Here is a 129,523-nt window from a genome sequence, read left to right as displayed (position 1 = left end):
TCCCTCAATCTTTGCTCTAATTTTGTCCCTGTACATCTTCTAGGTAGGACAAATTTGGGGTTGAACGTTTTGTGGGAGGGTTGGTGTCCTTATTCCTCCCTGGAAGTCCAGTGGAGAAAGGAGAACACTCCTCGCTTGCTGGTGGGAGTGTAAACTTGTACAACCATTCTGGAAATTAACCTGGCAGTTTTTCAGAAAACTGGGAATTGTTCTACCTCAAGGCCCAGCTACACCAGTCCTGGGCATATATTCAAAAGATGCTCCACCATACAACAAGGACATTTGGTCAACTATGTCCATAATAGCTTTATTCATAATAGCCAGAAACCAGAAACAACCTAGATGTCCCTCAACTGAAGAATGGATAAAGAAAATGTGGTACGTTTACACAATGGAATACTACTCAGCTATTAAAAACAATGACATCTTGAAATTTGCAGGAAAAAGGATGGAACTAGAAAATATCATCTTGGGGCTAGAAAGATGGCTCAGTAGTTAAGAGCACTGTCTGCCTTCCAAAGAACCTGGGTTCAATTCCCAGCTCCCACATGGCAGCTCACACCTGTGTGTAACTCAAGGGATCTGACTCAGTCATATAATACACATTAAAAGAAAGAAAGAAAGAAAGAAAGAAAGAAAGAAAGAAAGAAAGAAAGAAAGAAAGAAAAAAGAAAATATCATCCTGAGTGAGGTAACCCAAACCTGAAAAGACATATTTGGTTCTCACTTATAAGTGGATATTAGCCATAAAGCACACATAACCATGCTACAATCCACAGACAGAAGCTAAGTTACAAAGAAAGCCCAGGGGAGGATGCTTGAATCTCACTCAGAAGGGGAAATAAAATAGGCATTGAAGGTGGATGGAGGGAGGGGATGGGTAGGAAAGGGGTTGGGAGGAGTCCAGGAGTGGGGATGAGGAGTAGGGAGGGGATTCATGGCCTGGTGAGATGCCTGGGAGGTATCTCTGCGGCTTGCCAGAGGCCTAGGATGGGGAGGCCCCAGGAGGTCTATGGGGGTCGCCCTAGCTGAGACTCCCAACAGCGGGGATATGGAGCCTGAAGTGGCCACCTCCTATAGCCAATTTCTTCTGTCTCTTTGACAAACCAGGAAGAAGAACCAGCAGGAGGAGCAGCCCTCTGGTCTTTTTATGCCCTCTTTAGAGCCTCTAGAATTCAACTAGCTTCAGCTGGCAGAATCACAGCCTGGCCAGAGCACACAGGAGGCAAACAATCTGCTGCTGAGGACACCTGAAGCAATCTCATACCCCACACCTGGGATTAAAACAAAAACATGTTTACATAAAAAAAACTGGGTTTTACGGAGACACCAAAATTCTCACTACAGAAAATCCTGTGAGATGCTTCAGTGTAGTAAATGTAGTTGCCAGCAGGCCTGACAACCTAAATTCAGTCCCCAGAGCACACATGGTAGGAGGAGAGAACCGACTGTCACAAAGCTGCCCTCTGGCCACCATCATAGTGTGTCTAATGACGAAAAGAATAAGAAAACTGTTGTTTTGAGTATTGGGGCTGAAGATTTCTCTCTTGTCCAAATAAAGTGGCAGTATCCACATGCATATTTATTTTCATTCCCCCAAATTCCACTAAAATGAGAGTTGTATAATGAGAGGGTAAATTCTAAGAATGGATATGTAGAATATTCCATAGCGGCGCTTTTCATAATAGCCTCAGAACTGGAAGCAACCCTAATCTCTCATTCAGTGAGCGAACAGAGCGCGGGCTCCATAACTACTCAACATGAGAGGGATGAGCTGACAGATTATACAATATGGGCTTCAAAACTACATCCAGAGAGGAAGAATCCAGGGACAATTTACATACATGCACAGGTCCGTTTATATGAAATTTCTTTAAAAACGTAAATCTATAAATGGCATGAGCAGACCAATAGTTGCCTGAGTCTCAAAGTCAGAACAGAGACTGAACCTGAGTTGGGAAAAGGAAAGTTTCAGGGTGGTAGATATTTAAACTGAGCCAAGAAAATGAAACTGAAGACCTCTCATGTCCACTAAAGACTGTTATATAAAAATGTGTAAATTAGACCTTATTTTATTTTGTTTGGTTACTCAGGCTCAGGAGACAGAACAGTGATAGCACAATTGCCTAGCATGTATGGGACCCAGATCTGAATTCCAGCATGACCAAAAAAAAAAAAAAAAAAAAAACCAAAACAAACCAGAGGGGAAAAACCTCACACAACCCTAGTTTTCCACAATTAAAGGACTAAGAGCGCCATCATACAGCAGCCTAGCCCTATAGCAAAGTAGCCCCATGTTGCTGTAACCCACCTCTCTGGAGTTTTCACCAATGTGGCTTTTAAATCCCTTGATTTATAACTTTCTTTATTCTGTTACTATAAAAACTCTATGTTCTGAGGCCATGGCCACTCACATATGTTCTAGAATAAACCATTTCTCTTATTCCTTTGAGGTAAAAGCTGCTTCATAAAAATCACACTATCAACAGGTAGACCATTTGAGATCTCTTTAAGAAGCACTTATGCCCATGGATCCCTTTCTCCAGGTTCACATAAATGGGCCGTTACCCCATCAAACACTATCAGTCTCCTTCCCCAGAAACAATGAATCAGGGAGTGGCTAGACTAGGCGAATATATGACAAGAGGACTAAGGCCTCCCTATTATATTTTTTAAAATATTTTTTCTTTATTTATTATGTACACAGTGTTTTGCCTACATGTATGCTTGTGCATCAGAAGAGGGTACCGAGCCTCATGATAGATGGTTGCGGAGGCTCTACATTATAACTAGGAAGATTAAGTAAAACCTGCCTCCAGACTTAGGAGTGGGAGTCTAACTTTCTTCTAGTCAATAACTAGATTGTTCTTTGAGTGTCATTTATGTCCTCATAGCATTCATTGTTAATGAAGACCTGATCCACAGACACCACACTCCTGGGGGTGTGGCAACTCCTCAGGTGTGGCAGAATCTTTGGGCGAGCAGCTCTCAGACTCAGATAGTTCTCAGGAGAGGATGTTTTAGACGCTGGTCTGTTCTCACCCACACTCTGTACCTGCTTTGAAATAATGTATTTGCTCCCCACATGTTTGTTTGTTTTTCCATTGCTGTTCCTGTGTGCCATGAGGTGATGTAGTCAAGGGACAACCTTCACTGAGCCTGCTGTAAGCCATTTGAACCTTAGTTCTCCAAAACTGTAAGCTAAATAAGCCACCTTTTCTTCATAAGTCCTGGTGAGAGAATAAAAATCATAAGGGTACAGCATAGGGTTAGACAACATGGCGCTGGTGTAGACAACATGGAGCTGGTGTAGACAACATGGTGCTGGTGTAGACAACATGGCGCTGGTGTAGACAACATGGGCATCAGGAATGACTTTCTTAAGATGGCAGCTATTGCACATCTGAGGAACCACAGAGTGCAACAAGTGTGGTCCATCCTTCATCGCATACCCACTTCTGGCAAAATGCCACTTTTATGGGATTCTGAATAAACGTCCTGAGACTAAGGCATTGCCATTTGCGGAGCGTGACTACTTTGGCACACTTTGCGCCTGGATCCAGAGCTCACGCTCACCTCTTGGGATTTTCATTGTTTCAAGTTGTGCTCTGTTTTGTTTAGACTGGCCTTGACCTCTTGACCCCCTGCTTTCACCTCCTCAGTGTGAAGACTATAGATGTGTACCACCAAGCCCAACCTGGGTACTTCTTTTCTTTTATTTCTTTTTCCAAGACTGAGTTTCTCTGTGTGGCTGTCCTGAAACTCACTCTGTAGACCAGGCTGGCCTGGAACTCAAAGAAAACCACCTTCCTCTGCCTTCCCAAGAGCTGGAATTAAAGGTGTGGGCCATCACTGTCTGACCATTTATAATCAGTGAAAATCCAGCTAGGTGTGGTGTCACATGCCTTTAATCCCAGTACTTGGGAGATAGAGGCAGGTGGATGTCTGTGAGTTCCAGGCCAACCTGGTACGAGTTGCAAGACAGCCAGAGCTGTTACACAGAGAAACCCTGTCCTGAACCACCTCCTCTCCCGCCTCCCCAAAAAATGTAAGAAGGAAAGAAAATGTAACTAATACGCTATATATCAGGCTTTTTATTAGTAGAAAAGTCTTGGGAGAATTTGAGCACCAAACCCTAAAGATCACCCAACAGCATGCCCTGGGAGTCCCTGAGTATGGGCCCCAGAAACAAAACCCTTTTTAAAATTAATATTATAATTACCCTTAAAAAGGTAAAAAAAAAAAAAAAGACATTTAGTTCAAGAAAATGATTCTGTTAAAACAACAACAACAACAACATAACCCCCCCAAAAACCTCAACAGCCTCGTGTGGTAGCACACGCCTTTAATCCCAGCTCTCAGGGAGGCAGAAGCAAGCTGATCAATGTGAGTTCTCAGCCAGCCTGGTCTACAAGCCTGGACATCCAAGGCTACACACAGAAACCTTCTCTTGAAAAAACAAACACACAAACAAACCCCACAATCAGAGCCAGCGGGAGGGCTCAGCAGGAAAAGGCGCTTGCGTCTACTGATAAGAGAAAATCAACTCCCGGAAGTTTTTCTCTGACCCTCACACATACACCATGATGTACACCCACACACATTCAAAATTTTAAATGTAATAAAAAATTAAAAAATAAGTAAATAAAATCAGCCTGACTGTAGTGAACCAGTCAGCCAGCCCGGACAAGGAAAGGCCTTCAGCGCTGAGGTGAGCAGGAGTCTGTGGGGTTGTATTAGCTAAGGACTTACAACCTCCCCTTCCCCACACCCCAAGAACACTGAAGCTACAGAGGCCACAGTCTCCTGCGCCCCACTTCTACTGGAGGCAGCAGGACCTGAGAACATCTCTAACTCAATGGCACTGTGCCAGCACGTCGCTCCATGAATATTCCCTCTCTCAGTTTCTATTGCTAATTTCTACTCTAGCATGAGTCTCCTGAAGGTTTTGCGTGTTTTCACATTGCTCTGTTAGGTCTTAGGACCACTGTTTATGTCCCCACCCAGTTTACTCTAAGGCAGTCTTCGCTCTCCTCTTCAGCCACATCTCATACACCACACACGCATTACATGACTTCTTTCCCTCATCCTGGTCCCCTGCTCTTCTTACTTCCTAATTATAACCTTCCGTAGCCTTAGCGATCTCTAATACCTGTGGACCTTGGCTATATCACAATTCTCCCTCCTAGTTACTGTTCCAAAATTGATCTAATGCTTAACCCTTATCCTCATGCAACCTAGTTTTTCAAAGTAAATCTGATATTTAATATTCTATTTTACCCATCTTTCTTGCCTCCACTAGCATTATTAACTAAAATCCAAGCATATGCCACACTCTTCTTGGCTGTTTATCCTGCAGCAGTTATTGAAGGCAGAGTACCCACCATTACTGATTGGTTAGTGTGTTTGCACAACAGTAAAATCAAACAGCCGTGGTTGCTCTGACGGTTAAAACCCTCTCTGGAAGAAATAGCGAGTGTTCACCAGGCACCCAGAGCTCCTAGTCTGAGGAAACATGTTCTGAGACACAGTCGACACTACTACACTCATGCCCCACTTGAACATGCAAATACTTTGCCTGAATGAAGGTAGCTGATAAAAATAATAATAAAGCCAGGGACTGGAGAGATGGCCCTGTAGATAAGAGTACGTACTTCTCTTGCAGGGGACCAGAGTTAGGTTCCCAACACCTGTGTCAGCTGGCTCACACGGACTGTATCTCCAGTTCTCAGGGAAATCTGACATCTCTGGCCTCCACAGCCACCTGCACTTACACACACACACACACACACACACACACACACACACACACACACACACACACCATACAACCATAATTACAAACAAATCTTTAAAAAAATACAAATAGCCAGGTATGGTGGCACACACCTTTAATCCCAGCACTCGGGAGCGAGAGTCTAGGTGGATTGCTGTGAGTTTGAAGCCAGCCTGGTCTAAGTGAGTGCAAGACAGCCAAGGCTACAACAGAGAAATCCTGTCTCAAAAAACAAACAAAAAAGAAAGAAAGAAGGAAAGAAATAAAAATAAACATATCAAAGAAATAAGATCAGATGCGTACAGCTAAGGCAATGAGAACTATGAAAAATCAGGACAACATAACTTACTCAAAATTTATTAACCCTACAGAAATGAGATCTCCTGCAAGCAGGTTGAAGTCTCAGAGAGCAAGAGCACAGGGCCTCCGGGCCTCCCTCAGCAGAGCACAGCCTGGGTGTGGCGTGGGCCCTGGAGTTGGGGGTGGGGGTGGGGTGTCCAGGAAAACACCACTGTGTCAGATCTGGGCCTTGGCTTTGTCAAGTAGGTCTTATGCATCTCCTTTCTAGGACTCCCATTACAAGTAAAAACTGATAATGGTCTTGCTCATACTAGCAAATGATTTCAAGATTTTTGCAGTTCATGTAATATTAATCACATCACTGAAGACCCTGTGGAAGCACAGGGTCGGGCTATGGTAGAACCACACCACCAAATGCTTGAACGGCAAATTTAAAAGCTTTAAAAAGGCAAACACACCCACCTAAATCCCCACACACTATGCTATATTTAGCCCTGTTAACGTTAACAGTTTTTTCACTTTAAAGCATAATGCCTGTTGCTGCTACCCCGAAGCATTTTGGCCTTAAGGAGGCACAGCCAGAAGTCGATGTTAAGAGAGACGATGTAGAAACTAATCAATGGAAAGGCCCAGTGTTCTTCCAACATCATACGCTCATCTTTCCAGAAAGCGAGTGGAGTCCCATGTGGTCCCTGGCCAGCATCCCAGAGACACCGGACGAAGGAAGCAGGTGAAGGCCGGACACCAGCCCAGAGGAGACGCCCCAGAGAGGAGAAGCTGGTGACCTAAGGAGACAACAAGGACGTGGTGCTACTGACCCAGGAAGATGCGGGATGTTTACTGACTGTATTACATGCCAATTCTCAGCTTGTCAGTGCAGAAACCAAACGCCTCTTGTCAGGGGGATAAAAGGTGTGACTGTAATAGGGAACAGTATGATCTTTACCCATGCTAAGGTTTGCTTTTAGGCTTTTTTACGCCCAGCTCCACCAATGAGTACTGGAATACAAGAGAGGTCTCAAAGATGGTCTGTATGACCACTACTATTGCTACTGTAGCAAAAAAAGATGAGTGGAAATTAATCAAGAGATGCGAGAACTGAGGACCACTTTAGACTATCTGTTGCTTGAGCACAGTCTTGATTGTCAACAGTTTCCTGGCATGTGCTGCTTAAATGTGTCGGATTTCTCTCACACTATGGATGGTGGTCAAATGAATGGTTTTCATAAAGAGAAACAAAATCTCTTAAGGGACCTTTGAAAGGTCACCATGGCCATGATGGCTTTGCCCTGCCCTTGGCCCTCAGCTGTTCTGATGCTGTTATGCTAGCCTGTCTCAGTTAGACTAGCCATGTAGGCAACACATTCAACCTTGGCCTCTACTACAGCCACAACTTTCTATTTTAAAAATAAAAGAAAATGTGGGGAGATATGGGAGACATGGAGGTCACTGTGCTCACAGATTAACACTGGGGGAACTGGGAATGTTAAACACACAGGGTTGTTCCTTTTAAGGGAGTTAACAGCCAGAAGCCTGGGAGCAGATGTGGTTAATAACCTGGTGACCTTTGGGCTATCTATGTGACCAAGGCCACAACGGATGCTCCTCCAGAGTCTTATCACGAGTTTGTCAATCTATAGAACCCATCTTTCTGGAAAGTGTTGCCTACAGTCAATCTACAGAACCCATCTTTATTGAAGATGTCACATGTCCTTTACAAAGAGTCATGTTGTGCACTCTATTGTTTACACAAGATTAAGTTAATTGTCACCAGGAATGTTTTCACCGAATTGTGCTATGCTTAAAGATGCCTAAAGCTACTCCCCTGACTATAGCCTTGGCTCAGAATTCAATGCCTTCTCTGATCTCTGCAGACACCTGCACACATGTGGCATATACTCACACAGGCACACAGGCAGACACACACACACACACACACACACACACACACACACCACAAAACAAAATAAATCTGAAGAAAAACACTAAATATACAAAACAAAGTAGATTGAGCTTTTAGACTTGTGTTTACTTTGGAGTACCTGTTGAACTCAGGAAGCTAAAAAGCGCCATGTAGGAGTGAGGGTTCTTAATGGGTGAGGGTATAGTAGGATACATGTAATAGGAAAATAGGGAGGAAGAAATACTGGAGGTTAAAATTTTAACCAGCGGTAGGGGTACAGGGTACGGAAGGGATGGGGAGTCCATTAGCCAAAGCAAAAGATGTAAAGAGAGCATTTGTGTAAGTTAATTTATACATATACATACATTAGTGTGTGTATATTCTGAGTCTGAAAACATTCTAGGCCTAGATTAGATTGTACAGAGGCTAGAAGCTTCCAGGACTAGGCTTAGGTTCGCAGCTAGCCTCCAAGGCGACATTTAAAAGAGGAGAATAAAAGTTACTTTTACAGTCAGCCCTAAAGAAGACATCTATTTCAACATACACTTAAAAGGAGCGTGGTGGCGCACACCTTTAATCCCAGCACTCGGAAGGCAGAGGCAGGCAGATCGCTGTGAGTTCGAGGCCAGCCTGGTCTACAAAGTTAGTCCAGGACAGCCAAGGCTACACAGAGAAACCCTGTCTGGAAAACAAAAACAAAAACAAAAACAAACAAACAAAAAACAACCACCCCCCCAAAAAAGAAGCAATGGTTACTTTTTAATTTTCTTGCATGTGTTATTTACGTGAGTGGATGTTTTGCCTGCATGTATGTCTGTTCTGTGCACCACGTGCATGCAGTGCCCGCAGAGGTTGGAAGAGGGCATCAGATCCCCTGGGACTGGAGCTGGGGTGGGTGCTGGGAGTCAACAAAGCCAGGTTCTTTAGAAGAGCGGTTTGAAGCCGGGTATGGTGGCACACACCTTTAAATAGCAGCACTCTCGAGGCAGAGGCAGGTGGATTGCTAAGACTTTGAGACCAGCCTGGTCTACAAAGAGAGTTCCAGGACAGCCAGAGCTACACAGAGAAACCCTGTCTCAAAATAAACAAACAAACAAACAAACAAACAAACAAACAAAAAAAACAAACCAGAAGAGCAGTTTGAGTTTAAGTGCATCCCATCTGTGCGAGAGACCACGGAGGCCAAAAGAGAGTATCATACCTGAACCCTGGGCCTCTGCAAAAGCACCGAGTACACTGAACTGCTGAGCCAGGTCTCTAGACCCAAGATTCAATTTCTGAATGAGTGGGTGAGGAAACGTCTTCTTTGGTACAATGTGACATACAACCAGAACAAGGCTTTGCAGTAGGTATGTAGTGTCCTAGTTTAGGAATCTGAGGTGCTCTGGCAAGCCTCCTGATTCATCCTGAATGTGTTCGGTGACACCGATTTTCGCTCCTTGAAGGTCAAGAGCAGCGCCCTGTACTTGGGGGAGGCGATGCGATGTAAGACCTAAGAGCAAACCCTGCAAGTCATTCAAACTCCTTACATCCTTTTTTTATTTAACTAATTTATTCAGATTACATCTCAATTGTTATCTCATCCCTTGTATCCTCCCGTTGTTCCTCCCTCCTTCCCACTTTCACCCTATCCCGCTCACCGAGGGGGACCACTATATGGTCATAGGCTATCAAGTCTAATCTTGGTGGCCTGCTTATCCCTTCTCTGAATGCCACCAAGGGGACGTGAACAAATAAGGGACACTAGAGTTCGTTGCAGAGTCAATCCCTGCTCTCCAGTCAACTGTGGCTAGATCTGAGTGAGGGTTCGATGTTTACTGCATGTATTGTCCTTGGTTGGTGCAGTAAACTCCTTAAATCTTAATGTTTGATTTCCTCACTTGAAAATAGCTGTTCACACGGTTACTCTCAGGGCAGAGCTAATGCATGGGTGTTCTTTTTTTTTTTTTTTTTAGACAGGGTTTCTCTGTATAGCCTTGGCTGTCCTGGACTCGCTTTGTACTCACAGCGATCCACCTGCCTCTGCCTCTCCAGTGCTGGGATTAAAGGTGTGCGCCACCACACCCGGCACATGGTGTTCCATACTACCCTCTCCTCCAAGTTTTGGATTCTAATTACAAATTCTCAAGTCTGAGAGCCTTGAGAAAATAGGATATGAAAAGGTAACTTTGTCTGGAAATGGAAAAAGGACGAACCAGGACTCAGGATGTCTCCTCGTAAGGTACTGCCTTTTAGCCCTGGGCAATTATTCAGCTGGTTTTCATTTGTCATCCTCATGTCGGCTGACAAATAAGGCCTTGCCTTTACCTGCCTGCTTCTCAAACCTAAAGCGCGTCAGGTGACAATGGCAGCGGTCGTGGCGACTTTTGGCCACGAGAGGGCAGCACTCTCCCTCCTAGCTCACTCGAACTTTTCTGCAAATGCCCAGTGCAACCCAAACAGAACAAAACACCGGTGTGGCTTTCCCTTTCGTTTTAATTCTCCGGGAGCGAATACCAGGCTGCAATTTAACAAGCAGTTTTTCTCTGGACCTACGGCTCATAAAAGCTCAGCCGACGTTCTCGCGATGTCACTACCGGAAGTGGGTGGCGGCAGGAACTCGGAGTTCTCGCGAGATACCGGCGGGAAGTGGGTGGCGGCCGGCCGGGGCTGATCGCGTCAGTGCTCGTCTCGCTCTAGCTCCGAGTGATTGTGGCCGTCGCCTCGGGCGCTGTTCTCTGCGGCCTCGCCTCGCCGCCGTCTTTCCCGCCCGAGCTCCCGCTGCTCCGCGGTGCCTGGCGCCCAGCCCTTCTGAGCCGCCGTCCCCATCCTCGGTCGGTCCGCCGTTAAGGCCGAGCCTTAGGCCCAGTCCGTGGCGACGCCGGCAGGTGATGCCAAATACAGCCATGAAGAAAAAGGTGCTGTTGATGGGAAAGAGCGGGTCGGGGAAGACCAGCATGAGGTCGATCATCTTTGCAAATTATATTGCGCGCGACACCAGGCGCCTGGGTGCTACCATCGACGTGGAGCACTCCCACGTCCGATTCCTGGGGAACCTGGTGCTGAACCTGTGGGACTGTGGCGGCCAGGACACCTTCATGGAGAATTACTTCACCAGCCAGCGGGATAACATCTTCCGTAACGTGGAGGTCCTGATCTACGTGTTTGACGTAGAGAGCCGCGAACTGGAAAAAGACATGCATTATTACCAGTCGTGTCTGGAAGCCATCCTCCAGAATTCCCCCGATGCCAAAATCTTCTGCCTGGTGCACAAAATGGATCTGGTTCAGGAAGATCAACGTGACCTGATTTTTAAAGAGCGAGAGGAAGACCTGAGGCGTTTGTCTCGCCCGCTGGAGTGTGCTTGTTTTCGAACGTCCATCTGGGATGAGACGCTCTACAAAGCCTGGTCCAGCATCGTCTATCAGCTGATCCCCAACGTCCAGCAGCTGGAGATGAACCTAAGGAATTTTGCCCAGATTATCGAGGCTGATGAAGTTCTGCTGTTCGAGAGAGCCACGTTCTTGGTGATTTCCCACTACCAGTGCAAAGAGCAGCGCGACGTGCACCGCTTTGAGAAGATCAGCAACATCATCAAGCAGTTCAAGCTCAGCTGCAGTAAATTGGCCGCTTCTTTCCAAAGCATGGAAGTGAGGAATTCTAACTTCGCTGCCTTCATCGACATCTTCACGTCAAACACGTATGTGATGGTGGTCATGTCAGACCCATCCATTCCTTCAGCAGCTACCCTAATCAACATTCGCAATGCCAGGAAACACTTTGAGAAGCTGGAGAGAGTAGATGGCCCCAAGCACAGCCTTCTCATGCGTTGAATGCCAGATGCTCTTTAGTAAAATGCCGAATTACTTTTCTTTCTGCATCCTTTGTTTTGGATATTGATGTCATGTGCTTGAAAGTGAGCCTTGAAACGTGTGCTTACTCTCCCATCTCTCCCCTAGTCTTAGCATTGGACGCTATTTACTCAACTCCGCTATCCTGTAGAGCTTCAAGAAGGCCTTTATGAAAAGTTGGTGTGGAGTAACACTAAAGTAGGTGGTTTGTGTGTGTGTGTGTGTATGTGTGTTCCGGTTACCTGATTATAATAAGAATGTTAAAGCAGTTATCTTCTGTATTACCAGATCACAAAGGTGGAATGTTACTATTTTAACAGCAAGGTATTAAAATGTATTTCTAAATCCTCCTTGGTTTCAATCATGAATAAACATTTATTATTAGCAATTTAAAATGTTGTTTGAAGTAATTTGAAAATACTGTTTTACTGGCAAACTCCCATTTTGCTATTGTGGCCTCCACCACTCTAGCAGTGCTTGGTAGCAGCTGTAGCAGTGGGCTAGCGCAGTGACCCAGTGGTAAAAACACTGCCTGCCTGTCCAAAATATCTGGGTTCAAGTCCCAGCATCCACATGACAGTTCACAGCCATCTGTAACTCGAGTTCCAGGGGATCCAGCACCCTCTTCAGGCCTCTGCAAGCACAAGGCAAAATACCCATACCCATATATATTTATATATTGTAGCTCAAGTGATAGATGGCTTGCCTAGCAGGGCACACGATCCTGGGTTTGGACATCAGTAGCACATAAAAACCAGGTGGTGGTGGTGTGTGCCTGTAATCCCAGCGAAGGCAGCAAGATTGGGAGCTTTGAAATCATCAGGACGTTTGAGACTACCCAGAGGTACATCAGACTCCCCACCCAAGAAAATTCTTAAGCTAGGGGTGTAGCCCAGTGGTGGTGTGCCTGTCTAGCACAGCCGAGCCCCTGGATTCAAATCCCACTTCTAATCCTTTGGAAGTTTGGCAGGACATTTATTTCCCTGGGTCTGTTCTCTTGTTTGGATACAGTAAGAATACCACTACGTAAGATTGCTAAAAAGAGCTGTGCAGCACTCATGGAGGCAAAGGCAGGAGGACCACTGAATTCAAGGCCAGCCTCGTCTACAGAAGATTGCTGAAAACATGCACACACAAAGCATCCAGGATATGCACCTGGACAGCTTTGGCTACTAACCACTAAGCCATTCCTCTAATTACTGCATGTGACATCTGGCTAAATTTAAGCCTTTTACATGCCAGGTATTAAGTACTTACTTGACATGCTCATATTTTATCTTCACAACCTGGGGAATAGTTACTTCTGTCACGAATACATGAGGAAACCAGCATGACTTTATTACGGTGAGACACTTAGGGTATTCTGACCAGACCCTCTGTGTTTCCTAACCATCATCCCTCTACTTTCATTGAGGGGAAGTTGTTTTAAAGAACAAAAAATTCAAAATCTAGCTTTTGCTAGGCAGCGGCTCATTCCCTGTAATCCCATGCTCAGGAGGCTACGGTAAGAAAAACAAACACTCCTAGATTTTTATGTATAGATTCTTTTGTTCGTGTAATTCCAAACTCCCTTTGCATTTATCTGAAAATTACTGACCAAATTTGTAGATTATTTTGTGGAGAAGGATTTTGAGGCTCTTAATTTGCATTGGCCATGATATAGTAAAAACAGAATTCTGAAATAAACTGCCCTATTCCAGTTTTAGTAATGGCTTATAGGCTGTGTTAAGTAGTCTATTTTAGAGCAGAGACTTCTGATCACCTCAAATGATTTAAAATTTTAAACACTGGCAGTAGGTGTGATAACAGGTGCCTCCCCATGAAAACCAAGAAAGCTGCTAAATGTATGGTGGTAAACTGGACCTTATAACCTCGGCGCTTGGAGGCAGGAACAAAGACCAATTACTCACTTAAGCCAGCCTGGTGTATGAAAGGAGTTCCAGGCCAGGCAGGGCTACATAGCAAAACCCTGCCTAAAACATTAAAAACAAAAAGGTTGTAGTAAATCTAGATTCTAGTGATTTAAAAAACAGAAACAAAATACTCTTAGTGTATCACCAAACCTTTTAAGTCATTTTACCAAGTTGTACTTTTGTATGTAATAATTCAATGATATTTTGGAGGCATAATTCTTTTTTAAGTACAGAGAATTCCAGACAGGTAGTTAAAAACAAACAAACAAACCACACTTTATTCTAGAACACACTTATAAACAGTCCTTAGGACCCACAGACATTTTCCATTTAAGAACTGTAACCTCTGAGTGCTAAGCATGCACTCTCAGTCCCTAAAAATTAAATGCTTAGAGGACAGACAACTACTTGATGTTGTTGAGCATGAAAATATTACCACGTAGGATAAAGAGTAGTTGGGGGTCAGGGATTAAGCTGAACAAAATATACTAAACAGGCATTTTGAAGCCATACTTTCCTTAGCTATAAGGAATGACATCAATTTTATTAAAATGTAAACATGTTTTAAGACATTTTAATGAGTGATGACAGTATAAGGTTATAGTTTGATCCTACCCCCACAATAATTAGTTTTACTGAATGCAGAAGTCTATTTGCACAGCTTTTTATCTCTGTGAACAGAACAGGGTACACTCTATGCAACCAAAGGAAAAAACTACCATTCCTTTTATTCTGTCATGGAGGCACACAAAATTCCAATGCTTAAGTATCTGCTAACCTGGGGATGGAGGAGGAGGGTGTCTAATAAAGATACTAAGTAAAAGCCAGGCAAACATATGTACTTCAGCACTAGAGAGGCTAAGGCAGGAAGATTGCTGTGAGCTAAGGCTTACCTGAATAGAGCAAGATAACATGCACGCACGCGCACACCACCATCATCATCATCAACAACAAAAACCCAGTTAAACAAACATTTCAGGGAAGACATAAGACCATGCATCTAGGGAAGGAAGATTAAGACTTCAAAGTGGAAATGTGATTTGCTCTGAGCTTTCTGTTTTTAGTTGTTTGTTTTAGGACCAGGGTCTCACTATGTAGCCCTGTCTGTCCTAGAACTCACTCTGTAGACTAGACTGAGCTCTGCCTGTCTTTGGTTCTGTGCTGGGATTAAAGGTGTTCAATTAAAGGATTAAGTCCTGTTAGGAGCTTTAAAGGAACTATAACTGGCTGGAGAGAAGCCTTAGTGGCTAAGAGTATTGGCTGTTCATCCTGTGACCCAGGTTCAAGTCCCAGCATCTAGATGGAAGCCAACACCAGTCTATGACTTCAATCCCAGGGAATCTCACTTCATCTTCAGGCATCCTTGGACACCAGGAACTGGAAAGGTACACAGACATGCAGGCAAATATTCTCACATGTAAAAATAAATAAAAATTTAAAAATAATTCTAACTAGTATAACTAAAGGCTATTAAAATTTTCAAGTCAAAATAAGGAAAGACCTGAGATGAGCTAGCAGGACAAGTAAGCCTGCAGACTGCAGCGAGGGAGGGAAGTAGAGCCGACTAACTCAGAACCTGTTCTAGAACTACCGCGAAGCATCAGTGCGCACTCAGGCAAGAGCCTGACACGATCAGAGCAGTTCCTAGTCGTCATAGGAACTGCAGGGGATACTAGGTGGGAAGGCAAATTATCATCAGTTTTGCAGATGTGATAGATTTTTTGTTGTTGTTCACGGTGCTGAAACAGGAAATAATCACGTCAGGAATGTTCAGCTGACCTAAAATTCAGTGACTTATAAAGCCAAAATATTCAGATTTTTGTTTGTTTATGTCTGTTGTAGCCCTGGCTGTCCTTGAACTCACAAATACCTGCCTGCCTCTGCCTCCAAGTGCTGGGATTACAGGCATGCGCCACTACGCCCGGCTTGATACCTGATCTTGTGACTGTCCTAAGGGCTTCTAGAGCAATAGACATCCAATAGTGTGCCCCTTCTTAAAGTTATCAGGGGCTAAATGTAAATCCCAACCTCTTAGCAGCAAGTGTTTGCTCAACTTGTGAAATACCAGTGAAGCATATCTAAGATGAGGTTTCTAGGCCTTCTCTAAGTAAGCATTTTAAACAGGCATCTCAGATGGTCCTCATGCGCTGGTCCCTGCATCCCTCCAGCCAGTTAATCTCCCTAGCTTCAGTACCTGCCTGCTCAGTGAAATCATGCATATTAATACTTAGAATTGGCTCTAGCATGACAGATGCTCTTTTGACGGTCCTTCCTCTCCCCTAACATGCTACTTAGAATGCAGACACTACATTTTCTGTAAAGCAGACAACAAAATGGTTTCCAGTACAAGGGCACAGTCCCTGCTCTGCTGTGCTCATGAAGGAACCCAGCGCCTTTGGAACTTGTCCTCTTTCCTTCCCCCTGGCAAGGAGCTTTGCTATAGACCTTCTGACACTCAGCCATCTACTTCCAGGATTCTTCCCTCCAACTCTCCTGTCACCTTCTTAAGACCTGGGGACAAGATTTTTGACAGTTACAAACTGAGGCTCTACACGAATGGAAGGAGACGACAACCTTTCAGCGCCTCTTCCAGTCCCGCTTACTCAGGAACATCCACTTACTCCTTGGACGATACAAACAAGCCCAGTTCTTAGCCAGAGACCCTGACAATAAGGCAAAGTGTATAAATGTTACAAGTTACTTAAATCCATGTTCAATGTTCTCACGTTATTTTGGGATATTCTGTAGGCACTAGGAAATTTAATGTTTTCTATCGGTAAGTAACAAAAACTTGTTGCTTTCTCAAAACAACATCCACCCCATACCACCCACAGACAATAGTAAAACAGATTTGTGAATTTTTCATTTACATTCTTGTTAAATATAAACTGGAATTATATTCTCAGTCTAAAGTAGATTAAATAATGAAGAGTCTGACAGTGTGGCCATCTTCTACCTTCCCCCCTTCTCTCACTTCACCCATCTTGTCTTGACTTACCACATGCATTTTATTCAACATCACTCTGCAGGATCAACATACTTGGAATTCATTAAGCCTGTTTACAATTTTACAAACTTTAAGGTGTGTTGTTTTGACTATACATCCAAAGGCACTACACTTTACTCATTTTGTGTTAGTATCAGAATATTCCATAAAAATACAATAAAATGATTTATTTCTCTAAAGTGAATGATGAGGCTATTCAACGGCTATTACACACTCACCCTGAGGTTAATAACTGATGTTTTACCATAACTATGAGATTTGCCATTTACTTATGTTACAAGATTATTCTAAGGAATCACAATGGCTTCCCAAAACTTGACATTTGCTGTTCCTAAATACTTCACACTTCAGCCTCATATTTGCCAAAGAAGGCCTAAACACTTAAATATATCACAAGGGGCAAAGTGCACTCAGACCTTCTTCGACCTTGGAAAAGAGTATTCCACTTCCGGTGTGTGTGTAGACCAGCTGCGGTGGAGCGGCAAGCCTGCAGCGTAAGTGCGTCTCAGGTAAATTAACTGGAAAAGGCTTCATCTTGTCAGACCACAGCATCTCTTGCTTCAAGGCTCTTACTTGAGATTTCTTCTTCTAAAAATTTGAATTTTAAAAGAGGACAATGAGTATTACAAAGAAAGCAGGATAAATTCCAAGTAGTAGCAACTTTCTGATTGAGAAGACCCACTTTGTGCAAGACACACTAATAAATAAATAAAATTACCACTTCTACCGAAATGCCTTTCCTCCAAAAATTCAATGCACTTCTAGAATTTTTAAAAAACAAAACAAAACAAAAAAACAAAAACAAAAGAGAAAAAAAGGTGTTTAATAATTATCGTGGAAAAAAAATAATTATCACGGGAAACCAAAGTGGTATGTAAGGATCTGTATAGTAAGACCTAACTCTGTCCTAAATAACCAATAACTTTAATTCTTTATTATATAACTTTCAAACATATGATTAACAAAATGTAGTGAACGCTTGGCTTTAGTTACTTACACTGTTACAGGTTGAATTATGCCTACCAACACACTGTGTTAGAATTCTAACCCCAGTATCTCAAAATGTGACTATATTTGGAAAAAAAGACTTAGTCTATCTCTCTCCATAGATGCATATAATCATAAGGATTCTGAAAGTACCCGAAAAGTGTGGGCTCACTCTTCTTGCCCTAAATGAAGGTTTAAAAGACCATATTTATCATATTTCCCAGCATGATCATGCAGCCTTCACTTTGTACTACATGAAAAGTTAAGTGAACAGGAGACAATTACAAACGGCTTGGGCAGCCAGCTGGTGGCAGTGCACACCACCTAGCACTTTATTTATTTTTATTTTTTTAAATTTTTTAATTTTTCTACCTAGCATTTTAATCCCAGCACTCAGGAGCCAAAGGTAGGCAGATCTGAGTTTGAGGGCAGCCTGCTCTACAGAGCAAGTCAGGGCAGCCAAGACTACATAGAGAAACCCTGTCTCAAAAAACAAAAACAAGAACAAACCCCAAAAACCCAAAACCCAAAAAATTCCAAACCAAAAACAAAAGAGAGAAAAAGAAATAGCCTGGGCTACATGGTAAGTCTGAAGCCAGCCTGAACTACAGTTTGTGGTTAGCCAGAGGTAGGTATCAAAATACTACTGCATCTTAGTGGGGGGGTTAAAAAGAGAAGTTAAGAAAATGATCACCAAGGGTTAACTCTTACCTTTTAAATTAGGCAGAAATTCCCTAAGATTACATGGTAACCTGGTCCTCAATTTTTCCTCCAAAAGAGAAGCTTTAGTTAGTGGTGATACACACTGTGTTTTTTCATCGAAGGACATGTGGGAAGATGGCTGTGTGTAGTCAATACACAAATCCTGAGTGTCCGAAACAGCCTGTGTATCATCCGCTGGCATGTCTCTGGCTCCAGGGCTCAATTCTACTTTGTGGTGTTCAAGTGTCTTGGGATTAGACAGGTGAGATTCTTCCCTTATTTTGTTAAAAGATTTCTTTAGAGCCTCATACCTACTAAGAATAGCCTGTAAACTGGATTCTGACTCTGGAGTGGCTTGTCTTTTCCCCACATCATCTGAAAAGGCAGCACTGTGCACATAACTATTCGGCTCCACTTGAAAAGCTGTCTCTGAACTAGCAGAGCTATTAAGACTTAGGTGACCAACTTCCTCTGGAAGAGTTTCGTGTAATATGCCAATGCCACTCAGCCTCTGAAAAGAGTCCCAGAACAGAGTCCTATGTGTGGAAGGTTCACTGCAAGAAGCTTGTGAGTGGTCCAATACTGGAACAGTGTCCTCTTCCTTTGTACATGTCACATCTAGTCCACTGCCCACAGCAAGGGAGAATGGCTCCATTGGTCTAGTTTCTGAAAGCCTGGTGGTTGCACATTCTAAATTTTGCTTACAAAGCATTTTCTTATTTGTCAAGTCTGACTCATCTTCTGTTGGGGGTTCAGTGATCCGACTTGTCACCAGATGTTTCTGAGGCACACCTTTGGGCTGATCTGGAACAGCTTTCTCTTCAGGCAAATAAGACCTACCAAAATCTGGGGAAAAAATAGCCAGACTAAATTCCTTCTGGTTACTCAGTGCAGATGAAGACTCTGACAACACCTCTCCAGCTTTGGCATCCACTAGAATCCCATCTGAACTTCTGTTATCTTCATCTTCAGCAGCTTTTCTCCATGAACTCCTAATTTCAGTTACTAATGGAAGTGAGGGAAAACATTATTTACATATTTCCAAACACAGACATGCAATTAAAACAGCAATCACTGTTCCTGAAATACACATGCACTCCTACACAAGTATGTGATTACATGCAGGAAAAACATCTTGTCTATCCATGCCAGAAGTGGACAGATTATTTGTTTGTTTTTTTAATAAAAGATACTAATTTTAGATTGTAGGCTCTGTTGGCCATTTGATATCCCACAATTCTGCAAATCTGACACTGGAGCATGGAAATGGCTATAAACAATGTGTCAACAAATGAGCAAGGCTGTATTAAATATATATAACACACTGCAGGACCTATTTAATTCACAGGCTGGCATCTGAAGAACACCAACTTATGCTGTCTCAGCTCAATATGAATTATATCAGCAGCAAAGAAACTGTATCCAATCATTCAACACAAACGCTCTGTATTGTTAAAGAAAGAAGGAAGTATCAAAGGTTTGCCTATACCAATTATACGTATTTGCGGGGAAGCATTTGATGCTATGACCACTTTTGCCATGGGGCAAAGATCTATGCATGAAGTGTGGTAGCTGCTTATGACTGCTGACTGGAAAGCAAAATCCTCATACTCCCTCTAAACACGGAAGTCTGACCTAAAGGTGAAATTTTTTATTAGTACATTTACTCATTTATTTGTTTATTTACTGTATGCATGCATGTGAGAGCATCCACATGCTACAGTGCATGTATGGAAGTCAGAGGACAACTTCCAGGCATTCATTCTCTCCTTTTACCACATGGAACTGGCCCCAGGATTTTTTTTTCAAGTGGCCAAATAAAATGTTTTGCAGAAAACAGCCAAGTAACACAACTAAAACAAGATTGTAACATCGGGACTGACTATGCTTCTGTGTAGGTGCACAAGTCACAAAAGGTTACTGATGAGAGACTGTTGTATAAAGGTGAGCAACCATGCTGAAGACTTCAACATAACTCACTATATGAAGAGCCACTGCCAACCACAAAGAAGTAGAGTTTTAAATTGTTTCCAAAGGACTGTCAGATCATGAGTCTAGAGGTGGGAAATGAGACAGAAAGCATCAACTTACTCAAGCTTTCTGGGGTCCGGGGAATTTCTTTCTTGGGTAGGAAGGGATTAGAAATTAGAGTGTTGATTAGCTCCTCCAACTTTACTTCTTTCCCTTCACAGAGCTGTGGTGAATCAGACAGAACTATCCTGGCAACCTGCAACAGGAAAGAAAAAGAAAAATGACCAAGACCAGACAGAAACGACAAAAGCCCCAGTAGGAACCATGAACACAGAGTCAGCAGCCCAGCACTAGCTGATGGCAACAAAGAAGCTCCCTGACGTCCAGGTGCCATCCTGCTGCAAAAAGGAACAGGTGACAAGCTCTACTCAGCCAGGCGCAGTGATGCACATCTTTAGTCTCAGCACTAGAGAGGTAGAGACAGGTGGATCTGTGAGTTCGAGGACAGCCTGGCCTACACAGTTGAGTTCCAGGGCAGCCAGAGCTACAGAGTCTATAAGGCGGCAACAGGAGATAGACAAAGATTTGTTTTTGTGCAGGTTGAAACAGGGTTTCTCTGTGTAGCCCTGGCTGTCCTAGAACTAGCTCTGTAGACCAGGCTGGCCTCGAACTCAAGAGAGCTGCCTGCCTCTGCCCCATTAGTGCTGGGATGAAAGGTGTGCGTCACCACCCAGCTATACTCAGGGAGCCTTAAGGCCATTCTGACTATACTGACCTCGGACCTGACAACTCTGTAATCATCAAAATAACCGTTTTAAACAAGCAGACTCTTTGCTTGTTTAAGTCCATTTGCACAATAAGGCTTCTATTTATTTCTTTGTTTTTGCTTTGAGACAGTGTATCAGGGTGTTCTAAAACTCAGAGATCCCCCTATCTCTGTTGGTATGAAAAGCAGGCACCAATTGCACTTAATACCTCTATTGCCAAGCAGAACACACTGGACAACATACTTCTTTGTCAGAAATATCCTTATTAGATCTAAATTAGTGAATAAGTAATAAGGAATAAAAAATGTACAACATGGAATTTGCACTCTCTAGTAACCAACTAGCATGCAAACAGCATGCAAACTAAAACTCCTGCTCTTCAGATCAGTGAAATAGAAAAAGGAGCACAGAGCTCTAATCAAGTTGGCCCAAGAAAACAGGGGCCTCTTTTCTTTTCTAATTAATTAGTGTTTTATATGTGTAAGTATTTTGTCGGCATTATATATGTACCCAGAGGTCAGAAGACAGCACTGGCTCCCAAGTTACTAGATTGTGAGTGGCCATGTAGGTGCTGGGAACCAAACCCTGGTCCTCTGCAAGAACAGCAAGTGTTCTTGTTTTTGTTTTTTTGTTTTTCCAGACAGGGTTTCTCTGTGTAGCCTTGGCTGTCATGGACTTGCTGTGTAGACCAGGCTGGCCTCAAACTCACAGAGATCTGCCTGCCTCTGCCTCCCGAGTGCTGGGATTAAAAGCGTGCACCACCACGCCCAGCCTTAGCCAAGTGTTCTTAACTGCAGAGCCATCTCTGTAGCCCCAGATTGCTTCTTGGAATAAAAGCATTAATGAACTAAGTTCACTTCACTGACCAGACACAGTGATGTGTACCTGTAATCCTAACACTGTGGAGACAGACAGGAAAACCATCATGAGTTCAACAAAAAGAACCTCTGTCTCAACCAACAAATACACAAATAAAAATAAATCCATTTTACTTTCAGTTTCCTGAGACTTTAGGATTCTCTTATTCTATTCCACCCTATTCTATTGTTAATTTAAATTCTTTTTATGACGTTTTTGATTTTTTTCTAATTTCTAATTTATTTACTTTATGTATATGAATGTTTTGCATGCATCCATGTATGTGCACCATATACATGCCTATTGGATCCCCTCAAACTGGGGTTATTGGATGGCTGTGAGCCAAACTATGGACACTAGAAACTGAACCTGAGCATTCTGGAAAAGCAACAAGCGCTCTTAACTGCTGAGTCATCTCTTAAGCCCATATCTATTTTGTTTTGTTTTGTTTTCTGAGACAGGGTCTCCTATAGCCTAGGATGGCCTAGAACTCACTATTTAGCAGAGAATGACCTTGAATTCCTGGACTTCCTGCCTCCACTTTTGAAATGCAATCTAAATTCTATTAAACTAAAAATGTGCCTTGTTTTTCATAACTAGGGAATTTCTACTTTAAAAGGACTTATCAGATGGGTGTGGCGGCACAAGCCTTTAATCCCAGCACTCACAGCTGTGAATTCGAGGCCAGCTTGGTCTACAAAGGGAGTCTGGGACAGCCAAGGCTACACAGAGAAACCCTGTCTCGGAAAAAGAGAAAAGGACTTAGCATCTTTTTAGTGTACAATCAAGTGAATAGAGAATCAACAGAATATTAGAGCCCTAGAAGCATTTAGAAACCATGAAATTGGTTGGTCTCATTACAAACAGGACAATAACTAGCATTCATCCCATTCTCTGGTATTGTACAGTGCTAATTTAGTAAGGTCAGAACTGATAAAAGAGAATGTTTTTTTTTTTTTTTTTTTTTGGTTTTTGAGACAGGGTTTCTCTGTGTTAGCCTTGGCTGTCCTGGACTCACTTTGTAGACCAGGCTGGCCTCAAACTCACAGCGATCCGCCCGCCTCTGCCTCCCGAGTGCTGGGATTAAAGGCATGCGCCACCACGCCCGGCTGATAAAAGAGAATGTAAAATCCAAATTAATATTATCTGAAGGCTATTTTTAAGACACTCAGAGATAAATTGTAGTATGCTGTGATTGCTTGGCCAAACATTAATTCAAATAATGCTAAATTATAAAACAATCAAGATAACAAGTGAAAGGCCTAAGTATTTAATTTGTATAAACTACTTAATTTGTATTAAATCAAGTGACTGATCAAGTTACTTAATACAAAAGCAAAACAATGTGAAAACCCAAAACAACCTTATAAATAAATAAATAAATAAGTAAACCCTAATAAAACTCGGTACTGTGAAAACAAACAAAACAGAACAGGCTGGCAAAGGCACTTGCTGTGGTGACCTGAGTCTGACTGTAGGGACCGATGGTAGAAAGAGAGAACCACTCCTCCAAGTTGTCCTCTACCTCCACATATAAGCTACGGCATGCAAACACATGTGCACACACACACGTTAACACACACACACAAATATAATAGATTTAATAAAATAACTTTTTCATTAAAAAAAATAATAATAAAGGGAGCTACAGAGATGGCTCAGGAGTTAAGCGCTCCTGCAGAGGACCCAGGGCTGGCTGCTAGTACTAAACTCATTGGCTTACAATCAACTGTAAATAATAATAATAATAATAATAATAATAATAATAATAATAATAATAATAATCTTTTAAAAATCAAGAGCTAGAAAGAAAGCTAAGTTAAGAACATGTATTGTTCTTGCAAGGGACCTGGTTTCAGCTCCCAGTAGCCACATAGTAAGTCACAGCCATCTAATGTCAGTTCTAGGGGATCCAACGTTTGCGCGCGCGCGCACACACACACACACACACACACACACAGTAAGCAAACACATACAAAAAAAACAAATAAAACTAAAAAAATTTATGGGAAAAAAATCAATGAATTGGTATCAATATTTTTAGTCACCTTTGAAATATTTAGAAAACAACAAAGTCAACAAAACTTTCACTGTTTGGTATCACAGAATCTTGGGGTTTTGGTGGTTTTTTGTTGTTGCCTTTTGTTTTTTCAAGATAGGGTTTCTCTGTGTAGCTCTGGCTGTTCTGGACTTGTTTTGTAGACCAGGCTGGCCTCGAACTCTCAGAGATCTGCCTGTCTTTGCCTCCCAAGCGCTGGGATTAAAGGTGCGTGCCACTGCTGCCTGGCTAGAATCTTGGTTTTTATTTTTTAGTTGTGAGCCTAACCTTTAATCGCTGAGCCATTTCTCCAGCCCTAGGAGTAATATTTTTAAAAAGCTAAGAAAAATAAGAGAGTATTCAAATGACTATAATCACTGAGCACATTTACCTAACAATGTATGAATGGCTAATCCATAAGCTGCCAGCTGTGTATTATATGGTGAATATTTATAGAATGCGCAGTGACTGTGAATAATGAGTCAATCTTAACTAAATATGTTTATAAGAAATCTATATCTGCTTTTGTAAAAGGCTGATTTACTTTAGCTTAAGTTTTATAAAGATTATTTTTATTTTCTAATTAATTTATTCATTTATTTATGCATTTTAATGTATTATGTATACAATGTTCTGCTCACATGTGTGCCTGCAGGCCAGAAGACGGCACCAGATCTCATTATGGATGGTTGTGAGCCACCATGTGGTTCCTGGGAATTCAACTCAGGACCTTTGGAAGGGCAGTCAGTGCTTCTCCAAGCCATCTCTCTAGGCCCCTTATTTTTATTTTCAACTATGTGTTATATGCATGTCCATGAGTGCAGTGGCTCAAGAGGCCAGAAGAAGACATCAAATCACTGCACCTTGAGTTATAAGCAGTTATGAGCTACCACATGGTGCTGGGAACAGAACTCGTGTCCTCTGTAAGAAGCAGCACACGCTCGTAACCACTAAACAGCCCTTTGCCTTCACTTTTATTATGTAACTTCCCTTACTTCAAACTTCTCAAGAATTAACTGTATTCCATCTCTGAACCCAACACGACTTAGCAGATCACAAATACATAAGTATATTTATTAATAATCTTTTTCTAACCTCTTCTACCAGATGCTCTTGCTCCCTCTGGAACGGATCGCTCTTTGTCACCGGCGGAGACGCTCTGAACACACTATTCTGCGCACTCGTTGCAGCAGCTGATAGAGGACAGGCTTCCACTTCAGAGCCTGGTGTTTTCTTGTAAGTCATTACACTTTTCTCTTTGGGAGTTCTCACAGTTGGATCCTGAGAAGAGACATACACTACAACTTAATGATCACGTCTAGTTTTGGAGCTCGCTTCTTTCCATATTCATGGGCTAAAGGTGGGGCTGCTTTCCTTTTTTGAGACTGGGTAGTAAGGAGCCAGGCTGGCCTTGACAGCTTGCTGTGTAGCCCAGGCTGGCCTTGACAGCTTGCTGTGTAGCCCAGGCTGGCCTCAGTAGGAGACATCTATGCCCCAGCCTCTTAAGCACCAGGACCACAAGGGTTTATCACCATACTGACAAAAGACATTATGCAAAAGTATGTGTTCATTGGCTGAGCTAAATAATTCCACATTCTCATTTAGCAAGAGAATAGAAATGGTAAAAATGGAAGAAAAAAAATGTTATATCACCAAGAAGATTTTATTATAAATCACTAGTGACAATGAATTGAAACTGTTTTTAAAGCCAGGCAATTGACACCTATATAAACCCAGTACTTGGGAGGTTGAGGCAAGAGAATTGCCGTTAAGTTCAAGATTGGCCGGGGCTACACAAAGAGTGCAAGAGACGCCTGGGTCACTTACCAAGGCTGTGTCTTACAAAAAATCAACAATAAAAATGAAAATTGTTTTAGACTATACCTTCTCGAGCAGTGTGGAACTGTCTGCGTCTGATGGTGAAGCACACTGTAAGGAGAAAGGAGCAGCGCTGAAAAGAAGAAGACAGCAAGTCCAAGTCATATGTAGGTAGGCACTGAGTATCCTGATGTAGCTGAGTGTCTAAGAAATTGTCTGCCCCGTATCTGTCCATGACGATTTCACTCAATTCGCCCTGGTCATCAAAAGGCAGTTTATTCTGGGGAGGTCTGGTGACAATTAGGGCAGCACTTTTGCCCAACTTGTGTATCACTCTCCCGATTAACTTAAACTTTCTTACTATATATGTTTATTTCAGATTACATAACTTACAACTTGACATACAACAATTTGAATATAACTTCAAAGCAAACTCAACAAACTAGAATTACATTATTACAATGTCCTCAGCATGCTAATACAATTTCACAGTAGCAGAGACTTTAATATTCTTTAGCCAAACATAGTAGTATATATCTGTAATATCAGCATTTCAGAAGTTGAGGCAAGAAGATCTCAAGTTCTAAACCAGGCTGGGCTACAAAGTGAGACTGCCTCAAACAGGAACAGGGCTGTATGGGCAGCTCAGTGCCAAATACTCACCATGCAAACCTAAGAACCGGAGCTAGAGCCAGAGACCCCTCAGTAGAGGAGAATCTACTCTCAAAAACTGCTCTCGGACTATTGCACACACACAGACACACCTGGACCTCCCCCACCCCGTAATCATGCACATTAGAATACCTTTTTTTTTTCCTTTTAGAAGACTGATTTGGTTTTTGGGAGGAGTGCACATGGTTAGAAGATTTATTTTTAATAACACATACAGGTTGAAATCTCATAGCAAGTCTGATTGTGCTGAAGGACGCTTTTAATCTCAGCACTAGGTAGGCAAAGACAAGTGGATCTCTATGAGTTCGAGACCAGCCTGGTCTACAGAGTGAGTTCCAGGACAGCCAAGAATACACAGAAACAAAAACCCAAAACCAACCAAACAAAAAACCTGTTTCAGAAATTAGATATACTAAGGGCTTCTTCAACTTCCCATATATTATCATAAAAATTTAAATTTGTGGATCAAATTTTTTTAACTAACAAAAGACTTGGTATTTCATGTTCAAAATCAGTTTTTCCTGTGAATCTTGCACTATAGCAACTATGTTACAGATATAGTGAGACTGTTCTGTTCAGTTTCCTTTTACTCCATGCTGTGCTTGCTAGCCCGAGTCAGAGCCCTAAAGCCTAAACAAAGTGAGAACCAGGCACACAGTATCTACTGACTCTCACAGGTGTGCCATGGTCCATGTGCACACAACACACACACCCACATAAGAAATATGCACGCAATAAATACTACATTGTCTTTAAAAAACAAAGAAAACGTAGTTCAAGGGAAGCCTAGATCATCCATCCTGGCTTACAGGAGACCCTGTAGCAAAACAAAACAATACCAGAGACTCCTGCCAAGAGCAAGCATCTTTCAGAACTAGAATCTACAAACTGAACAGCTTTGCTGATTAATGTGGTAAGTTTTCGTACTAGACAGGCAGAGTCTTGCCATGTAGCTACACTGAGTGCCAGGTCAGTTAGAGCTGTACAACAGGACTGGGATTCTTGTTTTTTTCTGTCTGTTTGTTTTGTTTTTTGTTTTGTTTTGTTTTGTTTTTAGGGCGGCGGTGCCTGGAGAAACAGCACAGTGGTGAAGAGCACTTGCAGCTCTTCTAGAGGACCCACGGTCAGTTTTGAGTATGTACATAAGGCAGTCCACAACCACCTGTCCCTCTAGCTCCAGGGAACTCTCTCCTGGCTTCCTTGGGCATCTAAGGAAAGTGCATGTGCATGTCACATAAATAAATCAAATAAAAAATCAAATAAACTGTGAAATAGGTGGGAGGGAGGTCATGGCTCAGTAGGTAAAGCACTTGTTATACAAGACTGCAGATCTGAGTTTCATTTCTGGGACCTACGCTAGAAGAGAAGACCAACCCCCCGAATTTTTCTGGCCTTCACATATACACAAAGCATGTGCTCACCATCAACCCACATCATACACACACACCCAATTATAATAAAATACAATTTAAAACAAATTAACTCGTAAGAGGTGCAAGACTCACAGCAACTAGAGAGGTGAAGCCTTGAAGTTGCGTAGGAAGGAAGGTAAGAGTAGATCCTAGGACTTGGAGGGTGAATAAGATAAAAATACACTGCATTAAGTTCTCAAAAACTTAATAAAAATATTTTAAAAGATGATAAATGAATAAGCTATAACATATAGTTAATATATTCTAATTAAAAATATACGTAACTGTTTTTTAAAAGGCCAGAATGGGATTTCGTTTATTATGTAAGTTTAGAAAGGATGTAAAAATAAGTAAAAAGGAAAATACAAAGAGCTGAGAAACGCCTTTTATCCTAGTACCAAGGAAGTAGAAGCAGGTTGAGCTCTGTGAATTCAAGGTCAGTGTGCTCTGCACAGTGAATTGCAGGCCAGTAAAAATAATGTCAAAAAGTTTAAAAAAACAAGAAAACAGCATCACCACTGCACATTTGGAAATTTTGTAAGAGGGCTCACGAAGACCAGGAGAGGAGAGGCCAGCCTGAGCACTGGCTGACCAGGAGAGGAGAGGCCAGCCTGAGCACTGGCTGACCAGGAGAGGAGAGGCCAGCCTGAGCACTGGCTTCAAGTACAACGCTGTCTCATCCGCTACTCTAGTCAAAACCAGCAACAAGACTCGGGGTCCTGATTACCTGTGGTGACAACTACGTGTGAAAAAGTTAATTCTCTAAAAAACCGCTCTTTTTTTTTTTTTCCCCAGACAGGTTTTTCTGTGCTGTCCTGGAACTCACTCTGTAAAGCAGGCTGGCCTGCCAGCTGACAGAAATCTACCTGCCTCTGCCTCCCGAGTGCTGGGATTACAGGAGTGCACCACCACGCCTGGCTTAAAACTGTACTCTTTCCATGGTTCTTAACTAAATATTATATCCAATCCATATAATTTAAGTAATATTTCCTTCACAATTTTCACAAGTAATTTACTTTCATGTCTGTCCCTCTTCTAAACCTGTATTAGCCAAACATCAACCAAATAATAATCCATGGTGGCCCTGGAGCAATGGCCCCAAGCTCAGCTCCTAGCACACTCACTGGACAGCTCCCGGCTCCAGAAGACCTGACGCCCCCTCCTCAACTCCGCAGCACCTGCACTCTGTGCACACACCCATACACATACACACAGAATTGAAAATACTGAAATCAAGGCTTGAAAAAATAATAGGCTTTTAAGGCCACGCCTGACAGCCTGAGTGTGAGTGTGAGCCCTGGAACGCAGTGTAGAAGGGAGGAACGAAGCACCTCTCACAGGCTGTCACTCTGACCCCATACACACGCACTCATGCATCAACACAGAAATGCAAAATGAGTGTAAAAACAGTATGCAGGAGCGGGGGATGGCTCAGTGGGTAATGAGCTTCTATGTATCTGAACTATTTTAAAATCCTCTTAGCTGGGCGTGGTGGCGCACACCTTTAATCCCAGCACTTGGGAGGCAGAGGCAGGCAGATCGCTGTGAGTTCGGGGCCAGCCTGGTCTACAAAGTGAGTCCAGGACAGCCAAGGCTACACAGAGAAACCCTGTCTCAAAAAACCAAAATAAATAATTTATTAAGTAATTAAGGAAATAAAATAAGTAAAAGCTCTTCAATATATGGGCTGGAGAGAGGACTTACCCACTAAGAGCACTTGCTGTTCTTGTCGAGTACCAGGGTTTGGTTACTGCTCTTACAATGCTACCCACAACTATCACTCAGTTCCAGGGGATGTAGCACCGTCTTTATCTAGTACTGTCTCTGGTCTCCCAAAGGCGACAGGCATTGGTGCTTCCATACATACAAGCAAAGCACTCATACACATAAAATAAGCATAAATAAAAAAAAAGTTTCATCTGTACTATAGATGAAAACAGGAAGCAGTGCAGGCTGACGCAGGAAAGGGGAGGACAACTGAAAGTTAAATTAGACTCAGCTATAGCAAGAGAAAGTACTAGGCTCAGAGTTTTCTACCAAACCAGATGACCTCAAATGCTCCCCAAATTTAGACTCACTCAATAGTTAAGTGTTGTTTGTTTGGGTTCTTTGTTTGTTTGTTTGTTTGTTTTGGTTTTTTGAGACAGAGTTTCTCTGTGTTAGCCTTGGCTGTCCTGGACTCACTTTGTAGACCAGGCTGGCCTCAAACTCACAGCAATCCACCTGCCTCTGCCTCCCACAGAGTGGAGGGATTAAAGGTGTACGCCACCATGCCCAGCTAAGAGGATTTAAAATAGTTCAGATACATAGAAAAAGGTAAAAGGATGGAGATGGCTCAGCAATAAAGAGCACTGGCTGCTTGTCCAGAGGTCCTGAGTCAACTCCCAGCAACCACATGGTGGCTCATGGTAATCTATAATAGGATCTAATGCCCTCTTATATACATGCAAATAGAGCACTCATACATACATAAATTTTTTTTAAGGGCAAAAATTTCCAAACTTACCTTGTGTAATTTCCAAACCTGTACTTTCTTCACAACTCAGATAATACCCATAAAACCCAATATTCAGATAAGTAGAAGAGGAGAAAAATGCCCAGGCATAATAAGTATTGAACATCTTCTACAAATGTGGGTGGGCTTACAGTAAAAAACACTGTCTGGTTTAGAGGAAGAAATCACACACTGTTCTACAGTACAAAAGCTCTAAACTTACTCAAGATGAGCCAGCATAAAAGTCAAATGTGTTACCTGTTGGCAGGATCACACACACTTCCTAGGGTCTCGGCTTCCTTTCTGGCACCATTTTCTTGGTTATGTTCCTTATGTGTATCTAAGGAAGTATGAAAATTATTCCTTTAATTATGTTCGTGTATCTAATATTCAAGGATCTCTAGAAATGACAGAACATGTATTCCGTCCCACCTCTCACCGAGCTTCACACCCAACTGTTTAGAACAGCTTCTAAGCAGAAATTAGAAAGATAATATAAACACGAGTAGTGAGTGAGCCAAGGGCATGGCTCAGCGACTAAAAACAACCTGCCATACAGAGCTGATGACTCGAGGTCAATGCCCAAATGTAGTGCGTGCACCTATAAATTCAGAACCCCTAGAGGAAGCGGGGACAGAGACAGAGAAACTAAAGGACTGCAGGGCAGCTGGCCTTGCAAACTTGCAGAAGAGCAGCAGAGGAGCCCGTGCCCGACACCCACACCAGCACAGGGGCCACACAGAGAGGTTTTGTTTTTTAATCTATCTAGAGCTAGTGAGATAGTTGGTTCAGCAGGTAAGAGTGCGCACCTCCAATCCTGGCAATCCAAAAAATTAGCTCCCCTAATCCCACATGGGGGAGAAAACTAACCCCCACATGCATTTTGTAGTGAGCATGCACACATGAAATATTTGGGAAAAAAATAACCAGCAAATTGCTAAGATGAAGTAATAAGAGTAACAGATTACGTGATAGCAGACTTTTCTAAAAAGACTGACCGTAGCCATGCATAATGCTATACTTTGACAAGCTCAGCACTTGGAAGGTAAAGGCAGGAATTCAAGACAAACCTCTGCTATACTGAGAGTCTGAGGACAGTTTGGGCCACGGAGACCCAAAAAGAGTGAGGGAGATATATGTGCATGGCCTCGAATTTGGTTATCAGCATCCAATTCGGTGTTACATAACCATGTTTCATTTCTTACGTATAAAAATCATATGCTAACAATATAAACCAGCAAAGGCAAAATACTTAGCATACTTCAATACACTTACGACATCAGCCTATACAGTTTCACCATCCTATCAAACAGCTATGTGCTAACAAGCAAGCAAAGGTAAAAAAGACATATTAATACCTAAGAGTATTCCCATATAGTTAGCTAAGGTGTCACTGCATAAGAAGCCAATGCATATTTCCAGGAGTGGAATACGTGCATCTTGAGGTAGCCCTATTCCCAATTTTCTGAGAAAACACCAGATTCATTTCCAACGTGGTTGTACAGTTTGCACTCCCACTAGCACTGAGGAAGCATTCCCCTTTCTCCACATCCTCAGCAGCATATGCTGTCACTTGAGTTATTGTTTTTTTTGTTTTGTTTTGTTTTGTTCTTGTTTTTATTTCATGTGCATTGGTATGAGAGTTTCAGAATCCCTGGAACTGGAATTACAGACAGTTGTGAGCTACCACATGGGTGCTGGGAATTGAACCGGGGTCCTTTGGAATAGCAGACAGTGCTGGCAGATCTAGACCCAGGAGAGCATACACAAACTACTGGACCAACCAAAGACAATGCATGTAGTAAACCCAGACCCCCTATGCAGATCTAGCCTATGGACAATGAATTCTCCACAGTTGTGTGGAGAGTAGGGACTGACTCTGACATGAACTCTGGTGCCCCATATTTGACCACTTCCCCTTGGTGGGGAGGCCTGGTGGCACTCAGAGGAAGGGGAAGCAGGCTACCAAGATGAGACCTGATAAGCCTTGATCATATGGTAAGGCCTTTCTGTCACAGGCCTCCGTAAGAGGAATAGGGTAAAAGAGGGAGGGAGCGGGGAAACAGGAAGATACAAGTGAGGGGACAACAATCAAGATGTAATCTGAATAAATTATTTAAGTAAAAAAAAAAAAAAGAAAGAAAAAAGGCAGGAGTTCTACTTATGTAAATAAATATTGGTTCATTCTTCATCTCTTGTGAGCCCTTCAAAATGTATCATAATTAAAGGATGAATTTTTAAAAAGCAAATGCTATGCAAAGATACTTGTCCATTATAATAGTATGAGCAGTTGCCAATGCAAGCATTTTTTGTTTGTTGTTGGGTTTTGTTTTTTGTTTTGCAACAGGGTTTTAAGACAGCCTTAGCTTTCCTTGACTTGCTCTGTAGACCAGGCTGGCCTCAAACTCACAGAGATCCACCTGCCTCTGCCTCCCGAATGTTGGGATTACAGGCCTGCACCACATGTGGTTCACTTTTGTTTTTCAAGACAGAATTTCTCTGTGTAACCTTGGGTGTCCTGGAACTCACTCTGTAGACCAGGCTGGCCTCAGGAATCTGCCTCTGCCTTCTGAGTGCCTGGACTAAAGACACGTGCTATCACTGCCTAACTCCAACTCAACTTTTCCAAAACCTTCTGTACTTACTATTATGGAATCACAAAACATTCTCCAAATGAGAATAAACACAAATATCACAAAATTAGTAGAACACCATAAAAACAAATTACTACACAGAACAATAAATATCACCTGCACTGGTAGGCAGAGCTGAAACTTGTCTGTCTGGAACATAAAAAAGTTTATAAGCAGCAGCACTCAGGGAGGCAGAGGAAGGCGGATCTCTGTGAGTTCAAGGAAAGCCTGGTCTACGATGCAAATTCAGGACAGCCAAAGCTACACTGAAACCTTATCTCAAAAACAAACAACAAAACAAAACAAAACAACCAAACAAACAAAAAAAACAAAAATGGCTCATACCCATAATCCCAGCACATAGAAAGTAGAGTTCAGAGGCTAGAGAGATAGCTCTGACCCAGGTTTAATTCCCAGCACTCACATGGCAGCTCATAACTGTCACTCCAGTTCTAGAGGATCTAACACTGTCACACAGACATAAATACCAATGCTAATTAAATAAAAATAAATCGGGCTGGAGAGATGCTCAGTGGTTAAGAGCACTGGCTGTTCTTCCAGAGGACCCGGTTTCAATTCCAAGCATCCAAATGGCAGTTCACAACTGTTCACAGCTCCAGTTCCAGGGGATCTGACATCCTCACAGAGATACATGCAGGTAAAACACCAATCCACATAAAATAAAAATAAATAAACCTTTTTAAAACATAATACAACAATTCAGAACTCGCGAGGCAGAGCAGATGATAATCTATGAATTTGAGGCCAGCCTGGTCCTCAGAGTGAGTCCAGGTAGCCAGGGCTACACAGAAAAATCCTGTCTTGAAAAACAAATTATTAAAAAAAACAGGAAAGAGAGAGAGAAAGAAAGCGCTGAGTTCAAGATTAGCTTATACCACACATAGTGAGTTCTAGGCCAGCCCAGGTTTACTCCTCCATGTATGTGGAGAGACACTAAAAGTGAAACTAAACCAAGTATTTCAATAAGAAGCAAACAACCATGTGAACCAGAAAGAAAACAGGAATAACAATACCTAAGACACAAAAATAAAAGAAAAAACAAAAAGGGTGTAATTATAAGGTATGAGCAAAAAGTAAAGAAGCTGAAATATAAGAAAGACTATGAAAAGAGGGAGTTTCTGAAAAAGATGTAAATAAGACTTCCAGTTGGGACATGCCTTGGCTGGTAGTGACTGCCTACAACACACAAAGCCTGAGCTGCATTCCCAGCATTCTAGAAGATCTATGCCTGTAATCTAAGCACTTAGGAGAAGGTAGCAGGACGATTAGCAGCTCACCGCCAGCCTGAGTTACATTAGACTAAGACCAGGCTGACAAGATGGCTCAGCAGGAAACATTTGCTGACTAAGGACCTCAGTTCCATCGCCAACTCCAGGCCACACTTGACGGGACAGATCCAACTCCTGTAAGTTCTCCTCCATAAATGCACATGCACACACTGATTTAATAAAAACTAAGAGGAAAAAAAGGTGGAAAGAGACAGCAAATAAATAGGGCTTCTCATGATACTAAGTGTTAAAAGACAAATTAAACCTAAGTAGTAAAACATGAAAACCATCTAAGGAAAACAGCCATTTACAAGCTCAAAACTTTAAGAGTCTGTATATACAAATGAGAACTTAACGACTTAATAGAGATGAAAGGCGCACCACCTGTGAGGTCAGCACTTCAGCACTTCTGAGGCTGACAGCAAGAGAGTCTTAAGTTTGAGGCTGGCCGGGCGTACAAGTTACACACTACCTAAAACAAGATGTGTCACAAGGATCCTAACAGGAGTTACGGAAGAAAGCTGGAGATGGCACATAAAATCTCATTAAAAGTGAAAGACAGGCAATACTAGAGAGGACAAATTCTCATACTTAGAAAATAATGCGCTCCTAGAATACATATATACACAACCCAATAGATAAAAATAAATCTACATTTAGGAATGCCCTAATAAGTCTGCATAATATAAAAATCCTTTTTTTCGAGACAGGGTTTCTCTGTGCAGCCTTGGCTGTCCTGGGCTCGCATTGTAGACCAGGCTGGCTTCGAACTCACAGGGATCCACCTGCCTCTGCCTCCTGAGTGCTGGGATTAAAGGCGTGTGCCATCACCGCCCGGCTAATATAAAAATCTTCTAAGTAATCATAAATTACAACCTACTGGCCAGGTGCGGTGGCACACACCCGTAATCCCAGCACGCAGGGAGGCAGAGGCAGGCAGATCTCTGAGTTCGAGGCCAGCCTGGTCTACAAATCAAGTCTAGGACAGCCAAGGCTACCCAGAGAAACCCTGTCTCAAAAACAAAACAAAACAAAACAAAACAAAAGACAATGAGACAAACAGAAAACAGAAAACTAGACTTTACCATTAAAGTCCTAAAGATTTGTCAACCTAGAATTCTAAATCCAGGTCAACTATTATTCAATACCGAGCAAACACCAGGCTTGGTGGCTCGCATCTTTAATCCCTGCCCTCAGATAGGCTGAAGCATTCATGTTTTGCAAATGATAGAACTTCATTCTTTTTTTCATGACATTTTTTGTCAACAAAACAGACATTTTATGCAATACACATTTCACAGTAAAAACTGGAGAGCAGTTATTGGGTAAAGGCACTTGCCATCAAGTCTGATTACCTGAGTTTGATCCTCGGGTCCCACTTGGGAAAAAGAGAGAGCCAGGTTGTCCTGTAACCTTGACACATGCACTATAGTGTGTACATGCACATATACATAAATATGCACGGACATAAATGTAAAAATAATAATAAAAACCCTTATTATTATAAACAGTGAGAAGTGAGCCAAGTGCAGTAGTGCACACCTGAACTCCAGTGTTCAGGAGGCAGAGGCGGGAGAACAACTCCACGTTCCAAGTCAGTCAGTGCTGCACAATGACACACTGTCTTTAAAGGGTGTAGGATAGTTTAGTCTTACAACTAAGCTGGTTAGGGGTTAAGATGTTTTTAGATCAAGATAGATGTCTTAAGTTAATAGAGATAAGATATTATAGATTTGATTTTCATCCAGAAATTTAGATCCAACAAGATGGGAAAGATGTTTACTTCAAGTTTGCCAAATACAAATAGCCAAATCACTATGAATGTAACATTTATATAATTCCTGATTGTCTCATGGTTCTTACTGCTGTATGTAGTTTATTTTATTCATATGTAATAATATAAATGTATATGTTTTAAAAAGAAACATAATTTAAAAAATGAAAAAAAGGGGGGAGGGGACAGTGAGGAGAGTTTACCAACCTGGAAGTGAAGCAGGGTACTTAAAAAGTATACTCTTGGCATATACTTCCTCTGACACAGGATCAAACGAAAGGGGAGACATGGGAGGCAAAAGATCCACAGCCTTAAAACACAGAATTTACAATATTAAAGTAAACACCCTCACAAACAAGCACAATAACAAAGCTAAGTTCATCTACAAATGTATTTTTCCCTAACAATAAATTACCAAGCACTGTGACTATTTTCTTTCTGTATTTGCATGTGTATGAATGTTTTGCCTGCATATACGTGTGTGGACTATGTGTGTGCCTGGTGCCCACAAAAGCCAGAAGAGGGCATCAGATACCTTAAGATTAGCATTTTAGCTGGTTATAAGACAGCATGTGGATGTTAGGAATCATACTCGGGTTCTATGGAAGAGCAATCAGTTGGCATAACTGATAAGCCATCTCTCCAGCCCCTGCAAACACTTTTTTCTTCTTCCTTTTTTGTTTGTTTTTCAAGACAGGGTTTCTCTATGTAACCAGGCTGTCCTGGATTCACTTTATAGACCAGGATGATCTCAAACTCATAGAGATCCGTCTGCCTCTACCTCCCTGAGTGTTTGTGCTGCTGTACCCAGCTGCAACACTTTTTTTTAAATCAAAGAGTACAGTATCTGTATAAGCTTCAATTCTACATAATATTATTCTTTTTAGCCTCTAAATTTAAAATAAGTAACTATAAATGACAGTAGCTAGATGGAAAACTATTATGTACTTAGAAAAATTATAGAAATCCAAACATTTGAACTGCACAGTAGCACAGACCTATGCTCCTAGTGTCCTGGCTACCTGCATTCCAGATCAGCCCCACATATCTACCCAGCAGCTGCCTGTCTCTGAAAAGCTGCCAGGCCAAGCACGGTGGTGAAGGCTTGAGCAGATGCAGGAAGATCGGCAGCTCATGTTCATCATGAGCCTCACACCAAGCTTAAGGCCAACCCAGTGTACAAGAAACTGCCTCAACACAAAAAAAAATTACTTGGGCTGATGAGATGGTTGAGCAGATAAAAACACCCGCCTGGCAAGCCTGAGGGCTTGAGTTCAATTCCAGGAACACAACAGGTTAAATCAGATGGGAAGAACTAACTTGTAAAATCATCCTGTGCCCTGTCCATGTGCACCATGGTGCATATGTGCTGTCCTACCCCATCATACACACAACAATATACAAACATTTATTTAAAAAAACACACCGTAGACGTCAATGTAAACATAAATACATTAGAAGTTGAAAGACTGCTGAAATGTAAAGAGAATTGCCAAAATTCTTCTCCAAAACACAACTCTACATTACTTACTGAAGCCCCGCCTCTCATGAGACGGGAAGGAGACAGACCAAGAAATCCTTCCCACTTCTTATGCCATCTGTCTTCTTTTTCAACAATAGAATGTCTTATTGTAGTGATGTTCTCTTTTATTTTATGCCTATGATACAAGAAATAACTGTATTTGAAGGACAAATAAAAATATAGCACAATTTAAGACAACAGTACTAGGGCAGAAAAGGATATAAAACAAAGATTAACCATTAAACTACATATAAATTTAACTCTCACCAACTCTTCTGAACTTAAAATGTACTTTTTCTCCATTTAAAACAAAAAGGCAATCATACATCTACACTCCACTTATTACAAAATGAGCTTTTTGAAAGGTCTTTTTCTTAATTAATTAATTTTAGTTTTTTGAGACAGGGTTTCTGTTTAACAAAGTCCTGGCTGGCCTTGCTTTGTAGACCAGGCTGGCCTCAAACTCACAGATATCTGACTGCCTGTTTCCTTGAGTGCTGGGATTACAGGTGTGCACCACCGCGCCTGGCCATTAGGTTATAATTTATGGAGGGGAGGAGGGGAGGCGAGGAGGGAGAGAGGAGAAGAAAGGAGGGGAAGGGAAGAGGAGGGGGGGAGGGGAGGAGAGGGGAGAGGAGGGGAGGGGAGGGGAGGGGAGAGGAAAGGAGGGAAGGGGGAAAGAGAGAAGAAGAGAGGAGAGGGAGAGAGAGGGGAAGAAGGAAAGAGAGGGAAAGAGGGAGAGAGAGGTAGAGGAGAAGGGAGAGGGGAGGAGAGGAGAGAAAAAACTGTTCTTAAGCTCAGTTGTCAGGAAATCTTACTGTATAAAGTGGGTTGGCCCCAAACTCGCAATACTTCTGCCCTCAGCCTCCCAAGTCCTGGGATTCCAGACGTGTACTACCATGTATAAATTCAAGGTCAGCCTGTTCTACTTAGTGAGTTCCAAGCCAGCCAGGCCTACAAAGTAAGACTATGTCTCAAAAACAAAAAGAATTATCATAAGGCAAATAGTTTATTCCAAACAAGATGAAACAATATTACTTGTCCCTTTACCTCCCATGTCTCTCTGGAAATTTATTACATAAGTCTCTTGAATACCAGTATGTTAATTTATTTGCCAAAATTAAAGAATTATACACAACTTCTACTGGGAAAACCACCCTGTGCACCCCATAGTAAAATAACAAAAGATCTTTCTGTGTACCTCATATGCTTCATATCTGATAATCTTTCCCTCTGAATTTTGGTTTCTTTTTCAAAGTAGTGAAGGTCTATTGTCAATCTTGCTTGGTCACCCTTACAATGTTCAGATTTCATTACTTTCAAGACTTCATTTAACAACTGAATAATTGTTAAGAGGTTCAATTTTCCAGCCTCATAAACATTTCCTATCTGCAACTAAAGATTCAGAAAGGGGAAAAAAGCAAAGATTGGTAGGTTCTTGTGGTAATAAATTGTTACATAATTTTGGTTTTTTACTATTATTTAACATTACCTTAAGGAAGAATGGGGAGGAGGGAATCAACACACAAAAATAAAACTATATAAATAATTTCAAACTTATGGAAACTGTCAAAGAACTTGCACATCATTTTTATATTATACAACAGGTTAAAATCTAGAAGAAAAAATACAAATATATAGAAGAAAATAAACAGAGGGGCTGAAGAGATGACTCAGCAGCTAAGAGCATTCTCTGTGAGTCTAAGGTCTACACAGCAAGTTCCAGGCTAGAAATACCAGTTTAGTAATACTGTATAGTGGGACCAGATGTTGTGGTGCATTTCTTTAATCACAGCACTCAGGAAGCAGAGGCAAATGAATCTCTGTGAGTTCAAGGGCAACTTGGTCAATAATGGTAATTCCAGGCTGATCAGAAACACACATCAAGGCCCTGTTTGAAAAAATAAAAATATTGGGGCTGGGGAGATGGTTCAGAGGTCAAGAGCACGAGCTGCTCTTTCAGAGGTCCTGAGTTCAACTCTCAGCAACCATATGGTGGCTCACAACCATTTAGAATGAGGTCTGGTGCCCTCTTAAGGTGTGCAATGGTACATGCAGATACGATACTGTATACATAATAAATAAATATTTAAAATAATAAATAGATAAATAAATATCGACACCAAGGAAGCTGTTGAAGCCATGGCACTGTTAGCATATCTTTAATCCCAGCACTCGGGACGCAAAGGCAGGCAGATCTCTGTGAGTCTAAGGTCTACACAGCAAGTTCCAGGACAGCCAAGGCCACACGGAAGAGACCCTGTCTCAAACCAACAATAAAAATGCAAAGTCTGACCTTTCGCTTAGAAATTAGATGTTGGGGAGGGGGACTAGAAAAAAAGAAAGAGAAAACTGAGGTATTGCCATGGCAGAGGTAAAGGAGGAACAGCATTCACAAGGAAAGCCTAGGAGCACCAAGATGAGAGAGAGACAAAGGAAGCAGTCTGGAGTCATCTCCCCCAGGGCTTGTTTCCAAAGTACAGTACTGAGGAATTATCGCCTCCAAAGGCTTAGACAGTAACCCAGCAAGGCTTGTGAATGAAAACAGAGGGCCTAAGTCACATTCTGCTTAAAGATAACTAGAGATGAGTTTAAAAGAAAAAAGACTTTATGAAAGCCAAGTGCAAAGGAGGCACTTGGATGGCAGAGGCATGCCTGGTTTATAAATCTAGTTGCAGGCCCCCCAGAACTACATGGTTGATCCTGTCTTAAGAAAACAACAACAACAAAGACACATAACAGCTAAGCTTGATGGAGCCTACAATCCCAGCATAGAGGAGGCTGAGGCAGGGCGAAATTTATTAAAAAAAACAAACAAACCAAAAACCTAATACAAAGAAAGTTGAGATAGGGAGTGGATAAAGACACTTGCCACAAAGATCAGGCCCAGGACATATACGAAAAAGAGAACAGATTCCCATAAAGTGTTCTCTGACCTCCAAATACACACCACGGTAGGTGTGCATTCACACACATGCACACACACACGTGCATACACACACAAATAAAATGTAAAGAAACAATACAGTACTTTCTTCATACTAAACAACCTTAAGTTTTCTATACTATATAACACTGTACAAGGTAGAAGAGACAACAAATGCACATACCTTTGAATTGCCATGTGAAGAGTTCACTAGAAATAAAGGACACACATTCTGGACGCAGTGGGAAGTCATTGAGATGACAATGTAAAAAGCAGTGACACTGTTTAACAGTGTTTCCTTAACAGCAAAGCTTACCTGACATATTTGCTGCTCAAGTCTGTCAAGTAAGCGCCTTGGAATATTAACAGCAACATTAGTTCCATCCAAAATACACTGGTTAGCAATGCTGAAGACTGAACTAACAACAACTTCTTTCTCCTTTTCCAAAGACATTAGTGTCCCATTCACTGAAGTCCACAAAGCCCGAACCTTTGAAAACAATATACAAAATCTACATATATGTATACTAAGCAAACACTGACATAAATATTGGTTCACCCCTATTCATGAATAAAATATAGCTGATGAGAAAATTAAGGAATTGCATTCTAACTGTTTACAATACAGATATTATCTCCAAATGGGTTTGAAATTTTTTCTTCTTGATTTGTTTTATTCCTTTTTAGGGGAAAGGGGCTTGAGACAGGGCCTCACTGTGTAACCTTGGCTGCCAAAGAACTGGCTTAAAACCACACTAAGCTCCAACTCAGAGACCAGCCTGCCTCTGCCTCTCAACTGCCAGGATTAAAGGCTTATTACACCACACTGAACTAAAGATTTGTTTGTTTGTTTCTCAAGACAGGGTTTCTATGTATAGCCCTGGCTGTCCTGGAACTCACTCTGTAGACCAGGCTGGCCTCAAACTCACAAAGATCCACCAGCCTCTGCCTCACAAGTGCTGAGATTAAAGGCATGTGCCACCACCACCCAACTACTAAGGAATTCTTAGAAAAAATACAGATTATATAATTTCCAAACAAACTTAAGAAATCTTTATACTACCATTCAAGAATTGTGTTATATATGAAAAGCACAAAAATGAAAACAAATACTAGATGTGGCATTCCATGCCTTTAAGGCCAGCACTCAGGAAGCAGAAGCAGACAGATCTCTCTGTGTTCCAGGCAGTCGGGTCTACACAGTGAGTTCCAAGACATCCAAGACTATGTATCCTGACCCTGTCTCAAAAAACTAAAACAAACATATAAAAATCCAAAAAACAAGACAAATGAAGGATTTTGTCAGGAAAAAAAAAACTCACAAAAGCAAGTATGAAACAGTCATGGGCTGGAGAGATGGCTCAGAGGTTAAGAACACTGGCTGTTCTTCCAAAGGTACTCCTGAGTTCAATTCCCAGCAACCACTTGGTGGCTCATAACCATCTATACATGAGATCTGGTGTCCTCTTCTGGTGTGCAGGCATACATGCCCCAGAATATTGAATATAAATAAATAAATAAATAAGTAAATAAGAAAGAAAGAAAGAAAGAAAGAAAGAAACAGCCACACCCTTCCTTCTAGAGTGAAGGTGAAATGAGTATGAACATTATGGACTTAGCTTCCCTCAAAAGCAATGGAGTATTTTTTAAATAATTTTTTTTCTATTTTGTTTTTTAACACTGTGATTATCTTATGAGTCATCGCTTCTGCTCTTTCCTTTGTTGTTTAAAGTAACATTTTGCCCTCAGGTTCATTACAGAAAAGCTAGAAAATACAAAAAACAAACAAACAAACAAAACAAAACAAAATCTTTCCATCAATGCCCTGTCAATGTATTGTTATCACCCATGTGTGGCTATGTATATATGTAAATTAATTTTTAAACAAAACTAAAGTTGTTACATATGTTCTTTGATGCTGCTTCATACTTTGAATTATTACACTGTCAGGTTTCTGAAATATACTGATTTAGAAAATTGCTATCAATACCCTTAATTAACTGATTGATTAACATCCTAATTAATTAATAATTAATTAATTGTGAGATGTGCACAATAAACAGACCCTCTGCTATTAAAAGAAAGTGTCTTACCTTTTGAATTTTCTCTTGTATATTACTCTGGTAATCATAGGGCTCCATTCTAAGAAATAATTAGACAATTGAATTAGTCATTAAAAAATTCACATGGTAATTTTACATCCAAGAAAACAATTGGTCTGCAAATCTACAAACACGCATTTCAGTTAGAAAATAATAACACTCAAGCTGTCAACTGGGTGGGGTGGCACAGGCCTTTAATCCTAATGCTCAAGGCACAGGCAGGCAGAGCTCTATCACTTCAAGCTTAGCATGACCTATACCAAGTCCCGGACCAGCCAGGGCTACATACATAGTGAGACCCTGTCTCAAAAACAAACAAGCAAAGAACTCAAACTCAAAGCAATAATAATTTTTTAGAACTTTATTAAAAGTGAGAAAAAAAACATGTTCTAGTCCTAGCATCAACTAAATAATGACATATTTATCTACTTCTACTTTTAGTAGTCTCATCACTTGTAAAATTCAAGATCTAACCTTTGTGTAAGGTAAATACCAGCTCCAAAATGTCACTTGCCTTTTAATTTGGTTTTGCAGGCCCATGCATTCTGATCTCAAACTTTGTACTTGCTTAATAGACAGACTATAGGGGGGAAAAAAACAGAAAAGAACGTTTCCATTATAAGTAACTGGTATGGCCCATTTGTTTATTTTCTCTTTTCTTATCCTTACTATAATGTTTTAATACTAAAAAATGAAAGGGGCACTCGGGAGGCAGAGGCAGGCGGATCACTGTGAGTGTGAGGCCAGCCTGGTCTACAAAGCGAATCCAGGACAGCCAAGATAACATAGAGAAAACCTGCTGGGGGCGGGGGGAGCGGCAGAAATGAAAAGGACTGGCAGATGCTTCAATGGGGTAAAACACTCACTGCCAAGCCCGAGTTCAATACCCATAACCATATAGCAAGTGAGCATCAACTTCCCATAGTGCTCTGACTTCCACTGGCACAATGAGGAGAGCACATACACAATGCAGGTGTATTCCCACATGTACAGACACAACCTGTTCCTCCACAGTCTTGACTGTCTCCTTTCTTACTGTGACAGCAGTGCACACAGACAAAACCCAAAAAGATATGTTGACTAGATAAACACACATATAAAATACTATTACCAGACAGTGCCACATGCCTCTAATCGAACCCTTAGGATATAGAAACAAGAGGAACCTAAGTTCAAGGCTGCCCTGAAAAGGAAGTTCTGGTTTCTTTTAAAATTCAGTTATGTTATGTAAACAGGTTTTGTTTTAATCCCAAGTGTGGGACATGGAGATGCTTTTAGTTTGTTTACAGCTGATAACAGCATCTTGCTGCTCAGAGAAGGGTGTGGTCTTTGTCAACTGCAGTTAATTTAACTCTGAGGACTCTGGGAGGAAAAATATCAAAGCCCAGAGAGAGAGGAAGGATGCTTTGAGGAGATGGACAGAGAAAGAAGAAAACTGCTGCTTTTGCTGGATATCCTGACAACTGAGACTGGAATTTTCCCACAGAACCCAACGACCCTAACAAGCCAAAACTAAGAGGTTTACATCCCTGTCCCTTCTAACCTTCTTTCTCTCTTACCCAGGGTTAGGGGGTTGGAAAGAAGGCAGAGACATTAAGGAACCCTCAAATAAAAAATAGTTTAAATAGATATAAAATATCTACTCAAACTATGAAATAAACATTAAATATAAAAATTGCAAAATGAATATCCAGACAAAATAATTCAAAATAGAATCAGCACAATTAGAATTCAAAACTATAACTCCAGAGCCAGAGAGATGGTTAAGCAGTTAAGAGCACCTGCTGCCCTTCACAGACTCTGAATTCCCAGCACCCATGTGGTGCCTCACAACTGACTGTAACTCCTCTTCCAAGAGAATCAACATCCTCTTCTGATCAATGTGGGCACCAGGTACATGTGGTGCACAGACATATGTGCAGACAAAGACCCATACACATAAAATAAAAAATAGGATAAAATTGTATATAATTAAAATACAGTATTAATTGCCAAGAATTTATAGTAGGCAGAGATTATTTTTGGACTTATTTAATATTAGTGAGGTTTATTAAGAAAGAAAACAATTTTCTAACTTTAAGATATTACTTACTCATGGGTGGATACAAGTGATGGGAGAACAATTTAATTGGAATTGGAATAAATTAATTAATAAAGAAAAAAAAGAAAAAAGATATTACTTACTGTGCATTTTCCTGGTATTTTTGGGTAACATAATGTTCTCTTTGCAAAATTTGTAAGAATTTGTCACGAGCTACATGGCATCTGGCAATGCACTTGTGCATATCTTGTGGCTTTGCATTAAATGTTTCTGCAAAATGTAGAGAATCTATATGGAAGACAAAACCACAGAAAACTTCACCATGAGCTTGTTTTTCTAGTAAGACAGAGGGAAAAAAAGAAAAAGAAAAAGGTGTGCCATTTTCCAAGCAACTCTTCACTTTATTACTGATGACCAATGAAGAAAATCCATATAAACATATCAGATGTTAGATTCTTATCTATAAATCCTACTGTAACCACAAATCAACAATAATCAACAATATTCTCTCCGCCCAGCCGGGGTCTCCACATTGCACTTAAAACAACATCCCCACATCCTGGCATGCTGCACAGAGACTTCACGATGTCTAACTGCTTGAAGGAAAATAGTTCACTGAATTCAGAAGTCACCTAGATATTGGAAATCTCAGTTGTATGCTGGTTAAATAAATAAATTATGATATTTATTCAGTATAATAGAAAGCAGTTCTTTATATGTTTGTTTGTTTCTTTGCTTCTCTGTACAGAACTGGCTGTTCTGAACTCGTTTTGTAGACCAGGCTGGCCTTGAACTCACAGAGATCAACCTGCCTCTGCTGGGATTAAAAGCATCTGCCACTATGCCCACCTATAAAAAACAGTTCTAAAAAGAAACAAAGTCTATGAACTGATAGCCAATTACTCCATGTGAAAAAATGATCCAAAACCAGGGCTACAGTCTCACTTATGAGCATTGGTCATTTTTTTAATTTGGTTTAGGTAGTATTTTTGAGACAGTCTCACTGTGAGCCCAAGCTATCCTGGAGTTTACACCATCTTGCAGGCTGACTCGCCTCCCAAGAGTTAGAATGAAAAGCATGCATCACCACACCAGCCTTGGTCTCCTACAGAACCATCAAGGAGGTCTACACTCACTATGAAGCCCAAGTTGGCTCTCAACTGGAGGTCCCCCTGCCTCAGCCTTCTAGGTCTTAAATTATAGGTATGTAACATCATTCCTGGATCTATTTATTGTTTGAATGTGTGTGTCTTGTAAACAATAGGGCTGAAGAGAAGGCTCGGTGGGTAAGAGCACTAAATGCTCTTTCAGAGGACCCGACTTCAATTTCTAGAACCCAGGTAGTAGCTCACAACTGTCTGTAACTCCAAGATCTGACACCCTCACAGACATACAACCAGGCAAAACACCAAGGCACACAAAATTTAAAGTTTTTTTAAAATCATGAACAATAACCATTTAAGAAAACAAAGCAAATAAGTAAACTTACTGTTAGATTTTTTTTTAATATAGTTGATTGCAACATATCTCGCCAAATGATACATCAGATGAATAAACTTAGGTCCCCCAGGAGAAAGAAACAGCGAGCTAACAACCTGAGGAAAACTGCTTCCGCATTCAGCCTAGGAGAAAAGACAAATGATTCAGCCAACAGAATCTGTCACATCTTTAATCATTTATTTTATTATTTTACTTGTATGGGTGCTTTGCCTGCATCTATGTCTGTGTTCTAGATGCATGTACTGACAGCTATGGCCAGAAAGGGCATCAGCTCCCCTAGAACTGGAGCTTACTGGAATTGGCGCTTGTGAGGGGCCATGTACGTGGGTGCTGGAATCAAACCTGGGTCCTCTGAAGATTACCCAGTACTCTAAACCACTGAGCCATCTCTCTAGCCCCATCACTCTAGTTGTTGTAAGGTGCGTGATAATCCTGCAGTAAGGACCACACATGAGCTGCTCACTGTAGGGCAGTAAACCACATCCCCCCTTCACAGTACAGTAGCTTGGCAAGATCAGATTTCAATAGAGGAATGGGAAATAGAAACTGTAAAGCTAGGTTGAGTGCTACACACTTATAATCCCAGTGCTAGAGAGAGAAATAAAGCTGTTCCGGGCTGTGGATGGTGGCATAGGTTTTTAAGTTGAGCACTCTGGCAGAGGCAGGTAGAGTGATCTCTGAGCTCAAGACCAGCTTGTCTATGTATCAGTCTCAGGCCAGCCAGAGCTACATAGTGAAACCGGTCTTTTTAAGATTTCACACTGGGAGCTGGGAAGACAGCTCAATAGATAAAGTACTCATCACATAAGCATTAGGACAGAGTTAAAATTCCCAGAATCCAAAGGGAAGACAGACAGACATAGCAGCTGCCTATACCCCAGCACTCTGGGAGGCAGCAACAAGATTTCTGGTGGCAAGCTGGCTAGCTAGATAAGCAGTAACAGGCAGGATCCAAGTTCAGCAGGAGACCAGCTTTGGATAGGCAGTGCTGGTGCCACGTGAGTTTGAAGCCAACCTGGTCTATAGATCGAGTTCCAGGACAGCCAGGACTACACAGAGAAACCCGGCCTCGAAAGAGAGAAGGGGAGAGGGGGAAAGGGAGGGAGGATACAGGGGAAGAGGGGGGAAGGGAGATAGACGGGTAGAGGGGAAGATGACAGGAGAGGGGGAGAGAGGGAGAGAGAGGGAGAGAGGGAGAGGAGGAGGGGAGAAGGGGAGAAGGAGAGAGGGAGAGAAGGAGGCAGAGAGGGGGAAAGAGGGAGAGGAGGAAGGAGAGGAGGAGGGAGAGGAGGAGGGAAAGAGAGAGGGAGAAGGGAAAGACGGGAACAGAGGGGGAGAAGGGGGTGGGGGAGGGAGAGAGAGAAGGGGGAGGAAATTAGTAGAATCAAATTAGACAGCCAAAATCAACTTCTGGCCTAGACACACGCACACGCACGCGCACACGCGCACACACACACACACACACACACACACACAGGATTAATGTAGTTGAGTAGTTTGTTGTTCTTGGTTTGGTTTGGTTAGATGGTGCTGTTAGGGTGCTGCTGCTGGAACATGAGGCTTGCACGTGCTAGACCACAGACTTTCCACTGACCTACACCCTCAGCATTAAGGGCTACTGTTGTTATTGTTGTGTTTATTTTTGTAAGACAGTCTCATTATGTTACCCTGACTGGCCTGGAACTCACTATGAAGAGCAGGTTTGCCTTAAATTTGTGTGGATCCTCCTGCCTAGGCCCTCAGATTACAGGCACGCCTGGGCCTTCTCCAAGTCTCCATCTTCTATTTTACAAAGGAAATACTCACAGAAATCTCTTTTAACCATTCGCAGCAATGTTTCCGGAATTCCACGTCATGTTTTTGGTCAAATAGAGGCCAGCAATCTCTTAAAAACATAAGAGCAGTAGACTAATGAACACTTCTGTCTTAGTTCAGATAGTTCAGAGTTTATCGCTGTGAAGAGACACAATGACCAAGGCAACTCCTCTGAAGGAGCACACTGAATTGGGGCTGGCTTACAGTTCCAGAGAGTCGGCCCACTTCTCTCATGGCGGGAAGCATGGCAGCGCCCAGGCACTCATGGGGCTGGAGGAGCCAAGAACTCTACTTCTCGATCTAAAGGCAGCAGAAGGGGACTGCATGTGTCACACTAGGTATAGCTTGAGTATTTAAGACCTCAAAGCCCCGCCTCCACAGTGACACACCTCCTCTAACAAAGCCACACCACCTAACAGTGCCACTCCCTATGGCCAAGCATTCAAACATGAATCTATGGGGATCATATCTATTCAAGCCACCACACCTTCCAAAATACAAACTCAGCAAAATTTGAAAGCATTAAATTTATTCCCCACAGTATAAATATTAAAGCAAAACAAATTAAACTACTGTTCCTAGACTCAGCTAAAAACATCAATCTGTGAGAAGATAGTTATTTTTCATTGGTCAATATTTACAAGCTGAGTTCAGTTTATTACAAATAATTATATATTATAGAGATTTACCAGAAAATAAGGTAGTCTTGGTGCAAGCCTTTAATCCTGAGGAAGCAGAGGCATGTAGATCTCTATGATTCCTTTCTTTCTTTCTTTTCTTTCCTTTTCTTTTTCTTTTTGGTTTTTCGAGACAGGGTTTCTCCATGTAACTCACAGAGATCCACCTGCCTCTGCCTTCCAAGTGCTGGGATTAAAGGTGTGCACCACCACCGCCTGGGTATGATTTCAAAATCTATATAGAATATCAGGCCAGCCAGGAATAATAGTGAGACTCTACCTATAAAAAATAAAATAAAGGCCCCATCACTGATCCGCCGCCAAGGACTCAGCTGCCTTCCCCTTGACTTCCCTCGCTCCATCCCCGCTGCAAGCCTTCTCCCACATACACCTTCTGCAGGCCATTTCCACTGAGGAAAAGAACTGTATCCTATGTCCACTAACCAGAACCTCCCCGCTAGCCGGGTGTGGTTGTGCACGCCATTAATCCCAGCACTCAGGAGGCAGAGGCAGGCAGATCACTGTGAGTTTGAGGCCAGCCTGGTCTAGGACAGCCAAGACTACACAGAGAAACTCTGTTTCAAAACAAAACAAAAAAAAACAGGATTCAACAAAGAGTAGGAAGACCCTCACTACTGTCCAAGGAATCACTGATGATTATGATAAGAAACTAGTGAAGGTGTTTAAGAAGAAATCTGCCGTCAAGTGTGGTAGCCCTATGCCTTTAATCCCAGCTCTCAGGAGGCAGAGGCAGGTGGACAGCTGTGAGTTCGAGGCCACCCTGGTCTACAAAGCAAGTCCAGGATAGCCAAGGCTACCCTGAGAAACCCTGTCTCAAAAAACCAAAGCCAAAGAAAAAAAGGGGGGAAGAGAAAAAAAAAAAAGAATTGTGCCTGCACTGGTGCTGTAACGGAGCATCCAGAACATGGGGAAGTAACTCCGCTCCAGGTGACCAGCGCAAGAGCATACGCCAGTACCTGACAGGGACGGGACGGGCTAAGGACGTCCAGCTCAAGGTTCATGGGTTTTAAGTGCTTGTGGTTCTGAAGCTTAAGTGAGGATTTCCTTGCAACGAGTGGACTTTCTCTTCTGTCCCTTGTCACAAGTTTAAAAACCTCACAGCTTGTCTAATGTAACCATTTGGGGTCCACTTTTAACCTGGACTAGTGTAACTCCTTCATGCAATAAACTGAAAAGAGCCAAACTGAAATGAGCCATGCTGTCTAGTCTGCAAGTCCCCCGTTTAAACAGGCCAAGCAGTCAGCCCTGGCAGTGTCCAGCCTGAAACAAAGCAGTAACAATGTTTCACCCGAGCCCAGAAGCTCCTCAGACGTCCCTCTAGAGAGCCCCTGCCCTAGGAGCATGCCACCACTTGAACAGCCCAGGTAAACCAGAGGATGAGTAACAGCACACCAGCTATGTCACTAGAGGGAGTCTCCTGCAGTAACAAAGAGCCCCCCGGCGTCCGACCAGGTAGGAAGGTTTCAGAAAGGGCCACCTTTCCAGAGGTCTTGAACATCTGCCAGATATATCTAGCTAAGGGATGCTGAAGAGTGAGGCCAGCCTGATATCAGTCTAAACTTATGACAAGGGAACAAATAACAAACTGATGCCATAAGTCATGTGACTAGCTGCAGAGGTTTCAACTTGGTAGCAGCAGCTGCCCAGCGCCATGTGAAGGAACAAACTGGTCTTCCAGTCTTAATGTTATGTAATGCATTTAAACCCTTATTTAAATAAAGTTTGTTTTCAGAAAAATAAAATAAAATAAAAAAGGAACTTTACAATTTACCTATTACTTTCTCAATAATCTTTTTTTGTCCAATTATTTATTGGGGCATGAATACCTATTTAAAGAACCAAGCTTTGACCCCATGTCACAGTGCACCTCTCTAATCCCTGGAGAAGGGAGGGAGAGGCAGGAGGATCTCTGAGAGTTCCAGGCCAATTAGGGCTACAGAGAGACCCTTTCTCTTAAAAGTACAATCAAGTTGTTTGTATTTTTTAAGATTTATTTATTAACTATGTATACAATGTTCTGCCTGCATATAACACCTATAGGCCAGAAGAGGGCCCCAGATCAGATTATAGACTATTGTGAGCCATCATGTGGCTTCTGGGAATTTAACTTGGGACTTTTGGAAAAGCAGACAGTGCTCTTAACCCCTAAACCCTAAGCCCTAAGTTGTTTGTACTTTTACAGCATGGATTTATATTCAATATATATATATATATGGTGGAATTCAGGCTTACATAGAGAAATAGACTATTTCAAATCCGAGAATGACTAAAAGAAAAAAAAAAAAAGAAAAGAAATACATTTTCTTACCTGAAAACTTCTTTGGCACGAGACTCATTCAGCGTTTGAAACAAAAAATAAGAAACTACATGAAAGGCATCACGGTTCAGTCTGTCAAACATGTTCCTAGTGGTAAGCAAAGATAAATGATTAATAAAAGTAAGTATACAGTATCATTAACTGCCTACATATTTCACTAAAATTGGTATTTTTCATTCCCTTCAAGAGATCAAGGCAAATTAATTTTTCTCATTCAGGTACATTTTATAATTAATTAAGAAAGGTATACAACCTGGGCGCAGTGGCACATACCTATGAACCAAGTGCTTGGAGAGGCAGAAGTAGCCGGATTCCCTGAGTTTGAGGAGAACCCGGTCTATACAAAGTTGAGCCCAGGATAGCCAAGGCTACACAGAGAAAACTTGTCTCAAAAAACAAAAACAAAAACAAAAATCAAACAAACAAACAAAAAGCTTTTGTTTTCCGATTCTGAAAATACAGATCCAAACAGAAAACTAGCCTTTGCTTTATTGTTATGAACCACTGGAAACAGAAAACGAAAACCTAATTAAGCAGCAGAGACTATACCCTCAGATGGGATGAAGATGGTACCAGTCAACATTTACTGAGTAGCAGTAACAAAAGCTAACTTTTTTTTTGAAAACTTGGAATTTGTTGGGCATTATTTTAGGCATTTTACAGGTAGCAATTTATCCCAAATTCTTCTAAGTAGTATATTATTTTCTTATGTGTTTTAATAATTTGATTGTCCTTATATATACAAAACTTCAATATAGAAGCCAAAAAAACTGCCCCCTCCCAAAACATCCCAGGTCGGACACTGTATTCAACCCTTTTCCCCTTCCCACTGCCAGTTTACAGACATGGCTAGCTATACAGCTCTCCTTCCCAAATAGTCCACCCCAACAAAGCTGTAAGACTTCCCAAACGCAGACTTTGAGCCAAATATCATGGACTGAGACAACTGCTCAGCTCAGTATGTTCACATTTATAAGAAAAGTTGCACATGCCCACACAAACGACACACTCATAGAAAGACTTGGGGTGAGCTCCTTGTGCACTGTGTAAAGGTTGTCTTTGTATTATTCAAATGCTGATTTCTGTACGGGGCGGGGCAGAGATCGGAGTGCAGGCTGGACTTTGGTATTGCTACTTTTATGAAGCATCACCTGTCTCAATGCTTTGTAAACATTCTTCTCTATCGCCTTCTGACTGGTTTAATAAAGAACTGATGGCCTATAGCTAGGCAGGAGAGGAAAGGCTCAACTTCCGACAAAGATAGGAATTCTGGGAAAGAATCAGGACCATATTCACAAGCCAGACACAGAGGAAGTCAGAGGTACTGGGCCATGTGGCAAAATAAACATGAACTAGTATAGACAGGGTTAATTAAGTTATACCAGCTAGTTGGGAACTAGCCTAAACTATAAGGCCTAAGCTTTCATAAATAATAAAGACTCCATGTTATTACTGGGCGCTGGTGAGTCAAGACAGTCCAGCGATACTGGAGACCTGCGTTCTATTCCCAAACTCAGGTTAAATCACCTAACTGAACATCATGAAGTTGTCCTTTGACCTCCACACACTTGCTGTGGCACATACATGCTAACACACATCCACACATAAACAATAAGACAAAAACTAAGAAACAGGACTAACTAGGAGTGGTGGGACATAATACTTCTACCACATCTGACACTTGGAGGTGGAAACAGGATTAGGAGTTTAAAATGTCATCCCTGGCCACATGAGTTTTAGATCAGCTTGGGAAATGAACTCCCCCTCCCCCACACCCCACCTCCAAAAAGGGAAGGGAGGGAGGAAAGGAAGGCACAGGAGGGAGGGAAAAACAGGTGCCTAGGTGCATTATCACAGAACATCTGAAATTATATTGCCAAAAATCAGTCAGGAATAATGGCACGCCCCTGCAATGCCAGCACTGAGGAAGCCACGGCAAGAGGATCATCACCAGCACATGGCCACCCTTGTGGAATAAGACACTGTCCTGTCTCAAGAAACAAACCAAAACAAGCTGGTCATAGTGGCTCATGCCTTTAGTGCCAGTACCTGGGAGGCCGATGAATCTCTGTGTGTTTGAGGCCGGCCTGGTCTACACAGTGAGTTCTAAGACAGCCAGAGCTATATAGTGAGACCCTGTCTTGAAAAAACCAAAAATAGAAAGAAACAAAACAAAACAAAACAATTAAGTAGACGGGGGCAACAGGAAAAACCTGACGTATCCCAAATTATTCTTGCCCTTTCCAGGAACATAATAGAAACTGCCTCCAGGCCTGTTTCTAGAAACTTCAATTGCAACACCCTATTAGGGCAGCATAACTCAATGCGAGGGTCCTGAAAGATGGAACAACAGTAAACATCTCTGAACATGCACATCCCAAAGCTAACTCAAGTATGTACTAGCCATGGTGGTATGTCTGTCATCTCAGCATTGACAAAACAGAGGCAGGAGGATCACTGTAAATTCTAGGCCAGCCTAATCTATAAATGAGTGCCGGGAAGCTGGGCAGTGGTGGCACACACCTTTAATCCCAGCACGCAGGGAGGCAGAGGCAGGAAGACTGAGAGGAGTTCGAGGCCAGCCTGGTCTACAAAGCAAGTCCAGGACAGTCAAGGCTACACAGAGAAACCCTGTCTTGGAAAGAAAACAACAACAACAAAAACAACAACAAAAAACAGAAAAGCACATCTGCCGGGCATGGTGGTGTCTACCTCTAATGCCAGCACAGAGAGGCAGGCAAATCTCAGCATCATCCATCTCAAAAGACAAAACCACACACACACATATCCCTTAGTATGCAAATTTACTGTCATCCTTAACAGTAAAATTATATGTATACTATGGAATCACGCAAAAAAAAACTTTCAAGACCAGCCTGGTCTACAAAAAGAGTTCCAGGATAGCCAGAGCTGTCAAACAGAGAAACTTTGTTTTGCACAAACAAAACAAACAAGCTGGGTGGTGGTGCTGCACACCTTCAGGCCCAGAACTCAGGAGGCAGAGTCTTGGTCGGATCTTGGTGAGGCGTTCAAGGCCAGCCTAGTCTACAGAGTGAGTTTCAGGACAGCTAGGGCTACACAGAGAAACCCTATCTCGAAAAACAAGCAACAACAAAAAACAAGCTGGCTGTGCTGGTGCACGCCTTTAATCCCAGCACCAGGGAGGCAGAGGCAGGCGGTTCTCTGTGAGTTCTCATTATAGATGGTTGGGAGCCACCATGTGGTTGCTGGGAACTGAACTCATGACCTCTGGAAGAGCAATCAATGCTCTTAACCACTGAGCCATCTCTCCAGCCCATGGGACCATTTTTTTTTTTTAATTTTTTTATTCTAAAGCGGTAAAGGGTGTGGAACCGGAAGCCTGGATGTAGAGGAGACACATATAAAGTATTTTGTCTTGTGGTCACAACCATAATAGAAGTGGCAAAAAAAAAAAAAAAAAAAAAGAAAGAAAATCTATCGTTTTTTTTATTTTCATTTTAATACATCATTATATTTTTGCTAGCTGTAACATTATAACATGTTTTGGTTTGGATCCAAAGTTTAAACCCATAGTTAACAACTTACAAGGCGTTTGCACATATAGTTCCCTGACGCCTCCCACCAGCTGCAAATCACAAAGCTAAGTACAGGACACTCCTCTTATAAAGCGCACCCCGCACGCCCTTCACTGGTGACTAACAGTCCCCGCCACAGGCTGGCAGCCGCTAGGTTTTGCCGCCAGTAACTGGCCACCCGGGACCGCGCAGCCACGGGGGTCTCCTTACTCTCCAAGGTGCGCGTGCGACACCATCTTCCCGCCGACGGTGGTGCGGGAGCTCGGGTCCAAACCCAGCGCCTGAAGGTACATCCAGAGATGCTTCTTCTCGAAGGCGGAGTCCCGGGACGAGCCCATCCTTTCGGTAGGCAAGGCGACGGAGGAAAGGGAAGGCCCAGACGCCGGTGAGGACCGCTGGACCCTCCCCTCCTACAGGCAGCCCGGCGCGCGTGACGGCAACCCCTCCGCTGCAGCCGCCCGCAGCCTCCCCGCCGAGACACGTCCCACCACAAAAGGCCGAACCCGCAGGAGAAGCCAAGCCGGTGACTGCTGTCTTGACGGCAAACCGAGACTCCCGCGCTTGCGGAAGAGCACAACGCGCCGGCGCCGCGGGACTTCCGGGACTGGTCTCACTAAGAGGACTCCCGCCATGCAATGCGCCCTTATCTCCGGGCATCTAAAGTATCTCGGAGAAACTACAAGACCCACAGAGCATTGTGTGGCCAGCGACGTCCTCCAGGGTCCGGTAACCGGCTTTTTCCAGAGACCGTGGAGGGCCTAGGTTCCGGAATCTTTTTTTTTTTTGGTTTTCCGAGACAGGGTTTCTCTGTGTAGCCTTGACTGTTCTGGATTCACTCTGTAGACCAGGCTGGCCTTGAACTCACAGCGATCCACCTGCCTCTGCCTCCCAAGTGCTGGGATTAAAGGCGTGCGCCACCACGCCCGGCAGGTTCCGGAATCTTAAAGCGCATTCCTTTAATCCCAGCATTTGGGAGGCGAAGGCGGGTAGATCTTTGTGAGTTCGAGGCCGACTGGTCTACAAGTGAGTCCAGGACAGCCAAGGCTACACAGAGAAACCCTGTCACGAAAAACCAAACCAAACAAACAAACAAACAAACAAAAATAGTTTCTAGCTCTGGGTGTGGTGGGGCTCGCCTTTAATCCCAGCAACTCGGGAGGCAAGGGCAGGCAGATCGAGGCTACACAGGGAAACTCTGGGTTTTTTTGTTTGTTTGTTTGCTTTTTCGAGACAGGGTTTCTCTGGGTAGCCTTGGCTGTCCTAGACTCACTTTGTAGACCAGGCTGGCCTCGAACTCACAGCGATCCGCCTGCCTCTGCCTCCCGAGTGCTGGGATTAAAGGCGTGCGCCACCACGCCCGGCTACACAGGGAAACTCTGTCTCGAAAAACAACAACAAAAAAACAAAACCAAAAAAAAGAGAGAGAGAGAGAGAGACAGTCAATTTTCTCCTTTCATCATGTCAAACTCAGACCACTGGGCTTCACAGCAAGCACTTTTACCCGCTAAACCATCCCCCTGGCCTACAGCCCAATTTTATTATAAAGGCATTTCAGCAATTAAACATTAAGGAGTTCTATAGAATGCTACATGATGCAGAACAAGATCTCTTACAAGTTCATAAGATCAAACAGCCAAAAAGGAGTAAATTAACATTCACCAAAGACGCAGGAACAAACACAGATGCCAACAAACAAACAAAAACAACAACAAAGAAAGTGATACTACATTTCAAACAAGAGAGTCCTTCGTTGTTGGTTGTGTAGCCTTTTGCCCTAAGAGGACGGGGCTGTCAGATGTGTGATCGTTGGACTCAGTCCTCCTCTTCCAAAGGTATAATATCAGGAACTTCATCCGTCTCAGATGTCAAGTCAATGGCAGTGAGATCAAGCATCTGTAAAAAAATGGAACTTGGATGTTAAAACAAGCACTGACTTCAGCTGGGTGGGCGTGGTGGCTCATGCCTATGATCCCAGCAGCAGCCAGGGAGGCAGAGGCAGGCAGATCCCTGTGAGTTTGAGGCCAGCCTGGTCTACAAAGCGAGTCCAGGACAGCCAAGGCTACACAGAGAAACCCTGTCTCAGAAAAACAAAACAAAAAACCAACTAACCAACCAAGCGCAGGCTTTCTGGCTTGACTGAGGAACAACAGGAAGTGCACTCACTTTGAACTTTCATATCCAAAGCAGCCCTCGTGCCTGTACCCTGGAGTGCTGCGAACACAGGCAGGTGCCACCACACCAGCCTGAAACCTTTCTGTACTAGTTCTTTACTAGAGCAGGCTCTATAAAAGATTTTCTTTTCTTTTTTTAATTGTGCCAGGTGCTGACCTTTCAGCCCAGCAATCTGGAACCCTGGGTTCCACCTGCCGCACACAGGAACGTAAAGGAGGGAGCTGTGAGATACAATAGTGCAAACTGGACTTTTCCAGAAAAAAAAAGAAAGGGGGAAAGCTAATGGCCTGATAGCCAAAACAACTAGGAAAAAAACCAAGATGCAGAAATGAAGAAATCCGCTAATGTTTTCACTCTGTGGCATAAAATGTAGACAAGCCATTTTACTTGGGTGAAAAAAGCCTCTGAGTGGGTGATGGTGGTGGCTGGCCTACATTGTGAACATATTTAATGCTGCTGAACTACAGATCAAAACCATGGCTAAAATGAGCCAGGCTAAAATGTGGCGGCCCCAGCGTTTAGGAGGTGGGCCAGGAAGATCAGGAGTTCAAGATCAGCCTCAGTTAACATAGCTAGTTCAAAGCCAGCCTGACTTATGTGAAAAAAACCTTGTCTGACAAAATTAAAAGCAAGCCAGCTTGAGCTACATTGTATCAGACCAGACAAAGATACATAGCAAAATCCTGTCTAAGAGTGATCAAAAGAAAAATGTTTACATGTGGCATGTGGGTGTGGGTATACATGTGCCCACACTTGAGGCCAAAGGTTGACTTCGTGTGTCTTCCTCAAATACTCTTCACCTTATTTTTTGAGGCAGAGTCTCTCACTAAGTTTAGATGTCATTGACTCCACTAGGCTGGCAAGCCAATGCGCCCCAGGTTCTGCCTATTTCATAATTCTATCCACCCCCATCAACACCAGGGTTTTAGACCACACCACAGCTCCTGGTTTAAATATGGACGCCGGGGATCCAAATTCAGGGCCTCATGCTTGTGCAACGGGCACTTTACCAACTGAACCATCTCCCCATCCGCAGAATGCTAATTTGGTGCTTGGTATATTTTATTTCATAATAATATAGGGGGAAACGAGGGGCAAGTGAACAGGAATAGTCTTCTTTCACCAGGCCTGTCATCTCTTCGTGTCCTTCATTGTACTTTTCTCTAAAGTCTGAAAGAACTGTGCATCTGAGGTACAACATCCACTAATGTCTTCCTTACGTTTCCCATTGACAAAGTAGCTTGCATTCTAGCTCGTCAACAGTCTTTTATCACCTGAGCTCTGCAGAGGCCAGCAGTGCTACAGAAATTGGCTCAGAGCATCAGCCAGAAAAGCTAACTGTCATGTTAGCCTTTTTAGCTTAGAGGATATACTTGCTTAGCATCCTCCCTGAGCTATTACTGTAACTGAATCTATATTTAGCCCCCACCAAATTGTTTGTCTTTAATACCCATTCTTTTATATTTTAGGCTTTTGGGGGGTGTGGGGGTTGTTGTTGTTGTTGTTTTGTTTTGTTTTGTTTTTGAGACAGGGTTTCTCTGTGTAGTCTTGGCTGTCCTAAACCCATTTTGTAGGTCAGGCTGGCCTCGAACTCGCAGGGATCCACCTGCCTCTGCCTCCCAGAGTGCTAGGGGTCACAAGCACGTGCCACCATGCCCAGCTTCTTTTAGATTTTTCTATCTTACTAAGTCTACATAATAACACAATATTTGTGTACAGATGGTTTTTGTGACTCCATAGCCCAGAATAGCCTCAAATTTGTGGAAAATCCTCCTGCCTCCGTCTTACAAATCCACCATGCCTGGCTTACTATATTTATTTTTATTAAATGTAAAATAGAACAGGAAGCTGTAACACAAAAGATACAAACAGAAGGGTTTTCTGGTTGCCAAACAAAGAAAGCCAGCTGTGGTTTCCTGCTATCAGAGAGGTGGAGGGCTCGGAAAGGAGCTATACACATGTAGCTTGACATCACTAAGACATCGGCCCACCGCATGCCCACTGTGCTCCTCACTCGTGAAAGGGGAGCAATAAGCGGCAGTGACCTGCACACCAACGCTTTGCAGATTCTTTGCAAAATGTTGGAAAGTCCACTTGTAGAGTTCTAGTCCCTAAAGCCAACAACCCATCCACCCCCTCCACCACCACCCCTCCACCATACACACACACACACACACACACACACACACACACACACACACACACACGGCCCTGGGGTGGTTTAGGAGTGCCATATGAACAATTTATTATATTATGTTATGTTATATTATATATAAATTATACTAGCCACAGGAATTCAGTGTGCAAGTTCCTTTGGACTATTACGCTGTCCCCAGCTCTACTGTGACACTGTGAAGGCAATGGCGGAGGGAGGGGCAGTTAACGGTAGCCATAGTGTGTCATGTATGGTGAGCTTAAGTTTTAAGTGGTGATCCTGCCTTTGCAAGGCTTTGGGGAAATGCTTCACAAGTCAGTTCTCAAAATTGGAAAATAAATTTCTGTTTCATTGACATGAACAAGCAGTTATGTACTGTCAAAGCAGCACTGGAAGAAATGTTTTGCTGAAAATGCCTGTCAAGGGTGGAAGGTGGAGGATGGAGTCCGTATGCTCATTGTGACATTAATGAGGCAGACACAGGCTCTCCCCAAGCTGGAGAGGTGGCTCAGCGACTAAGAGATCTGACTGCTCAAAACTGACTGCTTCTCCAAAGGGCCCAGGTTCAATTCCCAGCACCCCCATGGCAGCTCACAACTATCTGTAACTCCAAGATCGGACACCCTCACACAGACATACATACAGACAACACACCAATGCACAGAAAATAAATATAAATTGATATATCATTCTTCCATGAAAACCAGAATTCCCTGAGTCAAAGATGCTGCTTATTTTTTAGGCTGTTCACCATGCAATCCCTAGGGGGCACCATTCACACGACACACAGCACAGACCCATGAATTTGTTAGGGCAAATTCCCGCGAGATGGCACTAAACATATTGAGGATGTGGTGCCTTTTTCTCCTTTCAGGATGGACAGCGTCCTGGGTCCTGGATATAAGAGGCAACTACAGGAATAGGAATACTATCTGGATTTAACCTGTTGGTAAATGTGTGCCCCCAGTGCTGGCTATGAGCCCGAGGGTGTATTTACATCCCAGAGGGCCTGGAGCACCTGCTGCTGCCTCACTTGCTTTACCTACACTGAACAGTTAGGACCAGCTGAGTGAGCTGGCACACACTTGACTGCTCTCACTCAACCTAAGTGGGATGCTTTGTAGAGCAATGTAATGGTTTGCTCTTAACAAGTCTGGAAGCTAGAATTCTTGTTTTGGTTTTGGCTTTTTCAAGACAGGATTTCTCAAGCCCTGGCTGTCCTGAACCTGCTTTGTAGGCAGGCTGGCTTTGAACTCACAGAAGCCTGCGTGCCTCTGCCTCCTGAGTGCCTGAGTGCTGGGATTAAGGAAAGTTTTTTTGTTTTTGTTTTTGTTTTTGTTTTGGTTTTGGTTTTTCGAGACAGGGTTTTTCTATGTAGCCTTGGCTGTCTGGACTTGCTTTGTAGACCAGGCTGGCCTTGAACTCACAGCGATCTGCCTGCCTCTGCCTCCCAAGTGCTGGGATTAAAGGCTTGCGCCATCACACCCGGCCGGGAAGTTAGAATTCTTAAAATAAGGTGCAAGTTACTGTGGTAATTGTTATCTATTGTTAGTAATCAATGTCAATGCTCACCCCGGGTATCTAAGGCATTTGCTCTGTTCTTTCCAGTGCTAGGCACTGAAGCCATGCTCTTGCAGATGCCAAACACACACATTCCTCCTAAGAGTTGCCTCTCTAGCCCCAAAAATCTCTTTGATTCCCTCTATGGTACTGGAGTGAACCTAGGGTCTCATGCATGCTACACTGTGTCAACAGCCCTTCTTTGATTTTATTCTATTTTTGAAACAAAATATCTTACTATGTCAAATATGCTGGCCTTGAACTGAATTTGTACCCCAGGCCCATCTTGACCTATCTCAGAACTATGAGCATCAGGGATTGAGAGGCCTGCACCACTAGGCCTTGTGCCCAGGGTCTTCTCTCTCTCTCTCTCTCTCTCTCTCTGTGTGTGTGTGTGTGTGTGTGTGTGTGTTTAAGGACTATAGATAACTCAATGTTACCTATATACATAACATAAACTCACCCTATGTTTGTTTCAGATTAAAATCATTTGCTTCATATTTTCTTTGTTTCTCAAAATGTGGTCATCAGATCACCTACAGTAGAAGCATTTTAGAATGCTCTTTAGAAGTGAAGACCATCCCAGCACTTGGGAGACAGAGGAAGGTGAATCACTGTGAATTTGAGGCCAGCCTGGTCTACAAAGTGAGTTCTAGGACAGCCAGGGCAACACAGAGGAACCTTGTCTCAAGATTAAAAAAAAAAAAAAAAAAGAAAAAAGAAAGAAAGAAAAGAAAAAGAAAAAAGAAAGAGGGACTGGAGAGATGGCTCAGAGGTTAGGAGCACTGTCTGTTCTTCCAAACAGTTCTTCCAAACTTCCTGAGTTCAATTCCCAACAACCACATGGTGGCTCACAACCATCTATAGTGAGATCTGGTGCCCCCTTCTGGTGTTCAGGTGTACATGCAAGGAGAGCACTGTATACTTAATAAATAAATAAATCTTTAAAAGAATTAGTAGCCTCAGTGACTAATAATTAGTAGCCTGACCCACCTCAGCATTCTACAGTGGACCATTATAAAATATTCACTGGCAATCTTCTTCTAAGGGCATAAAAATTTTTGTTCTTTATTTTGACACAAGGGCAGAGTTCATATACTATATTACTTTGTAGTGAAGCTACATGTGTATCATATGTAACATACATACACAGTAGCTGCTTTCATATTCATATTGTTTCTACCCAATAAGTATACAAAGCAGTTTTTTTGCTTTTTTGTTTTTTGTGTGGTTTTTGTTTGTTTGTTTGTTTTGTTTTTTTAGTATCAAGCCAGAACACAAATATGGGCCTAAGCCAGGTATGGTGGTGCATGCCTTTAATCCCAGCACTTAGGGAGGCAGAGGCAAGTGGATTTCTGTGAGTTGAGGCCAGCCTGGCCTACAAAGTCCAAGACAGCCAAGGCCACATAGAGAAACCCTGTCTTGAAAAACAAACCAATAAACAAAACCAGATACGGGCCCAATGTCTTGTATGGCTCTCTCCACCAGAACTTTCATGAGATGAGTACCAAGCTGACAGTCTAGAAGGTTCCTTCTCTATGAAGACTAGGTTCCTGTGTGAGAGTCAAAGCTTTGTGTCTTACTATGCCCTGCTTCTTTCTAGTCTGAGGGTCCAATTTAAGCAAGTGTGAGAGAGGAGTCTCAGCTGGGCATGGTGGCACATCTTATAGTCCCGACACTTGGAAGGCTGAGGAAGATGGAGAGTGGGGTCAGCACATACTGAGTTCAAAACAAGACTGGGCTACTTAACAAAACCTTATCAAGAACAGAGAAAAGGAAGGAGGGAGGAAGGGAGGGAGGGAGACAGAAAACTTCTGTCTACCCCACTCTGAAACATAAACATCATCCCTCACCCCTTCCTGTCACTTTAAATGGTCACCTAGATGACGCCTCTTTGAACATGTATTGGGCCAAGCATCATTCTTACAGGTCAAATCCATCAGTGCACAGCCGGCCTGTCATCTGTCACCACTTCACTAACTGAGGGTGTGATTCCAATCTGGCCTTTCCCTCCTGAACCCTAACCTTGCCTTGTAGCTCACCTCCAAGTAGATAGTGAATTTAAATTAAAAGGCCTCCTCCTCTTGTCAGAGTGGTTGTGAAAGCCTGTGTAATCCTAGCACCAAGTTGACTAGGGCAAGAGGATCGCCATGCATTTGAGGCTAGCCTGCACCAAAACCCCTGCCCATAAGCCCTGAGATTATCCCAGAAACAGTTTAGCTACTAACTTCTACAGCCCGGGGTGAAAGGACCATATCAGAATCTCTGGAAGAAGCAAGAGATGTAGGAAAGAGCTTTACCACATAGCCGTCTTAAAAAGTCACAGAATATCCTATGTCACATAACACCTCTTTGGAAAGTGTACACCTATAGCCTGAAGGTTTCCTTGAGACACAGCTATAAATACTTAAGCTTACTGGGTCAAAGACACCTCCCAAGACCATCACAGATAAAGGCCTCAATGTCGCGTTCCGCTTGGAACTCCATCAGATCCGACGTCCAGCTGGCCCATGGGAGCCAAGGAAGCTCCAGCTGGCGAGAGGCTCCTCTCCTCCCACACCTGCTTTCCCAGGCACCAGGTAGACTTGGCTCCTTAAAGACCTGCCCTCCTCCTCACTCCCCTGGGAGTAACACTCTAGAAGGAGTATCGAGAATAACCTCTTCAGTGCCTTAAACGTCTTGCCAAAGATGTGTTTTCCCTAATCCTGCCCTGGTATTCTTCCCCCACCCTCACCCCCACTCCCCCACCCCCCACCCCCCACCCACCCTCACCCCACCCAAGGCAGGGTTTCTCTGTGTAGCCTTGACTGTCCTGGACTCACGTTGTAGACCAGTCTGGCCTCAAACTCACAGTGATCCGCCTACCTCTGCCTCCCAAGTGCTGGGACTAAAGGCATGCGCCACCACCGCCCAGCTATGCCCTGGTATTCTGAAGTTACCTCTGCTTTCCAGTTAGAGACATACGTGTCATTGTCCCACAGATGGCGTTCTCATACCTCTAGTGCAAGCTAGTGAAGATCATATAGATGGGTATAGTAACTTGTGTCTACCACAGTCTGAACTTTTGGGGAGGCTGATGGGAAAACAAAGCAAAACTACTTGAACCCAAGATTTGTAGTCTAGCCTGGTAACATAATGAGACTCTTAATGTTTTTTCTTTGTTTCAGGGTTTCTCTGTGTAGCCTTGGCTATCCTGGACTAGCTTTGTAGACCAGGCTGGCCTCGAACTCAGAGATCCACTTACCTCTTCTTCCCTAGTGCTGGAGCTAAAGATGTGCCTAACCAAAATGCAAAAGAAGTTAATTTTTAAAATATTGAAGATACCCTTATCTTCAATACTTCATGTCCACCTATAGAGGCATCATTGATCTGTAAAAAATAAGGAAACTAAAGAGATTAATGAGCAGGACTCCATATTCTCTTGAGATGTTTGTTTGGGGGTTTTGGCTGATTGGTTGGTTGGTTGAGCTTTTTGTTTGTTTTGTTTTTGTTTTTGCACAAAACCTACCACAGAGGTTTTTTTTTGTTTCTGTTTTGTTTTTGTTCACTTTTTTGAGACAGGGTCTCTCTGTGTAGCCTTGGCTGTCCTGGACTTGATTTGTAGACCAGGGTGGCCTCGAACTCACAGAGATTGGCCTGCCTCTGCCCCCCAGGAGTGCTGGGATTAAAGGCGTGGCTGCCATGTCCGGCTGTAGTACAGAGTTCTTCACTCAGGCTTGTCACACTAGAGCTCGTGCAACTATTACTTACTGAGCTGCTATGGTAAGAGATCGTGTTAGGAAATCTGCTAAAACTAAAGTTTCTGTCAGTTTATGCCACAGTGAAGCAAGATTTGAAGACACCAAACATTGATAAGCCAATAAAATGCATACTTGCACAAATTCTCTAAACAAAGACACAGGCAGACAAAACCACAACCAGTATTCATAGGTCATGATAAACGGCAGGGACTTCTTCTAAAAGTGATCTGCACTGCAGTCTGGCTTTGATGCTGTTTTGTTCTATTTGAAGCCATGTCTCTCTGTGTAGCTTTAGCTGTCCTAGAACTCACTTTGTGGACTAGGCTGGCCTCAAACCCACAGCGATCTGCCTGCTTGTGCCTCCCAAGTGCTGGGACTACAGAGCCACAACACCAGGCTCTAGTCTGTATTCTGTTGCTCAGAAAGAATAAATTTCAAACCCATCGCCCTTTCATATCAATTTAGTTAGCGCTGAAATCTCGTAATGGAGAAACACACGAGTATACTTTTGAGAATTAAGTAGCCAGTATTGTGACAGATGCCTATACAGCCCTCAGAAGACTGAAGGCGGCCAGAGCTGTGTAGCAAGATCAATCTCAACAAGAAAAACCATGCAATGCAGTTATCACATATGAGTTCTCCATGCCAGGGGTAGTATCACACATCAATAGCTCCTGTACCCCGAAGGCTGAGTCAAGAGGATTGCTTCAGTCCAGGAGTTGGGCCAGTTTAAGCAGCATAATAAGACTGCATCTCAAAACAAACAAACAAACACCATGGGCCAGTAAGATGACTCAGAGGGTAAAGGCACTCACTGCCAAGCCTGAGGAGCTGAGTTTGATGGAGAAACCCACATGGTAGGAGAAAATGGACTCCCACAAGTTCTCCTCTGCTCCACACCCAGCATGGCACCATATATCTACTAAAACAAGTAAACAAACATAAGAAACATTTTTATATTATACTTGCAAATACAAGTATTTCCATCAATTGAAATAAACTACCCATACACTTTTGAGGCACTGAATAGTAAGATTTGGATGATTTGAACCAAGGGGGGAAAAATGAAGAAGCAGAGACCCATGAACAATCTACCTTACCTGAAACCAGAAGGTCCATAACTGCCAAAGACAATTGCCAGGACGCCAGGGGATCCCAGCCCCAACAACAAGGACACAGGTAAAGTCACATGCTTTTTCTTGCTGTTTTGTTTTGTTTGAGTGTGTGTGTGGGGGGGGGGGCGGTGTATGTGGCTGGTTGGTTGGTTTTGGGGTGGGGGTGTTGTTTTAGGTTTGTTTTGTTTTTTTAAATGATTTATTTTTATTTTATGTACATTTGTGTTTTGCCTGCTTATATGTGTGTGTAAGGGAGTCAGGCTCCGCCTAGATCTGGAGTTACAGACAGTTGTGAGCTGCCATGTGAGTGCTGGGATTTGAACTCAGGTCCTTGGGAAGAACAATCAATGCTCTTAACCACTAAGCCATCTCTCAAGCTCATTTTGTTTTTCAAGACAGGGTTTCTCTGGGTAGCCCTGGCTGTCCTGTAACTCGCTCTGTAGACCAGGCAAGCCTTGAACTCAGAGATCTGCCTGCCTCTACTCCCCACCCAAGTCCTGGGATTACAGGTGTGCACCACAGCAGCCGGCTTTCTGGCTACTCTTTCTTGTTTTCACTGGAAGGGCTGAGCAGGGGAAGAGGCAACCTTCTGAGAGCTTGGTTCTAGGGATGGGCCCTGCTCACTTCTTAGCCTGAGAGGCAGAGCCTGTGGCTCTAGAATTTGCTTTCTTTTTAAAAAACACTCTATTTAAAATTTTTTTTTTTACTTTATGCATAGGAGCATTTTGCTTGATTGCATGCTCACGTGCACGCAACGGCCATAGTTGCCAGAAGAGGGCGTCGGACACCCTGGAATTGGGCTTTAAGCACCTATGAGCCTTCATGTGGGTGCTAAGAATGGAACCCAGGAGCTTCTCTGCAAGAGCAGCCAGTGCTTAATCAATGTGTCATCCTCCAGGCCCTGGAATTTGCTGTCTTGAAAACACTTTAGGCATGGGGTGTGGTGGCGCATGCCTATAATCCCAGCACTCTGGAGGCAGAGGCAGGTGGATCACTGTGAAGCCAACCTGGTAAACAAAGTGAGTCCAGGACAGCCAAGGCTACACAGAGAAACCCCGTCTCCAGGAGGGGTGGGGGAGAAAATACTTTAAGATTCTCTGAACTCACTACATAACCATGGGTGATCTTGAACTTGTGATCTTCCTGCTAGCCCCCCCAGGAAGGCTAGGATCACAGGAGTGCACACACCTAGTTTATGAGGTGTTAGGGCTTGGAGCCAGGGTTTAGTGATTGCCAGGAACTCAGTCTACCAGCTGAGCTGCAACCGCAGCCTGCATTCGCAGTTTTGAAAGTTTGATGAGACTGCAGTTTGTGCTAAGGAGATTCATGACAATCCTAAACAATAGGTCGCCCTTAAAGGGACTAGATGCCACCATACCATCAGCAGATTCCTTAGACTTCTTTTATTTTCCTATGGGTGCCTCACCAGTGACTAAAGTTGTTTTCTCACTCAGATATTGCCAGTTATCCAGGCAAAGTGGATACTGAGCAATCTCACCGTGACTTTTTTTTTTTAAAGATTTATTTATTTATAATTATGTGTACAGTGCTCTGCCTGAGTGTACACCTGCAAGTCAGAAGGGGGCATATTATAGATGGCTGTGAGCCACCATGTGGTTGCTGGGAATTGAACTCAGGACCTCTGGAAGAGCAGTCAGTGCTCCATCTCTCCAGCCCCTCACTGTGACTTTTTAACTGGGCTCTTGGGGGAAAAAAAATCTACCATCTTTCAGAGAAAGTGATGCAAACTGCCCAATTGCTTCCTATTCTTTTCTTTCTTTCTTTTTTCTTCTTCTTCCTGTCTGTCCTTCTTGATTCCTTTTCAGCAAAGCAGCCAGCTGTGACTAGACCTTTTCATGGCTTCCATACTGCTGGGGACAGGAGTGGATGGAGAGAAAGCCCAGCTGTTGCGAGCACTGCCTCCCCCTCACATCGGGCCTGGGGTTTGATTCCCAGAACCCACATGTTGCCTCATAATTACAGATCCAGTTTTAGGGGACCTGCACGTAGCACACACACATGCACGCAGCCAAAAACTTTTCAAACACACATAATAAATTTAAAGGAAATGTTTTAAAATCCTCTCATGGGTTAGATAAATTGGCAAATGACCAACTGCCACCCAATAACCTTCTAATATACACATGAGCAACTTTTCCCTTTGTTTTGTTTTTCTGAGACAAGGTCTTACGTAACCTAGGCCTCCAAACTGAGAGACTGCATTGCCTGTGCCTCGGAGTGCTGGGGTTAAAGTCACCACCACACTGGGAATAGTCTTGGATTCTCTTCATCTCCTACATGCTAAGACTACAGGCTTGTGCCACCATGGCACCACGCCCTGCTCTTTTTGTTTGTTTGTTTGTTTGTTTCTGTTGAGTTTTTACTTATCCAGGCTCAGAAGAGTATATGGGGGAGGATGACTGTAGACTGCTTTCTGGCTCCTTAAGATAGTGTCCTGTTTTTCTTTCATTTTTATTCTATTTCATATAATTGGGTATTCAGTCTACATCTGTCTCTGTATACCATTTGTATTGGATCCTCTTAGGACTGGAGTTAATAGTTGTGGGCTGCCACGTGTATGCTGGGAATTGAACCTCCCTAGTATCTTAACCCTTGAGCCATCTCTCTAGTTGCTCCCTTTTTTATAATTTATTTTTAAAAAATTAAGACACCACACACTTTTATTGTGTTTGTTTTTGCTTTGGACACAGGGTTTATGAAGGCCTGGCTGTCCTAAAACTCGCTTCATAGACCACAGATCCACCTGACTGTCATCGAAGGGCACTAGGGATTAAAGGCCTATACCATATCCCTGGCTGTGTGCGTGCATGCTTGTGCATAAGGAACTCAGAGAACAACACTCTCTCCCTCTACCATGTGGGTGGGTCTTGAACTCAGGTCATCAGGCTTGGCAGCAAGCACCTGTTGCTGAACCTTTGTTCCTTCTATGGGGTCTTCGCTGATGCCCCGGGGGCTCTCTAATTCCTGGGTTCAAGTGATCTTCTCCCATCACCCTCTGAGTAGCAGTAACAATGTGCTCAGCCTCATGAGCTTTGAATTCATTTGAAATCTATCAGACTTTGTCCTCTACTGCTATCACCCGGCTGAACTCCCCAAACAGGCCAACTGGAATCCATGTATGTGCTTAACAATGTCACGCAGGTCAAGCTGGTCAGTGAAAGCAACACACAAAGCGCACGTGACAAAGTGACAAAGTGCTCTATCCTGCTATGAGTTTTATTGACTCCAAAGACGTTTCTTCATGGGGCATAAGAAACTGAAATCCAAGGTCCACAAGCACGTGCCTTGACAGGGACAATTATGAAGCTGCTGAGACCACACAGGAGCAGATGCCCGTTCAGAGCAGAGGCCACATGAATGAATCTTTATTCAGTACAGACAGACGTTTACAGCCGATAGCAACACAAAGGCCACAGTCAAGACAGTTAAGTACACCTGCACTTTTAAGTTCCACCTAGGCTCTCACAAAACTAACATGCTCCACTAATCAGCCAGGTGAAAAGGACTCATGTGCCAGGACCAGCTGTGGCATGGCCATAATTCAGCTGAGGATGACCATCTAAAGCCATCTAGTGCATTAAATTCAATTTAGCGGAGGGCGTCACCTGACTGGCCACATCATGCACTGGTGACAAGAACAGGTTTACTGAGTTTTCAGCTCAGATTGCTGGACCTTTGGGTTGGTCTTGTCCGCCTCTGTGTTCTGACACTCGGTGGACTGAGGATAAAAGGGACCTACCAGCCAGTTGAGAGGAGTGTTGTTAACAAGGTAATCCATCACATCATCTAAAGATTCCTTCATTTTCTGCAGCTGCCCCTTGCTGGAAGCGAGGACGCCATCAGACACTTCCTTAAAGGAGGCAGCATTGCGGAACGCCGAGTAGACATCACCTGCCATGACCCCCAAGTGTCTGGCCTGATCTTGGATGTTCTGTGGTAACCCTTGGACGTTGGAGAGGAGAGTCTGGCACGTAGTCTGGAGCTGCTGAGTCAGGTTGCGGGCGATAGCCAGGGTACGTGACTCGATGTGCTAAAAATAAAACAAACAGGAGAATTAGCAGTGGATCCAATGGTGCTATGTATGATTTAGCCCAAGCACACTATGCGGGCTAGGTAGCCATGCAGATGTCCACTGCACAAACAGCTTCTCCAACTCTTGAGTGCTTGCTTGTTCTTCCCCAAGGAGGAATGCTCTGGCACTGAGCTAAACCCCCAACCAGTTCTTTGACTTTTTAATATCAATATTGTATGCAGCGGCACTAATCAATTTCACAGCTAGGAACAGATGCATAGTACAGTTCAAGGAATTTGCCCAATTAACAGCGGGAGAGTAGCTAAGTAGGCGATTTGAACTCGGGACTGCAAAAGACAGATCTTAAACTGAAGAGCAGCAAGCAGGGGAGAGCAGACAATCAAAATGTACGCTCCCTGTTGATAGTTTAAGATAGTCTATTCCCAAATAGGAAGATAGGAAGATACAATAGGAACGAACAAACAGCTGATACCGATTGCAGAAGCACACTGGCACTAGAGACACAAAGGACTGTTCTGTATGGTTACGCTGAGCTGGTTCTGGAACATTGCCCTTACTTATTTTGTTTGTTTGTTTGTTTGTTTGTTTGTTTTCGAGACAGAGTGTCTCTCTGTAGCCTTGGCTGTCTTGGACTTGCTTTGTAGACCAGGCTGGCCTTGAACTCACATCGAGCTGCCTGCCTCTGCCTCCCAGGTGCTGGAATCAAAGGCATGCGCCACCACGCCCAGCCGCCCTTGCTTATCCTTTTGATAGTAGTCGTCAGTTCTCAGCTGTGTCCTCATCTCTTCTAGATCGACTCACCCATTTGAAGGCAGGTACTACGCACCGCTGAGCTATATCCCCAGGCCTCTCTTTACTTTAAAAAAAAAAATCTGTTTAAACTACATTTACTGTGTGCACTTACGCAGAGGTCAAAGGAGAACCTGAGGGAGTTGGTGCTCTCCTACTTTGTGGGTCCCAGGTGCCTTTGTCTGCTTATCTGACTCACCAACCCCCTCTCTATTTTTCATGACAAGATAAGCCCAGGTTGGCCTTGAACCTGTTAGCCTCCTGCCTCAACACCCCAAGTAGCTGGTGTTCCACATCTATGCCACAGAGTGAGGCCAATAGAAGACTCCACAGGGAAGCTGAAGCAGGAGGTGTGACGTGTAAGAACTTCTCCAGACCCCCTAGGGAAGGGCTCTGTGTGTCACCTTACCTCCGCACAGTGGGACTCGTCAGTGTCATCATAGCCAATGCTCCTCATCCACTCCACCCAGGAGACACAGAGCTTCTCCTGAGCATCCTGGATTTTCTGGTTGGCATTGTGCACATTCTTCCTAGCGAATTCAATCTGTGACGAGACAGAACAGGTGACCATGACAACTCATTCCTCATCCGCTTGCAGCACCACAGATGAGTTTAATGAGAGCTGTAGCCCTTTATTGCCTCTACACAACTGTCTTTTTTAAAAAAAGATTTACTTATTGTTATGTATACAGTGTTCTGCCTGCATGTACACCTGCAGGCCAGAAGAGGGCACCAGACCCCATTACAGATGATTATGAGCCACCATGTGGTTGCTGGGAATTGAACTCAGGACCTTTGGAAGAGCAGGCAGTACTCTTAACCTCTGAGCCATCTCTCCAGCCCCCTCTATGCAACTATTAAATTGCTGGTGCCAAATGTGTCTCTTGTTTACCCCAAGTTAAATGTAATAGGTTTATATTTGCATGAAAGGTAGATGAGAATTAAAAGAAAAGGCCCTTGGTGGGGGGTTTATAAAGAGTAAGAAGGCCAGGCATGGCGGTGCATGCCTGCAATCCCAGCCCTGGGGGGGGGGGGCAGAGGAAAGAGAAGTGTTACAAGTTTAGAGCTAGCTTGGTCTGTTCTGGGCCAGCCTGAACTGCATAACAAGACCTTGTCTCAAAAAAAAAAAGAAAAAAAAAAAAAAAGAAAGAAAGAAAGAAAGAATTCAGCCTTCCTCTTCCTTGTTCCCAGCTACCTGTTCTTCCCAGAAGGATTGGTATTCAGTACAGTACATGCCATTCTTTAACTTGGCAATCTTTAATGGCTCACAATAATCCATTGTGGTGTGTTGCACAGACCTACCCCGACTTGACGTGCACTGTTATGGTCTCCTGCGGCTATAAAGTAAAAGGAGTATCTGTAAGGCAGACATCTAACAGAGAAACTGCACAAGACATCCGTTTACAACTCTCTCGACTAGCCTGATTTGTTTGTTTGTTTGTTTGTTTAGTTTTTTGAGACAAAGTCTTAGTCCTGGCTGTCCTAGAACTTGCTATGTCGATCGGGCTGGCCTCAAAGTCACAGATCTCCCACTACCTCTCCCTCCCTGAGGGCTGCAATCAATGAAAGTGGTTTCTTTTCTTTTCTTTTTCCTTTCCTATTTTTAAAGACTTACTTATTTTTATGTTATGTGGTAACTGTATGTGCACAGTGTGTGTGCCTGGTGCCCTCAGAGGTCAGAAAAGGGTGTTGTCAGGTCCCTCAAACTAGAGTTAGGGCCAGTTCCAAGCTGCTGTGTGTGCGCTGGTGACCCCGTCTGCCAGAGCTACAAGTGCTCGGAACCACTGAGGCCTCTCTCTCTCTGCAGCCCACACAGCTGCTCTTCTCAGAGCTGGAGTCCTGCACAGGTTCACAGCAGCAGTTCCCTCTCCGACCCCTTGCCGACCACGTCACACGCTGCTCATGCCACAGGACAGGGAGGTGGCTGGACTCAACACCCCAGGAGACCTAGTTTTATTTCCTTTTCTAGAGGCACCTGAACATTCTCCCCTTTTCCACTGGGCTATTCATATACAATACTGAAATAATTATTTTTAAATTTTTATTTATTTATTTATTTTGGTTTTTTGAGACAGGGTTTCTCTGTGTAGCCTTGGCTGTCCTGGACTCGCTTTGTAGACCAGGCTGGCCTCAAACTCACAGCGATCTGCCTGCCTCTGCCTCCCAAGTGCTGGGATTAAAGGTGTGGGCCACCACTGCCTGTCCGTACTTTAAAAATTTTTTTGGGACAAGGTTTCTTTCTTTGTTTCTTTCTTTTTAAAGATTTAGTTATGTATTATGTATACACTGCTCTGCCTGCATGTACACTTGCAGGCCAGAAAAGGGCACCAGATCTCATTATAGATGATTATGAGCCACCAAGTGGTTGCTGGGAATTGAACTCAGGACCTTTGGAAGAGCAGGCAGTGCTCTTAACCTCTGAGCCATCTCTCTAACCTGTATGTAGCCTTAATTGTCCTAGACTCACTTGGTAGAACAAGCTGGTCTCAAACTCACAAAGATCCTCCTGCCTCTGGCTCCTGAGCGATGAGATTAAAGTCACACACTGCCATGCCTACCTACAAGTACGGAAATGCTTAAGTGTCATAATATCTGCCCCTCTCCTTCTGACCGCACACTCACCAGATGAACAGTGGAATGGAGCTGAGAGATGGTCTCCTGGCTTTTCTGCTTGGCATCTTTAACCCTGCTGAGAGCCTGCTGATAGGCCCGGGCTCGGAGCTTCGTGGACAGGCATCCTAGTCTTACATAGCAACTTGGCTTCTGAACCGTATCAAATCCTTCCACCTTTTTTGCTTCCGTCTCTGATAATAAAGGACAAAAAGAAACAGAGAAAATAACCAGGGGTCCCCACTGGGATTCTAATAAAGATGCTTTCATTTCCTAAGACTGTTCACATCCACTGTTGGGTTGGTCACTCAAAGTACTGTGTCTGTTTATATGCACACGCCTGCCTTCCGAACACTAGGATTAACGGCATGCACCGGGCCAGCATGAATTTCCTAGCCACATGGGCCCTGGCACATAGTACAAGCCACAGTGGTAATTGTGTTCTACTAAGGCTGGTCTCAAAGCTGCTATATAACCAAAAGTGGTTTTAAACCTTTTTAAAAGACTTGTTTATTTTTATTCAGTGTATTGATGGTTTTTTTTTTTTTTTTTTTTTTTTGAGACAGGGTTTCTCTGTGTAGCCTTGACTGTCCTGGACTCGCTTTGTAGACCAGGCTGGCCTCGAACTCACAGCAATTGGCCTGCCTCTGCCTCCCAAGTGCTAGGATTAAAGGTGTGCGCCACCACTGCCTGGCTGTATGGGTGTTTTGCTTGCATGTACATCTGTGTATCACATGCACCCATGGTGGAACTGTAGGTGCAGACAGTCATAGCCCCCATGTGGCTTAGGGGTCCTGGGAATTGAACCCAGGTTCTTCCACTGAGCCATCTCTCCAGCCCCGGCTTTAAATTCTTGATCTTCCTCCTGCCTCTGCTTTCCTAGTACTGGGACTATAGGCATAACCTCCATGCCCCACTTTTTTTTTTTTAAAGACATGTTCACTATGCAACCCTGACTGGTCTGGAACTTACTGTGTACACACCTGTAATGTCACCACTTTGGAGATGGAGACAGAAAGATGAGGAGTTCAAAGCTAGGATTATCTGCCTGATGACCCCAAGGCTAGCTTGGGCTATCTGAGACCCTGTCTCAGTAAATTAAAAAAAAAAAAAAAGATAAATAAAAAAACAAATAGAAAGTGTGTGTACTTGGGAGGTAGAGACAGAAGGATCAAAGTCATCCTCAGCTAGACAGCGAGTCAAGGCTAGCCTGGGTTATGTAAGATACTTAAAAGAAAACAATTTTAAAAGCCAGGACTACGGCTAAGTGGGTAGAGGTACTTGTCACAAAGCCTGAAGGCCCGAGTTTGACCCCCAGCACCCACACTGTGGCGGTTTGAATGAGACTGGCCCTCCAAGGCTTTGCTGGAGCTGGACGGCAAGGACTAGGAAGGACGGCCTTGCTGGAGCAGGCTTTAGGGTTTCAGTTTGGGGTGTCATTTCCACCTCTAGCTTGTTGACGAAGATGTAAACTCTCGGCTGTCCCTGCCAGCATGTTTTTGCTCCAGTGTCATGGCCTCCAACTCTCTGAAACCATAAGTCTGACTGAATGTTTTCCTTTATATTGTTGGCCTTGGCCGTGGTGTTTTGTCACAGCAAAAGAACAGAACCAGCCCCTACAACCTGTCCCTTCCACGCGCAGATCATGGCACTCATGCACACCACACACAAAATTAATTAATTAATTAAGGTTAACGGTAGCTTTTGGCTGAGTACAGAGGTACACACTTATCCCAGCATTTGAGAGGCAGAGACAGACAGATCTCTGTGAGTTCAAGGCCAACCTGGTCTACATAGCAGGCCAACCAGGGCTACATAGTGAGATCTGTCTCTAAATAATGAACAAAGTTTTTAAAAGGGAATCAGGCATCACTTCAGCATAAAAGCACCATTACCTAGCTCCTCCTGAGTGAGAGGAAGGTACTGGTCTACCAGCAGCTCCGACTTGGTAAGTGCATTTTCCACTCCACTGCTTACGAGCTGCACCATCCGACTCCCCAAAACCGAGTTGATGCTGCCATTGACCACAGACTTGGTCTTTTCCACGCCCCCGGTGACTGCTTCCTTGGTCCTATCCACCATCCCTGTGATTGTGCTGGTTACAGAGTCCTTGGCCCCAGCCACGGTAGTTGTCACTGCATCTTTTGCCCCAGTTACAGCACCTTTGGCATTGGCGACAATCTGTAAACAGAGAAAACAGGGGAGCCGTCTTATGAGAAAAGTGGGCAAATACACACTTACGGTTTTACAAAGGCTGCGTAGCCCAATGTGAAAGATGGGCTGATCATGCCCTTTACTCTTTGTCTTAGGAATCAGCTTTGAGATTTAACGAGGCTGAACGTCTCCATCAGGTCTTTGTCCTATGGGCTACTCCCTACAGACTATTAGATGTAGAAACAAGATAAATAAGCAGCCAGGCGGTGGTGGCGCACACCTTTAATCCCAGCACTTGGGAGGTAGAGGCAGGTGGATCTCTGTGAGTTTGAGGCCAGCCTGGTCTACAGAGTGAGTTCTAGGAAGCCATAGCTATTACACAGAGAAACCCTGCTTCAAAATAAATAAGTAAATAAATAAATAAATAAATAAATAAAATAAAAACAAAATAAATAAACATGAAATGAATCAATCTGTTGAGGCAAGTTGTCTTGTTTGTGTTGTTCATATTTGAGACAAGGTCTCACATTATGCTGCCCTTGTTGACCTGGAACTCACAGAGATCCACTTGCCTCTGTGTGCCACCATGACTAGCTTTGATTTGCCCACTAGTAATTTATATTAGGAGCCTGGGAGGCCAACTTGGTCTACAGCCAAGGCTATGTGGAGAAACCCTGTCTCGAGAAACAAAAATAACAACAAAAAAGAATTTTATCTTAGGGCTAGTAAAATGGACCAACCCAGAAAATGAAGTGCTACCAAACCCCGAAGGCCTGAGCTCACCCCTGGAATTCACATGGTGGAAGGACAGAACCAACTTCTTAAGATGTCAGCTGACCTTTACACATGCACTGTGGCACAAACACCCCATTTCAACACCTCCCTCCAAGTTAATTTACATATAGTATTTTTCAAAACTTTATCTTGGTGCTTTTTGGTTTCAATTTTTTGTCTGTTTGTTTGTGTTTTTTCGAGACAGGGTTTCTCTGTGTAGCCTTAGCTGTTCTGGACTCACTTTTGTAGACCAGGCAGGCTGCCCTTGAACTCACAGAAGTGCTTGCCTCTGCCTCCCAAGTGCTGGGACTAAAGGTGTGCGGCTGATCGTATATAGTATATTTCAAGCCTACTAAGCATGGTGGCTCATAACTATAATCCCAGCACTCAAGGGGCTGAGGCTGGAGTTTGAGTTCTGCCACACAAGCGACACCTTGACTCAAAACCAAAATCAAGCAAAAAGGCCTGGGTTCAATCTTCAGCATGTCCTCCTCCCCAGAAAAGAAAACTCCAATAAACGTTTACAATGTTACATTTGTGTGTAAATAAAAGTACAGGGAGAAAAGCCACTGAGAGAAAACAAAATAAAAAAAAAAAGCCACTGAGAAAAGGAGGTAGGCTAGGAATGTATAATATTTAAACATGAAACCCTGGGCCTAAGGTCTGGCACCGTAAAAAGTGGGCATGGTAGTCTACAAACCTAAAAACCTAGCACTTGTGAGGCAGAGGCAAGAGCATCAAAAGCTTAATGCTACCCTTACCTACAAAGGGAATTCAAGGGCAACCTGGGCTAAGAGACCCTGTACCCCGCCCCAAACAAAACAAAACAAATGCAGAAAGTTATTACCTATGGGTGAGATTATACAACATTGGACGGCAGATTGAGAAGTCACATCATCCAGAAAGGAGACTGCAGACCAAGCTGAACTTGGTCCTCTAGGTGCTGACCCATAGGGTCGTCCAGGTTAAAGAGAATATTGAGGAGGCCAGAAGATGGCAAGAGATAAAGGGGAGGGCGGCACAGAGCCACGAGGACCTCTAGCAACAAATGCCTCCAAGATACTTCTCGGTAAGATCTCAGTTTACGAAGCTTTCCATTTAAAATGCCAACCTAATTTTTTACTTAGTTTGAAATATAGGGAGTTGACTGCTTCTGTTGTGGTGTTATAGATCAAATTCGGCCTTGTGCACAGGTAGGTCATGCTTCATGTTATAAATTAGTCATCAAAAAAATTTTTTTTTGAGGAAGGGTCTTACTGTGTAGACCAGGGTGGCTTTGAACTCACAGAGAGCAGCCTGCATCTGCCTAGAATCCTGGGATACAAATCATGCATCGCGACTAGCGGACCGTTCATCAAAACTTAAATAGTCCAAATGGGAAATGATTGCTCAAGCAACATAATTTTAGAGACACAATACTATAAGGGCTGTGCACTAAACTCATCCATTTAAATGGTGAGACACAGCAGAGTTCCTCCCAACTGATATCATTTTGTGCAATGTTGTTTTTTGTTTTGGGTTTTTTTGTTTGTTTAGTTGGTTGGTTTTAGTTTTTTGAGATGAAGTTTCTCTGTGTAGCCTTGGCTGTCCTGGACTCACTTTGTAGACCAAGCTGGCCTCGAACTCACAGAGATCCACCTGCCTCTGCCTCCTGAGTGCTGGGATTAAAGTATGTGCCAGCTGCAATGCTGTATTCTTAGGCAGAAAGAAAAATGTAGGGCATTATCTGAACTGCAGGGTCACTAGGATGGATGAAGCAATCGTTTGGCCAGCACTGGCTAGCTCTCATGTACACAGTGCATGGGAGCAACCCTGACCATCTCTCTCAGTTTGTAATCCATCCAGCACCATCTGGAGTCAGTTTTCAAGAGCAGTCTCACAACGGGAGACCAGCCTGAAAGCATTCTAGCCAGTTCCTCTCTATTTCTTGGACTCAACCCGGCAGTAGTTCAGGAAGACGAGGAGCAGCCATTACTCTTTCTAAAGTACCCCTAGCTCCTGCTGAAGGGAAAGGCATCCGATTGTGGCACATAGAGCCTGCGCCGACACCAAGCAGCAGGCCTCGATGCTTGTCACAAGCTCACCTCTGTTGTGGGCTGGTTCAGAATAGGCAGCCTTTCCTCAATCCTGTCCAGCCCTTTGCAGGCATAGGTGTTGGCCACGGCAACTGCAGGAAACAGACAGGAAAATGACGACTCACTGTATGCAAGATGAACTCACAGGACAGTACCTGAGGGCTTTGGTTAACCTCATTACAAAAATAGCAAGGATGCAGTTTGCTTTTCTTAAAACCTCAAAATCTTCTTCCCAGTTTCTCTAGCTCTGACAGGAAGAAAATTTTGGCAGGTTCCTGGCAACTTTCTTCCAGTGACAGGTAATTAACAGGTTGTATGGGAAAAGCAGCCAAGGAAGAAAGCCTCAGTGTTAGTGACAGAGTACACAAGCTTTCACTCAGAAAATAAAGTAACTGAAAACTCTCAGAATTAGCATTTCCATGCCGGCTTAATCCTTTTTATCTCAGTGCATAGAGACACATTCTGGGGTCTCACCAAGAACAGTAGCACCCTGGATCTTCCTAACAAGGAAGATTTCAGTCCAAGCTTCCCGCTTAAAGATAACAGGCCAGCCAGGGGTAGAGGCTCACACTTGCAATCCCAGCACTCTGGAAGCAGAGGCAGGTGGATCGCTATGAGTTTGAGGTCAACCTGTTCTACAAAGTGAGTCCAGGACAGCCAAGGCTATTACACAGAGAAACTTTTTCTCAATAAACAAACAAACAAACAAATATGTTGTATGTGAACGCTAACTCAGTTCACCCCTTGGATGACTCCATTGTAATTTCAGTTACTAACACAAAAGCATTTGGGAAACTTTCTTTCCTTTTTTTTTTTTTTTTTTTTTTTCTCTCTTTTGTCTTGAGACAAGTTCTTACTACTTAGTTCTAGCCAGCCTGGATTTTGCTATATAGACCAGGCTGGGCTTGAACTCAGATCTGCATGCCTCTACCTCCAGAGTTCTGGGTCTAAAGGCAGACACCACCAAGTCCAGCCTTTCTTTTGTTCCTTCTTAAGACAATGTCTCCTGCAGCCCAGGCAGCCTGGAGCTCGTTACACAGCCATGGCTGGCCTTCAACCTCCACTTCTCCTCCACCTCCCCTTCAAAGTGCTCGGATGTGGCAGGTATGAGCCACCAAGCCGGCTGGGAAGATTCTATTAGGGTAATATGAGGGAGTGCCTGTCACAGCTGTGAAGCAGTCCTTCTGTGTGAATGAAGGAGGCCACCAGACAATTTCTGAGTAGAGGCAGTAACTGCGCTGCAGGGAGGCCCGAGGGCTTCCTGGTGCCGTTCAGAACTCAGCTGACCTACTCCCTGGGGCTCAAGGTTGACAGCAAAGTCTGAACTCACTTTGTGGCCCCAGCACCTGGATGACGGGCAGAGCACTTGTCACAGCCACGGAGCTGACCGTCTTCACACCTTTCTCCGCCATCTCACACACAGATCTCACATACGGATACTGGTCCTTTGTACTGACGTAAGCGGAGGACACCAGATCGTAGGTAGAGCTCACCAAGGGCAAGTTGGCCACCCTGGTCACCACGCTCTGCAACCACAGACGAACAGATATTAATGACTCAAACACTGAGAAAGGAAGGGCCGTGAGAGATGTGTGTTTAAAAATCATACCGGTTGTGGATCAACTGCAAGAGATGCCATTTTTCCTCCTGGAGAAAAGAGAGACCTGGAGAGAAAAGAAAGTGATTTCAGAACATTGGGAACCAATTCCTGCCCCAACCTAGGCAGGTGCCCAATTCCGGCAGAGGAACTTTCAGTTTCCCACCCTTGAACTCAGAGTCTTCTCCGGGGCCAACAGCCTGATGCTAGGCGAGGCTTCAGAGCTGTTTACACACTTTTAATAGGAAATAGTAGCCATTGGCTTATGTCCTGTCTCTTAAACAAGACATTGGAAACGCCTTTGAACCGTCTGTTCTCAAACCGTCTGTTCTCAAACATGCTAACCAGGAAGACAAAGCATGCGATTCAAACAGACGACATCTTAGCTTCCCCACACACCTGCCCTTCATTATTATATTTATTTATTTAGGCTTTCTGAGACAAGAGTTGTCTGTGTAGCAGTCCTGGTTGTCATAGAATTCGGTTTTGTTTTGTTGGGTTTTTTTTGTTTTTTTTTGTTTTTGTATACTAGGCTGACCTTGAACTCCCTCTACCTCCCAGAGTGCTAGGATTGAAGGCATATACCACCCACCCACACAGGGTCTCACTATGTAACACTAGCCAGCTTAGAACTAATGACGGAGGCCACCTGGCTTTCAGCTAAAAGACAGACATCTTTGCCTCTGCCTCCCACGTGGCCGGATTACGTCTTGGCCTATCTAAAGGCCTCCTTACTCAACCTCCCTAGTGTTGAGATTAGGCTCAGACCACCACTACTGCTCACAGCACTGCCCCTATAAAGCTGTGACACTTTAGGCTGTTTACCACTCTTGTGACCAAAACTGAAATTAGCCTTATGCTGACTGAGCTCAAGAAAGCTGTTCCAGGGAACTGGAGAACAACTCAGGACCAGCACTAGCTGTAAAATTCAGTATCCCCCGTGACCCACACCCACGCCAAATCGCCTTCTGCCCAGCAAGAGACTCTGCCTAGACACAGGTAGTGCAGCCTCCTGCCAAAGGTCCCAGTTCCACGCGCATTGCCCTGAGGGCAATATCCATAACAGTGCGGCCTATTCCAGGGGTGTGGTGGTGCCATGGCAGGGTAAGAGCACGAGTTCAAGCTCAGCTTGAGCTAAAGAGAGCTGTGGCTCCCTAGTAAAACAGCAAAGGGAAACGGGACAGTTCTCACTATGTACCCCATAAGTACTTCTGTAAGTTGTTTCCCCTTTAAATAAAGCCTTCACAGGACAATTGCAAGTTGCTCTACCACAGCCCGGAGGGAAGTGCAAGCAGAAAGGAAACCTCTAGAACAAAAGCGAGAGCTTTCCCAGTCAGCCCTGGGCTGTCCCCGCGACACACCACCACCCGTTGTGGCAGCGGGGTGCCGGCCTGGGAGCCAAGATCTGGTGCAGCACTCACCGAACCTGAGAGCAGACCAGGAAGCAAGTCCTCACCCTCCAGATCACAGCACCGCAAGGCAGCCCACACCGAGTACTAAATACCACCCGGCTGCCCCGCCCATGCCTCCGAGACACGTGACAACCCAGCCGCTCCGGGGAGTTGTTCCCCACAGCAGCGGAACACAGGCTAGGCTGGGTCTCTGGAGCTGCCCAGCCGGAGGTGGGAACCCAGCTTGGGCGAGGGGACGCCAGCCTGGTGCCAGGAAATCAAGGGCCTCCTTAGCTAAGGGACCCGGAACCCATCGCCTGGAGATCCCAGATCAGTGCCAGGAGACTAGGAGCCACCCCGGGGGAGGCCTTTGGCTGTCAGGCTAACCTAGGTCAGGGGTCCTGCAAAACCACGTTGCAAAGTGCAGGCAGAGCGCCATGGGGTTGGAAAACGCTGACAAACTAACAAAAGCCCTCAGAAAACAACGCTTCAAAAATGGAAGTCGTGGTTCTAACCTTTTACTTTGGATCAAGAAACTAACAAAAGATCTGTGAGATTTCAACGCAATAATGACCTATGGAGATTTCTGGTTTACTGACCTTGGAATGAAACAATTTAGCAACCGGATGTGGTGACCCCTGTCTGTAATCCCCAACCAGCACTTGGGAAATCGGGCCAGAAAGATTGTTTCAAGGTCTAGGCCAGAAGAATACCCTGTTCTTAAAACAGAAACAATAAATTTTGTTTTGTTTTGTTTTGTTTGCTTGTTTTTGGGTTTTTGAGACAGAGTTTTTCTGTGTAGCCTTGGCTGTCCTGGACTCACTTTATAGACCACACTGGCCTCGAACTCACAGCGATCCACCTGCCTCCGCTTCCCAGAGTGCTGGGATTATAGGCTTGCACCACCACCAGGCTATCAAACACTTCTAACTTGAAAGGTTAATCTAGATTTCAAAAATAAAAAAAGCAAGCAAACAAACAAACAAAAAACAAAACAAAACAAAAGCTTGAGACTGTCTTCTGGGTTTCCTCAGCAAGACAACTCCAAATCTCTCTTTAGTGAAAGCAGCCAACAATTAAGGACGACAGCCAACTTTGTTGTGATTTATGCAATGTTTTTTGGGCTGTTTTGTTTTGTTTTTGAGGCAGGATTTCTCTGTGTTAGTCTTGGCTGTCCTGGACTTGCTCTGTACCCCAGGCTGGCCTCAAACTCACAGAGATCCACATGCCTCTGCCTCCCAAGTGCTGGGATTAAAGGCGTGTGCCACCACACCTGACTTTATGCAATGTTTTGAAGGAAACGTAAACAGGGTAAACAGCGTCTGAATCTTTTTTTTTTAAACCTAGACTGCAGGGATGTGACTGGGTTATTTGATCTGGAAAGCTGTATGGCCATCTGGAATCAGGGGTTCGGAGAATTTCTTTCCCGGGAAAAGGATAGAGGTTCTGATCCCTTGCGAGGGAAACTAGAAGGAAGCTCTCACGGTGCCCTAGCCATGAACGTCCCCTGTCCCCAGAGTATGGCATGAGGGAAGCAGCAGCCGTGTTGGGTCCCGCTAAGCAAGGCTGTGGAAGCCGTTTTCTGAGCTACAGAACGTGAACTCTGGGCAGCCCTCACCTCCACGTCAATTACTTCATTAATGCTCACGCACACAAGTGCTGCTTATGTTTCTTCAAAGGTTCAAAAGTCCAAACTGGCACATTACAGTGTGTGCCGGAGTCAACCGCCAGTGCTGCAAAAGACACCACTGTGTGATTAAAAAAGGAAAGAAAAGGGGGAAAAAACGCCATAAAATAAATGTCTGGAAGTCCAAAGATGTTCTGAATGTTTTTATTAAAGATTTTGTTTTATATGCATATGTGTGTATATGCCATACGTGTTCCAGCCAGGCTACACAGCAAGACCCTGCTCCCACCAAAATAGCAGCCCCCTCATACACAAAAACAGCAATAACAACCCCCCACACTCTCCATCTAAAGATGATGATAATGTAAAAATAAAAACAATCGAATAATTTATTTATTTATTTATTCATTTATTTATTTATTGTGCTTCTGTAAGCCAGAGGTTCTCAAGCTATAGGTGGTAACTCCTGGGTCTAACAACCCTTTCACAGGGGTCACCTAAGACCATTTGCATATCAGACATTTATTCACAGGGGTCACCTAAAGACCATCTGCATATCAGATATTTATTCACAGGGGTCACCTAAGACCATCTGCATATCAGATATTTATTCACAGGGGTCACCTAGGCCATCTGCATACCAGATATTTACATTATGATTCACAATGGTAGCAAAATTACAGTTATGAAGCAGCAATGAAATAGTTTTATGATTGGGGTCACTACAACATGAGGAAGTGTATAAAAGGCTGCAGCATTAGGAAGGTTGAGAAGCGCTGCTCTAAGCAAATATTTAGTCTGCCCACTGTTTGTTATCCCCGTCCCTATTCTAATGACTCTTTCTAACCTGACCTCTTTTTTTTTTTTGCCCTTTCCCCTACCAAAAAAAAACCCCAAACAAACAAACAAACAAAAAAAACCCCACCTCTTTTTAGATTTCAAGCCTGTGAGTCACTTCCTCTCTTTAAAGTTGTGCAATTTTCCCTCTGTTTTTATTTGCCGGTCTCTGGGGAGAGGCCCCAGGGGACTCATCTGGAACCAGGCTAGCCTAACTTAACTTACAAAGGTTGGAACATACCTAATTAGTGCTCTATTTCTATTCCACTTTCACCAAAGTGAGGACTTGCGTAGAGCAAACAGATTTATTAAGAAACAATAAGAAAGAACTCCTGAGGGTAGAAGAGGCTTCAAGGCTTTTGTTGTGTTTTGTTTTGCTTTCTCTTGAGACAAAGTCACACTGTGTAGCCTAGGCTCACCTTAAACTCATCTTGGAGTCCAGGCTGATCTTGTTGGGAACAAGCAAAAACAAAACAAAACAAAAACAAAAACAAAAAAAACAAAACAAAAAAAGCAAACCAAACAAAAAACCTTTATGATACTACCTTAATGGTACTACCATTTCACTTTTAGACTCCATTTAATCATGGGGAGAAACTAGGTTTTAAGGTCCCAGGGGAGCTGGGGACTGCCCAATAGCTGAGCAGCTTCTGTAGTAAGGAAACAGTTGTCTGAGTTCAGCCATCTCAGGGACAATTTATAAGGAAACAGTTGCCTAAGTCCAACCATTTCAAGGAAAACTTGGTCTTGCTGGCAGGGTCACGCTGAGTTCATGTTCTCAGGCCAGGAACCTGCTGCTATGCTGAGTGATGGAAACTCCCTTGCTCAACCCCTTATGTCAAACTATGATTGGACAGTGTGCTACAGACCGCCCCACTCCCCCTCACTTTATGGTTTCATCTTTTGAATATGCTATTCAACGTCCCTTCTGTGTCGCAGCTCAGCTGAGTCTGTCCTGCCACCCTGATTGATCGGCAGATCCTTAGCGCCTTGATTACGATACATTTTTGTCATCTGCATTGACCACCAGGCTTGAGTTATGTTGAATTTGAGTGGACCCCACAACAACCTCAAACATGCAGTGATCCTCCTGCCTCAGATTCCTGAACATTAGGAGTACAGGCATGAGCCATGGCCAGGAGAAGCTGTTTTTACAAAACTGAGTTCTCACGGTATGGTCTAAAGTCACCAGAATCACTTGATCAGAGACTTTTGCCTCCTACTCCGGGCACTCCTGGCTTGGAATTACTACCACTATTTTAGAAAGAAACAGTCTTGGGAAAGTCACCTGATCTGCCATAGTCTAATGACCAAGCAGCAACTCGGCCAAGATTAGATCCCGAGGAGATGACTTGAGCTAGTTGCTTAATTTATTTTTGTTTTGGATCCCTCAAGTATGAAATGGAGATAACAACACTTCCTGGTCTAGATAACCTTCTTTGGCTATTGCTTGTATTAATCTTTTCATTTCTCTGTCGGCTCTTTGTTCTTTTTCTTAAGGCAGGGTCTCACTGGATAGCCTAGGCTACCATCATATTCCCTGGGTAGTTTAGGTTAGTCCTGAACCTGATCCTCCACTCCCCCCTCCTGAACGGTGGAACTGCAGGTGTGTGATTTGGTTTCCAGCCACATACTATACACCTCGCTGCACTCTGCTGTTACCGGATAAGGAAAGGGAGCCCAAGCTTGGATCACAGCATCTTCATAAACAGCCAGGTATGGTTGCCTAGCACATTCAAAAGCATGTACAGCACACATTCACACACAAAAGTAAAGGTAGTGAACTGGGCACAGTGACACACACCTAGAATTGCAGCACTGGGGAGACTAAGACGAGAGGGCTGCCAGGAGTTCAAGACTAGCTTGATCTACATACTGAGTCCCAGCCAACCTTGACTACACAGCAAGAGACTGTTTAAAGGGTAGGCAGTAAGAGGATAAAAAGACTTGCTGTCAGTTAGATTTCCTAGACCCCACATGGTAGGAGGAGGAAGAAAGGATTCCCACAGCTGTCTTCTGATCTTACAAGCACATCATGCACACTGCCCCCCTGCCCTTAAGGATGAAATAAAATAAAACAATAAAAAATGTTCCCAGTACTCAGGAGGCAGAGGCAGGTGAATCTCTGTGAGTTTGAGGCCAGCCTAGTCTACAAAGTGAGTCCAGAACAGCCAAGACTACACAGAGATACCCTGTCTCAAAAGAACCCAAAAAAACCCAAACTAACCAAATTTTAAAAACCCAAATTTAAAAATTTGGCACTGTAAGGAATGAACAATGACTAATCAGACTGAACAGTTACAGTGATAATAAAAGTCACATGAACGTGGTCTCTCTCGATTCTTTCCCCCTCTTCCTCCCACTTCTCCTTTCTCCTGTCCTAGGATGCTTTTCATACCCAGCACAAAGGGATGGCTCACGTCCAGGGTCACAGGGAGATGATTCACATTTCATCTTGTTACTCAGAAAGGCAATTTAAAAATTTGTGAGTTGTTGGGCCAGCAAGATGGCTCAGTTAGCAAAGGCACTCATATACACACAGACACAGACAGACACAGATACACACACACACACACACACACAATAATAATAATAATAATAATAATAATAATAATAATAATAACAATAATAATGATAATGATAGTGCATATGATGGTACACACCTTAATCCCAGCACTCTGGAGACAGAGGCAGGCATATTTCCAGTGAGTTCCAGGTTATACCTGAAACCACAGCACATGGGATCATCTTAGCTACCCACTGAGTTCTCAGATTCAAAGCTAACTTGTCTTACACAGTAAGTTTCAGGCCAACATGGGCTACATAGCAAGACCCTTTCTCAAAAGATGGATTTGAACCAGGCATGATGGCACGCCTTTAATCCAGCACTGGGGAGGCAGAGTCAGGCAGATCTCTATGAGTTCAAGGCCAGCCTGGTCTACAAATGAGTCCCAAATCTAGCCAGGGCTACATAATAAACCCCTGTCTTAAAAAAAAAAAAAAGTAAAACCTGGGTGTGATGGCTCATATATGTAATTATATAGTAAGTTTGAGGCCAACCTGGGATACATGAGATTTTTTCTAAAACAAAAAAGTTCCCCCCTAACCCCTAACAACCTCCGCTCCCCACTACCCCACCCCCGCTGTGTTTTCCCTGTGGTTGGGCCTTGATAATCAGTGACACTTGTTGACAGTGGCCTCCAGAGAGGCTACTTAGCTTATCAGAGACAAATGTTACTCACCATTCAAAGCAGTTTTTCAAGGGCCCTCCATGCTCCAGCAACTCAGTAATGTCCCTTGGGCTTTTGGTCTTACTTATGGAGAAGTGGCTCTCACTCTATTGCTGGGGATGGTCACCAAGACTGAGCTGTAGTGTAGTAAATATACTTCATTATCAAGGGCTATTTTTTTTTCCAATTTAATTTATTTTCATTTTGTGTGCATTGTCGTTTTGCCTGCATGTATGTTGGTCTGACAATGTCAGATCTTGGCGTTACAGATAGTTCTGAGCTACCATGTGGGTGCTGGGAAATGAACCAGTGTCCTTTGGAAGAGCAGTCAGTGCTCTTAACCAATGAGTCATCTCTCCAGCCCCTCAAGGGCTAGTCTTTACACGAAAGAAACTCCATTAGCTGACTTCTTTCTTTCCCTCCTCTGTTCTCCCTTCTTTTCCTTTCTTAGGAGTTCTCGGGCTTGAACCTAGGATCTTGTATATGGTAGGAAATGTTCTCCTCCTTCCAGCCCCTTTTCTTTGTTATTGTTGCATTTGATTGTTTGTTTGTTTGTTTGTTTTGAGACAGAGATGAACTCTAGCCCAGGCGGGACTACAACTATCTACCCCATACTAACTGTAAATTCATGTCAGTCCTCATGACTCAGACTTCAATTCTAGGAATACAAGGGGTGAGGCACCATGCCTGGGTTCTGTAGTGTTTATAATATGTAAAGTATCTTGGATCTTCTCAGTTTAAATGACTTGTACTTCATTTTAAATATTTCTGGACCATGACATCCTTAATGTGGAAAGTCAGAAATTTGGGTGATAAGCCAGGTGCAGTGGAACAGTCCTGTAATCCCAGTGCTTGAAGGAAGAGACAGGAGGATTCCTATAAATTCAAGGCCAGTCTGATCTACACATCAAGCTCCAGGAGAGGCATTACCTCAAATAAAGGAGGAAGAGGAAGAGGAGGAGACACACACACACACACACACACACACACACACACACACAGAGAGAGAGAGAGAGAGAGAGAGAGAGAGAGAGAGAGAGAGAGAGAGGAGAGAGACTGGAGAACATCAGAATCTATCCCCTTCTTCCTCCTCTTCTTCTTTAGTTTGTTTATGGGGCTGGAGAGATGGCTCAGCGGTTAAGAGCACTTGCTGCTACTGCAGAGCCCAAGGTTCAATTTCTGTGGCTTATGCCCATACATAACCACAGCTGCAGGGGGAATTCATGCCCTCTCCTGAAGCCATGCCTCACCTGTGACTGACTGCACCTCCTGGACCCTGAGCCCACACAAGTCTCTCCCTCCTTTAGCTTCTGTTGTTGTTACCATTGTTATTAATTTTAATTTTTGGAGCTAGAGCTTCTCTGTGTAACTGTGGCTGTTCTGGAACGCACTCTATAGACCAGGCTGGTCTTGAACTCAGAGATTTACCTGCCACTGCCTCCCACGTGTAGGAATTAAAGGCTTGTGAAACCAATATGTGGCTTTTTTTTTTCCTAGACAGCCAGGGTCCCTTTCTGTAGCTTTTCCTGCCTCAGCCTCCTGAGTCCTGGAATTATAAACATGAGCCACCAGTCCCAGGTGTCTTTAAATTGTGTTTTGTCCAGTGTTTCATCATAGCAAGGACAAAAGTGACTAACACATGAGATAACAGGCATTTGCTACATAAAACTCTTTCTAAAAAGCACGGTGGGCACTGGAGAGATGGCTCAGCAGTTAAGAGCACTGGCTGTTTTCCCTGAGGACCAGGGTTCAATTCCTAGCACCCACAACCATCTTTAACTACTATTCCAGGTAATCCAATGCCGTCTTCTGCCCATCCCTAAGCATTAGGCACACACGTGGTACACAGATGTACATGCAGGTAAAACACCATACACATACAATAAAATATAAATAAATAAATAAATAAATAAATAAATAAATAAATAAATAAATGCCTCAACAAAACAAGAAGGAATACTCACACTTGTAATTCCAGCACCTGGCCACAAGTTCCAGGCCAGCCTGGGTACATACCAAGACTTTGTTTATAACAGGGTTGGGGTGTGGAGGGAATGCTAAAGCCTTAGCCAGGAGGAGGTGGGCAGGGCGACAGATAGACGGAAGGCCCGACATGTCCCAAGCCTACTCCTGCCCTCAACCCAAATCAAAGTGTAACCCCCACCCCCCGACACACACTCACACCACCCCTCTACCTTCCACGCTGACAGTGATTCAGGTTCACACTGGCACGGCTCCTCTGCCTGCCCTTTCTCTCCTCTCCCATCCACAGGCCCCTGTGGTCGCTGCTATCCACGTTGCTTTGCTGCCTGTGTAGGAGTGACAGCCCACACCTCCACCCCTCTTTGTGGTTCTCAAGGCTCCCTTTGTCCACCCTTCCCTGGGGCCTGGAACACTGAGTTGCCCAGCCTACCTCAGCTTAGCCCTGGATGACCTGGAGCACAGCGTGGTACCCAGACAAGGCTGTCCTCCGGCCTCACTGCCCCCTGGACTATTCAGTTCAGGCTAACCATGATGCCTTAGCATGTGGAACATGGACTGGAGGCTCCGTTCACTCCCGTTCCCCATGTCCTGTTGAGCATATAGCATCCCTGTCCTCGTTCTATCTGTGACCCCAATCCCAGTGCCCCTGCAGTGAGCTACTGTCGCTCTCTGCTGGCCTGCTGCTCAGTCCGCCCCTCTTCTTGGCCCTGGCCAGGGCAGATGAGCAACTCCAGCCGTGATCTTGGGGCTAGGAGTATTCATGCAGCTCCTTTTCTGACCCGGTGGTCTATGCTATGGACCCTTTCCCACACAGAGCAGTCACAGAGGTAGTGACTAAGCCTTATTCATGCAGTCCCTGTGGCCGTTTGTGCCTTCCTCTGAGCTGACTTGCTGCCTCTGCCGTGGCTCTCAGGGATTCCATCTCTGCGCAGGCTTTCTCTGGACCCAGCCAGGACAAACCTGGATCCAAATGAACACACAGTTGGGAGCTGTCTCCTGTGTCTCCCTTCCTCTCCCCTTCCTTCACCACCCTGTGTGGTGTCTGCCAGGCCCTTGCCTCATAGAGGAGCTTGTCACCACTTCTCTTCTATCTAACTTGGAAATACACATCATTGCAAGGGAGAGAACCAGGACCGGAAGAGCATTTCCCAGGAAAGGAATATGGATGGAGCTGGGGACAGAACTCACGCCCTGGGGCACAAAGCAATCATTCCACTGAGCTACATTCCTCCGCCCTCCCAAAAGGAATATGGGTGACTTCTCCCTTCCCTCCTCCCTTCCTCTGTACTACACAAATTTTCTCTCCTCTTTCTCCTCCCCCTCCCTTCCTCCTTCTCCCCCCTGCCACTCCCCCCCCCCCCCCCCCCCCCGCCTCTCACACACACAGAGAGACAGAGCTTGGAACACATACCCAAAGATATCTCAGTCTGTAGTGCAGTTTCCTTTGATCAGAGATTTTGTGTGGTTTAATACACAATTTCCATCAAAATCCCAAGGCATGAGCAGGTCATGATGATGTACATCTTTTGTTTTTGTTTTTTGTTGTTTATTTTTTTGTTTATTTTTTTGCTTTTTGTTTTTTGCCTGGCCTTGAACTCACAGCGATCTGCTTGCCTCTGCCTCGCACAGCAACCTGCTTGCCTCCGGAGTGCTGAGATGGTGTACATCTTTAATCCCAGAACTTAGGAGGCAGAGGCAGGCAAATCTCTATATTTGAGGCCAGCCTGGTCTACAGAGCAAGTTCCAGGGCAGCCAGGCCTTTAAGACAAAGAAACCCTATCTTAAAAAAAAAAAAAAAAGGAAAGGAAAATAAAAGAAAAAGATAAATCTCAAGGCATGCCATTTTGAGGAACATACTAAATACTTGGCAATAATAATTGGGGTCTGATGGGAAGGGATAGAAAAAAGCTTTCGTTTTTCACTCTTTCTTCCTTTCCTTCTTTCTTTTCTTTCCTCCTCACCCCTAGACAAGTTCTCACTATGTAGGCCTCACTATAATGTCCTTGAACTCATGGAAAGCCTGTTTCATCCTCCAAAGTATAAGAATTACAGACATACACCACCATACCAGGCATTTCTTACAATGCTTAGCGAACTTGTGTTTCTACTTTTGTACACAAAAGCATAACAAGTTTCAAAGATAAAACCAAGTTAGTGAAGTTAGTATGAGGCCAAGCTGAGCAATTCAGTCAGAAGCTGAGAGAAGCCAGTTTGAATCAGTTAGCTTGGAGTGGAGTTTGAGCCAGAACAGCTGAGTTAAACCAGCCAGCCAGAGTTCAGAAAGAGCTGGAAAGAGTGAGCTTATTGAGCAGTATGTCTCACAAGTTGAAAACGTTCTAGGCCTTTATTAGATTGTACTAATCTAATCTAATTGCACCTGGAGGCTAAAAGCTTCCAGGACTAGGCCTAGGTTAGAAGAGGGAGGCAGTAAACCTGAGAGACAACAATTAAAGTTACTTGTACACCCTTTGTTGATGATTGGCTCTCCAGACCCCCAACAAGTGGCTAATGGCCACAGGTATTCTGATGAGGCCTGGTTAAATAAGCCTAGCTGACTCCATGACAGGCTTCAGTTTCTTGTTCGCTTAGAGCAGGCCTAAGCCTCCATTCCTCAGAAATGAGTTCAGCAGTCACTGGAATACATCAGAGATTGGGCAGCCAATCAGAGATGGCCTAGCCACCTGGCCAGAGGAAGATAAGATTGCTTAAGGTTGACTTACTATAATGCTCTAATTGCTTAAGGGTGATTTACTAACTCATGACCACTGACTAAGGTTGCTCCACTTTTTCAGTCTGAATGATCCAATCATGTTAAAGATTGCCTAACCTTCCTTTGAATTCCCCTGAATGCCTTTAAAAGGAGCCTACTAGCTCATCTTGGGGTTGCCATTGTGTCTAAGTGGTGACCCCAGTGTGCTGGATTTCTGCAGACTAAATGCTCTTTGATGCTTGCATACTATTTGAGTATGGGCTCTTTCCTTCATCTTCAGCTCATTCCAGACCCTAAGAATTTAATTAGATTTAATTGCCTCATGGTTAGTCAAAGACATATTTTAGAAGAAGACTGAAGCCAGATGTGGTGACCCACACTGCAATTCAGTACTTGGGAGGCAGAGGCAGGTGGATCTTGAGGACAGTTTCATCTACAAAGCAAATCCAGGACATCTAGGACTACAAGAGAAATTCTGTCTCGAAAAACAAAAAATAAACAAACAAAAAAGAAGACTGATGAGCCAGGCCTGTGGTGCAGGCCTTTGATCCTAGAACTCTAGAGGCAGAGGCAGGTGGATCTCTGTGAGCTCAAGGCCTGCCTGGTCTACATAGCAATTTCCAGGCCTGCACAAAAGAGTCTCTCAAACCAAACAAAAAGAAGGAGGAGGAAGAAGAGGAGGAGGAAGAAGAAGAGGGGAAGGAGGAGGAGGGGACTGTAGATGAGCAGACTGTTAACTAGTGTCCTTAAAATGTGTTAGGAAGAATGTCAGAGGTGAGGTGGGGAGTTGTGATCCTAGGCATGCAAGTTGATTGGCACAGTGGATATTACCAATTTACCAAGCCTGTATTTCATTATACCCCAGTGAATAATTCGTCCTATTTGAGGAGGACCTGTCAAGTATACAACGTTTGCATTGGGTGTTATTGAGAAAGCAAGAGAGCACAGGCTCATAGTGACAGCTGTCTGTGTGGTGGCACAAGCCTGGAATCCCAGCAAGAGGGAGGTGGCTGCAGGGTCATGTGAGCCAGCCAGGACCGTATAGTGACAGCCTGCCTCAAAAATAAGACAGAGTGAGATCAAGAGAGGAAGAGCAAAGGAAGGAAGGAAAAGAAAAAAAAGAAAAACTACAGATATATAATTAGTGTAGTTAATATCTGAGCTCGCTGTGAGGGTTAGATTGATTCCCTCCTTCCTTCTCTCCCTCTCTCTCTCTCTTTTTTTTCCTCAGAAGATCATGGTATGCTATTTCTGGTTCTTCCTCACACACTGAACAAGACAGCTAGCTATCAACCTTCTGCAAGCACAGCTCCTCAAAGACAAGCCTTGTTTCTCCATTAGGTGCTGCCACCCAAGCTCTCGCCCTCGACTTTGGCCTTCTCCCTTTGGCCCTCTCCTCCTCCCCAGCTGCCCTTCCTGTCCCCGTGACATTCAAGATAAGTCTTGTGATGCAGGGACAGGATGCCCACGATGATGAGGGCTGTGCGTCCCACAACTCAGCTTGTCTCCTGGTGTAAACCTTCTCCTTTGTTCAGCAGCCTTTCTTCCATGCACCGCTTCTGGTGCGCCACTTCCAACTCGAGCTGTCTTGGCCCCGGAGGGCTCCTGCTTCTTTCCAGCCAACCCTTAGGACTTTAAGAAGAGAGCCCCAGTCATTCTGACAAACCATCGTCTGTCAGTCTAAACTCCACAGAGTACTGGGAACTCAAGCCATAGCCATTCCTCGCCAGGTACTGCCTGCCAATTCCACGAAGCGCCTAGAGGTAGCAGGCTTTCTGTCCCTCCGACTCCTCCCTCCTCCATGTGAAGTGGTGCTCTGCCCAGAGTCACAATGCCTCCATTCTTCTCATGACCCCGTTTCAACAGTGAAGACTGCTGCTCAGGGCCCAGGTTCTGTGGGTTCACAACATTCCCTGATAAGCGAGCAAATGAGAGTTCTGGCTTGCTTAAATAAACCCCACCCCCTAGGTTGGTGGCATAACTGCAAACCCAAGTGCCTTTGTAAGTGAAATGAGTGCAAATTCAGAATGAGAGAAGGCAAACTAGTAATCAAAGGACAACTTCAAAGTCTGCACTGATGTAAGTTTAATAGCCAGGCACAGTGGCTCATGCCTCTACTCCCAGCACTTGGGAAGGAGCAAAGGAGTTCAAGGTCATCCTTAGCTATACAGAAAGTTTGAGGTCAGCCTAGGCCACATGCTGCCTGACATCAGAGTGGACTACGAGGTATTTCATGGGGTGAGGTTTATCTTGCACAACAGAAAGTATAGTAGGTGAACACCCAAACACTCAACACTTAGATTTGCTTTCACTACGTATCATTGTTGTTGTTATTATTACTATTATTCCCATTTTTTCCATTGCTAAAACTGACAAATGTCAACGGCTTGTTGAAAAAGCCCAGGGCCTCCTGTCAGTGGTGGTGCACACCTTTAATCCTAGCAGTTGGGAGGCAGAGACAGGTGCATCTCTGAGTTCGAGGTCAGCCTGGTCTACAAAGAAAGTCCAGGACAGCCAAGGCTATACAGAGAAACCCTGACTCGAAAAACCAAAAAGAAAAAACTGAGTGCTGTCTTGCCTCTCAATCCTTTTCTAGCCTAGTATTTCAACCCACATCCCCAAAGGCTAGCCTTCCCACCCCCAAAATGCAATTGTGGTTTCTTGGTTCTGAGGATGCTTTTCAGGTCAGCTCTATGGAACACTTCTTGTTCACTTGTAAGTCACTCATGGTGATGCTGAGTGCCCTCTGGTGTCACTCTCTCTAATGAACTTTAACCTTCTTTTGTGGACCTCATTCTTCTTGACCTTAGCACGTTTTGGCTATGAGACCCAGCAGGCATTCTTAACCGCTGAGCCATCCCTCTGTCCCTCCTCCCCATGCCCCACCCCTTGCCAAATGTGTCCTTCTTTATCTCACCAGCACAGGGCTTCTCTCAGAGGGTTCTGTGTCATCCTGTTGACCAGCTGCATGGCCTCATAAAAGCACAATGTCAGCAACTTCTGTCCACAGTCACTAAAGGAGAACCTGCACTGTAACAGGAGTCCAGGTGATTCCTAGTCACCTGCCAGGCAGACCAAGCATCTTGTATTGTTTTAAGACAGGGTTCCATTATGTAGCTCTGGCTAGCCTCAAATCAAACTCAGGGACTTCCAGCTCCAACTCCCTCTGCCTCCCAAGGGCTGGCACTAAGGTAGTGCACCACTACTTTTGGCAAAACCAGTGGACTTTTTACTACTGCCATGATTAAAAAGAAACCAAGGGGGCTGGGTGTGGTAGCCACGCCTTTAAAGCCAGCATTGTGTAGGCTGAGGCAGGCTGATATCTGCTGAATTTGAGGCTAGCCTGGTCTACTTACTGAGCTATGCTAACCAAGGCTACTTCGTGAGACCATGCCTTAAAAACAAAAAACACAAAGGAGGCCAAGGACTTTACTGCCTAAAAGGAAGGCGTGGGCAATTTCATTTCTCTTAAGAACTAGTCTTTTCCCATACCCTTTGCCAATTTACTTCCTCCCGAACCATGATAGCGTTCATTGGTGGTGTTCATGTTGGTGTTGGTGTTGGTGGGTTTTCAAGACAGGGTTTCTCTGTGTGGCCCTGGCTGTTCTGGACTCACTTTGTAGACCAGGCTGGCCTCCAACTTATGAAGATCTGCCCGCCTCTGCATCCCAAGTGTAGTCACTATTTTATACCATCATTTCTAAAACCCTCTGTGTAGCTCAGGCTAGCCAGAAACTAACCAGGTAGACCAGGCTGACCTTGAACTCACAGAGCCTCTTGCCCCTTCACCACTAATTGACCTGGATCATGTTTTCTCATCTCCTGAGCACCAGATAGGTCCTCTAACAATCCCTTAACGGAGAGAAGTGCCTGTGCATCATAACAGTGACCTTTAAGGTCGATCAGGAGGGAAATGAGTGGGTGACTGGCCAGCGAAGATGAGCTGGGCACACAGGCTGTGCTCTGTAAAGCCATGCTCCACTTCTGCCCCAAGAAATCATTCAGGTGTCTGCTATGGCGAGTGATGTCTGTGCTGGGAGAGCCACACAAGGAGCCTCTTCCTCCCTGAGTTTAGGAATGTTAATCCAGCAGCAGGGAGGGACATGGACCTATAAAAGCCCCAAGAGCTGTGACAGGGACATAGCTCAGTGGTAAAGCCCATGCTCTGCATATATAGACCATGAGTTACACACACACACACACACACACACACACACACACACACACACACACACACACGAGAGAGAGAGAGAGAGAGAGAGAGAGAGAGAGAGAGAGAGAGAGAGAGAACAGAAGAAACATTAAGGAACCTCTGGGTGGTGAAAAAGAGGTGATGGCATGAAGCCACTAGCATTTGAGGGTACCACCAGCAGAAAGTGTGGGGTGACAGAGGGTACACTGGGCAACAGAACACGCAGGAAACCGAGGTGTCTTATAGAGAGAGCCTCGGGACTGGTCTATAAGATTAGTCAGAAGCCTCTCCTTCCTCAGGAGCTCACAAAATGGAAAATATTTACTTTTAAGGAGAGAGAGTAGACAGTAAAGGTAGTAAATTGGGGACCACTGTAGTGTGAGAGGTGCCCCGACCAGAAGTGGCTAGTGGAGGGGCTAGAGATGGCCCAGTCATTAAGAGCTATTGCTGCTCTTGCAGAGAACCTGGTCTTGTTCTCAGCACCCACATGGTGGCTCACAACTGCCTACACTTCCAATTCCAGGGGATTTCAACACCCTCTTCTGGCCTCTAAGGCTTCTGTACACACTGGTGTATGTACATACATACACACAGGCCACACACATACATATAAACCAGTGAATACATAAGTGAAGAAATGAGCTATCAGATAACTTACTAAGGCAGAAAAAGTGAACCAGAGCAGAGTGGCTTAGACTGAAGAACCTGATGATTCATACCTATAATGAACTTTAACAAACACACCAAATAAGAAGCTTTCTAAATTTTTGGCTACAAACTCACTGTAGAAATTAGTTATATACTTTTAATCTCAGCACTTGGGAGGCAAAGGCAGGTGAATCTCTGTGAATTTGAGGCCAGCATGGTCTACAGAGTGAGTTTTGGGACAGCCAAGGCTAGCTGTACGGAGAAACTTGTCTCAAAGAACAACAACAATAACAAAAAATTATATAAACAAAATCTATTGAATATGTAAATCTAAAGTAAAAATCATGTAAACAAGATCTATTAAAGCTTTATGTCTCTGCCTGAAGAAGGTGGGAGAAAAGAATCTAGTTGTTTCCTCTTGTCCCTTCTCAGCTCCAGGAGTTACCAAAAGGCTTTGTTTGAAAATCAGCAGTTAGCAGGGATTGGTAAACACAACCAACTCCTGCCCACCACTTGTCATTACAAATACACCCTTCTGGAAGAGGGCCAGTGTCTATCTGACTGTGCACTCACTGGCTGCTTTCAGTTAACAATGACAGAGTTGAGAAATCAGGACAGAGGACCCATGGCCTGCAAAATCAAACCTATTGCCATTTATAGACAAAGGTTTTCACCCTCTGGTCTCAACCTTTGCTCTCAAGGTGTAACCTTTAGTCTGCACACATTGTCCTTGCTCACATACAGAGCTCAGGGTTGTTTGAGGAGGTTTTTCTCTTGGGGGTGATCTTGTGAGTCTGGAGGTGTGTGACAGGGCTACAACCCAAGGGCAGAGAATTTACAAAGGAAACAGGATGAGGCTCAGTGGTAGAGCTGGTCTCTAAGCAGAGCTGGGATCAGTCCCTCGTACCAAAATATAAAGAACTGAAGAGACATAGTGCAAAGCACGTTCTAGCTTTTTGGCCTTTTTAGGCAGCACTCTCTAGGCACAGGCTGGCTGTAGACTTGGAGCAATGCATCATCCTTTGGTTCCAGAGTGTTGGAATTGTAGGCACAGTGAGGTTCTCTCTCAAAAGAGCAAACAGCCAGGCAGTGGGGGTGCATGCCTTTGGTCCCAGCACTTGGGAGGCAGAGACAGGCAAATCTGAGTTGAGGCCAGCCTGGGAGCATAGCTCATTTAGTTTATCTGAAGCCCTGAGTTCGAACCCCAGCACAGAGTGAATCTGCATGCAGTGGTGTAACTTGAGCCCTCCAAGATGTGCTGGAAGGAGGAGCAGAAATTCTAGTCCTCCTCAGCCCAAGGAGCAGGCGACTGCCTCAGAAAGCAACAAAAAGAGAAAAGAAAGATGAGAGACTGCTTTGCTTTTAAATGCATGCGCTAACGATGATTAGGAGATATTCAGATAGGCTTAAAAGTGAGTAATAGGCTCGCCTTCACTACTATTAATAACGTCAGGGAATCAGACTCACTGTGAAAGTTCTCCAGAGCACACATGCCATTACACCAAAAACTAGGGCAAAGGTCAGAGCCTGACAGAGCTGCTGAGTTACCTGTTTTTCTTTAAGACCAGCAAGCCTGCTGGCATCACGAGGTAGATGTAAAAATTTAGCAGGAAATGACTCAAGTCCAGACCAAGGTTGGTCCCAGGAACGATGAAACATTATGCAAGACAAAAGTGATCTGTGTCAAGTGTCACACAGGATGAATGGGGTGATGTGTTGCTCAAGATGCTGGGGTGCAATCCGTGGTGCAGCAGTCAGAGCTGCAGCCGAGCTGGAACTGTGACCTGTGGCGGAGTTTACTACTGAGCAGTATGAGTGAGGCCCTGGGTTTTATCACCAGCACTGAGAAGACACATACACACAACCCTGCTGCCACCACAAGTGGGCACATATAATGCCAGCTGCACAGAGGATTCGAGGCCAGCCTGGACTACATGAGACCCTGTCTCAAAAGGAAAGAGGTTACATTTTAAATAAATCAATAATGCAGTGTGGAATTAAGTGTCTTTTTCTTTCTTTCTTTCTTTCTTTCTTTCTTTCTTTCTTTCTTTCTTTCTTCCTTTCCTTCGAGACAACTGTGGTCTTAAATTCACAGCAATGTTCCTGCCTCTACCTCCTGAGTATAGGATTAGTTTACAGTGGCTTTTCATTATTGGTTTAGTTTGCCTGTGCTTGAGATTGAACATGGGGCCTCACATACAATAAGCAGTGCTTTACTGCCGAGCCATATCCTAGCCCTCTTCTCTCTCTCTCTCTCTCTCTCTCTCTCTCTCTCTCTCTCTCCCTCTCTTTCTTGTTTTATGAGACAGGGTTTCTCTGTGTAGCTGTGGCTGTCCTGTATTTGTAGACCAGGTTGGTCTTGAACTCAGGGACATCCATCTGCCTCTGCCTCCCTGAGAACTGGGATTAGAGGCTTGCACCCCCATGCCCAGCTCCTAGCCCTCTTTTTATTTGAACTCATTCAGTAACCTGGGCAAGCTTTAATTGGAGATTCCTACCAAACAGTTAGAATTATATACAGCTAACAATGGTTTCTTTCTTTCTTTCTTTTTGTTTTTTTTTTTTTTGTTTTTTTGGTTTGTTTGTTTGTTTGTTTGTTTGTTTTGAGACAGAGTTTCTTTTGTATTCCTGGCTGTCCTGGACTCACTTTGTAGTACAGTCTGGCCTCGAACTCACAGATATCTACTTGCCTCTGCTCCCCAAGTGCTGGGATTACAGGCATGTGCCATCATACCCAGCAACAATGGTTTCTTAACTAGTCTCTTCTGGAAGTCCTCCACTTCACCCTACTTACCAAACCCATGTTTTCAATACAGCATCAATGTAATCTTCTGTTCAAAACCTTTCAAGGCTCGGCATGGTGGCTCACGCCTACAGTGCTAGCACTGGGGACGCAGAGGCAGATGGATCTCTGAGTTGGAGACCACATAGTAAGACACTCTCTCAAAACTGTCTCGTCTCATTCACTCACAGTAAAACACAGGGCCATAAATCAGGATACTGACTCACCGATCCTGTAATCATAACTTCTACTCCTTTACCTTTGCCCCAGTTGAACCATGTGCTGACCTCCTAGAGGCCCAGGCACACCACAGTGAGAAGAGACATTGCATAATTAAAACATGAGAACTCGTGCCACAAAGGGTGTGTAGGAGTATGGCGGTTTCACCGTGAAAGCGCTACATCTAGTTTCCATTTCTATGTGTCTACATTTCCTGTTCCTTGCTCCAACAGCACAAAGAGTCAAACTGCCATAGTCTCACCATGGAACCTTGCTGGGCTTTGCTATGTAGACCATGCTAGCCTTTGAACTTGAGGTGCTCCTCCTATCTCTGCCTCCGAAGGGCTGGGATCACAGGCATGCACCACGATGTCCAGCTAAATAGCTTGACTTTTTATTATTCCACATCCCTGTAACAAGATTAACAGTGACAGCAATTCCAATGACAATAAAATAGGTGCTTCTGCTTTTATTTTGTTTTTAAGAATATAAGGCTGAAGGGTTGGAGAGATGGCTTAGAGGTTAAGGGCACTGGCTGCCCTTCCAGAGGTCCTGAGTTCAATTCCCAGCAACCACACGGTGGCTTACACCCATCTGTAACGGAATCTGATTGCCTCTTCTGGTGTACATGAAAGCAGAGCTCTCATATAAATAAAATCAACCAATCAATCTTTTTAAAGAAGGAAAGTGTGGTTCTGCGTCGCTGGCCTGGTGGGCCCCAAAGGTCTGGGTTCCTGCAAGAAGGCAGGTCTGGGTCCCAAGGCCAGCACTCCTGGGGGAGGAGGACAGGGAGACAGGGAGATACACATGCTTGGTGAATGCTTCCCCAGGGGCTTGTCACTTAGGGACACAGCTGGGTTCCCAGCCTCTCTGGGGCAGGTGGTGAAGGATGTTACTGCAGGCTCTGCTAGTGCTACCCCAGGGGTCAGCACTGAGCTGAGCTACCAGCAGTGGTTGCCCTAGAGACTACAAAGGCAGTTGTACCATTGCAGCCTGGATCACCAGGGATCCAGCCCTGGTTCCTCCCAGAGTGAATGGAGTCTCAGACTGCCATAGTGGAGTGAGAAGTCAAAGCCAAGCCAACTTTATTTGTGAGTTAGGGACTTATAGAATCTCAGGCAGTGAGGGTGATTCACTAGCGCTCAGTGTGCCTGGATTCCTCATCTACATAGCGACACCGTGCCTTAGTCAAAGGGGCCTTTATCACAGAAAGGAAGACAGTATTTAATTATCCTATGTGTGAGGAGATGGTGCCTAGGTGTAATTAAAGATCATTTTCTGGAGGCTAAGATCGCAGCAAGGGATAAGGTGCTTCCTGGAACTCCACGTGCTTGTTATCAGCAAAATTTGGGCCTGTATTCTCTATGTGGCGACCCTTGTATTTTCTATGTGACATCCCTTATGTAATTCTGGAGTCACCAGATCAGGTGGGGTGAGGGGCCCGGCTGTCAAAGGGAGTCGGTCTTCATAGTCTGAGCACGGAATCAGCTCTCCGGAGAAGACCAGACTTCAACCTTAACCAGCAGAGCCCTGCAGAAAGGATATAAGGTTGCACATGGTGGCACATAAACCCAGGCTTTTAGCTCTAATGCTCAAGAAGATGAGCCAGAGCCTGTAATCCCAGCACTCAGGGAGGCTGAGGCAGGTGGATCTCTGTGAGTTTCGAGGTCAGCCTGGTCTACAAATCCAGTCCAGGACAGCCAAGGCTACACAGAGAAACCTTGTCTCAAAAAGCCAAAACCAAAACAATAAACAAACAAGGTCATCCTTGGGGAGTGGTGAGTTGAAGCCAGCCTGGGAGCCATGAGACCGAATCTCAATACATACTGAGAAAATGTAAACATTTCACCCAGAAGACAAGTGACTGTTGAGTAGCACCTGAGGAAATGCTCCCTGTAGGTAGAGACCAGGGAAAGGCAAACAAAGGCCAGAGACACCACTGCACACCCACAGAATAGCTGGACACCTGACAGCAGTGAGGACCCGGGCACCAAGCTCATATCCTATCGGTGATAATCAGAGCTTAGAAGTCCTCCCAGAAAAGCCCACAGCCTGCAGCTGTACCCTGGTGTAGGATTGTAGTCTATTGTGCAGAGGGCCCTGGTCTCAGACAAAAGCTAAGTCTCCTGGGACTGCCCTTCCAGTTTAACTCACATCAGCCAACATGCTCTGTGTGGCAGGGACTGGCAAAGAGGAAGCAAATGGGAAACTGACCACGGTGGCGCTCACTTTAACTCCAGCACTCAGGAGATGGAGGCGGGAGAATAAAGAGTTTGAGAGCAGCTAGGGCTACACAGCAAGACCTTGTTAAAAAAAAAAAAGGTAGGTGGGGGATGTAGATCAGTGGTAGAAAGCTTGGTGGGTGCGTATGATATATTCGAGGTCCTAGGTTCACTTCCTGGTAGCTAGAGGAGAAAGGAAAGAGGGGTGGGCGGGATCATCATAGGGAAATGGAAACCTGTTTCCAAGAATAGAGAGGGAGACAATGGAGGAAACAGAAGCCAAGAGCTGGAGTCCAAGGCAAAGTGTGTATTACAAGAAGGAAAAAAAGCACAGCTGTCAGGAGAAAACCAAAGCATGAGGCCAAGGAAAAACTTAAATTGAGATTATAGGAGCGCATGCACATTCTCTCTCTCTCTCTCTCTCTCTCTCTCTCTCTCTCTCTCTCTCTTTCTCTCTCTCTCTCTCTCTCTTTCTCTCTCTCTCTCATATATAAAGTACTTGAAATAGTGAAACAGTGCCAGGCCAATTAATACACAGAATCCAGACAGTTGTAAATCAGGGAACAAATTAAAAGAAAGGTCAAATACTCAGTGACTGGTGAATAAGTATTCAGAGAGCAAATTGGTTATGTGAGAGCTCTGCACTCAGCTTTGTCTGTTGTTGATGTTAGGCCTTCCCCATACTTCTGGGGTGTTTCAAAAAATATATTTATTTATGTGTGTGTGTGTGTGCGCGCGCGCGCGTGCACACGCATGTGTGTGTGTGCGTGTGTGTGTGTGTGTGTGTGTGTGTGTGTGTGTGTGTAGCCCTCAGGAGCCAGCACAGGGTGTAAAGTTACAGGCAGTTGTGAGCTGCCCAATGTTATTGACAAGCATCTCCTTATCTCCTCCATACTTCTGATTTATGTGAGCCTGCTTTCATGTTTCAGGCAGTGAGGACTCTTGAAGACATAGTTGAGTTTCTTATTTTTTGGTAATAACCATGTGAAATCTAAGTGGGAACCTTTTTTTTTTTCTGCACCTCTTTTTATTAGGCAGTTCGCCTGTGGACAAGTGAACTCTGCAATGTTGTGATTCCCACATCTGGTGAGACTGAAGTTCACCAAGAGACTGCACTGGATGTGGGGAGGGTGGAACACTCGCTGAGGGAATGGCAGATGGTACCTCAGTTTCCCTCAGTTTCCACAAACGCAAGTTGTGAGACACCCAGAGTAATAGAAAACTTTCCAAAGCACTCCTCAGAGATAAAGTTAGGCCTTCTGAAAAACGAAGGTGATAAACGCCAAACATTGCCACCTAGAGGGAGACAGAGACATGATAGGACGGCCAGTTAGTGATCAAAGAGACACTCCAGTGGAGGGAGGGGCTGCCCACTGACCTTTGGTCTTGGAAGCAGCTGCCAATCACTCTTCTTTCAGCTGTCAGCTTAGCCCCGCCCCTCACCCCAGGCCAGCATTCCCTTTCCCCTACTGAAGTCTTGCAAAAGCACTGTCAGGCTACCTGCTCCTCACATCTCAAATAGGTCTTCACAAGGAGCCACATTCCTTCTCTCTCTACAGCCTCCCCACACTCCTGCCCCCTCTTGTGTCCTGTCCCCTCATGTGTCCTGTCCCCTCATGTGTCCTGTCTTGCCCCCACTACCATAAGACTCAGTTTGCAGCTAAGAATAACCTACAACTTTTGATCCTTGTGCCCCCACCTGTGGTTACATGCACTGATTACTGCCCAGTTCACCCCAAACCTTTAGAGAATATTGTGGGGGGTTCGGGGAGTGGGAGAACCAAAGGACTGGAGAGGTGACTCAATGGTTAAGAATGCACACTGCACTTGAAGAGGACCCAAATCTTGTTTCCAGAACCCGTGTCTGTTAACTCCAGGAGACCCAGTGCTCTACTAGACTACTGGGTGCCTACACTCAGGAGGCAGAGGCAGGATTCTCCACGGGGGCGGGGAGGGAGAGAGGGAGGGAGGGAGGGAGGGAGAAAGAGAGGGACTGCTGCTGAACCTCTGACATGCACCCTGGTGACCATGATTTGGTCACTGCCCCTTGGCAAGACCTAATAGGCTGTTGCCAGACAGTTGGGGTAGCAGGGCCCACCCTATCAGAGGTGTAGGGGAGGGGAATAGGCAGAAGAGGGAGGGACCGTGGGAAAGGGAAAATAAGAGGGAGAGGATAAACCAGGCATGGGGTGGTGCAGGCCTTTAATCCTAGCACTCAGGAGGCAGAGGCAGGCAGATCTCTGTGAGTTCGAGGCCAGCCTGGTCTATAAAGTGAGTCCAGGACAGCCAAGGCTACACAGAGAAACCCTGTCTCGAAAAACAAAAACAAAAACAAAAACAAAAGGAGGAAAGGGATAACAATCGGGATGTAATATGAATAAATTATAATAAATAAAATATTCATTAACAATAAATAAAACATAACAAGAACTGGTTAAGAGAGAGAGAGAGAGAGAGAGAGAGAGAAAGAGAGAGAGAGAGAGAGGCAGAGACAGAGAGAGACAAAGACAGAGACAGAGACAGAGAGACAGAGAGACAGAGAGAGAGAGACAGACAGTGAGAGAGAGACAGAGAGAGAGGGACAGGGACAGGCAGATCTCTGTTAGTTCAAGGACACCCTCATCTACAAATCATATTTAAGTTCCAGGCCAGCCAGCCAGAGCTTCATGGTAAGACTCTGACAGGAAACAAACAAACAAACAAACAAACAAACAAACAAACAAACCGTGTGTGTGTGTGTGTGTGTGTGTGTGTGTGTGTGTGTGTGTGTGTGAGATTTTTGTCGGGGGAGGTATTAAACAGGGTCTCACTATGTATCCTTGGATGTCCTGCAACTCACAATGTAGACCAGGCTGGCCTTGAACTCACAAAGATCTGCCTGCCTCTGCCTCACAGCTGCTAGAATGCACCACAAACCTGGGTTTCTTTTACACTGATTTTTTTTTTTAATAGTCAAATAATTTATTATCACACAGAACCCTTCAGGAGTACAGAAGGAACAAAGGCAGTACATGCTCTTGGCCATGTCATCTCAGCCCAGGTGTGTGTGTGTGTGTGTGTGTGTGTGTGTGTGTGTGTGTTTGTGTGTGTGTGTGGCTGGTGGGGGCGCATTTTCATAGCTGCAGAATATGGCACTAGGGAAGATGGGCAGGGCAGCCCAGCTACTTTTGTCATTTTAAACTCTGGAGCCCAAGTAAATCCACTTGAATAAAACTCAACAAGAGCTGTCTAAAAGTATCCTTTACCCACAGGAGTAGTAACTAAAGTATCTTTTGTCCCCACTTCCCTGGACCGCCGTGTAGGAGGTGCAAGCCAGGCAGGCATGAGGCAGTCTTTACTGGGTGTTCACCAGGAGTCTGTTGGTCTTGAGGACCTCTCTAAACTTGTTGGTTTCTGTCTCCACATTCTTTTCTGCCTGTTTCCGTAGCCTCAGGAGCTGCTGTTTCTTCTGATAGTGGATCTTGGCCTTTTCCTTCTGTTTCTCCTCCAGAGCGGCTGTCCCTGCCTGGTACTTCCAACCCACCTTAAGAGCTGGATGATCAGGTAAGCAAACTTTCTGGTAGGTTTCAGCTGCACAACTTTGAGGGCAGCAGGGACCACCATCTGCTTTTTTTGTTATAGGGTGGAGGGATCCCATCCAGAGCCTTTAGGCGTTCCATAGCCTCTCTTAGTTTTGTGGGGCAGCATGCCTTGCACAGGGCACCAAAAAATGGGGTTCAGGGCTCAGAAGTGGTAGGGGCCTCGAAAGGAGTTGGTGGTCATCCATGCATGGAGAAAGGGCAAATACTTTAACTTATTTCTGTAGAAATTTCCAGAAATGTTGATGCCCTCACAGCATACAACCACCATCTTCCGGCCTAGTTGTACCTGCTTGGCCACAGTGGCTGACAGGCAGCCCAGAAGATGGACTTGGCCATCTCGCACCGGAACCTCAAGACAGCCAAGACTTGCTAGGCCCACGTTACATGCTCCCCTCGTGTTAAAATGGCTGTATTTTGCTTAAATGCCGTCTGTAAGTCCCATTGCACACGAAGAGTGGAGCACAAGCCCCCATTGCACTCCCACCTGGAACTCACCGGAACCCACTGTAAACTGATTTTGTTTTGGTTTTTTGAAACAGGGTTTCTCTGTGTAGCCTTGGCTGTCCTAGACTCCCTTTGTAGACCAGGCTGGCCTTGAACTCATATCGATCTGCCTGCCTCTGCCTCTGCCTCTGAGTGCTGGGACCACGCCTGGCTGTAAACTTTTTTTATTTTTTAATTTTATTTTAAAATGATGTTGTTTTCTTTTTAATTACCTGTGTATAGAAGAGCACACTGTCAGAGCCCCTGGAGCTGGGTTCGAAGGCTCCTCTCAGCTGTCCAATCTGCGTTCTGGGACCTAAACTCTAGAGCTGTGCAGGAGCAGCAAGTGCACTTAAGCCCTGAGCCTCCTCGCCAGCCCTCACACTGTTCCTTGTTTGTTTGTTTTACGTTCTCATATTTACTTGTGTCTGTTTTAGACATAGTCTCGCTTTATAGCTCAAGCTATCTCACAGCACAGGCTACCTCTTACTTGTGACAATCCCGCCTCAGCTTCCTGCATGAAGGGCTACAGAAACAGATCTGAGGCTGGCCATGGCCCTTTGAGTAAAGCACTTGCCACTGGATCATTGAGACCCAAAATATAGTCCCTGGAATTCATATATTGAGTGGGCGTGGCAATCTGTCTGTAACCCCAGCTGTTCGGGGACAAGTATTCCAGAAAGAAACTGGATGGCAAAACTAGCCTAACTGGTGAACTCCAGGTTCAACTGAGATACCTTGTAGTAATGAATACGGAGGAAAATGATCAAATAAAACTGTCAGGGTCAGCCTTGGGCCTCCACACCTATGTGCACCCCCCCCCCCCCCCCCCCGCCTTCAGCATCCTCCCATATGCATTCTAGGAGCACATGGCTCTTTTTTTTTGTTTTGTTTTGTTTTTTGTTTGTTTGTTTGTTTGTTTGAGACAGGGTTTCTCTGTGTTAGCCATGGCTGTCCTGGACTCACCTTGTAGACCAGGCTGGCCTTGAACCTTTCTCCTGCTATTTTTTAAATATTTATTTTATTTTTATTTTATGTGCATTGGTCTTTTGCCTGCATGCATGTCTGTGTGTGGGTATCAGATCACAGAATTACAGATAGGTAATTCTGCCATGTGGGCTCTGGGATTTGAACCTGGGTCCCTCTGGAAGAGCAGTCAGTGCTCTTAACCACTAAGCCATCTCTCCAACCTCCCCACTTCCTTCCTGCTCTTACGCACATGCATATCATTACTTGGGATAACCCAGAGCCTTTGGCTAGAGCGGTGGCTTTGAAGTTGAGAGCATTTGCTGCTCTTGCAGAGGACATTAGCTCAGTTTCTAGCACCCACATAGGGCAGCGCATAACCACCTTTAACTCCATCCCAAGCTATCTGATGCCCTCTTCTGGCCTCCCCATGCACCTGCACACATGTGTGCTTACACACACACATATACAGAAATAAAAATATACATAAAAAAGACTGTAGAAACCTTACACAGCCCAAGCAAGTGATGATTGCTGATCTATATCTTTGGTTTACCCCCTCCCCCACACACTGAGACAGCTCCACAGAAAAGGTGGCATGAGTGGTCGTGGAATATGAGTGGCGATTCAGCCGTGGATCACGTGGACAAGTAAGTGAAATCCCCTCAACTGGACATGGGCTGATGTGATAAACCAAGGCGTTTCATGCTAGGTGTGGGGTGTGTGCTTGTAATACCAGCACTTAGGGGGCAGGGCCTGCAGGGTCAGGAGTCCAACATCAGGGCTGGAGAAGTGTCTCAGCGGCTGTTTTTGCAAAGGATCTGGGTTCGAGTCCCAGTATCCACGTGGTGGCTCACAACCATCTATAACCACAGCTCCCTCTGTGGGCACCAAGCATGCACATGGTGCACAGACACACATGCAAGTGACACCTCACACACATAAAAATGAAATAAATAATTTTTCTGAGACCAGGGTTTTCTGTGTAGCCCTGACTGTCCAGGAACTATCTCTGTAGGCCAGGCTGGCTTCACACTCAAGATCCACCTACCTCTGTCTCCCAAGATCTTGGATTAAAGGCATGCTTCCCCACACCCAACTTGAAATAAAAATATTTTTAAACAATTCTTTTAAAAGTTAAAAGGCATTTTCAGTTATATAGTAAGTTGGGAGCCAGCCTGTGTTACATAAAATCTTGTTAAAAAACAAGCATAAGGAGAACACATTTTTCTAGACAGACGAGAGAATTAGGGCTTATCTTGGTCAAGAAACTGACATAAAGTTCTAAGTACATGACTAAGAAAACCAGAGATTCGGGGCTGGAGAGATGGCTCAGAGGTTAAGAGCACTCTCTGTTCTTCCAAAGTCCTGAATTCAGCTCCCAGCAACCACTTGGTGGCTCCGGCATGCTGAATACTGTATAAATAGTAAATAAATCTGAGAAAGAGAAACAGGAGAATTCAGACAACAGGCAAGAGCTTCAAAATACTCTGCCTGTGTCTCCCACTTTCTGGGTGTTGAGTGACATCTAATGGTCAAATCGGGGAACTACACATACCGGATTTCCCCCCCTCCCTCCCCTTTTCAGACAGGGTTTCTCTGTGCAGCTCTGGCTGTCCTGGAACTCACTCTGTAGACCAGGCTGGCCTCAAATTCACAAAGATGCCCCTGCCTTTGCCTCCTGAGTGATGGCATTACAGGCTGTCAGTCAGTGCTGGGCCATGCCTTACTCCCATCACTCGGGAGACAGAGGCAGGCTTATCTCTGTGAGTTTGAGGCCAGCCTAGTCTACAGAGTGAGTGAGTTCGAGGACAGCCTAGGCTGCACACAGAAGAGTTAAAAAAAAATTTTTTTTTTATAAAAAGGACCACATAAAAATTTTTATTTTTATTTGTTTGTTGTTTCACTGAAACAGAATCTGATGTAGCCAGGATGTCACCAAACTTTAGATGTAGCCAAGGATGACCTTAAACTTCTGTTCCTGTTTCCTTCCAAGAACTAGGCCTACACTATCATACCCTATTTATTCCGTGCTGGGATCAAACCCAGAACTAGATGGGACGACCCTTTGCACATCACACTCTTTGGGAGCAGGATGTTGAGAAGTCAGTCTGGAATTGCACTGGGTGCACCAGCTTTTATGACTAGCTTTCTTAGCACCATAGGTACAATGCAGGCTGCTGGGGAGTATTGTTACCAAGAGTTTTACTCAGCTGTGGGCCTTGCCTGCTTTACTTCTAACCTGCTTGGTAAAGATGTGTCCATTGTTACAATAATGACAGAACTGTCCTGGAGTGGCTAATAATAATAATAATAATAATAATAATAATAATAATAATAATAATAATAATAATAATAATAATAATAATAATAATATAAAATAATATATTCTCTTTCCCTTTCTTTCTTCTTCTTCTTCTTCTTCTTCTTTTCTTCTTCTTCTTCTCCTTCTCCTCCTCCTCCTCCTCTTCCTCTTCCTCCTCCTTCTTCTTTTGTGGTTTTTTGAGACAGGGTTTCTCTGTGTATCCTTGATTGTCCTGGACTCACTTTGTAGACCAGGCTGGCCTCGAACTCACAGGGATCCACCTGCATCTGCCTCCCTAGTGCTGGGATTAAAGGTGTGCACCACCACTGCCCAGCCTCTCTTTCTTTCTCTGTTTTTTTTTTTTTTTTTTGAGACAGGGTTTCTCTGTGTAGCCCTGGCTGTCTTGCACGTTGCTCTGTAGAGTAGGCTGGCCTTGATACATACATATTACTATTACTGACTTTGAGGCCTGTTCCATGAGAGGGAATTCAAATCCACCATTACAAACCTGGTCAAGGGCCAGGGAAGGAGCCGCTGCGCTTCAAGATGTACCACCTGACATCACCCATGCTGCCAGGGGCCCGGCCGTGGCCCAGACCAAGCGCAACGGACATCTTAATGACCAAAGCCTCCATAGCAGTGCAGTGGCAGCAACCTACAAGTATGCGAATGTAAACTTCGTGAGGTAAACATGAAGTCTGTGACTGGCCATGTAGCTCGGACTCTCAAGTGGACAGAACTCTTCTGAGGTCTCCTCTTCCTGGAGCCTGCCTCCATCAACTACCCATCTGAGAAAGGCCCACCGAGTCCTCGCTACCGTGGGGAGCATGCACTGCGCCGCTAGCCGTCTGCGGAGGAACGCAAGCTCTGTGAGGCCGTGTGTCCTGCACAGGCCGTCACCACCGAGGCTGAGCTAAGAGCTGATGGCACCCGCCCGACTACACGTTATCACATCGACACCACCAAGTGCACCTACTGCGGTTTCTGCCAGGAGGCCTGCCCTATCGATGCCATCGTGGAGGTGAGTGGGCCCGGGCGAGGTGGCTAACACAGTGCTCCTGGGAAGGGTTTGCCCAGCTGACTGTCCAGGGTCCCAACCTGGTGTTCTCCGCCGAGATGCATGAGGAAAAATTTCTGTACAACAAGGAAAAGCTACTTAACAACCGTGACAAGCGGGAGGCCGAGATCGCTGCCAACATCCAGGGCAACTACCCGTACCGAGTGACCCTGGCCACCTGGCTCACCTTTGTGATCCCTGTGGTCCATAAAGAAACTATGATTCCAAAAAACAAAACAAAACAAAAACCAAACCTGATCAAATGCCTGTGGCCGAGGGGCAGGGTCATAGCCCCTACTGGGGAAGCTCAAGGTATTGTTTTGTTCTATGAATACTGAAATGCCTGTCAAGTTGCCTTCTAAACATTTATGCCTGTGGTCATAGGTCTGTGCTGTGGGCTCTGGTCCTAGAAACCTCTGTTTGTACTGGGCAATGGTTACTACAGGAGCTCATAACAATGCAGAAGAGTGGGTGGGAAATCCTGCGTGCTGGGGAAAGGTGTGGAGTGTTCTATAATGCTGCCTTCTGAGCAGGATGTGACTGTTACACTCTTGGCTTCTCAGCAGCTGGGATCAAGGCAGATTCGGGCTGTTGACATTCCATCTTGAGGTCTCTTCCCTTCCTGAGGAAAGTCTTTGCTAGGGAGGCGGGGCTCAACCTCTCCCTGGGGATCTACAGGAATTTGCTGGGAGCAGGAGAGGTTTTATTCAGTGGCACAGCCACTGGTGAAGTGCTGGTGCCCCTGTGAATAACGCTCACTTCTGCTTCTGTGGGCAACCTTGATGACACTCTGAGTCATCTGGAACCAAACACAGAAGACAGGGCAGCACAAGCACACATGGAAGGAACTAGAAAGGGCAATGGGGCCTGGAGACATGACTCAGTGGCCAAGAGCTCTGGACAGTCTTGCAGAGGGCCTGGGTTTGGTTCCTAGCACCTATGTGGCGGCTCACAACCCTCTGTAACTCCAGCTCCAGGGGATCTGATGCCCTCTTTCTGGGCTCTGTGGGTACCAGGCACATATGCGGCACACATACATTCATGCAGGCAAAACAGTTAAACACATAAAGTAAAATAAATAAGTAAATGCAAAAAAGAAAAGAAAATTTTTTTTTTGTTTTGTTTTTTGAGACAGGGTTTCTCTGTGTAGCCTTGGCTGTCCTGGACTTGCTCTGTAGACCATGCTGGCCTCAAACTTATAGTGATCTGCCTGTCTCTGCCTCCCAAGTGCTGGGATTAAAGGCATGTGCCACTATGCCTGCCTATTTTTATTTTTTATAGATTTGTTTTTAATTATGGGTGTATGGAGTGTGTATGTGTGTGTGTGTGTGTGTGTGTGTGTGTGTGTGTGTGTGTGTGTATAAGTGCAGGTGGCTGTGGAGGCCAGAGATGTCAGATTTCCCTGAGAACTGGAGATACAGTCCGTGTGAGCCAGCTGACGCAGGTATTGGGAACCTAACTCTGGTTCCCTGCAAGAGCAGTACGTACTCTTATCTACAGAGCCATCTCTCCAGTCCCTGGCTTTATTATTATTATTATTTTTTATCAGCTACCTTCTTTCAGGCAAAGTATTTGCATGTTCAAGTGGGGCATGAGTGTAGTAGTGTCGACTGTGTCTCAGAACATGATTCTTCAGACTAGGAGCTCTGGGTGCCTGGAGTACACTCACTATTTCTTCCAGAGAGGGCTTTCACTGGCAGAGCAACCACGGCTGTTTGATTTTACTGTTGTGCAAACACACTAGCCAATCACCAATGGTGGGTACTCTGCCTTCAATAACTGCTGCAGGATAAACAACCAAGAAGAGTGTGGCATATGCTCGGATTTTAGTTAATACTAGTGGAAGGCAAGAAAGGTGGGTAAAATAGAATATTAAATATCAGATTTACTTTGAAAAACTAGGTTGCATGAGGATAAGGGTTAAGCATTAGATCAATTTTGGAAAAGTAACTAGGAGGGAGAATTGTGATATAGCCAAGGTCCACAGGTTTTAGAGATCGCTAAGGCTACGGAAGGTTGTAATTAGGAAGTAGGAAGAGCAGGGGACCAGGATGAGGGAAAGAAGTCATGTAATGCGTGTGTGGTGTATGAGATGTGGCTGAAGAGGAGAGCGAAGACTGCCTTAGAGTAAACTGGGTGGGGACATAAACAGTGGTCCTAAGACCTAACAGAGCAATGTGAAAACAGGCAAAACCTTCAGGAGACTCATGCTAGAGTAGAAATTAGCAATAGAAACTGAGAGAGAGAATATTCATGGAGCGACGTGCTGGCACAGCGCCATTGAGTTAGAGATGTTCTCAGGTCCTGCTGCCTCCAGTAGAAGTGGAGCACAGGAGACTGTGGCCCCTGCAGCTTCCGTGTTCTTGGGGTGTGGGGGAGGGGAGGTTATAAGTCCTTAGCTAATACAACCCCACAGACTCCTGCTCACCTCAGCGCTGAGGCCTTTCCTTGTCCAGGCTGGCTGACTGGTTCACTACAGTCAGGCTGATTTTATTTACTTTTTTTTTTTTTTTTTTTGGTTTTTCAAGACAGCGTTTCTCTGTGTAGCCTTGACTGTCCTGGACTCACTTTGTAGACCAGGTTGGCCTCGAACTCACAGCAATCCGCCTGCCTCTGCCTCCCAAGTGCTGGGATTAAAGGTGTGTGCCACCACGCCCGGCTTATTTACTTATTTTTTAAAAATGTTTTATTACATTTTAAAATTTGAATGCGTGTGGGTGTACATCATGGTGTATGTGTGAGGGTCAGAGAAGAACTTCCAGGAGTTGATTTTCTCTTATCAGATTCAGGGGCTTGAACTCAGATTGCTCATCTTGGTAGCAAGCTCCTTTTCCTGCTGAGCCATTCTGCTGGCTCTGATTGTGGATTTTGTTTGTTTGTTTGTTGTTTGTTTTTTCAAGAGAAGGTTTCTGTGTGTAGCCTTGGCTGTCCAGGCTTGTAGACCAGGCTGGCTGAGAACTCACATTGATCAGCCTGCCTCTGCCTCCCTGAGTGCTGGGATTAAAGGAGTGTGCTACCACACGAGGCTGTTGAGGTTTTTTTGGATTTTTTTTTTTTGTTGTTGTTGTTTTAACAGAGTCATTTTCTTGAACTAAATGTCTTTTTTTTTTTTTAACATTTTTAAGGATAATTATAATATTAATTTTAAAAAGGGCTTTGTTTCTGGGGCCCATACCCAGGGACTCCTGCATGCTGTTAGGTGATCTTTAGGGTTCGGTGGTCAAATTCTCCCAAGACTTTTCTACTAATAAAAAGCCTGATATATAGTGTATTAGCTACATTTTCTTTCCTTCTTACATTTTTTGGGGAGTAGGAAGAGGAAGTGGTTCAAAACAGGGTTTCTCTGTGTAACAGCTCTGGCTGTCTTGCAACTCGTACCAGGTTGGCCTGGAACTCACAGACATCCACCTGCCTCTATCTCCCAAGGACTGGGATTAAAGGCATGTGACACCACACCTAGCTGGATTTTCACTGATTATAAATGGTCAGACAGTGATGGCCCACACCTTTAATTCCAGCTCTTGGGAAGGCAGAGGAAGGTGGTTTTCTTTGAGTTCCAGGCCAGCCTGGTCTACAGAGTGAGCTTCAGGACAGCTACACAGAGAAACTCAGTCTTGGAAAAAGAAATAAAAGAAAAGAAGTACCCAGGTTGGGCTTGGTGGTACACATCTATAGTCTTCGCACTGAGGAGGTGAAAGCAGGGGGTCAAGAGGTCAAGGCCAGTCTAAACAAAACAAAGCACAACTTGAAACAATGAAAATCCCAAGAGGTGAGTGTGAGCTCTGGATCCAGGCGCAGGGCGTGCCAAAGTAGTCACGCTCCAAAAATGGCAACACCTTAGTCTCAGGACGTTTATTCAGAATCCCATAGAAGTGGCATTTTGCCACAAGTGGGTATGCGATGAGGGATAGAGCACACTGGTTGCTCTCCTGCGGTTCCTCAGATGTGCAATAGCTGCCATCTTAAGTAAGCCATTCCTGATGCCCATGTTATCTACACCAGCGCCATGTTGTCTACACCAGCGCCATGTTGTCTAACCCTATGCTGTACCCTTATGATTTTCATTCTCTTACCAGGACTTATGAAGAAAAGGTGGCTTATTTAGCCTACAGTTTTGGAGAATTAAGGTCCAAATGGCTTACAACAGGCTCAGGGAAGGCTGCCCCTTGACTATGTCGCCTCATGGCACACAGGAACAGCAATGGAAAAACAAACAAGCATACATGTGGGGAGCAAATACGTTATTTCAAAGCAAGTACAGAGTGTGGGTGAGAACAGACCAGTGTCTAAAACATCCTCTCCTGAGAACTACCCAAGTCTGAGAGCTGCTTGCCCAAAGATTCTGCCACACCTGAGGAGTTGCCACACCCCCAGGAGTGTGGTGTCTGTGGGTCAGGTCTTCATTAACAATGAATGCTATGGGGACATAAATGACACTCAAAGAACAATCTAGTTATTGACTAGAAGAATTGACTAGTCTCCCACTCCTAAGTCTGGAGGCAGGTTTTACTTAATCTTCCTAGTTATAATGTGGAGCCTCTGCAACCATCTATCATGAGGCCTGGTTCCCTCTTCGGATGCACAAGCATACATGTAAGCGAAACATTGTGTACATAATAAATAAAGAAAAAAATCTTAAAAAAATATAATAGGGAGCCTCAGTCCTCTTGTCATATATTCGCCTAGTCTAGCCACTCTCTGATTCATTGTTTCTGGGGAACAGAACTGATAGTCTTTGATGGGTTAAAGGCCCATTTATGTGAACCTGGAGAAAGGGACCTATGGATGTGTTTCTAAATGATCTCAAATGGTCTACCCGTTGATAGTGTGATTTTTATGAAGCAGTTTTTACCTCAAAGGAATAAGAGAAATGGTTTATTCTGGAGCATATGTGAGTGGACATGGCCCTGGAACATAGAATTTTTATAGTAACAGAACACAGAAAGTTATAAATCAAGGGATTGAAGAAGCACATTGATGAAAACTGCAGAGAGGGTGGTTAGGGCAACATGGGGCTACTTTGCTATAGGGCTAGGCTGCTGTATGATGGCGCCCTTAGTCCTTTAACTGTGGAAAACTAGGGTTGTGTGGGGTTTTTCCCCTCTGTTTTTTGCCATGCTGGAGAGCAGATCTGGGTCCCATACATGCTAGGCAATTGTGCTATCACTGTTCTGTCTCCTGAGCCTGAGTAACCAAACAAAATAAAATAAGGTTTAATTTACACATTTTTATATAAAAGTCTTCAGTGGACATGAGAGGTCCTCAGTTTCATTTTCTTGGCTCAGTTTAAATATCTACCACCCTGAAACTTTCCTTTTCCTAACTCAGGTTCAGTCTCTGTTCTGACTCTGAGACTCAGGCAACTATTGGTCTGCTCATGTCATTTATAGATTTACTTTTTTAAAGAAATTTCATATAAATGGACCTGTGCATGTATGTATATTGTCCCTGGATTCTTCCTCTCTGGATGTAGTTTTGAAGCCCATATTGTATAATCTGTCAGCTCATCCCTCTCATGTTGAGTAGTTATGGAGCCCGCGCTCTATTCGCTCGCTGAATGAGAGATTAGGGTTGCTTCCAGTTCTGAGGCTATTATGAAAAGCGCTGCTATGGAATATTCTACATATCCATTCTTAGAATTTACCCTCTCATTATACAACTCTCATTTTAGTGGAATTTAGGGGAATGAAAATAATTATGCATGTGGATACTGCCACTTTATTTGGACAAGAGAGAAATCTTCAGCCCCAATACTCAAAACAACAGTTTTCTTATTCTTTTCGTCATTAGACACACTATGATGGTGGCCAGAGGACAGCTTTGTGACAGTCGGTTCTCTCCTCCTACCACGTGTGTTCTGAGGATTGAATTTAGGTTGTCAGGCCTGCTGGCAACTACATTTACTACACTGAATCTCACAGGATTTTCTGTAGTGAGAATTTTGGTGTCTCCGTAAAACCCAGTTTTGTTATGTAAGCGTGTGTTTGTTTTAATCCCAGGTGTGGGGTATGAGACTGCTTCAGGTGTCCTCAGCAGCAGATTGTTTGCCTCCTGTGTGCTCTGGTGGGCTGTGATTCTGCCAGCTGAAGCTAGTTGAGTTCTGGGGGCTCTAGAGAGCATAAAAAGACCAGAGGGCTGCTCCTCCTGCTGCTTCCTCTTCCTGGTTTGTCAAAGAGACAGAAGAAATTGGCTATAGGAGGTGGCCACTTCAGGCTCCATATCCCCACTGTTGGGAGTCTCAGCTAGGGCGACCCGCATAGACCTCCTGGGCCTCCCCATCCTAGGCCTCTGGCAAGCCGCAGAGCTACCTCCCAGGCATCTCACCAGGCCATGAATCCCTCTCCCTACTCCTAACCCCCACTCCTGGACTCCTCCCCAACCCCTTTCCTACCCAGTCCCCTCCCTCCATCCACCTTCATGCCTATTTTATTTCCCCTTCTGAGTGAGATTCAAGCATCCTCCCCTGGGCTTTCTTTGTAACTTAGCTTCTGTCTGTGGATTGTAGCATGGTTATGTGTACTTTATGGCTAATATCCACTTATAAGTGAGAACCAAATGTGTCTTTTCAGGTTTGGGTTACCTCACTCAGGATAATATTTTCTTTTTTCTTTCTTTCTTTCTTTCTTTCTTTCTTTCTTTCTTTCTTTCTTTCTTTCTTGCTTTCTTTCTAATGTGTGTTAATATGAATGAGTCAGATCCCTTGGTACCAGAGTTACAGACAGGTGTGAGCTGCCATGTGGGAGCTGGGAATTGAACGAGGTCCTTTGGAAGGCAGACAGTGCTCTTAACTACTGAGCCATCTCTCCAGCCCCAAGATGATATTTTTTAGTTCAATCCTTTTTCCTGCAAATTTCAAGATGTCATTGTTTTTAATAGCTGAGTAGTATTCCATTGTGTAAATGTACCACATTTTCTTTATCCATTCTTCAGTTGAAGAACATCTAGGTTGTTTCTGGTTTCTGGCTATTATGAATAAAGCTATTATGGACATAGTTGAGCAAATGTTCTTGTTGTATGGTGGAGCATCTTTTGAATATATGCCCAGGAATGGTATAGCTGGGCATTGAGGTAGAACAATTCCCAGTTTGCTGGAAAACTGCCAGGTTAATTTCCAGAATGGTTGTACAAGTTTACACTCCCACCAGCAAGGGAGGAGGGTTCCCCTTTCTCCACTGGACTTCCAGGGAAGGATAAGGACACCAGCCTTCCCACAAAACCTTCAACTAATAAGAAAAGCACTCGGTGGGGCGTGGTGGAGCACGCCTTTAATCCCAGCACTCAGGAGGCAGAGGCAAGTGCGTTGCTGTGAGTTTGAGGCCAGCCTTGTCTACAAAGTGAGTCCAGGACAGCTAAGGCTACACAGAGAAACCTTGTCTTAACAAACAAACAAACAAACAAACACACACACAAAGAACAAAAATAAAAGAAAAGCACTCATCACTCATCATTATGGAAGACAAGGGCCCCACAAAGTCAGTAAATTCTCTTCTCAACACTTGGCTTAACTACTGCCAGCTGGTACATGGATAAGGTTTAAGTGGCAGTGAAGAGAATGCTAGGCTCCAGCAGCAGTTACTCTGTAAAGACTACATGGTAGACTCTGTCCTTGGTGGTGAACAGTGTGTGCACATGGTGGACCCTGTCCTTGACATGAGCAGTGTGTGCACATGGTGGACCCTGTCCTTGACATGAGCAGTGTGTGCACATGGTGGACCCTGTCCTTGACAATGAGCAGTGTGTGCACATGGTGGACCCTGTCCTTGACAATGAGCAGTGTGTGCACATGGTGGACCCTGTCCTTGACAATGAGCAGTGTGTGCACATGGTGGACCCTGTCCTTGACAATGAGCAGTGTGTGCACATGGTGGACCCTGTCCTTGACAATGAGCAGTGTGTGCACATGGTGGACCCTGTCCTTGACAATGAGCAGTGTGTGCACATGGTGGACCCTGTCCTTGACAATGAGCAATGTGTGCACATGGTGGGTCCTGTCCTTGACAATGAGCAGTGTGTGCACATGGTGGACCCTGTCCTTGGCCATGAGCAGTGTGTGCACATGGTGGACCCTGTCCTTGACAATGAGCAGTGTGTGCACATGGTGGACCCTGTCCTTGACAATGAGCAGTGTGTGCACATGGTGGACCCTGTCCTAGGCAATGAGCAGTGTGTGCACATGGTGGACCCTGTCCTTGACAATGAGCAGTGTGTGCACATGGTGGACCCTGTCCTTGACAATGAGCAATGTGTGCACATGGTGGGTCCTGTCCTTGACAATGAGCAGTGTGTGCACATGGTGGACCCTGTCCTTGGCCATGAGCAGTGTGTGCACATGGTGGACCCTGTCCTTGACAATGAGCAGTGTGTGCACATGGTGGACCCTGTCCTTGACAATGAGCAGTGTGTGCACATGGTGGACCCTGTCCTAGGCAATGAGCAGTGTGTGCACATGGTGGACCCTGTCCTTGACAATGAGCAGTGTGTGCACATGGTGGACCCTGTCCTTGACAATGAGCAGTGTGTGCACATGGTGGACCCTGTCCTTGACAATGAGCAGTGTGTGCACATGGTGGACCCTGTCCTAGGCAATGAGCAGTGTGTGCACATGGTGGACCCTGTCCTTGACAATGAGCAGTGTGTGCACATGGTGGACCCTGTCCTAGGCAATGAGCAGTGTGTGCACATGGTGGGCCCTGTCCTAGGCAATGAGCAGTGTGTTCAGGCTTTGGTTTGGTTACCAAAAGCTCCCATTTCTCCCCCTGAGGCCTCCTCCCTCCCCGTCCCATCTCATATGTCTACATTCCCCTTTACCAGAAAGGCAGGAAGGAGCTTTGTTCTTCTTAAGAATGATGAGTAAGTGGTTTGCCTGACTGAGTGTATGGCCTGGACTTTCTACAACCCACGTTGGAAAACTGTAAATAGTTACATAGTAAATATTTTAGCTTCTGTGGGCAAAGAGGCAAGATCAGGAATGTTATTGTAGAATGTGACAAAATTCAAATCTTTATAGACAGTGAAATTAGAATTTTATGTTTCACAGATCATGTACTATTATTTTAATTTTTCAACCATTTAAACATGTCAAACATTCTTAGCTCCGTGGCTCTACCAACCAGCTACCAACTGAATTTGGACAGTCAGCAATGGTTTGCTGACTTTCGTTTCATTTTGGCATGGAAGCAAAAACTAGAACAGAGCACATGACAGTTCAACACTGAGGGCAGTTCATGACTCCTCAGACACTTGTAGCCCAGCCTGATTATCTGAATTCCGTGCAGCCCTCGGACCCACATGCTAGAAAGAGGGAGCCAACTTCTACAGGCGTCCTCTGAGCTCCATATGAGTCACAGCACACATGGCTTTCTGTACCCAGAACCTGCAAATAAATAAACATAGAGAAACAACAAAACAACCACCAACAACAACAACAAGGAAATAGTAATGTTTAAATCTAAACATTCTGCTATAGCAGTACACTGTATCCTACTGTATATTTTGTGAAAGGGAAATGCTTTGTAGCCTAGGCTGGTTCAGAACTTGTGATCTTCCTGCCTCGTTGTCCCAGCTGCTGGGATTTTAGGCCTGTGCTGCCAGGCCCAGCTCTAGAGCAGGCGCCTTGACCTTGCTTTATCATCAGAAGCTGCTGCTATCTTGTGAAAACATGATTCCCAGAATAGTTTTGTTGTTTCTTTGAAATAGAGTGAAGACTCACTCTGCAGCCCAGGCTGGCCTTCAGCTTTCAGCAATCCTCCTGTCTCAGTCTGTGTGCAGGGATCACAGGCCTGAGCCATCATGTGCTCAGACCTGGGGTTATTTGATACAGGGGATTTCAGGGCAGAGGTGTGCAGTGGTTTTCAGGACCATGTTCGCTATTAGGGGAGAGAGATGAAAGAGCGAAGCAGAATCTTCAATGCTGTGGTCCTTGTAGTGTAGGCTCTGTGTAAAGGACACACATTTTCTGGAGCTCCTCTCCCAGAAAGAACAGAAACTGAGGATGGGCGGGACAATGTGGTTTTCATCAAGCCCTGTGGTTCTGATGGCTGCTATCGTTTGAGAAGCCCCTGCTTCCAGGCATCATCACGAGCAGCTGGAGAAGCACGGATCCACCTGAGCAGTGAAGGGCTAGGCCTTCTTAAACTGCTCAGTTCTCAAGAGCCGAGGACTGTGGTGGAGAGCGATTCCAAGACGCCGGCATCCAAGGTACGAATTTTCCAGGAAGATCTGGAAATAGGACTCAGGGTCCACATTTTGGAGGGCAGGGCATGCATTTCCTTAAGGAGCACAATGTGTCCTAGAGATGGCAAGTGCCACTTGACGTTATGTAACCGTAGTATAGGTTAACTCAGGCTTTCCAAAGCCTTCCAACATATACGCCATCTTCTTTCCAAGGTCCAGTGGGAGAGTCCCTGTCTTGGGTCTCCCAGGTGAGGAATTGGGTGAGGTCTGACCTCACAGGAGGCGGTTGTGATGTCATTGCCACCTCAAGATGCCCTGAAGGTCATGGAGGACTCTGTTCTGGGCCCTGTGGCTCGCAGGGGCCAGGCTGCTGGAGGCAGGTGAGTGTTTCCCAGTGCCTGTGGGGCCGCATGCTGACTTGAGCCAGCCTGGCGCTCCATTGGGCTGGGTGCTGCTTCTTTGCCCAAGGCCAGCTTCAGGAAGGGAATAGACTACAGAATTTAAGGGCCACCTAAGTTTTCTTCTGAGCAAACATAGCATTGGCCAAGGTACTGTACAAGTGTGGTCGCCGTCCCAAGCCGTTGGGGTCCTCCAGGAGACTAAGGTGGTCGAAGCTCCGAGGTGAACGATGGTGAACAGGAAGTGCATCTGCAATCTGTGCTCCTGCGGGTAAGGTAGTCGCCCCAAGGGCAATCTGGGAAGGGGAACCCTGGATTTTCACACTCCCTAAACAGCCGCCTTTTGTTTCTGCAAAGAAGACAGGTTGAGTCTTCCCCCGCTGCTTCCCCAGGCAGCTTCACGCTGGAGTCGGGTATTTAGACTGTAGCGTTGTTGATTGGTATTAGATGCACACATGTTGAGTCGGCGCTGTTCAGGCGTCTTCTTGTGTTCCTGCAGGGTAGATTCAGGATCCTTGAGAGTGGGCCTGGTCTAGCCTCGTCTACATGCGGTCAGACGAGGTCCAAGCCCTGGCAGATTGAGGGCAGTCTTGTTTCCTCTGCTGCAGTTCTTAGGATTGGGGAGAGTTCTTTCGTGGGAGTTTCTCACTTAGGGAAATCGGTCCTTGGGAAGCACCCGGCACTGGTACCTGTTGTTGCAGTGTTGAGCAGCGGTCACAGGGGAAAGGACTTTGTAATTTTCAGCCCAGACTTGGCAGGGGACCTTCCTGCCACTTGCCTTCAGGGCCGCGCTGAGGTGAAGGCCAGTGAAGGCGGCGTTTTGGAGAGAGATTTCTCTGAGATGGCATTCTCTCTGCTTTCCCAGGACAACCAGAGAGCTGCAGGACCACACCAGGCAGGGCTAGCAGAGAAGCAGTGCAGAAGGGGCTGGGCTCTGAAATTCTCTGGCCTCTGAAATTCTGGGGCTTCTGGAGGGCAGGGGGCGGGCTCTTCCCTCTGGGGCTGTCACTGCCTATGGGATCTTGGATAGGCAACTGACCTCTTCTACACTAAAATTTCTTCCTAGTGCTCCCCTCACAGGACAAGTACAAATAAAAGGCTAATGTACATGTCCTCTCTCTCCACATGGACTCTTACTCTCTTAGTATCCTGAGATCTGGAAAAGGCGTTACATAAAATAACATCGTTATTATACTTGAGAGAACAAGTTGAGGATACTCTGAAAAGAGAAGCATTGAAAATTCTGGAATCAGTGAGCCGACTGTGGCTCTGGGTGCTAATGAGAGTCGGCAAGGGAACTTGTAAACAGGTGTCTTTGCTGATGCTGTTAATTTGTCAGGTGAAACCGCACCAGTGTTCAGGGCTAATTTTTCACACTAGTGAAAATTCAGTTTTTGTTTGAAGACTCCGCTTCCTCTTGAGGCCTTTTGCCTCGCCCCCTGGCTCCTTCTCTGCTCTCAGCTTTGGGGTTGGAGTCTTTGAGTTCCATCTTTGCCCAGAGTGCAGCCTAGATTGGAAGGCAAGGACAGCCACAGGAGGGGCACGGAATGAACAGGAAGCAGCCACCTCACTTCCTGTCTGGTGTGGTCTTGGATTCTCTTTCCCCTTCACCCTACAGAGTTGCTCCTTCCACTGCACATAAAGTCTGTCTGCTGCTCCTCTCTTGCCACCTCTGCCTGTTCTATCCCTTTACAGTTCTGTCAAGGGCATCTGCTCTGATCCCCATGTTGGCCGGCTTCCCCTCCTGACGTGTAGTCTTTCTAGGGTTTTCTCTTGTGATTTCAATGGAGCACCTCAGAGTGTCCAGCAGACGTCTCCCTTGCTGGTTCCTTATTTTTGCTGCTCTTCCCTTTCCTAAAATGCTTCGGAGCCTCCTGCTGCCTCCTAACCTCAAGGTCCAGTCAAGCTGTGTGGCTCCCTTTAGGCTCGCCCAGTCGCTCTCCAGCATAGAGGTGGGACTGTGTTTCCTGTGCTCTGGTCTTCTAGTTATTGTCCCAGCCAGCTTGACGGTGTGTGCTGGGAAGGCCACGCTCTGTACTGCGTGCTGTGCGCTACTATTCCGTTTACTGCTCACAACATACCTTCGTGAGATGGTGGATGGGTCGATCTGGGGAAGCAATATGTTGGAGTGGGTTAGGGACACACAGTCTGCAGTGGTGCTGTCTATAACGGTAGCCACACGAGTCATTTTACTCCAGTGGATTCCAATTAAGTAACACGAAAACTTTAGTTCTCAGTTGCCTCGATCACATTTTGGATGTTCAAAAACCACTTGAAGTCTGGGAAGCTGTCTTAGTAGCCAAGAATACTGGCTGCTCCTTCAGAAGACCCAGATTCAGTTCCTGGTACCCACATGGTAGCTTATAACCATCTGTAACTCCAGTTATAGGCCTTTGTGGGTACCAGACATGCACATGGCCATGACACACATGAAAACACACACACACACACACACACACACACACACACACACACACTATTTTATTTAACTTTTTTTTTTTTTGGCTGTTTTGCTTTCAAGATTTTTTTTTCTATGTAGTCCTGGCTGTCCTGGAATTTTTTCTGTAGACCAGGCTGCTTCAGATTTAAAGATCGTCTCGTCTCTGTCTCTTGAGTTCTGGAATTAAAGGCATGTACCTACATGACCAGCCAGTGCACAGAGATACACACAGGCAAAACCACTCTCACACACACAAATAAAAAACCACAAACATGAGTTAAGTGCTTGTCACCCTGTACTGAGGAAGTGGACTGTGTCTGCCACTGCAGAAAGTTCTGTTGGACAAGTCTGCACTTGCGGCCCTAGCCCAGTCAGATCCACGCAGAGGCGCCTGGGCAGATGCATTCTGTCGGCTTCTCGAGATCTAGAGGGCTATAGAGTTTTGGACATTTCTAACCTAAGGAGAAGCAAGGCAGGATCTGGAGGAAAGGCCTGTGTGGTGAGCCCACTGGGCCATGTGAGAGCTTCCAGCCGTGGAGGGGAGACTAGAGTTTCTGAGGACGTCACGTGGCCACTTCTGGCTCTCCTCTGCAGACCCCACTTTTTTATTTTTAATCCAGATTGCTTCTGAAAACCAGGACTTGTAGGTTAGGAAGGAAGCCCACGTTTATTAGCACGAAATTTAATATTTTTCTCATCCTTTAGCCCCTCCTCCTCCCACCTTTCTTTCCTTTCTTTTCTTTTTAAAGACACAGTGTCATGCAGTTCCGAATGGCCTGGGACATACTGTGTGTGACTTTGAAGGAATCCTTTTCTTTCTGTCTCCATTTCCCGAGTCCTGGGATCACAGGCCTGAACCTCTATGCCCAGCTTTTCTTTGGCTTTTGAGTTTTGTGATGTAGTTCAGGCTAGCCCTGAGATTGTGGTTCCCCTGCCTCCATCTTTCCAACGCTGAGACTGGGCGTGTGTCACTGTGCTGACTTCAACAGGATTTCAGTGGTAGTACATGGATCTCATGGGTGGGGAAGGCTTTTATTAAAAAAGCCACTCTGCTGGGAACCAGCCATTAAAGGCAAGTTCTTACATTGGCCACAAGGTGGCAGCATTTTCTCAGCCAACCATTGCTGGTTCAGCCAGTCTAACAAAACCTCTCTGGTTCAGAAGTTTCTTGAATTTTATTTTTATAGGTTTACCTTAAGTTTTCCAAAATGAGCAATTAGTCAGTGTTTAGGGCCCAGCACAGCTGAGGAAGGTGTTATTCCTCAAGGAGCTGCACAGAGATTAGGGTGAAGGTGTTTCAAATATATATGACCAAAGGTTCTAACCACTCGTAAAACTTGTTAGCAAGCTTTACTGGTGTAAGGAAACCAGACTTTGTTCCCTGTATCAAAACACACTCCACACCTTCCCTTAATCAAAAGCTGGCAACTGGGATTCTACAGTTGGACATGATAATATTTTCAATATGACCACGACCAAAGAAGCAAAAGTAAGCATTCCTAGATTGTAGAAAGACAGTAAAGTCACCGGGTTTTAAAACCCAGATGGTGGTTATCTCCACAGAGATGGAGTTGTGGGCTCCCCCTCCCTCTCCCCCTCCCTCTCCCTCTCTCTCTCTCTCTCTATGCACAGACACCCAAACATAAAATAGAAAGAGATATGTATAAAAAGATATTCTTCTTTTTTCTTTTTCTTTCTTTCTTTTTTTTGTTTTGTTTTTCGAGACAGGGTTTCTCTATGTAGCCCTGGCTATTTTAGGCTTTGTAGACCAGGCTGGTCTTGAATTCACAGAGATCCACCTGCCTGTGCCTCTGAGTGCTGGGATTAAAGGTCTATGCCGAAATGCCCAGCATCAAAGGCTTGTTAGTAAAGCAATATAAATAACAAATCTTCCTCCCGAGATTAGAAGGTAGTACCTCTACTTTTTCTGAAATATTGATAAAAATGTAGATGTCAGTGCAGGATTGAGACAGCTTACTTTTATATCTCATCATTTTACTGCTCACTGTGTGCCATTTAAAAGATTTTGTGCAACTTGCAGGAAATTCCAGGACCGGGATGGGGATGTACCCTGGACTATTTCTGTAGCGTTGGTCATATGCACAGCATCTCAGAAAGAGGTTAGCCCCAGAGAGGACCGGCCAATCGCTTCAGAGGATGTGGATTTGGCTGATTCTGAGAGTGTGCGGAGGAAGGTGATCTCTAGGGCAGCCATGTGTCTGCAACTTAAATCAGTTATGTGAACCAGGGAGGAACTTGCTATTTTAATTTTGGAAAATATTTTCTTCACATTCATGGAAATTTCCTTAACCTTAGATTGTATTTTCTTAGAGTCTCTGTTACAAATTAAAAGGAAGGCGGGTGGGGGGGAGAGGACTTGTTTTAAGAAGAATTCTTGTTTTTAATTTAAATAAAATTGACTTCATAAATTCTGATTAAGGGGGGAAAGGAGAGGGAAAATGCGTCACAAATACTTGCTGATGTCTTTTTATAGAAGACAAGGGGGGAAATCTTTCACTTTAACACATTTATTTTGTGCATTTTATGTACTTTTTCTTGTTAAACTACTTTATAGACTTTATTTTTTATTATTAGTTTATCAAGACACGGTTTCTCTTGTCATCCAGGCTGTCCTTGACTCATATTGTAGACCACAAACTCAGAGATCTGCCTGTTTATAGGCTCTTTAAAACATGGATTTTTGGGCACCAGGATTAACTTTCAATTGTTCACATATACCTCTCTGTGTGTGTTGTCTGTCTGTCTGGTTTTTGTTTTTTGCTTGGTTTTTGTTTTGGTGTTTATTGAGACAGGGTTTCTCTGTGTAACAACCCTTGTTGTTCTGGAGCAGGCTAACCTCAAACTCAGAGATTCCCTTGCCTCTGCCTCACAGGTGCTGGGGTTAAAGGCGTGTGCTACCACAGCTAAGCGTTCACATATACCTTCTCAGATTAGATCTAAGGTTGTGTATCATCGGTCACTTTACAGACACTGAGGGCATAGACCACAGCTTTATACTAATCCAGACAGCGTTGGTTAAAACAATGGGTTCTACCATGCAGGTTGAGAATGGATCTGTTCCGACACTCTCATTTTAATTCCCCTCTTTCCCCCTTTCCCTTCCTTGGAGGATCCTCTGTCTGCAGTTGACTCCTTACCAGCCGTCTCAGCAGGTCCACTTAGTGGGTAGTTTTTAGCACCATTCCCATTGCTGACGTTCAAAGATTTATAGTTTGGGAAGACGGCGTGTGTGAAAGAGGAAACTTAGCCGACCTGCAGACATGTGAGGGCAGCATATTAAGGTGGGAGGGTTTCAGAGGTGGGGCTCCAGGAAGGGGAAGAGGTTCCTTGCATGCTTAGGAAACCAAAGCAGTCAGGAGTCCTGGTTCTGCTTGGCTGAGCTCTTGCCTGCTGCATGCTGTCTTGTACAATAGGGTTAATATCAGAGCCTCCTTATTCTCAGGGCAAGTAGGGGTGGGGAGGAATTTGTGCTCTCAGGAGAAAGGTGGTGCTTGGGGGGCATGGCGAGCCACTTGCTAAAGGTGTTGGTCCCAGAAGAGGGGGACTATGCCAGAGGCACACTGCACAGGCCCTTCCCTGCCTCTGTGGCATTGTGTTGGCCTTCTGGCCATCTTCCCTTTCCCTGCCCCACCTTGGGGATGGGTGGGTGGGGCTTGTGGATCTTCCCACCTGCGCGCTGAAATTACAGGCATGGGCCAGCATATCGGGCTTCCATTATCTCACTTAATAACAAAATGATGATTTGCTCTGAGAGGAGCAGAGCATACAGATCAAAAGCACAGATGCTGGACCAGGCCATGAGTTCCAGCCTTAACACAGCCTGGTTGTGCCACAGAGACCACTTTACAGTGACGTCTGTACTTCTGTGTTCCTCACTGTTCTCATCTGTAAAATGGACACAGGAGTAGAGTCTGCATCTACTGAAAAGTAAGGCGAGGGAGAGGGAGAGAGAGAGAGAGAGGGAGAGAGAGAGAGGGAGAGAGAGAGAGGAGGAGCAACGAGCGAGCCTGGTGGCACATGCCTGTAATTCCAGCACTCTGGGAGGCAGGCGGATCTATGTGAGTTTGAGGCCAGCCTGGTCTACGAAGTGAGTCCAGGACAGTCAAAGCCCAAAACAAAGAAACAAAAGAAAAACTAACAAGTGTTATTAAATGACTGTAGATAAAAGTGACAGTCAGTATTCTGAGCAATGAAGCCCCAAGAGAGGAAAAATACTACTTTTGCTCTCAGGAGACTGTGTGCTCTGTGAGGAGAGTAAATATTACCCAGCAGGTACTGTAGAAGTGAAACCAGAGGGAATGTAGCTAAGTGCCTGGGGCTGGCTCATATATGACAGGCTGGAATGCTTTACAAAGGCTTAAAGTTAAAAATTAGTGTGTGTACTTGTAGGTGAGGGGATTATTTTGTGGAGTTGGGTCTCTCCTTCCACCCTTATGTAGGTTTGGGGAATTGAACTCAGGAACACAGGCTTGCTTGGCAAGCACCTCTGCCTGCGGAGCCATCCTTGCTGGCCCGGCTTTCAAGGTTTAGTTCACTTTTTGTATAGGGCAGGCCCTTTGCACTCTCAGGGACTGCCTGTGTCTGGGCCCACCAGTCACTATACAGGTTCAGACACATGTGAGCAAGCACTCAGAGAAATGTCTGTTTGCATTAGACTATGGGGATTAGAGCCATCTTACTGCAGAGCCCAGTTTACCATTCTATTTTATCACCTTTTCATTTTTTTTTTAAAACTGGCTCTTTCTAAACTACATTACGGCTTCTGTGAAGATTGCTCCGAAGGGATCCATGTAAAGGTAAAGGTGACAACTGCATCTACAAAAAGTTGTTCTCTGACCGCTGCATGCGTGCCTCTGCAAATACTAATAAATACCAGGAGCACAGGAGATGAAAAGGAAATAGGAAATGCCGCCCATACCTTCTAAATAGCAGAGAACAAGAAAGAAAAATCCATCTGTCCTATTAGCATACAGGGTAGTGAACATGCTTAAGAAATTGTGTGTGGACTTGCTCTGGCATTTTGTTTTTATCTTGTGTGTGGGTGTTTTGCATGAACCTATGTAGATGCATCCTGTGTATGCTTGGTGCCTATGCATGCCAGAAGAGGTGGATGGATCCCTTACAATTGGAGTTAGAGGCGATTGTGAGCTGCCATGTGGGTCTTGGGAACTGGATCCAGGTCTTCTACAAGAAGGACGAGTACTTTTAACCATGGACCCATCTTTCCCTCCACTTGCTCCTTTCTTCCTTTCTTCCTTCCTTGCCTTTTTCTTCTCCTCCTCCTTTTCTCTCTTTTTTTTGTAGTTGATCTTGAACCCAGGGCCTTGAGTATTGCTGGGCAAGTGTTCCTACCACTCAGCTACACCCCTACCCACCCCATGTGTTTCTTTCTTGGTGTCCTTATCTCCTTTAGCTTTGGATTGAGGCATGGGTATTTTCAAGTTGTGGTGCTGGTACAAATGAATGGTCCTACAACTTTTTTTTTTTGATAATGTAGTTGAAGTAAGTGAAATGGACAGTGACTGGTTTCAGCAGGTTTAAACAAAGAGAAGGCAGTAGCGCATTTTGCAGACTTTCTGGGAAGCCTAGAGAAGTGAGTCTAGCCAGTGAGCAGAGGGTGGCGGCTGCTGCTGCTCTGCTCTGAGGGTTCTGTAGCTGCAGCCATCTCTGGGTGATGGCTACACAACCAGTTGTCCTTACACAACCACTGTCATCCTACTTAAAATGTGATATTTTATTGTTACATTTATTATCTGTTATTTTGTGTGTGCATGTATGTGTGTGTGTGTGAGCACGTGTGCTACACTAAGCACGTGGGGGTCAGAGGGTAACTTGCTGGAGTCAGTTCTCTCCTTTCACCATGTGGGTTCTGAGGACTGAGCTCCGGTTTTCAGCCTTGGCCATAAGCATTTTTACCTGCTGAGCTACAGGCCAGCCCCTGTTCCTTTTCTTATGATTAGTGTATTATAATTGACAGAGGGATTTGAAATTGGTCCCGTCTGGTTTCCATGCTGACACTCCACAGCTGCAGCGTCTCCCTGGGTCTCTGTAGAGGGAGATGGGTCCCTCTCCACCACAGGATTAGAACTGGGAATCCATGAACAGGAGGACATCCGAAGCCAGGTGCAGTGGCGCACACCTGTAAACCCAGCGCTCGGGAAGGCAGAGGCAGGTGGATCTCTCTGAGTTCGAGGCCAGCCTGTTCTCCAAATCGAGTTCAGGACAGCCAAGGCTACAAAGAGAAATCTGTCTCAAGGGAAAAAACAAAACAAAACAAAATGGATATTTTTTGTTTATGTTTAATTTTATACCACTTAGGCAAATGACAGGTTTCAACAAAGGTCCTCACGTGCAGCACACATGGACACTTCCGTCCTTGGGGTCTGACTGTGCACTTAGTTCTGCCAGGATGCTTAGCTACATATTCTTGTCATTGGATGCTAGTGACGTCCATCCGATTATGACAACCAAAATGTCTGCCAGGGCTAGGGGGAGGAGTTCAGAGGATGAAGAGGCACTTGCTGCAGAATTTGAACACCTGAGTTTGACTCCTGGGACCTACATGACAGGAGAGAGTTAACCATTGCAAGTTGTCCTCTGACCTCCACACGTGCGTTTGTTGCCTAATGTCTCTGGAGGGAGGGGCAAGGACGGCTGGGCTAGATGCATTCCAACCTGTACCAATTTGGTGGTCACATATCGATGGCTTTAATCCGGAGAGTGCATCTATTTGACTGTTCCTTGTGTGATGATGGTAGACTTGGCCAGCACATGAATGGTCCAGGATCCCCAGCCTAAGAAGGAACATCCATACCTGAAGGCCACAGCTTTCTGGGCCCTG

General features: G+C 44.6%; 4 protein-coding genes and 2 pseudogenes across 8 annotated transcripts in view; 3 read left to right on the top strand and 3 right to left on the bottom strand.

Annotated features, from left to right (window-relative positions):
• Positions 1–10,586: 10,586 nt before the first annotated feature.
• On the top strand, positions 10,587–12,204 carry RRAGA (Ras related GTP binding A). Its single transcript, XM_084776359.1, has one exon. The coding sequence runs from the start codon at positions 10,850–10,852 to the stop codon at positions 11,789–11,791; it is 942 nt and encodes a 313-aa protein (XP_084632485.1). The 5' UTR covers positions 10,587–10,849; the 3' UTR covers positions 11,792–12,204.
• A 1,676-nt stretch (positions 12,205–13,880) lies between these two features.
• HAUS6 (HAUS augmin like complex subunit 6) lies at positions 13,881–55,357 on the bottom strand. Its single transcript, XM_084776347.1, has 17 exons — positions 54,833–55,357; positions 51,057–51,152; positions 48,042–48,120; positions 46,225–46,357; positions 44,879–45,023; positions 43,209–43,274; positions 42,686–42,734; positions 40,909–41,082; positions 38,868–39,061; positions 37,676–37,802; positions 36,352–36,454; positions 30,707–30,788; positions 25,937–26,003; positions 25,148–25,333; positions 20,510–20,645; positions 18,428–19,423; positions 13,881–17,317 (listed from the first exon to the last, which is right to left on the bottom strand). Exons 1-17 carry the CDS (start codon positions 54,958–54,960, stop codon positions 17,268–17,270), a joined length of 2,811 nt encoding a protein of 936 aa, XP_084632473.1. The 5' UTR covers positions 54,961–55,357; the 3' UTR covers positions 13,881–17,267.
• Positions 55,358–56,117: 760 nt separating this feature from the next.
• PLIN2 (perilipin 2) lies at positions 56,118–80,987 on the bottom strand. Of its 2 annotated transcripts, XM_084776377.1 has the most exons (9): positions 80,839–80,987; positions 79,430–79,484; positions 79,151–79,346; positions 77,830–77,912; positions 74,713–74,998; positions 72,830–73,011; positions 70,617–70,751; positions 69,125–69,415; positions 56,118–56,515 (listed from the first exon to the last, which is right to left on the bottom strand). In XM_084776377.1, the coding sequence occupies exons 2-9, from the start codon at positions 79,457–79,459 to the stop codon at positions 56,435–56,437; spliced, it is 1,284 nt and encodes a 427-aa protein (XP_084632503.1). In that variant the 5' UTR covers positions 79,460–79,484; positions 80,839–80,987; the 3' UTR covers positions 56,118–56,434. The 2 variants fall into 2 exon arrangements, with proteins under 2 accessions (XP_084632503.1, XP_084632502.1); XM_084776376.1 differs by lacking the exon at positions 56,118–56,515 and having other exon boundaries at positions 68,722–69,415; positions 80,839–80,986.
• Positions 80,988–104,592: 23,605 nt separating this feature from the next.
• On the bottom strand, positions 104,593–105,763 carry LOC311606987 (large ribosomal subunit protein uL13-like; annotated as a pseudogene). Its single transcript has 2 exons — positions 105,731–105,763; positions 104,593–105,188 (listed from the first exon to the last, which is right to left on the bottom strand). The product of its transcript is annotated as a large ribosomal subunit protein uL13-like (transcript).
• A 3,317-nt stretch (positions 105,764–109,080) lies between these two features.
• On the top strand, positions 109,081–113,735 carry LOC311606983 (NADH dehydrogenase [ubiquinone] iron-sulfur protein 8, mitochondrial-like; annotated as a pseudogene). The gene is made up of 3 exons: positions 109,081–109,614; positions 109,683–109,853; positions 113,727–113,735. The product of its transcript is annotated as an NADH dehydrogenase [ubiquinone] iron-sulfur protein 8, mitochondrial-like (transcript).
• Positions 113,736–119,761: 6,026 nt separating this feature from the next.
• The window catches only part of LOC311595987 (stabilizer of axonemal microtubules 1-like), a 119,838-nt gene continuing 110,076 nt past the window's right edge, over positions 119,762–129,523 (top strand). For both annotated transcript variants that reach the window (XM_084779159.1, XM_084779158.1), the window contains exons 1-2: positions 119,762–119,847; positions 120,037–120,203. In XM_084779159.1, coding sequence (XP_084635285.1) covers positions 120,115–120,203 — 89 coding nt within the window. In that variant the 5' untranslated portion in view covers positions 119,762–119,847; positions 120,037–120,114. The remainder of the gene's footprint in view (positions 119,848–120,036; positions 120,204–129,523) is intronic.

The sequence above is a fragment of the Acomys minous genome, assembly GCF_964271855.1.
Source record: "Acomys minous genome assembly, chromosome: 1".
Taxonomy (NCBI): domain Eukaryota; kingdom Metazoa; phylum Chordata; class Mammalia; order Rodentia; family Muridae; genus Acomys; species Acomys minous.
The sequence above is the reverse complement of the archived record's forward strand: the minus strand, read 5'-3'. Positions and strand labels throughout refer to the sequence as shown.

Bases quoted from the DNA above. Each gene is read 5' to 3' on its own strand.
- RRAGA (XM_084776359.1), top strand. From the start codon at position 10,850: ATGCCAAATACAGCCATGAAGAAAAAGGTGCTGTTGATGGGAAAGAGC.
- HAUS6 (XM_084776347.1), bottom strand. From the start codon at position 54,960: ATGGGCTCGTCCCGGGACTCCGCCTTCGAGAAGAAGCATCTCTGGATG. The intron at 41,083-42,685 runs GTAAGACACTTT...TTGTTTTCAAAG, and splicing joins TACAAGAGAAAATTCAAAAG to GTTCGGGCTTTGTGGACTTC. The intron at 30,789-36,351 runs GTTGGTAAACTC...ATACTTCCTTAG, and splicing joins GTACCCTGCTTCACTTCCAG to ATACACATAAGGAACATAAC.
- PLIN2 (XM_084776376.1), bottom strand. From the start codon at position 79,459: ATGGCATCTCTTGCAGTTGATCCACAACCG. The intron at 79,347-79,429 runs GTATGATTTTTA...CTGTGGTTGCAG, and splicing joins TTGCAGTTGATCCACAACCG to AGCGTGGTGACCAGGGTGGC. The intron at 69,416-70,616 runs GTAAGGTGACAC...TTTTATTTTTAG, and splicing joins ACGAGTCCCACTGTGCGGAG to CACATCGAGTCACGTACCCT.